A 131,848-nucleotide genomic window follows, 5' to 3' on the forward strand; every position below is an offset into this window, starting at 1 on the left:
AATGAACTAATTTCCTTATTCACCAAACACTATCGATCATTTCTCCTAAATTTGCCCTAGAATTAGCAAGTAGTTAGATATTGTCACCATTGAATTCAATTTCATTGAAGCTCATCTTTGGGCTCTAATTGTACAAATCCAACATTTACCCCTCTTGTCTTCATAAATTCTAAACATGATGGCTACCTGGATCGTATTTGAGTATCTCGACACCAACTATATGTAATACACTTATTTGTCCGCTACAAGACCTAGTCTTGGAATGCGATCGATCGCCACAAGATACCTATTCTCCCCCTTTTACAGCTCAAGATTGAATCAATAGCTATGATTCTTATGAAAGTTTAGATCTTGAATTGTGAATTTGAGATAAATATGTTATTTTTGATCGTTTGAACGAATGAAAGTATAATGGAAGAGAATATATGGCTTATAAAAATTACATACGTATGCCTATATTTGAACCCACGATGCGGTGAAAACAACTTTGGCGGTAGTCGCCGTCCTATTTAACTACTTTGTTGATATGATAAATTATATTTGAGTTTCAAAATAAATTATACACTTAAAAAAATTAGCGACAAACTTTAAATAGACATCTCATTAAAAGATCAACTTTATAAACCATTTTTTATGGAAGAAATTTACTTAAAGAAATCTATGTGCTTACTTTAAAAAACTATAAATAACTTAAAAATTACAAACAGGTTTGGGAAAAAATAGCAAATCGATAAAATAAACTCAACAATATGAGCCCAAAAATAAATATCATAAAGAATCTAGAAAGACACGTGGCTATGCCAGAACGCCAGCCGTTGCATTATTTCTTTCTAATGAAAATTATTTCCTGCCATTCGATGGGGAAACTACTATTAATATGTCGCTATCTCCGTCCATGGGCAATCTTACTTGTCTCACAAAGGTATCAGGCGCGATAGCCGACTAATCCCTCGCCTTCCCTTCGAATCCCTCGCGTCGTATACACGCACACACCCGTTGAGCTTCTCTTAATCCCCATGCCCCCCACTCCCTGTCTCTCGCCATGAGAGCCCTGACGAACTCCTTGGAGTTTTAGGGCATTTGTCGTACTCTACGGAATGTTCGAAGGAGTGGTGAGCCAAGTGCTCGCCGGCTACCTCGGCCGATACGTCAAGGGCATCCAGAAGGATCAGCTCAAAATCGGCATCTGGAACGGTACGCTAGAATTCTTCCCTCCCTTGCCACTCTTCCCAGTGACCAATTAGATACATGATAAATCTTGTTCTCCATCAAATATTTCAAAAGGATTCGCTTAGGCAAGTGTGATACTAGAGTATGCTTGGGGGGATGCTATAAATGTAAACGATTTGAAATTTTTACCAATCGGATTTCACGTGTTTCTTGAATGATCCATCATGATTCTTTTGACTCAGCAAAGTTAATCTTGAAAGAAGAAATAGTCTTGATTGATTATGTACATGAAATCCAAGCTGTGGATTTGCATCAAATGGGTGGAGCTCTTATCTTAAAGCAAGAGACCTCCATTCGTTGTGTTAAAGCAAGACTTTGGTTTATCTTAAAAAAAAAAGAAAAAAAAAAGAAAAAGAAAAAGAAGAAGAAGCAAAACACATATTGTTTTAATTACACTTTTTTACTCATTTTGCAGAGGAGATTTTACTGGAGAATGTAGAACTAATTCTTGAAGCCTTTGACTATTTGCAACTACCTTTTGCATTGAAGACAGGTAATGTTTACCTCTTTGTTATTTATTCCTATTTTAGTGCACCTGTAGACATTCATTATTTCATTTCTTTTTAAAATCCAGAGTTTAATATGAGTTTCATCTTTATAATATATGTTCATTCTCCTTATATACTACCAAGTTTGAATAATTTGGAATGCAGTCAAAGAGCTCAATTCATGTATAATATTTGATGTTACCTTTTGTACCAACATTGATACTATAAATCACAGTGCCTTGTTCTTGTTGAAATAGATTTGATTCTGAGTTTACTCACTTTATCTAATAGAGCTTCCCCTTCATTTGAAAATATTTTTTGATTTTGTAATTGATCTACCGGTATACCATAATATGCTTTGCCTTTTCCATCTTAGATTTTGTTTTTGATTTTTTCTAATTCATATTTCTCTAAATTTTATGATGTACAGGGCGGGTTGGGAAGTTGAGCATCAAAATTCCTTGGAAAAAGCTTGGATGGGATCCTATCATAGTTGTGTTGGAAGATATCTTTATATGTGCTTGCCAGCGGGAGGATAAGGAGGCATGTTTATTCACTTTGATATAAGCAACATATATAAATGCATTATTGACAAGTTCCATTCATATGACATTAGTATTTATTAAGGATTGTTAACTAAATGATGGTTATGTTTGATTTATCAAGATTCATTTCTTTCTAAATTTTTTGTCTTACAGTGGAACTTGGATTCTGTCGATAGAAGAGAATTAGCTGGCAAGTTGGCTAAACTTAATGCCATAGAGCTTGCCAAATTCTCAAGAAGAGTATCAGGTAAGTCTGCAAACTCCCAAACTCTAGTTGCTCTTAGAAATCATACTTGTCTTTAGTCTCTTGTAATAAGAGTGGTCTTTTGTGCATGCTTAGCATCAGAAAATGTATCATAAATCAATTGTTTGCTTGTAGATTGCCATTTATAGTTATTCAGTATAAGTTAATAACCATGAGTGATGTTACTCTTACTCAAAGTTCTTTATCTGCAAGAATTTATTTTCTACTATTGTTTGCATTTTTTTAAAATTCAAACTTCTGATTTGACTTTTTTTTTTGTTTCCTCTAGATAACCAAACTGGTCAGTCATTTCTTTCATATATTTCTGCCAAGGTACTTACATTTGAATTTTATGAGCAATTAATAAATTTTGCAATCATAGGGGATAAACTACTGTCATTATTTTAAATTATGATCTACTAAACTGCTCGGTTTAATTCTGCCTTAAATTTGGCATATCAATCTACAGATACTTGACAATATCCAGGTTTCGATACGAAATGTCCATATTATATACCTTGATTCTCATGAAGAGCAGGTATTCTGTTTGATCTGAAATATTGTATTCTCTAAATTTGGTCTTTACCTTATGTTTTATGAGTTTTGAAACAATAAAGAGATGAATTTACTTTCATGTTTGGACTTAGGATCCATCTGAAGTGGTTCTTTGTGGTAACGACGTGCAGTTATAACCCCATTTTGAGTTTTGAAATGTTGTGGTTAGCCATATGATCACTTTGAAATGTTGTGCTTCTTGTTTGAAGATGGATTGTCATGTGAGAACTTTTAGTTGGAACTGGTTTGCCTCCTATTTTCTTATGATTCAGAATGTCTTCTATGATTGCATTGACATTTTGCTTTAAAACATTGTTCTCTTGCTCAGTGGCTGAAAATGTCTAGAAGTCTGTATTGTTTTTTCCTCTCTATATATCTGTTGATTGTCAAAAGTTCATATATCGTGACTTTCATGCTCAATTTTGTAGTTTAATGTTAAAAAACTTATTCCCTTTTCATCCATCTGTTGGGAGTTTCATGATGGTTAGATGTTGCTTAACTTGTCATAGCAATATCATTTTGTATATCTTGATCATATTGCACCATCTGTTTTTAATTATTTTCAATTTTTGCTCATATTTTAATAGATCCTATTAATACGGAGTCCTGATAGGAAAGTTGTTTACTTATTTTTATTATCTATGCCTAAGAGATGTAATAAGAGTGCTGCCTAAATGCTTTTATATAATCACCTATCTGTTGGGAGTTTGTGATGGTTAGATGCTGCTTGAGTTGTAATGGCAGTAAAGTTGAACTTTAGAAAACGGCAATGGCAGTTCTGTTATATAATTGGATAATGTTCCATATTGATGCATGAACTAATAGCATCACATGCATTTGATATGACGTGGCACATGTGGTGAGTCCACTTGATATTGAGATTATGTTTGATAACTTAACCTCAGTCTCAAATGACCTTTATTGTTCTTATGGTAATTTCCATATGTTTGATAAGGCAATTAACCATGCTCAGTTCACACTTGTCTCTTGTTCTTTGTTAAGGTATGGTTGAAGCATGGATCATTCTTTTTCTTCCTGTTAGGAAACTCCTATGGTTGTTGATCCATTACTCTTTTTATACAAATCTATATTTGGAATCATGTCTTACCTCGCTAGGCCCTGCATAGGTGGTAGCCTTGTGGGACAGTTTATATAAATGTTTTTTCTGTGTAATCTGCATTCACATCTGCATGTCTAACTTTGAAATTTCTGTCTGCTTTTAAATTATTTTCCAACATCATAGTGATCCTATATTATATGCATTATTTGTTTTTGTTATTGTATTTATAGGAGATGTTCATATTTGGCTTGAGATTCTCGAGTCTAACAATAAGGACGGATGCACGCAACCAGAGTTTTTCTGCGTGAGTTTAAAATCTTATCACTCTTTCACTAGTACTGTTTCTTTGTAGTGGTGGTACACCTGTGATATGTTTTTGTGTCTTTCAATGGATCAGTAGTAGTTGTGTGCCATGTCACATTCCTTCTTTGCTGGTGCGCACTTGTAGAATTCTTATGTTAGTGAATGGTCATGTACAAACTACTATTTTTTATCTATTTAAATCTAAATACTTCGCTTATCTCTAGGTTTTGTCTGTTTAAATTTAAATTCTATGTACCATTTACTTAAGAAATCAGTTATATTTGAATGTGTTACGGTTATTAACTTATAATTTGAGATGACATACATGAGGAAACTTTTCAGAATATCCTATTCATTAGAGTTTCTTATGCGTTAAGTAATCTTAGAATTGTTGCATGTATCTGTTGCCAATATGATAATTCTAGTAGGCATTTGATGCATTTGTAATGTGCTGCAAAGCATATATATTGTTTTAGAATAAACAAATTGCCAAGATATGCTAGTCTTTAGGTCAATTGTGGCAAGAAGGACAAGGTTGTCACATTTGCATATGTTTGTTTTATTGATTGACCTCTATATATTTGTGTATTTATTGGCAAAAGTGGATGTTTATGTGCTTATGCAAATTATGAATGATAGCTTGTATAGTATACATTAGAATTTGACTTTCTTTTTTATGACTTAGATCGTCAGTGGCTGCGAAATCAAGAGTTGGCCAGGTGAACAAGATTATTGAGATATCAACTGTTGGATTTTATTGTAACCAGCTTGAAGAAGGGCAGAAGGATTTCAGTATTGGTGATCTTACTGAGTCCCAGTTATGTTGCAGTTTGAAGTTAGACCACAATAGAGATAACTATATTATAAATCCATTCAATCTAATGGTCTCTGTGCTAGTACGTCGATGTCTTTAAAATTTTTTTTTTCTTGTTCTTACTATCTGCTTCTAGTTTTTCTAATTCTTTGATAAATATGTGTCTATTTGGGTAGTGCACCTTGGAGTTTCTCAAATATAGAATTCTTTCACTAATTAGTTATGTGGTTCTTTAAATTGTTTGGATAATATGCCTTAAATAAGTTCTATTTTCTTCTCTATGTAGGTAAATAAATCTGGCAAGCTTGATGGCGCACCACAATATGACATCGTTGTTGAGCTAACTGCCTTGGTTTGTTCCTTTGCAATGCAAAGGCAAATTGACATGAGTGATATTTAATGTTTAACTTTGATTTATTTTAATACTAAATGATAATTTTCTTCTTTTCCTTTTTTCTATTATTAGGTTCTGTCATTGAATGAGATTCAGCTACAACAGATTTTATGTCTTTGGGATTACTTCACCATCTGTTCTCTACGAAAGAAGTAGGCATATTTTACGCCATTTTCTATCAAAATTCTTTTGTTGCTTTTCATATCAGGTTTATCTATAATGAATAACGCAGTTCACTAATCACCCAAATGAGAATACATTTGTTTATCAGTTAGTTGTCAACAAGTTTATGAAGCTTGTGGAGGAGTGAACATCGTACCATAAACTATTTGTTTTGACATATTTCTTTAATCGCCTGTCTGTTCAAACTAGTATAGTTTTTTCTCTGATGCTGAGCTGACCATTTTCAGAAAAAGGGCAACCAATTTTGGTTTCTCACTGTAGATTTTGAGCCTTTAATTTTTATATATACAACCAAACCTTGGGTCTTGTTTTAAGAGAAACATCTCATCCGTCTTGTCCTTGCTAATTTCAATGGTCATTTGTTTGCAAAGGTAAGTAAACTGAAAGTTATTTTGAAGGCACCAAAGTGAAAGAATTTTCACTGAGTGTGTTTTACGGTATATTTGTGCATTTAGGTCATAGATGAAATATAAGGAGACATAACGCACTTATTCTTAAGCCAAACAATTCTGCAGCAATTAATGTTGGATAGAATTGCACAAGTGGGCATGAGGGAGTATTGAGATACTCCCTTCATATCAACGTCAGTGATTTATTGGCAGGGTACAAGTTGACTCATGTCGGCCGACACCGCTGATTTCTCTTCTTCTCCACAAAGCACACAAGTAAGCTTAGTTTGCCACCAATAGTATGATGATTTGTACTTTGGCAAAAACAGATATTGACCATATAGCAGATGCTCACCATCTGTCAAGAACTTATATAAGGAGGAGGGATGGAACTGATATTAGGGAAAATCTCCAATAAATGTTGTCCCTAAATGTTGCTAAAACTTTCTATATGGATCTTATGGAGGAGACGGCAAGTTTTGAGTTAGAAGCATCATTGAGATATCTTCTGAATCCAAAAAGGAATCTTATAGGATTTTGAACAAAGAAAACTGAGGTCAAGGAAATCTCTTCTCAAGGGGGATGCCAGGAATAACCTGTAGAAGACCAATTGATGGGAATTTTCTATTGCCCAAGTATCCTTTCAGAATTTTAAATTTTATCATCTTGCCTTCTCTAGGCATATAATTAAGCTGAAATTTGAAAGCCAAAGATAGTTTGACTCCTTTGCAAAAGAAAGAGTGTCTGAAAGGTGCAGAATCTTTGAATGGCACTCTTGTTTTAGAGTGAGGACATTATCTCTCTCCAAATTGGAATGTAGTTTCCATTGATGTTTAGAGATTTTCTCTGCCATTTGCTACTAAGACCATAATTTGAGCCCTAATACCAATTGCTGCAAGGCAATGTGTAGGAGATGACGAAGAACTGCTTTACCAGAGAAATGATATGCCAATAGAGTCTATTTTCTTAATAAATGCTTCTGGATGCAAAGAACTGAAATGCGATGTGTGGGGATTGCTGAGAAAACATAATTGATAGAGGTTAAGTGATAACCAATCTCTGGATGCAAAGAACTGAAATGCGATGTGTGGGGATTGCTGAGAAAACATAATTGATAGAGGTTAAGTGATAACCAATCAAAGAGATTCAGCCGTGCAATCACGTAATTGGGATTCCACTCTATTAATAACTCTCATCCTATCTTCTTTCAGCTCCTTCATGGAGACTATGATTGAAAATTTTGGAGGGGACTGCTAAGTGTATGATTATCTCTCCGTGTATGCAGATCAATTGCATTGCTCCTTTGGTCGTTGTCTCTTAAGTGTATGGCTTTAAAGGGAGTCCCAGATATGTAAGAGTTAATTTTCTCACTGAGGATCCCATCTTCTTAGCCTAAGTGAAGCACTCCAAATGAGACAAGGACGATAGTTTCCCCAAAACAGTAACACTTGACTTGGGCTAAATTTATCTCTAGGCCAACATAGCATCTCAAATAAGTAGAGGATGCATTTAAGTTCCGGCAACAAAAATGATCTGCCTTACTGAATAGAATGGTATCATATGTGTACCTGAAGAATTGAGGATTTAATCCCAGATCAACTCCTGTAATGATGTGATTTCTTTTGGCAAGATGAATCATTCTAATCATTTTAGTCCTTTTTTGTGTCTCTTCGATTATTTGTTTCTGTTCTTTATGAAGCATGAATATTCATGGTATGGATATGGCAAAATACATATACGTTGATATGACAAATCTTGAAAAACAAGGACATCATACACTTAGAGATAATGACCAAAGGAGCACTGCAATTGATAAATTTTAGTGGAGAGTACTTTGAGGAAGGGTATACAATTTATATTGCTACTCGTGCTGCTCTTTTGAAAATATATTTATCATAGTAGAAGAAAATGTATTTGGACACAATTTACAGAAAAATTACACACATCTCTTTACCAAACTGTAGCACTTATGAAGTGTGTTTTTGGACTTTGAGTGTAAAGCTTTTCTTTTTTCTCCTTTGCTACTATGGTGCAACTATACTTTTCACCTTGATTGCTATGGATTGATGCATTACTGGTTTAGCATGTGATATAATTAGTACTATTCCAAAGAAAAATAATGCTTTTCCTTATCTAATACCTGATTGAATCTGTTGATATAATCTTAATACCATTTGTTGTGTAAATCTCAGAGACCCTACCCACATGAGTGGGAGCCATTACATCTACAAATGCCACGCCTAATATGATATATTTATTACCCACTTCTTTTAATTGTTTTATCATCTTTGATTTTCTCAGATATGGGCGCTACCGTCCGTGTCAGAGCTCTTTATCAAGGAAAGTTGGAGGATGGCAGAGAATGTGGTGGCACTATGCACAAGAATCCATTTTGGCAGAAGTTCGTCAAAGATTAAGGAAAACTTCTTGGAGTAATCTTGGGCGGCGATTGTGAGTTTTTGGATCTTATGCACTGACACTGCTTTCATACTTTATCTCCTTGGTCATAGCTTGTGTATGAATTTTGCTGTGGAGTCAGATAATAGTTTCTTGATTTACTTGATCACATGTTAGATTCTCTTTTCATTTGAATCTTCCTTAAAATAACTGGTTTCTTATTTATGTGATTGATACTGTGATGCAGTTTATTGATTAGTATTATTTTTTGGGATTATGCTCCCTGTGGTCTGCTCTCTGCATATCAATCTAACTTGATAGCGGTATATGTGAGCCTTAGAAAATAGTGTAATTAGTACAGTTGGGCTTAAATCACCTTAGAATTGGCGACCTTCCCAATAGTAGCTGATAACCTCTTAACTACTTTAAGGATGCTGAATTCATGGTTACTGTTTTCAGGAAATTTAGGGAAATGTATTAGGAAAGTTTTGGCCTTGACGTCTATTGTACTTATAGCACTCCAAGTCTCATAATTCGAGTAAGTTGTCCAACAGACTAACACTCGCCATCTATAATTACAAGTTAGTTTGAATTCAGGCTGCATAGGCTAAGACAGGTGTTCTTTTTATTGGCATATGTGTTTGAGGACAAATACTCGACAGTGAATCAACAAAGGTTCAACCATGATTTATAGAACTTGATGAAAGCATATGAAGTGTACCTTTGCTGTTTTAAATGCTTCTGATTTGCTGCAATTTGTTTTTGCTTGTTTTTCTCTGCCAACAGGTTATTTAAGAAGTAGCCTGGTAGGTGCTGACATTCAACATTTACAACAGTAGGAACTAATATGGCGGATTATTCTTACTAGTTTTTGGGGTTGCAAATGAATTGATGTGTTCTTAAAATTTGAAAGCTCATGGAGTACAGTGTCTCAGTTGTACAATTTGTTGCGTTTAAACCAGCTTCTAAGGAGCCAAGATGCTGAACATGAGAATGTGACTTGAGGTAAGGTTCAGTCAGTATGATCAGTTCAAGTAGCCCACAGGAAGAAAAGGAACATGTAGTTACAGCTCAGCTATAGCTGGAAGGCTAAAACTAAGCTTGAAGATGTATATAAGTACTAATGTTTTATTTGTAGGAGTGAAGCAGTTTCACTTATGCCTTTCTGCACCAACAAGATTACGATATGGCATGTGTTAAACTCACCAACTACTCTATAAGCCTAAGCTATTAGAGAACTAATTTTCCTATTTTATATTCAAACACACTCTCACTTTTAGGCTTGAAATGTGGACTTGACTTAAACAGGATAGGTGTTCCGTATTTTAATTAACAGATAGACCCGTTGGGATTTGAACTCAGGAATTCTGATCTGATACGATGTTGATTCACCAATTGCCCCAGAAGACTAACTGTTAGAGAGTGGTGATTTTTATATTTGAATTTTGAACAGTATGGAAACTGGTGTACTGCTAGGTAATGTGATGCTGACTGGGTTATACAAATGAGTAGTTAGTGAGTGGATATGAGATCGACCATAAAATATATTAAGGCTTCAGCTGGGATGAAAAGGTGAATCTCTTAGATTGGTGATGAAGTTGAGACTGATGAGACAATGATAGTTTAGTTTTCTTTTTTGAAAGTCAAAGTTGGCTTTAATAGTGATAATGGTGGAATGGACTCAGATTAAGGGAGGAGGAATATGAAAACGCGAAGTCACCTGAGGAAGAAAAGTATGGGTTAAAACTTAGAAGTGCAGTGCAAATATTTTTGGTAAGTGCATTTCGTAGTATTTTCTTTTTATTGACGTGTGGATCTTTCATTCTTTTACCATAATTGCTGTTCTATACTTTTCATGTTTGACTTGAACATGGATTTATCTCTTTTCCTTTTTTTTTTGGAAACAATAGGTATTAATTTGGACAAACAATTTATGACCTCTATTTATACTTGGTGTAACATAAGCGAAAGTAAGAGGACATTCTTTAGAGTTTTATAGACATTAGGACCATACTTTGTGTCCTCTTTACTGTTAGTGAAAATTCTAATTTCCAAGCGATTTAATTATATTAGATGATTTGTAATGCCTGAAGTATATTTCTTACTTCCACTACGATAAATGTCTGAAATTTGTTGACAAGTCAGACATAAATAACATACTTCTTGCATTAGACTTTAGACTACTATTGGTGCTAACACTGTCAACTGTGCTTCCCACTCTGCTTTGTGATTGTTGCAAGCAATTTAATTGCATAAGATGACTGTCATCATGCTTGAAGTCTTTATTCTGTTATGTTCACTATAAGAAGCGTCTCAAACCTGTTCATTATATCAAACTTTACAAAACTGAGGAAGAACTAGGCTGGATGATCTTTTGGATGGCAAATATGATAGATATATATGTCCTGCTTGAACTTCTGTTTGTATCTATGACTATCTCCTTAGTTATCCAACATTGGGTATTCATTTAGTATGAATAAGTTTTGAGTGTGTTATCTGGTCTGGTCCACAGAAACTACCGCCGGAAATATGTAAATTTGTACAGGAGAAAGCTGGAACTACTGCAGAAAGAACAGGTGATTTTTGCATTATTTTTGTCAGCATTCATTCATCTATTTTACTTTATTTTATGGGACTTCTATGTTCAACTTCTTGTAGAATATGCTAACTTCGCTGTTCGTTGTCTAGATGTCTTGTGAATAAACTGAATGTTGATATTGCCATCTTTTTGTTTGATTCAGTATCTCTAACAAACTGTAGTAGTTCTCTAAAGCATATTTTAATTGTATGATTGAGTGAGATATGACATAATACTCATTCATATCACAAGGCAGAAGATACTAGTCACTTTTAGTTCTTGGGTGCATTTAAATGAGTATCATAGAATTCACAAGCTCCATTGTGTTGGGCAACGATGGTCGTGCCACTGACATGTATTTGTAATATTTTTAATAAAATTTTTAGAATATTTAGAGATATTTTTGGGTCTTTGGTATGCCAATTTTGGTTTTTAGTTTAAATATATGTATTAAATATATATAATAGTGTTTTATCTTTAGATTATTTTTATAAATGACCTATTTTATTATAGCTAAAGCAACGATTAAGTATAAATATTAGTCAACATGTAATATAATTTAATTAAAACTAATATTGATGATTGAATACTTTATAATATAATTAAACACATAGTAACATTCAACATAATATTATTTGTAAAAAAAGAAATAATCAACACATAATATTAATTGATAATAGTTCAATAATTAAAAATAATATCTAGTTGAACGTAGTATGACGAAAATGATTAAGGACTTTATTTGCTGGCACAAGAATGATACACTTAGGATTTTATTTAATTATCTAAATCCAGCTCTACGCAGTTTCGAAAAAATATTCGTTGAATATTCTACGCATCTCCAAATAATATCAAACTAGTTGGATAAGGTTGCCAATCTCCAGATCTATAACTTTGATATTTATGATTTCTCTAGACTCGGAATCTATCTGCGATAAAACGAAAGCTTAATCCGAGAGGTACTCGGATATGATAAGGAATATTGGTTTAGTTGATTTGTTAGGGTTTCATATTGTTTTAGGATTTGTTGGCTAACCTCTATAAATATGTGGATGACAGCCAACTTCATTATGGAATTGGATTCTTGATTTCTTGCCTCCTATCTTCTCTCTAGACTCCTCGTTCCTCCTTTTTCACCATCCTTCCACCTCTATCGTTGGCAAGGTTTCTTCTAACCTCTAATCTCCCTCGACTATCGAGTCACCCCTCTTCTTTGAGATCTCAACCACTTTGTTCTCTTCGTCTACTTCTCTTAATCATATCCACAATCCACCCTCATCTCTATACCCATCCATAACTCTAACATCCACTTCACCCGTTACCACCACCATCACCCACGTTAGTCCGTCTTTTCGTCCCTGCTACAGTTTGAATCTGCGAAGGGCGTAAATATGAAAGTTGTAGATCAGGAAGTTACGGATCCAACCCAATTGATTTCACAATTTTCTTACTATCGGAGAATATCTGACGAATATTTTCCCATGGTTGCGCGAACTACTTCCTACAATAAATTTAGATATTAAGGAATTGTTCCATAGCCGATCTTTTGGTATAAGAACTTATTAATTTAGTATCAGAGCCTATCATTTGGTATTAGAGCCTATCAAGTGGTATCAGAGCCTATCAAAGAATAACAAGAGAATGTTGTATTAAATATTGTCGATGATCTTCAAAACTCATCCACTGATAGTATTACTTGTAACGTCTCATATAGTTTTTATACAAATAGAAATTTTATAGTTCTCCTATGATATGATATAAATTTTGAATATGGATGAAACTAAAGTTGATTTATTAATTATTGATGAAAAATAGAATTTTTTTAGAAAAAATGGCTTCACATGCTATGCTGGATCGGCACGGCTCAGTACGTGGCTATGCCACTGGCACACCTCGTGCCAAATGCTATGCCACTACTGACACTAGGCGTGTCGGACCTATGCCGATAGGCATGATCATCCTTGGTGGTCGGAGTCTAGTGCATTGCGACATCTTGTAGTACTTAGTTGCCTTACTATGTTGATATTTTACTGGTTTTGTCTGCTGCATTTTCAAATTTAAAATACATAAAAGATGGAAATTGAATACTTTTTGTAGAAGTGGACATGCATCTAAGAAAGGTGGAGTTATTTTTTAAGGTCCTTTCAAAGAAAATATGTTAGTGGCTTAGTACCTTAAATTTAGAGCTAAATAGATAAGATTTAGATATGTGGGCGCATGTTGCCTATACGGTTTAACATTTTTAATATATAAAAAATAATTATATATGATATATAATATGTATGTAGTATATATAAAATTTTATTAGTATTCTTATTAGTTATTGCTCATTATCTATACTCTGCAATGATGTACAATGCGGCGTGCAAAGAGAAGAGTACTATAGAGAGATGGTGGTAGTACCTAGGGGAGAGGTGGGTAGGTGGGTATTGGGTAGGGGTGAAAATGGGTAGGAGTTAGGGGTGGGTGTTGGGTAGTAAGAAAAACGGTTCAGATTAACTCCGACCCAACCTGCTATCCGATCCGATTTGGATAGGATTCGGATAAAAAATTCTTGTCCGATCCAATATAGGTAGGAGTTCTGTAAAAAATTCAGATTTGGATACCGTTTACCTATATAATTTGTAAATAATATACCCTACCTGCTAAATCTGACTCGTTAACCCATAAGAAATACTCACCCTATTGCCCTCTTCATCTCAACTCTTCTTCTTGCCCTAGCTGCCTTTGCGACCTTGCCCCCACTCTTCTTCTCACCCAAACCATGATACATAATTTTTTATTATAAAAGAACTCTTTCACCATGGCTCACAAGAAAAATAATACTAGAAAATAAATATTTGTATACACAGGTATAAATAAATTTAAAATTATTATTTAATATAATTAACCAGTAGGTTTAATATGAGTTTAAAATGGTTAACTTGCATTTATATTTTAGTACTATTTGCATGACACATACTCAATTTTCTTAAAAAAATAATACTTTTTTACTTTTTAATGTCACATCAAAGTAATAATTACACCCGTATTTTAAATTTTCTCTCATCTATTTATAATTTCTCACCAAAATAAATATATTTTCCTCTAATTCTTTTTAAAAGATTTACTAAGTTCAAAATAAATTATAGAGTGGTTGCAGGTTTGTGAGTTTGTAAGCCTGCAATAACTTATTTGTATTGAAACAATTAAAAAATAATTTATTTAAAAATATTAATAACAATAAAAATGTTAAAAAATATTATAAAAATAATATAACCTTACACATGGGCTTAAAATTAAATCAAAAGAAAATAAAAAACAGTAATATTATATTGTTATTTATAATAAAAAATTAACCTTACATTGTTTTAGAAAACAAAAATAATATGTAAGCCTATTTGCGAGCTTATATGTAAGCTCGCAACACATTTACGGGCTTATATGTAAGCCCGCAAATATGCTTACATCTAAGTCTGCAAATTAATAATTTAAAAGCTTTTAACTATTAAAAGATAATATTTTAAAATTTTTCATTAAAGTCAAAATGCATTTTGGTTTATTAAATTAATATGTCATTTATTTCTCTCCAAAACTAATACCTATTTCGTATCACACTAAAAGTAATAATTACATTTTAGTTTAGTTCATAATCAAACACTATACTTTTTAGTCTAGTTCAAGATACCTAAATTAAAATTAAAAAATGAGGTCAGGTAACCAAGTTCAGAGCTTAGCCTCAAACTAAACAAGGCCTAAGATACCAACACTTGAAATATGACCGCAATGATTACATGTCAGTTTGTTGTTGTCCCTTGCATACAATACTTTACTCGGATCTCTTTTGCTATTGATATCTGATGTCTCTGAAAGACATTATTATAGCTCCAATCGGCATATTATCTGAATAAAGCAGTGAATGAATGTCGACTGATGGATGCATTGCCACAGCAGCCTGCAGTGAGTGCAGCGACAACGAACGCTATCACTGCTCACAGCGAGCATAGCGGTGATGGATGCCGTTGCCTGTAGTGAGCACGGTGACGAGAGATTCTGCTGCTGCCTGCAGTTAGTGCAGGGATGAATGCCACTGCCGTTGCCCGCAGCAAGCGCAACGACGAATGTTACCATTGCTCTCAGTGAGTGCAGTGACGTTGGATGCGATCGCAGCGATGTCTTGCAACACATCACAGCGACGACGGACACCACCGCTGCCCGTAGCGAGCACAGCAATAATGCACGACGATGCAACAAGCAAACCTTTGTCCAAAAAATTAAAAGATGAGAAAAAGAGAGCTCAGGTAAGGTCTTGCAGTGTTGATCGAGATGGAAGAAGGGTATATGAAAGGTCTCTCTTGCTGTGGTGCTGCCTGAGTTTGGAATTCATATTGAGAGAGAGGCAAATATGTGTCAAAGTTGGATTAGTGCATCAGTTAATGGATTTAGATCTTTTAAAAACCAGATCCATATACCCATGTAACCCACCTAAAGCCTTAGATGGGCGACTACTTTTTGACCGATTAGATGCTAATCATTGCCTAATTGCCCGTCTCACTAAATCCCATTTATCACCACCATTTCCCTCCAAAATAAATTGTCCAAATGATTGCCCCGCTAAGCACCCGCCTCGCATGATTTTTAAAATATTAGTTAAGGCATCAAATGGAGAAGGATAATTCTTGATGGACAAGAAGTAACTAAAGGAGTATTTTTCTTTATCTGACCTCTAGTTTTTTCTGGAAGCAACGATTGATTAGCGTGTGGCACAGAAAGTTAGTGCAGGGTGTTAAAATAGATATTGTCATATACCCGTAACTTTGAAATTTGGTAACAAAGTTTTATAGGAAACCTAGAAGGCCATCAAGCTTTTGTGGATCTAAATGTTGGGTAACTAGAAGAAAGCATATTCAGAGGTTTAGTGTTACTAAGATGAAGATATTTAGGTGGATGAGTGTCATTACTACCAAAGATAGAAGGAACAAATATAATGTTAGACAAAAGTTAGGGGTGACACCTAGAAGGATAAATTACGCAACCATATATTAACATGGTATATAAATGTCCACAATTTAAACGAGACATAGCGCACCAACATAAAGGAGCAATTTTATCCACATTAGAGGTTCCTTAACATAAAAGGGAACGAGCAAAACTTATTTAAGGAAAATTCGGAAGATAAGATATGATAGTGCTCAATCTATCATAACACGGTTCCTTACTAGAGATGAATAGAGAAAAAAGGTCCATATAGTCATTGCAAAATAATTGTGACAAGTCTTGTTGCCGTTGTATGAATTATGAATTATGAACTAATTTAACCAAGGTTTTAAAACTCAGTATCGAGATCAAGATCGACCATTTGAAAAAATGATACGTATCGGCCGTATCGGTCGTATCGGCTGTATCGGCCGCATGTATTGGATCGGACTATTTTTAATTATATAAATTCTATATATTATTTAAAAATTTGAGAAAATTTTAAAAAGTTTAGAAAAATGATAAATAATAATTATTCACATATGAAGTCTAAAAACTAAAAATTACATTAACTTATTCAAAACTTTGATGAGTGCCGAGTTGGTTTTCCCTTCTTTTTCCTATTCTCTTTTTCTCCCTTTCTCTATTATTGTTAAAGTAAATTTATTTTTTTTCTAATTTTCTTTCCTTTCTTCTCTCTACCTTCTCTCTCTCTTATTGCCATAACGCAAATTTTATTTATTTATATTTCTTCTCTCTTTCCTCTTTCTCTCTCAATCTCTTTCTTACTGCCTCTCTTTTACGAGTAAGGTAATTTTTTTCTCTAATTTTTTTTTCATTTCTTCTCTCCATTCTCTCCCTTTCAATCTCTTCCTCCCTCTGTTACTCCCTCTCGATCTCTTCCTCCATCTCTCTCTCTCTCTCTCACTCCACTCTTTCTCTCATCTCTCTATCTCACTCTTTGTTAACAGAGATTGAAGGAGGGAGATAGACAGAGAAAAAGATTGGAGAAAAGAAAGAGAGGAAGAAAAAGAGAGGGAGACGCTAGAGGGAGAGAGTAGAGAGAAATGAGAGAGATGGGGCATTGGTGAGAGAAGTGAAAAAATATTAGAGAGAGAAGAGAGATGGAGTGAGAGAAGAGAGAGGGAGAGCCCATATCGGTCAATCCCTGGATCAGGATCGACTGAAAGTTGGAACAATAAATTTAACCACTTTTTAGGGTGTTTTTCTTAGTTTTATCAATATTCTTGTGTCATACGTCAAAAAAGATTGTCTTATGTAGAATGTTGATATGTCATTTAGTCCAAGATTAAAAAAATCGGGATTGTGATCGAGATTGGCCCCCCGAATAAACGACACGTGTTGGCCGTATCGGTCGCTTGAATTGGATTAGGATATTTTATTTACATAAAATTCTAAATATTATTTAAAAATATAGGAAAATTTATAATATTTCAAATTGAGAAATTAAATAATTACTCACATATGAAACCTAAAAACTAAAAAAAAAAACTTAAAATTGCTGCAGCAAAGGATAGAGAATGGAAGAAACGTAAGAAAAAAAGAAACTTTGCCATAGTGAAGCATAGAGAAGAAAAAAATTATAGTGAAAAAAGAGAGGAGAGAGAAAATAGGGCAATAACTATAATAGGTCGTCAGAGTTGGATCTGCGTCGGTGGAGTTTGCCCGAGTTAGATTTCTGCGTCAGAGAAGCAATAACTATAATAGGGAGGAAAAAAGAGAGAAATAGTGAAAAGGAGAGAAAAATAGTGAAAGAGGATTGGCAGTCCTTCGAACCATGATTGAGTACCTTGATAAACCTCAAGGTGCCTATGAACTGCAATTCCTTGTCCCCATAAATGTCGTTGCCTATTGATTAGAGAAAGTGACTGATATTATCTAGAAACTAATTAAGGTTAAACACATTTTACCCTTTTATACTTATGCTTAATATCATTTTACTCTCCTATACAAACTTTTTGTATTAGATCAATTCTTGTAGCTATGACAAATACAAATGTTAGAATTTCGGTCCAAATTAATAGAATTCACCCAGATTACCAAAGTCCCCTTTTATGTCAAATATAACAAATAATGGAAATATCCAAATTATCGTTCTCTTCGATTAGTTTGTCTAACAAGTATAACATGGGCATTTTAGTAATTTAGATGGGGTCTCATTAAATGAGATGGAACTTTAATAATTTTACTTTAGTCATAGGTACACAGATTGATTTGGTACAAAAAATTGTACAGGAAGGTAAAATGATTTAGGCATAAGTTCACGGGGTAAAATATATTTAACCCAACTAATTAAATGAAGCTTCTTGTTAGCTTTAATTTATGGAGACATATACATAGAACTCTCCCCATTTGTCTGGTTACAAAATTGAACTTCAAAGTTCAAATTGTTGCTTATATGTATTTTAGGTTTCAAAGATTATTTTAGTATAGTTCATCATAGTTTCCAAAATTGGCTGATCTTGAGTCGGATTGGGATCGGCTATAATTGATCTCCATTCGGACCAGAATCTAGTTTTAGTGATTGGTCTTGGTCGGAGATCAGCCAGTTTTGGTTGTATTGGATGGATCGGTCGATCCATCTCGGCTGTTTTGGTCGTATTAGGTGTATCGGCTAAGCGATCTCGATCGTATCGGTCGAAACTAAATTTTTTTAAGATTCAATTGGAACCTTAAATGTATCTAACCTAAAATTGATGTTTTAGCTGCCTTTTCGAAATTTTCAATTAATACTCTATCTCTCACACACTCTCTTCATACCCCCTCACACTTCATCGAGCTTATCCGCTGGCCGATCCGGTGAGCTCCTTTGGCTACTCTGATGAATTCGGATGAGTTTTTTTTTTTTTTCATTTCTCTTCTCTCTCTTTCACACCCATTCTTTAACTTCTTTTTCTTACTATTACAAAACAACAATGAATATTGTTATGTACTAGAACTTTACGAATATAAAGATTTGCACAATTCAAGTCAGAAGTTATCATAGTTTTTAAATGAGTTTTTTTAAAAAATTTTTAGGATTCATATGTGACTGATTTTTATTTCCTTATTTTTCTATTATTTTTTCTAAATTTTCTAAATTCTTTTTTGTATTCAAATAATATTTAGAACTTACATAATTAAAAATAGTCCTATCCAATCGGGCGGCTGATACAACCGATACAATTGATACATATCGTTTTTTCTAACGGCCGATATCGATTCCGATAGCGACATTCAAAACCTTGGTTTCATCATGATATATCACGTGCTATCTAAAATTATTGGAATAACTGAGTTTTTAAGCAAACTAGCCCTTCCAAATATCTAGTATAGTTTAAAACGTAAGTACGAGAGTAGTTGTGTTTGGAAATTGCTAACTCAGTCAGTGACTTCCAAATATAAATCGTTAACTGGATCAAAGATTTATATAGATATTTAAAATAGTCAAAAACTTGGAATAGCTTTTATTAAATCATTGCTGTAGTTTTACTGTGGGAGCTTAAGTTTTATCTTCTCTGTATGCATTTGGTCCTTCTTGAAGTTCTCCTTTAAATCTGCTTTTGCTTGGTGCAAATTTGAGTTTATTGGCACTTAAAATAAAAATATTTGTTTTCAGCTCGTCAATAAAGATATTTTGCAAGAGCTAGAAAATATGGACAAAGAATGTGATATTGATGACATCCTGAGCTACAGATCTAGTGCAGAGCAACAACTTCAGGTATTGCTTCATTAATTAGATGTTAGAGGAAACAGTTGCACATTGTGATGCCAAGTCATTGGATTTATGAATAATGTTGTTTGTTTTTTCATTTGTGAACAAGTTGTAACATTATAGAAGTCGTTCTGTATGAATTTGACACTGCATTTTCTTATGGACATTGTCTTTCAACATTGTCTTTTCAGATTAGTACATTGACTCAAAGACACAAGTAAAAAAGTCAGTTCCCATTGGTACTGTGGAGCAGCTAAATACGTGTGTTCTAGATAATTTATTAATAGATTAGGGATATGTAGTAATCTACTTGTACCTATAGTTTACTTGTGCTTTATTGTGCCTCTCTCAACATGTTGGTCAGGCTTTGATTGATCATGGTTATTAAGTGTGCTTTTAGCAGTGCATAAGTTAATGTCAAGAGAACATCTTTTCATCTACTTGACAATTTTCAGTTGGTCTCTTTGTTTACACTAAGTCTGTAAGTTTGGTTAAATTTTGTAAACTTGTATTAATTATAGGAACTTCTGCTCAAATCAAAATCTCCTACTCCAGTAGCAAATGATGCTATATCTTCACAAGAGATGCACCCAAATGAGGAACAATCTTCAAGTAGAGCACGCAGATGGTTGAATTGGTTCTCCCTCGGGATGCTTGGAGCTGGTGGAACAGCTGACACTAGTTCATTTGCTGGCGTTATTTCGGATGAAATTATTAAGGCAATAGTTGTCTTTGTTTGGATTGCTTCTGCTCTTTCATGCTCTGAGGTCTTAATCATATTGTTTTTCTACAGGATATTTATGAGGCAACTGAATTTCATCCTGTGCCTTCTTTTACTGGAGACTCTTTAGTGAGAGATGAAGTTTTTTCTATGTCAATAAGACTCGACATATCCCAACTGCATGCCTCGATCAGCTCCAGGCACTGCACTTTACCTTGCATATCTTCAAGTTCATGATTTATGCTTACTCTATACTTACTTGTATATGTCCGTGGATATATATATCTGGCATTGTCATCAATATCTTGAGTTTTATGTAGCATCTGTTTGGAATAGATCATGTTGGTTTATCATTAAGTAAAGTCATATTAGAGAAATCTGTAGTAGACTGATTGTAAATACTCTGGTGAAGTACGTGTTGTTGTCAGGCACTTCTTTTTCCAAAGTGAGATCTGATCTGAAATACTTGGTGTGCATATAGTACTTTTTTTAATATTATTATTTTGTGAAGGTAAATAACTTTTGTTAACATTTAGCTCAACATAATCCACTGTAATTCATCTAATGTTATCAATCATAATGGATTTGTGAAATTGAATCTTCCTGGCACACTTGTTTCCTCTCTTATTTACTGGGAGGACTTTTTTAGGCGTATCTCCTTTCCTTTTACTTTTTTTTAATGATATCTTTGTGACTAGGTTTTATATCTAGGAGGAATGTTGATCTTCAGAAACCTGATTATGCAGAATAGTTTCACTTATCAACTTATATTAAATATGGCAATACAGGACTTTGTAGGAGAGATGGTCTTTTATAATTGGTGCATGGTTGCAGATTCATGGAGTTAAGATACAAGATCTTTTTACTGTTTGAATGGGTTAGCTGTAGCTTTTAAGATAAACACTGAGCAACAGTTGAGATTATGGACTCTATCAAGTAATTATTGGACTAGATGAGATTTGCCATACCAATCATACAGGTCCATGGAGTTAGGATTGTAAGAGTCTGTTTGCCAACTTGGTAGAAGAAATTTCGTGGTTGTCGAGTGACCGCCAGGAAGCAGTAACATGCGGGCACTCTAATACTTGCCTGAAATGTGTCAGTTTGTGACGATAGATGTTCTGAGTTGGTGGCTAAAGTTTGAACAGTCATTTTGGTTTAGAATCGGTCCAGAATGGGTGGTTTGAGCTTCATTGAGGTAATTTAATGGGGGCAAAAATTGTTTGATGTATGACTGAGTTAGTATTTTTTCTTTATTCTCAAAGATGTGCTTTCTTTTCCTTAAATTGAAATTATGTGTCTTGGGAGATAAAAGAATTAGTATAACTTGTTTTCAAGCAATATGATTGTCTACAAGAAAGGCTCCTCTGCTTAAGCGTGACACAAGCATGTAGAAATTGATGTTTATAGGTAACTGAGTTTGCTACCTTTGTTGATAACAAGTATTCTTGCATATTTAATTTTTGGTATAAAAGTGAGTTTGCAACATACCTTTGAATACTTTTTACGGCCCCAACATTATGTTTCTGGATAATATTTTGTACTTCCTAACCGAAACTTTGAAGTTCAATTTTAGCATGCGGATTTTTCAGGGTGGAAGTAAAGAACCTGAAACTAGAAACCTTTTTTTCTTTCCCCTCAACCCGGTACAATCAAGTCGTATAGTTTCAGTTTATCATGAACCTTGTCTGCTATACTTTGCTCAAGATCTAGAATTAGATACTATTTGAAATACTAATAGGAGACAGTTGATACATTTTTGTTCTGTAGTATCATTATGTAAAATAAATTTAATTTGTTCAGCTGTTTGTCGGTCAGTCTTTTCTTTAATTGATATTCTTCTCCTTGAGTTCTTACAAATCATTTATCTTCAATGATTTAGGAGTTATGTCAGGGAAATTGCTAAAGCAGTTTTTATTGGGTTTGGTATTGAATGCAAAGTTTGGGAAGATTCTGCAACAATAATTGCTTCCATCAACTCTATTAATATGGTTAACCCATGTAACGGGAATACCATTTTGGTTTCTGAAAAGGTGACTTTGATATAAATTTTCTAATTTATTTGCTAAACTTTAATCCTTATTCTTTATGTTGTATCTTTATAGCTTCATTCATCTTGTAGTCTGTTGTTGAGGATTGTCTGCAAAAACATGGACCCCCCTTTGTAAATGTTCAAATTGACTTGCCAAAGTCAAGTCATCTATCAAGAGTTTCTGTAAAGGTATTTTGATGTCCTCCTTGTTCACTTTATGAAGTCTATTAGATTTTACTTTTCTATATAGTATAACATCAAAATCATGATCGCCTTTTGTGCGTTTAGGTTGTGGTCCAACCTTGTGAAGCTACCTATGAGTCAGATTTCTTCTTCGACCTTCTGCAACTTTATGACGTGTTGTCTTCTTTCCAGTTTCAACATAACAGGGTAAAAGTTACTTAAATCTTCTGAATCCTTTTCTCTCTTTTTGCAACATTTTGAAGTTGTAACAGATAATCTTTTTTTTCAGATTTCTTCCTTTTCTTATGAACTCAAGTTTTTATTGGTAATTTGGTATACTGTTATATGAAGCTATTCCCTGATGATGATATGATTATAAATTAGTAGTGACTGGAAGGTAAATGAATGGAGCATAGTTTCATGCAGCCAGTATTCCACATGTTCTGAAAGTGCATGAGATGAAGGTGAGACATTGTTTTAAAAACCTTTGTCGTGACGCCTAGGCTCCCATCTTAGATAAATTATAACTAGGCTTTGTTTAGGTCCTGCCTAGGTGACTGCCTTAGCACATCTCATATCACATTTTAATATGTAGATTGACTTTGAATTTAAATACTATTGTACATGTTGATGAATTAGTGAATTTGAATAGCTTACTATAGTTCTTAATAAGAATACATTAGTATATTGTTTAGATTGTAGATATTAATTTCGAGGATTAAATGCATTTTACCACTTTATACTTATGCTCAAAATCATTTTACTCTCCTATACTTCAAAAATTCTTATATTAGTATTTGTACTTATGACTAAAGTGAAATCTTTAGTTTTTCTATCAAATTTAATTGAACATCATAATTATTTTGGTCATTTGGTGGTATTATCTCAAAAACTTGCATATCTTGTCTAACAAGCATGATGGGGGTATTTTAGTCATTTTGGTGCTGTTTAGCTAAGTTCAACAGAAATATTAATAATCTCACTTTAATTATAAGTATATGGATTGATTTGAGACTTTTTGAAGTACAAGATGGTAAGTGATTTTAAGCATACGTACATAGTGATAAAATATATTTTAATCATTATTTTAATTTATTCTCTTAACTATTATTTCTTTTATTTGTAAATTTATTAACCGTCTTGAATTCTAGGCGCTCGCATAGTGCCTAGGTGTTACATAATCCTTTCTTCGCCTGTCTACAGTCTTTTAAAACCTTGAGGTGAGACCGTTAAATTATTTTTTTGCTTGCAAGATACATATGTATATGTAAGATGCAATAAGCCCATAACATTATTTTAAGATGATCGCTGTATGTCCAATGAAGTCGACATAGTGCACCATTAAGGTGGTGTATTTGGTAGAAAACTCACTATTGGTAGTTTGTTAGAATGGGAAGAGTTTGGTGAAAAAAGGACTTGGAAGTTGGAAGAATGAAAATCATGGATGTGATGAATGGACAATCCGCACTACTTAAAATATAGTAAAACAAGTTTGATATAAGGGTTTGTATAGTTGATTTACAAGGCAATTGTTGTCTTTTGATAAAAACTTTAGATGGATATGCATTCTGAATGATTTTTTTAACCATATATGCATGTGGATAGTATCCATCTAATCATGTGGATCAACGATGTTGCACAGCACGCCTCAGTATGCCCTATCATGCCAATGGCACATCCTTGCATACTATTGCATGCATTTATAATATTTTTAATAAATTTTTTAGGATATTTAAATATATTTTTGGGTCTTCGATATATCAATCTTTGGTTTTTGGTTTAAATATATGTATTAAAAATTTAAAACCTACATTATAATGCTTTATCTTTAGATTATTTTTGTAGATAATGTATTTTATTAAAAATAAAGCAACAATTAAATATAAATATTATTCAACACATACTTGAAGACATTCACTAAAACGAGTATTAATGATTGAACACTCCATAATGTAATTGAATACTCTATAATATAATTGAACACATAGTATTAATTGATAATAGTTTAATAATTAAAATTAAAATTTAGTTTAACGTGAAATGATGGGGAGGATCAAAGACTTCATTTGCCGGCACAAGAATAACATGAGAATATTGCATTAAATACTGTTGATATTCTTTAAAACTCATTCACTAATAGAGTGATAATATTGCTCGTTGTAACATCTCATATAGTCTTCATACAAATAGGAATTTTGTAATTTTCATGCATGGGGATGAACGACATCGACATAAGTACAAATATATGATATGATTCGGACTTCACCGATGTAGTCTCGAGCATGGATACACTTTGGACCAAAATGAGGATCTCAAATTGCATGAGCAATAGGTCTTACATGTAAAGGGTGTCTTTGTTTCTTGTTTTAATGTTTAATTCTTAAGAAAATAAGTTTTCTGTATGTCATGTTCGAACACGGGTGGAGTGCGTTCGAACGCGGTTGTGAACGCCTGCATCACGTTCGCACATCCAGAGAGTGTGAATTGTGCGTTCGAACGCGCTGTGAACGCCTGCATCGCATTCGCAAATCCAGAGAAGTGGGAAACAAGTGCGTTCGGACGCGCGTTCAAACGCCTGCATCGCATTCGCAAATCTAGAGAAGAGAGAAATACGTGCGTTCGAACGCGATCGGCGAAAATCTACTATTTAGGGTTATTTTTGAATTGTTTGGTTAGCCTCTAAAGGATGTGGATGGAAACCATAGAGTGATAATTATTAATGAATTGAGTTTTTGCTTTGCCTCCTTCGTCTTCTTCGCTCTCGTTCTCTCGATCCCCGGCGACGCCGCTTCTAACCTCCCTCGACCGGCCAATCACCCTAGTCATTTAGGGGTGACCCTCTCCTCCCCCTTCTTCTAATCTATCCAACATTTGCCCTAATCGTTCCATCAACCATAAACCTTTCACCACCACTTTTCACCGGTGCCATCCCATTAACGCTGGTCCACCACCAACCATCATCATCTAGGATCTCGTGCCTTCATCCACGGATCCTGATTAGACCCCCTGACGTTTGTCCACTAATCGGACGATATCTCGATTCGTTTGAAACTTGATTTGTTGGAAAGCTCTTTTTCGGGGCTACAACATATCAAATTTCACGTCAATCCAATGCCGACAGCTTTTGGGATCTATTTACAAAGTTCCGTGCTAGATCCAGTCCAGATTTGAGAATTGAAAGAGATTGAACCTTAGTCAAAAGGGGAGATCATATCAATATATTATAAGCATATGTAGATTGTAGATATAAAGTATAATAAGAGTGTTCTAGTTCTGATGGGTGTGATTAATATGATGATAATTATGATGAACTCATATCATCCTGTGGGTGTATCTCTTCTGTTGTTTTGTTACCTATAAATTTAAGTTTTTTTGTAGAAATAATCTCTTTGAGAAGGTTGTGTAACAGGGATGCATGTCTTATCTCCATCATCGCCGTAACCAGACTAAGTCTCGTTATTATCACCATCACCATCTCTAGTCTCATTATCATTAATTTTATCTAAGCCTTTTAAATTATAAAAATAGGAACAATTTTAGAAAAAGGGCTCCACATGGCGCAATGACTTGCACATGGCCGTGTAGGACCCACGCACTCATGACGATTGGCACTGGGGTGGGCCCTGGCCTCGTGCCAAGTGCAGTGCCATTATTGGCACGACCATTCATGATGTGGATATTGTTCTTAATGTTCTTTTTGATAAACAGGCAAAAACCCTTGTTTCATTGAGATTTTAAAAGTAGCAATCTCTCACCGAAATTAACCCACAACAAAAATATCAGATAACCTGTTACGGTTTTTGGACCTCAGCACAAACAAACTCAAAAGGTCCGAACAAACATCACTATTCTCACCTTTATTGTTCTTAATGTTCACGTGCCAATTTATTAGCTCTCTTTTGTGTGCATAACCATGGTAAGATTCCTATATTATAATAATTTCCATTTTTTATGTGGTACATTAAAGTTTTTTTTCATTAATGCAATATATAACTAAGTTATATCCCTGAACCTATTGTAAACCACTGAAAAGAACTATAATATCTGTTTGAAATTCTTGTTGGATAAGAAGTATCTGCCTATTTATCAGAAGATTCCTAGTGATGGCTTTTATTTTGTTTCACAAATATAAACAAGATATCGTTCGTTTTCATTTTTGGGTTCTTTCCTTATTTGAAGTGTCTTTTGAGACTTGATGCTTATTTGAATGGATGCTGGTCAAATTTTAAACAAATTATTAGAAACAATTAACAAAAAATATTAAGAGTTTCAAGAAAAAAATCTTGCTTGTCAAATACATATAAAATTAGCAAAATCAATTTATACAAATATTATAGAACACATCATTAGTAACAATATCAATATTTATTATTGAAATAAGCAAATTAACAACTCTAAATCGTTTAAAAAATAATGCTGGTAAACGGATGTCTGATATCTGTATCCGTATCTGAAAAATTATATTCGACCTGTATTTGAATCTGTATTCGAGTTTTTTTTTTTCAAAAATCCTAACCGTATTTGAATCCCTATCCGAATCAGATAGAAATTTTTTATCCAAATCGGGCGGGATCGGAGTTAATTCTATCTGTTTTCACCCTACCTTGATGTGTCTTGTTGGTTAGGATTTGAGCACAATTTCTAGCTGGTTATGCTATGTTTTCCAGCCATCAGTGTTGATAAAACTAGTCGAATTTTTCTATATCTTTCTCTATTTTGGGCTGTACTCTATCTGATCTCATATTGGAAGTAGCTTTGGATGAAGATGAGGTACTTGATAATAGTTTTTCTGTTGCTGGGTAGGATTTGAGCAGAATTTCTGGAGGGTTATGCTAGGTTTTAGCTATCAATCATAAAACTTTTTGATTCTTTCTAGTTTCTATAGCTTTCTGAATTCTGAGTTGTACTCTATCTGATCTCATATTTGAAGTAGGTTTAAACGAAGAAGAAGCACAAGATGAATTGATTTTTCCTACAACAATAGCAACAACCAAGACTTTAGTCCCAACTATTTTGGTTGGTAGTTTCTATTTAGGTTGCATGTGCAGGTGTAAAGAGGGCAGTATGTTTTCATTGCCAGGCAAGTTAGTACTTGAGATAATAGTTACTTCTGTAATGTAATCTTGTTATGCTAATGGTTCTGTGGCAAACTAAATTTACACAATCACAATTTGGTAATACTTTGAAATTCTGATGCTTGATGCACCTGCCTTTGCATGTGCATGCGCGGTGCTGTTTTTCATTCTGTGTTCGTATTAGCCTGCATGGGGCACACCTTTTATTTTGAGTATGGTCCTTGTTCAACTACCAGCTTTTGGATGTAAATTTAGTTATTGCACCAATCTTTACCTCTTTCTGATTTTATCAAGGCTCTTTCCTGCTATAGAGAAATCCATGAGGTTTCAGACTTGCCCATAGAAATTTATATCCATGCTCCTGTTGCTTAGTTTGCAGTATTCAGCACATCATTTTTCCTACGTGGTAACTGTCTCAAGAGCTAAATGTCAGCACATGACACTGATGATTATGTACTCAGGAAAATAATATTATGCCGTCATGTTTGGTAAGGTATTATTTAGATGGACTATGTCCAATATTCTTTTAATCTTCTTACTCTGATATTTTGTGCTCACATATGAAGCATTAGTCATTTGCAGTACGCCCTCTGTGTTGAAGATCTGGATAATCAATGCATCTTTCTTCATTTTTAGTTATTGCTGAATGAAATATAAATTGCTGTAATATGTCATTCGTAATTCTTTGGATCAGTAAGCAGATTTCCTTTTCCCCTAAAGTTTTTCTTTTTGTTGTTGTTACCATTTTGTCTTCCAAATAACATATCTGGGTGACTGGATCTTTGAACCTTCTCATACTATTATTTTTATTTATTTTAAGTGGATCCTAATAAAAAATTTATGATGTTCTGTGTACCGTACAGGTGTTGTCCTCACTCAACGGACTTGACAACTTTGAGGCTAGACTATTATCAAAAGCTGAGTATGTTTTATTTTCTAAGATATTTCCTTACAGTTCTTTTAAGCTGGTAATGTAGCAATCTCTTGTTGGAATTACATTCTTAGTTTTCTATTTCCTTGTAGGTATGTATCACAAAGCCATAGAAAGATTTGTTGGGACATCAGTCTTCACCATATTTTTACTAGACTTCCATTGCAGAATGAAGGATTAGAAGCCCTCATCATGGTATGCACAGCTAATATACAGTATTCTCCTTTTTGTCTTAATCAACTCTTTATGTACTTTTGTTGTTATTTTACTCAATGTATTGAAAGGTTGCCATAGGTTGCAGGCGGTTACCACATTGCAAAGCACCTTGCTGGAAAGCGGGTGCCAAGGCAGTTTTGTACTTTTAGTATAATAAAATTTTGAAATAATTATATATGATGTATGATATATATTAATATACTATATATAAATTTTTTAATAATGCACTACACCAAAATACCCAATAGCATGATCAAAATTCACGACTATAACAACAAATTTATAATCAAAACAAATAATATGATCAAAATTATCAAATTCACAACAAGTTCGCGTTTATAACAACAAAAAGATCTCTCTTCTAGTCTTCTTCACAATTTTAGGTGGAGCTTTATCTATTAATAAGTTATCACTCAAATCATTATCAAATTTTAGCTCAACATCATCTCTGTCCTCTATTTCCTTATTCTTCTGGATTAATTTCTCATCAGAGAAGTGGAAGAATTGCTGCTAGTAGTAGCTTGAGCATCTCGAGCACTCATCCTTGATGTTAATTACTCTTTGGCTCCTGATGCTTTTATCATCATTTCCCTAGTTAATTCTTTATTTGGGAAGACTTTTTGTTCTAGAGGATCTATCCAACCAATCCTATGCATTATTTTTTTTCTTTTTGAAGTGACATGTTCTTTCTTTTTCATTATCTTTCAATCCGTCATTCTTGCATGAAATTGCACATAAACTATTTTTTCCAATCTCATCACTTCTAATCTATTTCTCTTATTTGAATGAATCTGGAATAAAGACCAAATTAATATGACAATAAAATTCATCAATTAGAATTAACAACTTAATTGATACAATGATACATTACTTATTCAAATAAGCTCCAATTTATTTCACATTCTAAGGAGCTACATGTCAAATTAAAATCTTAATTGCCATATTTTTCATATGGGGGCATCGGCTTTATATACACTTCATCGAATGAGCTAATCAACGATGACCGTGTCATTATCGATACGGCACGTCTTTATGTGCTAGAGCGTACCACTGACATGCATTTATAATATCATAAAATAAAATTTTTAGGATATTTAGAGATGTTTTTGAGTCTTCGATTGTCTTTGGTTTTTGGTTTAAATAATATATATTAAACCTACATTATAATGTTTTATTTTTGTAAATGATCTATTTTATTAAAGATAAAACGATAGTTAAATATAAATATTATTCAACACATAATATGATTGAATATATTGATTAAAACTAATATTAATGATTGAACATTTTATAATATAATTGAATACTCTATAATATAATTAAATACATAATAATATCAATAGATAACATTAATTGATAATAGTTCAATAATTTAAACTAATATCTAATCGAACGTAGCATGACGAGGAGAATCAAATACTTTATCTGCCAGCATAAGAATAACACGAGAATATTGCACTAAATACTGTCGATAATCTTCAAAACTCATTCGCTGATAATATTGCTTGTTGTAACGTTTCATATAGTCTTCATACAAATATGAATTTTGTTATTCTTTTATAACATGATATGAATATTGAATATGCACGGGAACTAAAGTTGATTTGATGATGATTGTTGAAAATAAAATTTTTTTTGAAAAAAAGGATCCACTTGTTGTGCCCGTTGACATAGCTCTTGTGGCACCAAGTGCAATGCCACTACCGGCATGACCATCCTTGGAGCTAATAATCATAAAAATTAGAAAATAACGTAGTAACATACATAAGAGTAGAGGACATATGCTCTACTACTTATGTCAATTATTTTTGGGTTAAATTCATTATTATTATTATTTCTTGTTGATCTTGCTAGTAGTCTCCCAAAATTCCTAATAGCATCCTTATGTGCTTTCATCACCATATTTTGTAACATGGACGTGAATGGATTAATTTGAGTAAAAGTTCTCAACACAACTAAGAACACCATCTACTACCTTTAAATCACTCTCCATTTTATCATATCTCTATAGAAGTAGTATGAATTTAAGTAATATGTAGTAGCATAGAGATATATATCAAGATTTTCATTTTGTGAAGTGGTCATTTACACTGAGGAAAAGCTTGAAAGAAGTCTCATTATTATTGAATATATTCTTTTTTTCTTTCTTCACATCTTTCAACCCACTATATATTATGAATATCATTGGTCACTTTCTTTTACCATCAACAACTCAAAATAAATTCACCAAAGGAATAAACTATTTAATTGCTTATAACACTTACCTCAAAAATTGGTTATTGAGGATACTAGAATAAACTCTTTTCTCTAGCAATTTTTGACAATTCGCATGTTAAAAAAAAGTCAACATAAGCTTTGAAATTTTCTTTATTTTCCCAAAGCAATGTAAGAAAAGAAACAAAAAATATTATAATTCCAATTCTCATAAACTCTCCTTTTTGTGTGAACTGACATATCATACTTAATCTCTTGTGGTGTTCGTTCATAAATAGAGATCATGACCTGCCTCCCATGTTAATCCTTTCTTTCTTGGATATCCTCTCCAACATCAAATTTATATAGTGGGGGGCACATAATGTTCTATTTATGCGGGGATATGTTTTTTGGCAATCGTGCAATTATTAAGGTAGCGGCGCATTCTCAGTCGCAACTTAGAGAATTTTCTCTTCTCCCACTTCCTTGGTACCATCAATAATAATATCATAGATGTAATTACCTATATGTGCGTCTTTAGAGCAATTAACAAAATGTAGAAAACTAATCCCTAATTCATAACGAATACATAAATTTTGATTTATTCAATTGTTGGTCAAAATTGAGCAGCCATTTTACTTCCATGCAGCCTTATGATTATCTAAATTATCATTTGTTTTAGTCACTTGATTCTTCAAAAGTGGCTCATGCAACTCATGCATAGATATTGATTTATACTCGTATACTAATCAACTGTTTCCATCAATACATGAAGTAATTTATTTTTAACAGAATTAAAAGGGATGCCACGCTTGTAAACCTAGTGAGCTAAGTAGTTGTTTATTCTATCTCATAATTTTTTTTGGCAAGAGTTTTATTTATGTTCGTCGGTACCATCTTTCCCTACTCTCTAAATGTAGTTTCCGGATCAATAGAGATGAATTTGTCCATAAGACTTCTACTCCTTGGTCTCTTGCTTCTAACATCTCCTTGGTCTCTTGCTTCTAACATCTGGGATTTTTATATATTCTCTCCCTCAAATTATGTTTATTTCTGCACTATCTTGGTTTCTCCACCTTTTTGTTTTAATTCCCATCTAGATCTTCCTTAATAATCTTTGTTTTAAATCACCATTAGGTTTTGGATAAGGCGCAACATCAATACTAACATGAGCAATATCCATCTTGAATCTAATAATTTATCTCTTGGTGTTGTTCCAACAAAATTTTACTTTGTTGATATCATTCTTATTAATAAAGTGACTATATTTCCATTCTGTATTAGTGGAGCCAAAACATACATAAAATATTCAGATGAAATTGACCCATCATAGATACTGTTTGAGAGGAATTAATGGCCATATCTATATATGAAATTGGGCAAAAGCCGCAAAAAGAATTTGTTCACATATAAAATTCATAAGCTCAAAATAGTAGTTTATTTCTCTAGAAAAATAATAGGACTTAGTCACTACTAATTTAATTGATTTCCAACTCACTCACTATTAATTAAATTCACAATCCACAGTCACTGCTAATTTAATTAATTTCCAACTTTCTAGATTGTGATTTAATGATTTATAGATTTATAGAGAGAAGTGTACATGTGGACACATGAAGAAGCTGAGACACCCTGTGATGTGCTTATCTTTTTTTTTTTCTTTTTTTTTTTTTATGATAAAAAGAGAGCTGAGGCTGTGCCCATGAGAACTTTCTAGTTTCCATTAGAACCTATCTTCTCTTACATGCTCCCAGAGCTTTCTAGTGGCCATCATAGCTTACTCTTCAGGGGAGTCATAGCCCCCTAAAGTATCACCCAAGGTCCCTGAGTTAAAAAAAAAGTAAAATCCTACGCCTACCAAACTGGAAGAAGAAAGAAATGACATTTTGGAAGAAAGAAGAAATAGAGGAGATTGAAAGGGAAGGATTCCAACCCAGACCAAATTGTGTTAGGTCTCCTCTCGATCCAACCGACCCGAACTATGGGAGGGGCTTCACTAGGGGAAGCTGCTGGGACCGGCACAACATTGACATGATGTTGTCTACCGGGGAACTTTGCCAATGAAGCTAAAGAAATAAAACGAGGCAATACTTCTAAATACTCCATTAACTAAAATTAACTGTAGGATGTAGAAGTGAACTGACCAGAGATTTGCTTGGTGGTCTTTGTTTGCTCTAGTGACACTCTAACGACTAGATCCTATGATGGCATTTTTGGCAAGGAAGGGAGAAGAAGAAAGGGAAGAAGGCGAAGAAGATGATGGCGGCTAAGGGAGGAGTGGTTGAGGGTTTTGGGTTCTATAGAGGAGGTTCTAGGGTTATACCACAATCTTATTCCTGACAACCTTGCTGCGGTTTCGTGGTTCGATAACCACTTGGGGGGAGTGGGGGAGGAAGAAGAATAGTGGGACATAGGTATTTTTTTTAGGTCATTACAATACTGCCCTGAGAAGTGACTGATACTTCTAATACAGGGTAGGGGGAGGTCAATAGAGTGAGAGGAGTCAAAGCAATGAAGGGAGAGGAGACCAGCCGGTGGACTGTGGCATGGGGTTGGTTATTTTTTCTTTTTCGTTTTTGGTGGTGTGTTTGGAATGTAGAAGGAAGAAGAAAACCTGTTGGATAGAATTTAGCCCTGAGACATAAGTAGGTTTTCAGGTTCAGTTTTTCTCTCCTAGCTTAAGCTAAATGGATTTACATTATCAGGTCTGTTAGAGACAGATTTAAACTCACATCAGATCGGGTTGTAAAGCATATTTTTCAATATACTATTGTTATACTATGTTATTTGCAGCTTTGTTATATTCTTTTGGCAGAATAATACAATCTTTAATTACAGGTACTTGCCCATTCTTGCAAGGATTGGGCAAATAGATATTGCCTTTGTAATGCTACTAGTTACATATTGTGCCTAGGGTAACCTTTACATGTTTTCCTTGGGTGGTGTACCTATTGAGATCAATGCAGTCAATTAGGTCTCCTAGAAGTTGGTTAGCGACCTTTCATCTTGTTCTAAGATCTTCCTATTTGTGGGGCATTTGTGATTTACTAGAGTCATCAACATCTTCTTCTAGATCAACATAAACAGTTTCATTGCCTCATGATTTGGCAAGTAGAAATAGGGAAGGAAGTCACTACAAGATGACTTGATAGAATCACACTCTGTCAAGGATCATAATGAGTGCAGATAGCTTTGGAAGCAGTTAGATAGGAATACTGTACATATTTTTCTTTATTTAGAATCAGAACATAGAAAGAATCCAGATTCATGTCGGTGCACTTGTATGACCTTGAGGGAATGGAGTTTCTGAATTCAGCCAAATATGGAGAAAGAGAAGGTGCAAAAGAGAGCAACGAAAGAGAGAAAGGGAGAGGCTAGAGAGAGAGAGTAAAAAGTAGAGAGGGGCTCGCCAGAGGGGAGGGAGAGAGAGAGAGAGAGGAGAGAGAGAGAGAAAAATACTTGGGTGGGTTGTTTGAGGTCGAGGAGGTCGCTGGACGTTGAGGTTGTTTGGATTTGCGTCGAGTAGAGAGAGAGAGAGAGATTTTTCTATTTCACTGGGCTTGTGGACATCAATTATTTGATGTCCTTGGGTTGGATACATGTCGGATCCTTCTTTGATACCGACCCGATATAGATCGGGTATTGGCTCTTCCGATTGATACCACGCTGAAATCAATCACATGACTGGTTTCAATCAGCTGATACTATGACAAAATCAGTCGCATGACTGGTTTCGGCTGGGGGCTGATCCCGATCCGTTTCGACCGATCGGACTCAGGATTGGCTGAAACTTGGATCCTTAAATAGGATTTGATTTATTTTGGCTAATTAAATATATTAAGTGGTTGTCTTATTACCTAGTACCAAAAGATATTGGACAGATTTTCCTCTTCATCATATCGATAAGAGAGATTGTAAGAATTGGTTTACAACAGAAAATAATGTTTACTTGATTGGGAGGTTATTTTCTGCAATATTTGACCTATTTGATAATAAACTGGCGTAAAAGGTTCATTTACATCATCAATATAGTGATGCTCTTGCTCCTTTGTGAAAACAACTTGCTAATGTTAGCATCTGGACCTCATTATGTTGAGATCTGATGCTAATGTCATATACTGCCTTCCATGCATTCTTTCTTAGAAAGGAAACCTCAGTATAAGGTTGAATTCCTCTATCTTGAGGGCCTAAATTGGGGTAGTTATCAATGTTGCAGAGTGCATATTGAAACATTTTTAAATTGTTACCTTATATTAATATTATTAGCTGTTTTTAATGTTTATCTCTTTTTTTCTTTTATGCTTCATTTCATGTGTTTGATATTGACATCTATGATTAAATTGATTCTGTGACGTATCTTGAAATTGGAACTGATAGGTTTTAGAAGTAGAAGATGTATCCATAGTATCCAGGGATAAAACCAAGAACGGTTCCCGGATAGTTGAAAGTGATTACTTCCCTGAAGATATGGCTTCAACATGCAAAAACAATTTCACAGATAACCTCTCTCCTAGTTATGAATATCAAGATCTATATGATCATTTTGACATTGTACTTACAGGATTGCAGGTCAGATTTCATACTTCATATGCTGTATAATTTTTCTTTTTTCTGTATATTAACATGAGTACATTTGACTCATGTGAAATATTGCAGCTGAAGTTGATGATGCCTAATGGACATGCGGTTATCTCAATTGTTGACAAGTTTAATGCCTCAATTGTGTTTGGTCTGTGCATTTTGTTAGATGAACCAAAGTTGAAACAATTGGAGGTAATTGACATTTCCTGTACAGCAATTTTATGCTTTATTAGATAAAATTTTTTTTATGGTCACCCTGTCTGCAGTTACTTGCTTGTTATTTACTTGTTAGCTATATGCATTAATCTTCTCTTTGGCAAACAAAGGTTTCCTGTGTATTGTGCTGTGATAATCATTACCAGTTAAAGTGATAAATGTAAGCATTAAATCTTCTACCAATTTTACCATCTCGAAGCATTTGGGCTTTTATTAAATTGTCAATTGTTCTAAAAATTGATCTGACCGAATAAAGCTTGCGCCGAGCTCGAGCCTGGCTCTAGCTGATTTTGAGCGAGCTAAGTTGCGTTGAGCTTGCTCAAGCCCACGTCATTACACACATCGTCTGGGACTTAGAGTGATTTAGTAAGTTTCTGTTAAGGTTATCCTAAATGGCTAAACTTTTCCTATTTATCAACACTTGTATAAGGAAGTTTACAAAAGGGTGTAGAGCCATTTTATACAAAAATAAGGGGTCACTTATCAAAATCCAATAACGCAAGCATTGTACGCAAAAGGTCTCCAATATAGGGGATTATTTGGAATGTTTGCAGTTGAAGTTAGATCCATGTTTTAACTTTTCGGCATGGTTTGCCATATCGGCCGATCCGATTGGGATCGGCCAAACCCGATCCCAATCCAGGCTCAATCCGAACTCTTTCTTTTTTTCACTCTTTCTTTTCACTTTCTCTTTACTCTTTTTCTTTCTTTTATTTATTTTTTCTCTCCTTACATATAATCATTGTTTCTTTTACGGAGAGGTCTACCTCCGGTGAGCTTCGACAAACTTCGACAAACTCCGGTATATAATTTTATAATTAATTTTTTATTTTGCTATCATTTTTTTCATTTCTTCCACTCTCTCCCTTTTTCTTCTCTTTTCTTCTTCGTCTTTTTCTTCTTCTTTACTGCATAATAGTTTTGTTTTTGTTTGATTTTCTTCCACTCACGCTCTTTCTAATCTCTTCTTTTTTTTTTCAATTTTTATTGCACCATAGTTTTTTTCTTTTCTTATTTTGGTAAGCTTTTCTCTAAATTTTTAGAAGTTTTCCTGCATTTTTAAATAATATTTAGAATTTTATGTAATTAAAAAGTCCGATCCGATCTAGGCAACCGATACGATCGATACGTATCGTTTTTACGGAGGCCTATCCAGATTCCGATCCCGATTTTTCAAACCTTACTTTGTGGGACTTCTCATAACATGCCCTGTTTATGCTTAGGTTGTCATTTTACATCTTGTCTAGGAGAAAGGATATACTAGATCTTTTGGTAATTGTTTGCAAAGCCACAATTCCCTACTTCCACTTCAATATCTGAACAGACACATAGCAGGTTATTAAATGCCACTGCCCCAAGCTTCCGTCATGTATTTCACATAGCATTTATCCAAAGATTAGATCTTGCAATTTGCAACACCATAATATGGATAACAAATGAAGGAAGCATGACCTGATCTGGTAAATTACCAGGGAATTCCTCCTCATGCGGTTTAAGGTAAAATTTCAACCATGGATATAAGATTAGTAATTTCAAAATTTACTAATATTTGTAATAACTGTGACTTGTGTGCAAAGCTATGATCTGGAATTCCACTTCAAATATCTAAGGTAAGATATAGGAGTACTCTATGCCATTGTAATAGGCAAGCTGCATATAAAGTATTGACAAATGATTCCAGAAGAGCAAAAAAAGGTCCTCACAAAATGACAATATTCTGATACTAACCTTTTAATTTCATGTGTTAGGTTGATTGTACTGTGTCATTTGTGGCCATACACTTCTCGCTGACAATATATGGTGCCATTATTGGAGTAATTGGCTTCTTGAAAAGAAGAGCTGAACCAGTCAAAGAGAATGTTTCAAATATTACTAAAATTGATGAATCCAGGAAACCATTTTCTAAATTCTCTGTATTTCTCAAAGTAGACGAATTGAATCTTGATGTTGATGTTGATGTTGAAGATGATGCTAAGAAGAATCTAATTGTCTCCCTTATTGTAGGAGATATGGGAATCAGGTCAGTAATTCTGTCATATTTACATTCATCTGTTTAGTTTTTCACTTTGGAAATATATTACCATCCTCTGGAATTGTAGGTATACTGTGCAAGAGTTTACAGAAATATGGATTTGTATGAACATATTCAAGGTGGATGCTTCTAATATAAAGGATGAACCGAATTTTAATGTGTTATGCTTCTCAAGAAACATTGTAGATAGCAAGTTCCATCATGTGAACATTGAGCATGTTAGCAGAGGTTTGCCAGTAATTACATGGACTGGAAGTTCTTCATGTGATGGTTGCTTACAATTGCATTATCAGACACAGGAAGTTGAACAAATTGTTCACCATGAATACAAGCTGAGGTTAAATGATATTGATTTTCATATTCATCCTCAAATATATGGTATGATCCAGAAGTTTTGTGATGATCTTCAGTCAAAACATCCTTTATCAGATAATCATATTCACGAGTCCTTATTACTCAACAAGAATGTGACAGATTCCGAAATTTCTGATGCTAAGCTTCCCAATGTTGGCTTTTCCAATTTTTGTGATGACTCACAGTCTGGGTTTCCTGTGGATATATTTCCTTTTTGTTATAGTAAATATTCAGTTTTGCCATCGAATTTTGGAGGATCAGTCACCTATGATCTTCCAGATTTGAGAAGATTGCATGTTAACTTCAGTGGATGCTCCAAAATGAATTCAAATGCCTTGAACTGTGCAGAAAAAATGAATTCAGCCTTGAGATCTCTGCCTTGCAATAATAAAGCTTATTCATCTAATAACTCCAGCTATTTCAACATGATGAGTCTGGAGATGTCAATCAATGGAGTTCAAGCACATTTCCATGACTCTTCCTGCATTTTAGGGACTATTTCTGTTCCTTCATCTGTATCTTCACTTTCACTTCAATGTTCTGATTGTTGGGACTTACTAGTTTCGATTCAGGGCATAGTACTTTCATCATCTTGGTCCCCTGCAAATATTGATGAGCCTCTTTGGGGCCCATCTTCACCAAGTAATACTTCTATACTAAACATTCGTGTTAGAAAAGAAATATTTGATTCGTTATATCCATCAACTGAGATATGCATTGGCATTCAGAATGTTTGCTGCATATTGCCATCTGAATTTCTTGCATTGGTGATTGGATATTTTTCTTTGCCTGATTGGGCTTCTGTTGGAAATGAACATGATGCCCATGGAAGTGACAAATTTGAGGGTTCTCAGGACATACGTTGTGGTATCTCATTCAAATTTGAGATTGTTGAATCCACCCTGATATTACCTGCGGAAAGTCAAAATTGTTGTCTGAAGCTTACACTTCCGCTGCTATTTTGCAAATTCGTTCAATTTAGTAGCCTTGCAGATTCTGTTATGGATATCCCTTTAGAGTGCTTGATTTCAGAGAGTTCAGAGTCTGATAGGGTTGACATGATTAATGTGTTTGGAAAGAATTCATCTTTATCTCTTCTGTTACTGAATGACCAGCCAAATTTCCAATTAAAACTTGATAAATATATGTCTAATAGGACCCTTTCCCTTATTGAAAATCTTGATGTGGATCTCTGGATTAGGATACCTTGTAAAACTCCTTGTGAACAAGCTGCTTTGCCCACTTCCATTATGGCAAAACTTGGGAGTTGCAACATGATTGCTGAAGGTATATATTCTATCTGCAAAGTGCAAACTGTTTTTTCAATTTGTATTAATGTACACTTATATTTTCTTACTCTTGTTCTCTTGTACAGATGTATATTTCTTAGTTGGACTTGAAGCAATTGGTTGTATTCTTGATCAGTTCTCATCTGTTGGTAAAGATTCTAAAATGTATGAATCAGATGTTTTGCGATATTTGCAACTTAAGAGAAGCTTGAAGGATGAAACTACTGTTTCTGTTGAAATATTAAATGAATCCATCATTAGAATAAAATGTTGTGTCAAAGCATTGTCAATAATATTCTCTCGCTTGGACAAAAAGGATTTGGCTTCGTCAGAAACAGTTGCGAATTTACAGATGGCGCTTAATTTATCAGTTCTATTAATAAATGAGATACCAGACTCGCTTGACGTTGATATCTTCTCTCTAGTTCTGCAGTCATTTAACAGTTGCATTAAACTAGCATCATTCCCCTCAGGTTGTTCTATTCCTTCACATCTTTCCATCAACTTCTCCAGGCATGCTAACAGAGGAAATGAAGTTTCCATTGTTATACCATTTCTTGATGTTTGGTTATACTTGAATGACTGGAATAATCTCATCAGCCTTCTCTCCTCTTATACAAGGCAGGCAGATAATACGCCATGTTCATCTGTTGGAAGTCCACAAGCTTTGGCTCATGTATTGGGTTCTCCAGCTTCAGTTTGTTTTCCACCTGAATTTATTGGAAAGGAAGATGGTAATTTCTCCATAAGATCTGAGAACATTACTGTTTCATTTCATGTACCTATCTGGGAGAGGGGAGGAGATAATTCTGAATGTCACATGACTGAAGTGCCAGTGCTAGCACAGGAAGATAATTCACCCCATATGTCAAAACATTACAGGTTTTTGAAGTTCTCTTTTCAGAGTAAACAATTAGAAATGTGTATAGGTGAGAGGTATGTGAATTTGAAATGTCATTTGGACAGACTGAAGATAATGCTAGAGACTATTCAAGAACAGAAAGATACCTCCATTCTGTTTATACACATACGTCAGGTTAAAGTAGGAATCAGTTCACATGGAAAACAAGGAGAGTTGGTTCATCTTTTCTTTGAAGTACTAGCAGAATCATTCGATGTGGGCTTTTCACATCAAATATTCAATTTTTGGAGTAACACTCTACTCAAAATTCCTGAAGCAACATATTCTTCTCTTCCGTATCATTGCCTGGTTCTAAAACTTCAGTTAAGGAAGGGTTCTTTTTTAATAAGTGATGGGAGGGTATGTTGTTATCGTTAATATTGTGAAACATTTACATTCATGTATTGGTTTACCTTTACATTTATGATTATAGTGATGCATGAAAGGGTTTAGCTATATATTGAATTTCTCTATGGTAACAACAGATATCCATAATATTAGACAACATTTATATTATATATCATTTCACATTTACTTTGACAACTAAAGTGATCCGTAAAAGGGAGTTGCTGTATATTGATTCTATTTAGGTCAGTATTGGTTATACTTTTTTTACTGATAGGAGGCATTTACTAGAATCAGGGCATTTTACTTGGTTTCTTTTGGGGTATTTTGGGCAAATGCTGAGGCATGGATTGTCATGTCACTTGTGCTGCCATGTACCATACTGAAGATATAACATTATAACCACATTTTACAGTAGAGAAATTTGATGATACCCTGGTGTGATGATTTCAGAAGCACCCACAATATGTGGGAATTAAGCGACCAAGTAACTCATGCACTATAAATATCTAAAATAGTACGTGTTATGCATATGCAGGTGTTATGCTGTCTAGCAATATAAATATTTAAACTAGTATATTATTTTTAATACATATTGTATATGTATATTAATAAAATGATAAATAGATACATGGCCAAATGATTTGTAGAATAAAATCTTCAATTGAATCCTATCTACAAATTGAATGGTACTGTATAATTATATTGTCACCCTGGTGGTGCATGTGTAATAATTCTAACAATTATCGTAGGTCGATAACTTTCACCAACAAAATATGAGTACCAAGAAACTTCATAAAGTAGCTAGACATACATATAGAACGCAACATAATATACATAATACAATTACGAAATACTTAAAGTAGGGTTAGAGACGAATGAACTTGTCAATGAGTTTCAATTTTTAGAATAATGATAGAACTTACAAATGTCATGTGCATGGGTAGGCACTTATCTATATGCAACACATATCTGGTATTCATACATGGTATATATGGTATGCATGGAGTTCATATTTGGTATGTTGGGTTGCCAAAACGTATGGGCGAATTTCCTTGCCGTGCTGATACCCTGTCAGCATGGAATGTGCTGTCAACACACCCTTGTGTTCCACCAGCACACTAACGTACCTCTAAATAGCAATCTTTTAAGGGTATATAAATTTATTGTAAGTTCTAATATATGTCTTAAAGCTGACAATTGAGTCTTTTATCCCGAAATAAGGTTGTAAAAAAATTAAATATGTATTAGCCAGCATTAAGAGTCTTTTATCCCTAGATAAGGTTGTAAGAAACTTAAATATGTATTAAATCTGACATTAGAGTCTTTTATTTCTAGATAAGATATAAAATACTTAAATTTAACAATAATCATGTAGAAATATGATTCAACACATAATATCAAATAGTTATAAAATAATTTCTTTTTCCTTTGGTTCTGTGTTTGAAGAATATTTGACATTAGATCCAACACAAAATCCTAGAGCTATGTAGAATGAGTTTGTAAATCTAGTTTCATTTTTTGCTACATTTAGGATGGATAATCTCAGATTGATTGCTATGCCAAAGAAATTAGGAAGAATAAATAAGAAAGGCATATCTTTTGATGGGATTTGAACCTCCCATCCTTAGATCGGTCTCCTATCCTAGATCTCACGTTCTTTTCATTTACTTCTTTTTGGTTTGAGAAATAAGTCTATGAACAGAGAGACCTCAAAAAGGGGTCTCCTTGAGTAAGCTAAATAGGTATTATGCGATATTGAGAATGTGCCACTTGGCACTCAATACCCTATTTGTACCCCATGCTAGGTGACAGGGCACGATTGGCACGACCCACGCTGATTGTCATGACAATCTTTGCTTATGTGCACATGCAACCACATGAGAGTACATATGCAATAATATTGGTTAAAGAATATGCTAGGGCACATGTATATATGTAGTCCTAGCAACCTACCTCTACCACCTATTTGACTGAATATAACAATGATAAAAACGATGCCCTTCTGTCCTTGATTGTTAGATTGTTATAAGGTTCATTTTGAGCCTTTGAAGGGCTTATGACCTTACAAATTATTTGCTGAGTTTATGAATTACTCCAATACAGTCTTGGGGAGGACTGATAGGGTGGGACCTTTCATAAAATTTAGTATTGATATGCACAAATTTCAAAATACAAAAGGATTAGGCTTCGATATTTCAATCCAATGATAGCTGTGCCACCATTGGCACGGCACGTGTTGGTCGGCATAGGGCGTGCCAAGTGGCACATCTCGACACACCTCGTCGTGCCACTGCTAACATTTTGAATAAATTTTTTAAGATATTTAAGATGTTTTTAGATCTTCGATAGGTCAATCTTTAATTTTTAGTTTAAATATATGTATTAAAAGTTTAAAACCTTTATTATAATGTTTTATCTTTAGATTGTTTTTATAAATGACCTATTTTATTAAAGATAAAGCACAATTAAATATAAATATTATTCAACACATACTATGTTTGAAGACATTTATTAAAACTAATATTAATTATTGAACACTCCATAATATAATTGAACATATAATATTAGTTGATAATAGTTTAATAAATAAAATTAATATCAAGTTGAACGTTAAATGACGAGGAAAATCAAAGACTTCATTTGCTGGTACAAAAATAACACGAGCATATTATATTAAATACTGTCGATATCCTTCAAAACTCATTTACTAATAGTATTGCTGGTTGTAACATCTGACATAGTTTTCGCACAAATAAGAATTTTATATTTATCTTATGATATGATATGGATATTGAATATGCACGGGAATGAATGACACTGGTACAGGCACAAACACACTATAAGTATATGCAAGATTTTGGCTCTAGTGTGTGTGATTAATATGATGGTAATTATGATGAACTCATATTATTTTGTGGAAGCACCTCTCTTAATGTTTAACTATCTACAAACCCAAGTTTTCTGTAAAAATAATACTTCTCTGAGAAGGTTATGTAACAGAGACGCATGTCTCATCTCCATCATCACCGTCGCTAGACTGAGTCTCATTATTATCACCATCCTGAGTCTCGTTATTATCATCATCACCATCACCATCATTATTATTATCATCAATTTTATTTAAGCATTCTAAATGATCAATTGATCAGTTGGTTTGATAATAATTGATGAAAATAGAATTTTTTTAAAAAAAAATGGCTCCACATAACAATGACCGGCACGGGTGCCAATCAGCACAAGTCGACACATACTAGCACGGCCATCCATGTTTCAATCTATCAATCTACTTATTGTAGTTCATCCATGGAAATTCCTCAGGAGAAAACTATTCTTTTCTTGATTTCTTTGCTTGAGATTCAAAATGTCTAAAATAGGCTTGAATAAGTCAACTTCGCCATCATTGAAACATATCATTCAATTCTTCCTTTAGTAGGGAAGGTTTGGGAGAAAAGTTCATCCATTGCAAATTCCATCAAATTTGACATTTTGAAGATAGTATATGGATGAAAGTATGATATCAAACAATACTGCATTTTGTCTGTAAAACTTTAACTTATCCTGCTATACGATGTTTCTGTCTTTGTGTACAAGGAGATGATCATAATTTAGTTAAAAGAAAGCAGGTGTACAATCATATAACACTTGAATAACTATTATACTGAGTTGGTATTTATTCTTTCAATTTTACCATTTTTGGCTGAACCTAACCCTACATAATAGGATTGGAAAGAAGGATTAGTGATTTGAGATCCATATCTTTGTAGAACACATTCTAAACGTACAGTGGGATCTTTGAGAAATGTGAGGACAAGTATGACATTTGTACAAATGTTATTCTTAGAAATGTTTTTTTTTTTTGAGTTATTGGATGAGCTCTCATTCTTGGATTATTTTTTAGTAGTGATCTCATCTTAGATTCATATGTAATTTGCTCACAATTTGACTTTTGATGTACAGATGTTTATATTTTCCTTTTTGGTGTCTATGTATTGTATGACCTGATGGTGTATATGGTCTATGCATGAGAAATGCCAACTTTGCTTATAGCTTCTTCAGTGTTTCTGACCTGCTATTGTCTTTGTACAGTGGAGCCATCATGGACCCATCCTAGAGACCTTAGTTAGAAACATATTTGTTCATATTGAGCAAATCAATGATACGATGGAAGCTTCAGCTCTTGCTGATCTCTTAGTTAACTACAATAACATTGACAAGGTATAAATATTTGTGCTTCAATTAGCCTTCTCATTGTGCATGTGTTGTTGGAGTAACGATGCAAACTTTGTAGGTTATGTGGGAGCCTTTCATAGAACCCTGGAGCTTTCATCTAAATTTGAAAAGAAACTTTATTGGGAATCGGATGGACATATCTGCACATACTGATGTTTACTTGAAATCAACGAAGCAGCTGAATATGAATATAACAGAACCATTTATTGAGGTATAGTATCTGCGATTTGTAGACTTGTAAATTATTTTGAATGTGTTGAAGAGAAAATTCCTGGTATAGCATTTCATACAAATCTCTCCAACTGTCTAAGGCCGTCCTACTTCACTTGTTATTTACAATTGCTACAATCAACAGTCTTCCTCTGTTTTACTGCAATAAATAGTAAATGACTTTGTATTGCTATTAACTTTGAGTTTGTACATAAGCTGCTTCAGAGCTTTCTCTCTAAGAAGAATTTCACCGAGCACTGGTTTCCTGGAGTGGCTGGAACCTGATAGTAGCCAATACTGGCTAGTTATATAGCTCTGTTTTTCTTCCTTGTATGCTTGCTGATATTCATAATCTTATGCAGGCTGTCTTCAGGCTTTGTCAAATGATTAAAGATTCTTGGAATCCAAGCGGAGATGGACTTCGTGAAGATCAGAGTAATCTGGGGTTTAGAAATGTGGATGATATACAGACCAGAAGATATGCCCCCTACATTCTCAGTAATGAAACATCTTTGCCGTTTAGGTTCCGTGTGTTTCGTGGTCCTGTTAATTCAGATGATATGGGCAGCTTCTCAGTAATAGATGAAAATACTGTGCAAGCAGGATATTCTGTTCCAATTTATGTTGAAGAAACACTTGATGAATTCTTTTTTCAACACAGGGGAACTCGTTCTTCTGAACAACTTGTTGAGAAAAGATTGAATTCAGTGGCACATCATATGATTTCCATTCAATTTGATGGAACTTCTGGGTCCTCCAAACCCATGTCAATGGATTTTGTGGGTGTCTACTTCTTTGAGATAAACTTCTCTAGAAGTAAACAGCCTGATTTTATTGAAATAGAAAGAGAATATGTTGCCTCATCATCTAATCGAAAAACAGACGGAAGCTATAAAAGAGGGTGGAATGATGGATTAGTTGTCCCTGTGGTATTTGAAGTTTCAATGCAGAACTACAGCAAGATGATTCGACTGTACTCAACTGTAGGTGTTATCAAACACCACATTTCTTTGCTATTTCTTTCTGTTGTTATGTTCTCATGATCTGGGGACTTATTTCTTACAACAGGTCATACTCTTAAACACAACATCAATGCCGCTAGAGTTGCGTTTTGATATACCATTTGGTGTCTCTTCAAAGGTATATCTGTAACTCTTATAGGTTATGGAAAATTTGGAAAACTAACTGAAGTATATTTGTAACTCTTATAGTTTCTTTAAAATAATTCTTCGTTACTGCAAGGCACCAACTGAAGCTCCTCTTTATCGTCTTCATTCTTTTCTTAAAGCAAGTGCTTCCTTGTGAAAGCGAGGAATAGTTGTTAATTTCATCTGCTACTCTTTTGTTGAGTCAGCATTTACCTGTCCAGTGACCATCTTCTTTAAGTTTTTTGTACTTTCCCAGTTCCGAGCTCCTTAAGAATGAGAAAAAAATATTTCTAAGTTCTTTTTCAGGTTTTAGGACCTATATATCCAGGCCAAAAGATTGCACTGCCTTTACATTTGTCTGAAGCTGGTCGAATCAGGTGGCATCCAGTTGGAACTGATTACTTGTGGAGTGAAGCGCATTCATTATCAAGTTTGCTTTCACAAGAAAACAGGCTTGGATTCATGAGATCATTTGTGTGCTATCCTTTTCATCCCAGTGGTGATCCATTTCGCTGTTGCATATCAATTCAGGATTATAGCCTTTCTTCATCAGGAAGTGCAGAAAAAAGTCTGCGTCACTATGCACATGGGTATGGGAAGCCAACTATCAAACGTGATAGCCGAAGGGGTTTTGAACAGAAAGTGACGAAGAAACATTTTATACGGCATGTGAGGTTAACTACTCCATTTTTGGTGAAGAACTATCTTCCCACAAGCTTATCCTTGACGATAGATGGGTGTGGAGTTGCAAATTCTGTTTCCCTATCGGAGGTCTGTTGTATATTGATGTTGATTGCTTCTTTGTAAAGAAAGTATGTTTAACTTAACTTTCTATATTTTTACTGTTCAGATGGCTACTGCTTCTATTTTTCTTGTTGACTCTTCACATGACCTTGGGATCACCTTCCATATTCAAGGATATAGTTCTATCTTATCAAAGTTTCCTCGTGCAGAGCAATTCTCTGTTGCAGCCAAGTTAAATGTGTCAAAGTTTTCTATAACAGAGAAACTTGCCTTCTATTCTGATGCTTCCAGCTGTAAGTACTTTGGTCAATCTTGCTGATTTCTTGATATTCTGTGTCATCTCCATGTCTAGCATATGAATATATTTTGTAGGTCCTCTAAATGTAACTCTTGAGAAATCAATGGATGCATACTGTGGTGCTCGAGAGCTGTGTCTTTCAGTTCCATTCTTGTTATACAATTGCACAAACCTGCTGCTTACCATCATAGAGAGTAACCAGGAAAGGACTAGAAGTTCTCTTACAATCCCTTCTAGTTACAATATTATTGGGGGTGAAAGACATTTAGCTGGAAAGGACGGACTTGCTCTTCTATCTCTCGGGTCAGAATCTTCTCCTGTATTTTGAATATTGATAGATGCACTTTCTCTCTGACAATATTTCCTGAAAGACCGTAGTGACCTGTATTAGTGGTTTTGCGCAGGTGTTTTCCGTCTAAAATATCTTCAGCAGGTAGTGTAATTGGACAACATTCATCTTATTCATCAAAAAAGGTTGGAATTGGCAACATTGCTGATGAGGGAGCCTGCAGAGTGGCTAATGCACATATGTATGCTCCTTCTGGCTATGTTCCTACTACTGAGCTTTTAGTTAAGCTTAGTGCATCTCTTCCTGAGAGAAGTGAAAATACTCGGAGCTCAAATTGGTCAAGCCCATTTTCCCTTGTCCCTACAAGTGGTTCAACTAATGTTGTCATTCCGGAGCCATGTCATTCTGGTGCATTTTTGATTTCAGCAACATCAGTACCTGTTTCTGGAGAACTTTCTGGGAGGACAAGGGTTATTACTTTCCAACCAAGGTAATCTCAGGATTGCTACTTCCAATAGGACAGTCAATGAAATATTTTCATGCTATATATTGTATTCTTGTATTAGGTGCTGAAAAAGTTAGAATAATTTTATACTAATGTTGTTTCTCAATAAGACATACTGATTCTTTTAAGGGATGAGAGGTTCTTCATTAGACAGCGTTTTACCTTTTGTCATTTATAAATTATAACAGTAAAATATATGCGTGTCATGAGAAGCTTATTGGGACTTTGTTTTATTCAAGGATTTCCTTGCCAAGTGGAATGGGGCATGCCTTAGATCTGCAAAGCAGATGGCATGGCGCATGCCATGCTGAGTATGGGCATGGCATGGCGTAGCATAGTAGCCGTGGCATTGACACATCCTACAAGAGTAATTTAGCATTAAATAATTATGCAACACACAAAAAATGCTGATCAATTATTTGTGATTGGGATGGAGGGATCAATGTCACCTTTTTTTGGAATGACATTTTTTTATGGGGTTGCTAAAATCAGGGAGGATATTTGGCTCAGCCAATCCAGGCCTTTTAGGTCTTCTTGTCGGTTTCACAACCATGTCAGACCTGATAGAAGATAGTGACATTAAAGTCTAGCTTTTTTGTGGACTCTTATTGTCAAGAAAAGCTTTTGTTTTCATTCTTTTCTCTTCAGACAAACTCTCATCTTGTAAAGAACCCCTGAGTTGAAGAAAATAACATGGGCTAAGTTCAGAGTTAGGTGTTATTTTTCACCCATAGCTCCTGTGGCATCCCTTTTACAGCTTACTAGTTAATCAGATGCAAATTATACTACTAGAGATATTTTCATTCATTTGATGTGCTTCGCCATTTTGATAGTTTCCTTGTCTTTTACTGTTGTTGAGCAGTGAAATGTCACAGAGCATTTATGAGCAACCAGCATTATATGTGCTAGTTGTTTTTTTAAATTAGACTTCTGAGGTGGCAAGCATGGTGCTGCTTGATGCAACGGGTACAAAGAATATATGAGAGAGGGGGTGGAGAGAAAAAGAAGAGAAGTTTATCGACATACTATTATCTATCGTTGCGGTGGAGAGAGGGAGGAGAGGATGAGTATTGTGACCCTTAGTAAACGTAACATTGAGGTTAAGTGTTCCCCATGCCCCTCTTGCAACCACAATGATTGTCGAGGGTTAATCATCCCCTTCCTTTCTAGCAATGATGGAGGGGTGTAGATAGCGAGTCCAATACACTACAATTGATGGGAACATGATGCATCTGGTACCATAGAAAAGATGTGTTTCTCGTGTCGGGAATCTTTCAACCATGGTTCCAAGTTTTAGCTGATCCCAATCCAGGGCTGAAACTCAGTCCAATGACTAGTATCAGCCGGATACTAGATCCATTTCGAGTCGGGATCAACCGTACTGGTTGAAATTGACCAAAATCAGGAGAGAGAAAGAGAGACAAAGATAGAGGGAATAAGAAAAGAGAGAGAGAGAGAGAGGAGAGAGAAAGAGATAAAGAAAGCTCATTGGAGGGAGTGAGAAGGAAAAAGAGAAAATACCTTGTCGGAGGGAGTCGGAGAAACATCGTTGAAGAAAAATCGGAGAGGAAGAGACCGAGAGAGAAGGGAGTCAATGAGGGAGAGGGAGAGGAGAGAGGAGAGAGAATCAGAGAGGGAGAGATTGAGAGAAGGGAGTGAGTGAGGGAGGAGAGAGAGTTGATGAGAGAGAGGAGTCGGTGAGGGAGAGAATTAGTGGGAGAGGAGAGTTAGTAGGAAAGAAAATTAATAAGAGAGAGAGGATGGGAGAGAGTTTGATAAGAGAGAGTTAGAGAGGGAGAGAGTGAGTGGTAGAAAAGAAAGATAGAGATTGAGAAAATAATATTTAATTTTTAGTTTTCTAGATTTTATATATGAATAATTTATATATCTTATTATCATTAATTTTTAAAAGTTTTCTATATTTTAATTTTTTTAAAAGAAAATAAAAACTGATACGAATGGCTGATACTGTTGATATCGCCGATATGGTAGATACATAATGTTTATTTGGACGGCTGATTTCAATCCTGATTCTGATATTTGGAATATTGCTTCCAACATAAGATGTGCCGCTGCACAGTACTGACTCCACATAGGTCCTTCACTATTAGGTATGGTCGGGTGTGTAAATGCAGAAAACCTGCTACAATTTTACTTTTATATGATTGGAATTACACTAGTTTGAACTTCTATTCATGCTACAGATTATGCCACTTATGTATGTGCATTGCCTATATCTTGCTGGAGGGAGATGTTGTATATATTATTCCTTCTGTAAATGTAGTAGCAGAAATATGCATTCAATAGGTCATGTTGGAGTAAAATGAAGCAATATCTGTTGGTTGTGTATTACAGCAAGTGAAATTCTTATCTGACTTTGCTATTGTGAGTATTGTCTCCTGTCTGTATCAGAGTAGGCTGAGGAAGGTTATTATGTCTGATAGTTCATTTAATTTGATTCTGTATCAATTTTCTCACTCACTTGGTAACTCTAATTATATATATTTATATGTGTGTGTGTGTGCTTTTTTTTCTTGTAGATATGTGATCTGTAACGCATGCAGCAAGGACTTGTTTTACAGACAAAAGGGAACAAGTAACTTTCATCGTTTGGGTGCTGGGAAACATTCTCATCTTCATTGGTCTGACACCACAAGGTTTTTGCCTTCAGGCTTTTTAAAAGAAAATGATATCATATTTGTAAATATTGATAAATATGAATACTGATTTTATTCTCTTCTGTAGGTATGGACAAAATTCTTTAATACTATGTCTTTTGAAACACTTTATGAGCATTTCTACTTAGTTTTAATTTGTTATGAAGACTGTTGCATTTTGATAGAAGCAGGCTTTCCTTTCACAACTATAGTATTTATAATTTTCTCATTCATAACTTAATAGTTAATTGTGTCACCAGAATGGCATATACGGTACAGTGCTGTTTGGCACTACTTCATTTAGATGAATTGGCATCAAGCTTCTATCTGCTTTTTTATGTTGTTGCATATGTCATCTCACTTGGGGTCATAATCGATTTCAAAGTTCCAGATGTCCTTCCAGAGTGATTTGAAAGGGAAAATTTAGCAATTGAATATGAAGTTAGGTTTTGATTTTGAAGGAAAGAAATGTCTGTTATGCTTAAGCATTAGAAACTAATGTCCAAAAGTTAGCTTGATGTTGAGGGACGGGGTATATATATTGACACTAGGGGAAATCAAATTCTCAGCCTCAGATGGCAGCTGTCTTCACGAGGTGCAACATAGAAATCCATAAAATCTAGAGATGATTGTATTTACTATTGAAGCTATTTGATGCAAGCTCAAATGAGCTAATATCAGCTTGAGTGTGATGATTTAAGTGACGAGAGTAAAATTCAAGCTCAAGGACAGGTTGTTAAACAAATAATCAAGCTCAACCCGAAAGCTGCAATTGATCAAAGGTGTAGGATCTTGTGTGGGCAATGAGTTATTCAGCACCCTCTAGTTGATGAATCAATTCAAATCCCTCTAGTTGATGAATCAATCATTTGAATTTATTGAAGACTAAATGAATCTGCCCTATGGTGCCTTTCTCAATGCATAACAGTTAATAGTCAGTATAAAAGTGGTGTGTTGTTTTTCAAATTGTATTGTATCAAATTATTTTCAAAATTTTGTATCTTGCACTGCTGTTTAGAATAATTATTGTAGACTTTACTGTTAAGAAATATTTTCATTTTTTATCCCTCGACTGATTTTATATAATCTGGATTGTCCAACACTGTAATAGCTATATATTCATTTATTTTTCTCAAACATTATATTTGAATTGTTGCAGAGAGTTGCTTGTTTCCATTCGATTTGATGGACGTGGGTGGCTGTGGTCAGGCAGCTTTCTTCCTGATTGCCTAGGAGACGCTCAAGTGAAAATGCGAAATTATGTCTCCGGTGAATCAAACATGGTTCGAGTTGAAATACAGAATGCTGATTTGGCTACCAGCAATGAGAAAATCATCAATAGAACTAATGGTAGTTCCACTGCACAACTAATCCTGTTGTCTGACGATAAGACTGGGTTTATGCCATACAGGATAGACAATTTCACGATGGAGGTAATTATTCTTCATTGATTACAATATTTCGAAATTTACTTGGTTTTTTCTTATCTTGGAAATCTTAGTTCCTTTACTGGTAATTCAATTTATAGATGGAATGTGTTTCTGTTGTACTAATTTAATCAATGGTGACAATTTTTGACCTGACATGATAACCTAAGACAAATCCAAAGGTTTTACATAGATGTGGGTTTAATATAACTGAGTTTGGGTCATAAACGAGTTGAACCGCCTAACCTAATTATTAGATAGGTGTGTTCGTGTTTATCACTTCAATGCATTTAAGTTTTATACAATTTATGATCTCAACCCTTTTATGGTCCAACAACTTGATTGACCCGAATAACCCTTTTATAAGTGGAATAAGTCAATAAACCAGTTCATAATACCAATAAGTTATGTAAACTTGAATAACTTGTGTAAACCGTTTAAATCTAATCCATTTCATGGGTTACATGGGTGACCCATGTAACATTTTGAATAAATGAGTCATGTTTAATATTGCAACCTGTTTAATAAGCAGGTTGTGTTTGTGTTGACCTGAACTTGACCCGAACTGGCCTGACATGGACCCGACCCAATTTCCACTCATAATGTTAATCGACTTGTCCATGATTTCTTATATCACAATTATAGAGAGGCGAGACTGCACAGAGATAATGAGGAAGGAAATTATGACATCTCGTCGACAGAGGACATTACTCAAGATCAAATTAGATGGTGGTCACCTTTTCACATGTTGCTTACAACTAACTGGTCAGTCACAACTCACAATGTCCCTATTGAATGCAAAAACTCAAGCTGAATGCATATTTGTCGACTTTTATGTCTTAAAATTTTGATTTGTTATAGATTTCACAAGGTATTTTAACCTTTGTATAATTACAATTAATAGCTATTAGTTTTACGATGGAGAAAGGCAGTGACAAACATGTCTTCTAGTGCTTGAAATTCTTTAATTCAAAGATGGTGACATATTAAAGTGAACATTTAAAATGTTCTTTAGCATCACTATTTAAGAGGGTCAAGCTCTTTTCTTCTTTTTATCTTTTTTCCCTTTGTGTAGTAGACCAAGTTGGAGAAACTTGGTAAATAGCTTAAAGTCGATTGTAAGAGTTGCACAGATAGACCTTTACTTGAATCAGCATTTCATAGTGATTAATCTTTTACCGAAGTAATGATCATAAGCTGCTTATGTAGTTATAACATTTCTTTATCTGTAGACTATCTTCTTGATTTCTTGTTTTTTAATTTTTCAGAGACTGCGGATTTATCAACAGAGGTGTGAATCCATTGAAACAATTGTGTATCCTTACACGTCATGCCAATATGCTTGGGATGAACCTTGCTACCCTCATCGGCTTGTAATTGAGGTACGCAAAGTTTAGATTTGTTATTTTATCTTCATTGTCCATATGAGTAGTCTCTCATTTTGTGTACTAGGTGCCGGGCGAGCGAATTTTGGGTATGTACAGTCTTGATGATGTATACGAATACATGAATGTGCTCCTTCCTTCGACATCAGAGGTATTCATTAAGTAATTTTAATTTATGAAGCTATGGGATGTCTCAAACAGCTTCTGATGATTATACAGTTAAGCAAATACCCAAATCATATTTTTGCCTGCTTCACACTAGCACCTCTTTAACAATTTTTTTTTTCAGTTAACATTTCTCTTGAAACATGTCATGGAATAATCTTTTTCATTTTGAAGGGTGCACTTTGACTAGTTGCCTAAATTTTAAGATGGCGACAAGTTGTCCCCTGAAATGTAATCATTTAAGTAAACTGACTAAGAGAGCATTTCAGATACTAACCTGGAGCACTCGCTCAATTATCAATTATTATGTTGTGAAAATTGAAGAGTTCTAATTTTTATTCCTCTTCTCGTTAAGTTATCATGCTCATATGAGTTTAAATCTATAAAAGTTCTTAAGAGGATCAATATTTATCTTACAATCAAAGCAGATAACTATGCAATGAAGTGTAGAACTATTAGTTGATCATTACTCTGATTTGTTTGTTAGACATAGTCTCCTTTACGGCTGGTATTTAAATCCAATGACTGAATACAACCTGATGGAATCTAATTTTCAACTTAACCATTTCATTTTGGGTTTTAGGATGGTTAAAATTCACCATGGCATGTGACAATTTCCACTAGAAACCAAAAGGACAGAATAATGAAAGGACCTATTTGATGATTTTGAATAGTTGAGGGGGTCAAGTTGTAGAAAACAAAAGATAATTATGGAAAAGTGAAATGATCTATAGTTGAGGAGTTAAAAGTGTAACTTATGGCATTAAACTCATTAGTTATGACTCTTGTGACCATCACTGACCACCTCATTAGGATTGGAGTTGGATTTGATTGGTGAAAGTCTCACTTGAAATATTTTGCAATACACTTGTAGCATTATATTTAAGTTGATATGCACAACATAATTATTATAGGGAAATTTACAAATACACCATACAATTTTTGCATTATTTGTGGTTTGCCTTACCTTGTTGGTAATTTTAAAGTGATTAATCTATCATCTGAAGAACGTGCAAAAAATGACTCTTCTTTAGATTTATCCTAAGTCCTAACATTGTTTAATCAAATCGAGTCAAGAAATATATATTCCTTCCTCTATAAATGTAAATAGTTTGGAAAATCTACAAATAATGTGTTACATTTTAAATATTTTGGAAATAACACCCTGTATTTTGTGTTTATTATTGTTTATATGTTGTCTTTTGGACCTTCATTGGTCAATGCCTTTTGAATTTAAACTTGTCTTTGTGATGTACAAATCTATGCTGCCAAATCGTTAGATTGACTATGCCTGCAGTAGTCCATACAGACAACAGCTATCAAACGAATAAATGACCTGTATCCTTCAGTTGATGACCTTATGGTTTCTCATGCAATAATGCAATATAATGTTTCAATTTTAGTGAAGCCTAAGTTGAGGTCTGAGTGGAAACATCTCTCTTCTTCCACCTCAAAAGATTGTTATTTTTCCATTTCCAGTCAGTTGAAGTTAGGTGATCTTCTACTTGGGTCAAGATCTTTAGTTCTTTTCCACTTTCTACCTGATTCTTTTATCTTGAGGACTCTGAATCATTATTCTTTCTAGGATCACAATCTAAAGCACCTATGATCTAAATTGTGGTAGTTACTCTCCTTTGATATTTAGCATACTGAGCAGGGAAAAGGAAAATCTTCAGTATCTCCTGCCAGCCTATTTCATGCTTCTGTTAATGTTAGAACCAAGGATGAAAACTCTTATTGTTTTCTGATTGCTGCCTTGGGAAGAGAGAAATTATGTGGTTTAAAGAGATTTCAGGAGTGAATGAAGCATTTTATGGTACCCTTTACTGAACAACTGAAAGTAACCTTTTCATTGCCGAGAGATGACTAGTGTTTTACAGCCATGTTTTATCAACTGCATTGCAGAAGTCTTTTTTGTTGCTTTTGCTAATTTTAGATGAGTTTTACTTGAGAATTGCCTTTTAGTTTGTAAGATTCAGCTTAATTTTGTTTGCAGAAACCTGAAAGACGACTTGGTGTCTTTGTACATGCCGAAGGAGCAATTAAGGTTGTTCTTTATAACCCAAAGCTACACTAGAGTTGACCTATATCATGTTATATTGACTTCTTTACATTTATGAATAGGTACTGAGTATTGCTGATTCAAGATACCATACCCTGAAGGACATGAAAGAAATCGGTTTCCTTGGATTCAAAGAAAGGAATGATATTGATCAGAAACAGGATCATCATGTTAATTTCAGTGAAGTGATTACACTACACTTGCCATTTATTGGGATATCGTTGATAAGCTCTTACCCACAGGTGCATAGGATACTTGATCTATGACTTTAGTATGGTATACTTACTCTCATTTTTCCTTGCAATTCAGAAGATTACAGGAAGAAACATAATCAATGTAACATGTATGTAGTCAATTGCTTATTTTTCTATATTCTCAGGAATTACTTTTCGTTTGTGCAAAGGAGACATCTATAGTTGCAACACAAAGCTTGGATCAGCAGAAGATTTCATTTCAGATATTATCTCTGCAAATTGACAATCAGTTCTCTGATACACCTTATCCTATATTGCTGTCATTTGATAATGAAGTGGGAAGGTCCTTGAACTTTTTGAGAAGTAAAGAAAACAAGCTTAGATTACAAAGTGACAATTTAAATCATTATGCATCTGACAGTACATCTCGACCTGTCATTCGCATAGCTGCTACCAGATGGAGGACTAGAGATACGCAATTGGTCTCTTATAAATATATAAAGATAGGGTACAATCTTTTCCTTCTATTCATGATTATATGTATTTTTGCCATGTTGAGTTCCCAACTTGCAGAAACTTCTGATATTAATCAATTGCAGTGTGGCACCTTTGTGCATCGAGCTTGAAGAACGAGCTGTTATGAGTCTGCTCGAATTTTTTCGAGCTACTTCTTCTAGGATACATGACAGAAGATCAGAAAAGGATGTTGAATTGCAGACATGGAACTTTCGTACAAATGCTCTGAAAGATTGCCCAAGAAATTCTAAAGGCTTTAAAAGCATGTCAGGAGGTTGTGACTTTATGGAAGAGCAGAGTGACAGCCAGTTTCTTCCTTCTGTTGTTCCTGCTGGTGCTCCATGGCAACAAATCTACCTTTTAGCAAGAAGACAGGAAAAGATATATGTGGAAACATTTGAATTGTCTCCTATCAAGCTGTCTCTTAGGTAGTGTCATTGTTTTCTTGGCTTTTGCTACATCAATAATGGAGCAACTAGATCTCTACATATTTTAGTGTTCTACCTTACCAATCAATATATAATTTTTTTCTCTCCTTCATTTAAATTTGATCTTGCACTAACTGGCCTGTGTTATTTTTTAAAGCTTTACAAGCACTCCATGGATGAATAGGAGTGAAGTTGGATCAGACATAGATACTAATTATCAAAGCAGCAGTACTGCAATTCAGGTGGATTTTTTTTTATTTTGCTTGAAAATGACTGCTTTCTAGTAGTTCTAAGTGCATTTTGCTTCTATAGTTGGTCAGCATAATTCTCATTCTGTTGTGGTTTAGTATATTTGATAGATATATGCACTCTGAAGCATTTGACATGGAACAGATTGTGAATTTTTTTTGCGCTACTCTTTGTTCAATTTGTTTCAGTTTGCTTTTTTTTACCCTTATAATTTAGCAATTCCATGACATTGTAATGTTGAAATTAAAGTTACGACAGCATCCATCAATAACCAATTGTAACAAAATACCTGTGTGAAGCTAGGTTTACAAATTTACATAAGCATTGTAGCTTTATCTATCTCCACATCTAAAAGCTTTTCAATTGAACCCAATGAAATCTCATAAAGATGAGTATGATTGGGGAATAATGATTTTAGAACTATCAATCTGGGTAAGATGGATTAATAATTGGTAGCTATTGTAAGGTCACTTCCACCACCTTCCTATTTACTTAAATGTGTCAATTTTTTTTTTTTTTAATCATGAGTGAAGTTCTTTTGAGAACTAGATTCCTTTACTTTTTAAACCTTTTTGTGTTAAGTTTAAATGTGAATCCTAAGCTTGCCAACTTTAACTAAAATAGTATGGATCATGCTAGTCAGCATGAGTTGATATTTATCGTGCTAGTGATACCATAGTCAGCATGGGTTGATACGTATCATGCTAGTGATATCAACAACTATAAGTGGGAGTATATCGATATTCCTTATGCTGACCATACTACTAGTCCACTAGGTACCTAGCAATTACTAATTTCAATGATACCGGATTTAGGTTAGGTCTCTTTTATCCCTTTAGTACCTTTTCTTTTGGTGGTTGATATATACAAATTACACGTCAAATTTCAGAATTTAATTAATATATGATCATAGTAGGTCTGCCACTTAAATACTAAGTGTGTGATACAATAATATCTAGTGCTAAAAGACTTGAATTTAGCTTCTAAGACTTATTTTAGCCTTTTTAGGGCTTAAAAAGATTTAAAGATTGTTTTCTTGGGCATATTGAGGCCATCTAGTGTGTCAGCCACACTAGCTTGGCATGGCATGTGCTATGATACATTCCATGTTGAGCCAAGGTTGGCACACCCCATGCCTGTGGCATGACAATCTTTGCAAATAATTAGGTAAAGCAGAAATTTCATGATTTGCCATCAGAGCATGTGTACCAGATGCGTGTTTGAAGTAGACACTAAATATACTATTTTGATATTATCCACAATTTTATGTATGCTCACTCTTCCTCAAACGACCAATTTCAGATGTGTATTAGGCAAGAGGTTTCACCAAAGTCCTAAGCATTTGTACGAGATGCATGTTGGAAGTAGACACTAAATATACTAATTTGATATTATCCCAACTTTTATATGCTTACAGCTTAATCTTCTTTAAACAATTGCTTTGGGATTTTGTATTGGCTGTATTGGTCTTTCCAGTCACTATATCTGCCATTTTGGTTTTGGGCTACTTTTTTAAGAACTTAAATTCTATTGAAATTTGAAAGATATAAAATGCAGGTACCTTGTGAAAGTTCAAAGAGAAATGGTAGAGGTAGGAGAATTTTGATTACTTGCCTAAGTAGTAGCAACATAATATGAAGAGTGAAAAATACTCAGAAACAATATCAAACTCCAGGTTTAGTAAGTACCCATGCTCATCATTGTTGACCAACAACTCTGAGATAGGTAGCAGCAGGAAGCCACCTTTGTCAGAGGAGCCTGACGGACATCTCTTCGACAGAGGCTAGATCCAGCGGTGATAAAAGGAAAAGGAAAAAAGAAAGAGGGGAGAGAGAAGGGGAGAAATAAACAGAAGGAAAGGAGAGAGAAGATAGGGGACTTACCTCTTTGGAGCTTTGTAGCATCATATTTTCCTTGGATTGGCCAAACCATGGAAACTATTGAAGAAGATGCATGAAGGGAGAGACCAAGAAAAATATTGAAAGTTATAAAGGGCTGTTAGAAACATCAATATGGCTTATATCTTTCTTGTCGGGCATGTCAGCTGATATGGGGCCTATATGGCTGTAACTCGGCTTAAAATCAAGGAAACCTTGGTTTCATCCTTCGTTCAGCCTCGGCCAATACTGATACGTGTAGTCCATACGTCCAAACCATGATACACCTTTTTAGTTAAATCTTAGTTTGGAAATGTCATAGGAAACTTGCTTATAATACATATTTGTCTTTAGAAAATAGTGATTCTTTATGTGCCTCTTCAATTTGATAACTTTTCAGTATTTATGTCATGATTAACCATTGCAGAGAGGTTTGATGGCGCTTGTTGATGTTGAAGGAGTACAAGTCCACCTTGGGGAATTGATGATGGAAAATCTTATGGCTAGCTGGGGATCAGTCCAAGAGATCCTTGCTAAACATTATACAAGGCAGTTGCTTCATGAACTGTATAAGGTGAAACACATGTTAATTATTCATTTATCTTATATTACCATGTTTTAATTGCCTGCTTCATTACATGTTTACAGTAACATTTATTTTGCTTCCCATCTCAATAATTTCTTTTGAGTTATTGCCCTAGCAAATGACCATACTTGCTAAGGTTTTTGTGACTTATGTTCAAAGCTTTTTTGAAATTCTTAAATTTCATTGTTATCTTAAATATTTTGCAATCTATTCTGTAATATATATGTAAGTCAATTAAATAGAGAAGAATGGAGGAAAAAGGATCCATTTAGCTGAACCTACAGATATGGTGCTAACCTCAAACAGAGACACATTAGTGTAATTTCAATTTTCATGGACCAAAATGTGAGTTGCTATTCTTCATGATCTTCTTCATGATCTTCAGTTGAACTGATCGTAGTTGGATGAAAATGATAAAGAGTTCTGTGAGGCATTTGGCATAGGTGGACAATATTGAGTAAAGCCAGATGCGGTCCTAATTGACAATAACAGAGGGCTTTCTCGCCTAGGTATAGTTGTGAAAAGAGAGACAGGACATGTAAACTGATATTGGTGGGCTAATCTCAGCTTAGATGTCATCTAATGTTTTTATTATCTTAATCTGGAAAATTGACCAGTATAACTCCTGGATTCAAGTATTGGACGATCCTGATCTGTATCGCTGAAATGGATCGGCTGATATGGCTGATTTAGTCGATCCCCGCTCCGATTTGCCTGAAGTGGAAGGCTGATACAGCCGATACTATTGATATGTATCGGTTTTTCAAAGAGAGCATTTTCACTTTGTTCTTATATCTGTCAATTCTTTTTTGTTCCTTTCCTTCACAATCTTGTTAGTGTATATAATTACAATGTTTTATATCCAACATGAACAAGGTAATCTATTCAAAATTTTCTCTTATATTTCCTGTGTAAAACCTGATACTATATACAACGCAGTATGATTGTTGTCATAGTATTTTGGAATGTTTCTGTTAATTTCATTAATTTGGTTCAGCCAGTGTGACATAAACTATGGGCTTTCTCTTTCTTACAGTCCAGACATTATCAACATGCAGGTATTTGGTTCAGCTGGTGTTATAGGAAACCCTATGGGTTTTGCAAGGAATGTCGGAATTGGTCTCAAAGATTTTGTATCTGCCTCTAGTAGAGGAGTTCTACAGGTCCTTAACATTCTCCCTTTCTGCTGGAGCATGTGACTTTTCTTTCATAATCATTTAGCAAGTGTGGTTGCAGAGTCCTGCCGAACTATTAACTGGCATAGCTCAAGGTTCAAAAACCCTTCTCAGCAGTACTATCTATGCCATGAGCAGTGCTACTACTCAGTTCAGTAAAACTGCTCACAAGGTAACATTCAAATTCTTCATTAGATCGTGCCATAGAATTGTTTCGATTTTGCCAATGCATCATGAGTCGTTCTATTTTGCAGGGTATTGTTGCTTTTACATTTGACGAACAGGCTGTTTCTGAAATGGATGAACAGAAGAAGCATCATGGAAAAGGTGTTTTAAATGGGTTCCTAGAGGTAAATTCTATGATTTATCTGTTAGTTAGTATATTGGACATGATTGCTGGCCATTTCATACTATACAAGAAAAAACAATTAGAGAAATGGTTTTGGAGAAGATAACATATAATAGATATCTTTATATGAGGTCAATAAAGGTAAAGAGGAATTCAGGTTTTCTTTTTAAAGATGTGTCCTAATATTTAATTGTTGAGCTCGTGAATTGTTCAAAGTTCAAACCATCTATCGTCGTCCTCTTTAATATTATATTGTTCTTTAGGCCAGTCTAGGACCATGTATAATTGAATGTTTCATACAAGTGAACATTGTGTGACAACAGCTGTTGAATCCTCTTGCAGTGCTTTTCCTTCACCAAATTAATGCAATTAAATTTATTTTCACATTTTACTTTTTCCGCATCTGTTATGTAGATATTTAGCATGTTCAAAGGTTATGTTCATGAAATATCTGGAGATTGATATTTGTAATTACTTCACTAAATCTTTGCAAGTGTAAAAGTGAACTGATTTAGGTCGGTGAAAGGTCCCTACATTGGGCTTTGCTATCTTATCCAAAAGCCTCGATAAGGGATAAGAGGATCTGATAAGTGCCTGTGATAACTTTCTCATGACACTTTACAAGGGAAATTTGGAGTTTGGGCAGTGAAAACAAAGACGTTTTTGAATTTCAACAGAGTAATTAGTACACCATATTATATTTCATGCATCCACTATTCTTATTGTGCAACCAGATAAGGCAGTAGGTTGAAACCATCGGTATATGGAGAATTCAATTCTCAGTTCCGTTTGGTCTTCACATGTGGATTACTTTCATGGATTAACACTAGGTGAGATGTTATCTCATCTACTTGCATCATTTTACAGGGTTTAACGGGTCTTCTCCAATCGCCAATCCGGGGTGCTGAAAAGCATGGTCTTCCTGGTGTTGTCTCAGGTAATGCTACTTATTAGTGACTGATTTTCAAGTTGTAGTCATATAGTGAAATTCATGAATTCTAACATCTCAGTAAATGCATTTATCTGTTCCTACAGGAATAGCAATGGGAACTGCTGGCCTTGTGGCAAGGCCAGTGGCTAGTATTCTTGAAGCCACAGGAAAAACCGCTCAGAGCATCAGAAATAGGAGTAACCCCCACCATTTCAATCGCTTCCGTGTCCGATTTCCCAGGCCTTTAGCCAGAGAGCTTCCTTTGATGCCATATTCTTGGGAAGAAGCTATTGGAGTGACAATGCTTTTACAGGCTGATGGTCAGAGACTCAAGGATGAGACATTTGTCATGTGCAAAACACTCAAACTGGCAGGGAAGTTTGTTATACTTAGTGAGAGGCTACTTCTAGTTGTTTGGTGCCCTTATTTGGTAGATTTAGGCACAGCAAATTTTGTTGGTGTTCCATCTGATCCAGCATGGGTGATAGAAACCGAGATGAATCTAGAGAGTGTTGTTCATATAGATAGGTCAGAGGAAATGGTGAATATTGTTGGAAGCAATGCAGAGACATTATTCAAGCACAAAAGAGGCGGATCAAGGAATAGACCGTGGAGTCCTCCTACTTCTTCACCACTCTTTCATACAATTGTTGAATTGCCAAATGTGGAAGAAGCAGTGGATGCTCTACAGGTTATATTATCTATGATCGAAAAAGGAAGGATGCGAAGGGCGGGTCTCCACATCTTACATAGGAGTAATATCAGCTGATAGCACAATGTTTGATCCTTACATCTTTTGCTGCCTTAGTTGATCCTCGCTGACCCATGATCTTTTCTTTTCTTTTTTTTTTCACTCAGGTTAGCTGTAAATTAAGTGTTCCGAGGTTATATAGGCGAAAGAATTTCAAATGTAAGTAGATAAAGAAGGTAGGAAGAAAAGATACTATTATGCTTCTTAGGGAGCAAAGAAAGGCTAAGTAGGGTAGTGGCCTTTCTCTTTCCATGTTGTAAAGCATATAATCTGTTTCTTAATGTATAAACAATAGTCAGTTGAATATATTCGAGTGAAGCTGCCTTGATTGACCTTACCTACAACCTGTGATTTATTTTCTTCCCCTCTACTACCATATGCTAATATATATGAAAGAAAACGTTCTGCAACTCATATTTGATCACCAGAAAGGAATGGAAAAGGAAATGAGAAATAAAAGGGGAAACATGTTCATAGGCGACTCCTATTTGGTCACCAGAAAGAGAAGGGAAAGGAAAAGGAAAAGGAAAAGAGAAATAAAAGGCGAAACATGTTCAGAGGTGTATGCTTCGAGTCTCTTGTTTTTTTTTTTCCTTTGTTTTTTCTGAGAAGAAAGGGGTTCTACCGTGTTATATAAGAAAAGGATATACAGATAGAAGGGAAACAGAAATTAGAGAGGGCAATGAAGGAGAAATGTATAGATTACAAGCAACAGAGAGGTAAAGGCTTTAAAAATAGTGGAGCCCTTAGAAGGGTGACAGGGCTCTAAAAATTTCTCCAAATGTGAGATGCCTAATAGAAAATCCGAAGTTAGCCCTCGCGCACTCGTGGAATAAGCTTATTATATAATAAGCCTTCTTATTCTGGTATAGTAATTAAATATTTTATTTTATTCTAGTATAGTGATTTATTATTTTCTTTTATTTTATTCCATACAATTTTAAAAAATAATTTAATAATAATTTAGAATCACTATTTTACCTTTAGATTATACAATATTTAATTATACATTATCTTGGCTACAATTGAGATTTTCTCAGCTCTTTTTTATTAAATATCAGTCATCTTAGCTATAGTTTAAGTTTTTTCTCTCATATATTTCTTCTTTTAAATATTACTTATCTTACCTACGGTTTAGATTTTTTTTTTTTTGAACTAGTAAATTTTGCAAAAGTAAAAAAAAAAAATATTAAGCCCCTAGTACAGGCTTATAAGCTCGCTGTTGTACAGACTTATAACCTCACATTACACTGCAGTGTCTATTTATTTCTTCTAATATATGATTATTTTACGTAGAATGTGGGCTTATAGCTCCATATTACCACATAGTGCCTCTTTATCTAATACATGATTATTTTATATAACAAGTGCGAGATTATTTTCCTACAATGCGGACTTATAATCTTGCATTATCCTGTAGCGCATAGTTATTTCTTTATAGTGTGGGTATATAGAGTATCTTAGTCCGCAGTTTAATAAATATAATATTAGTTTAGAAAAATATTATTTACCACTACTTTAACATATAATTGAGGATATTTTTGTTATTTGGTTTAAAACATTACTAATTCTCAATATAATTTTATTATTCTTTGATACTTTAATATCAACTGTGTCTCATCAATTGTACTTATTACTCTATTAATCTAAACATTAGTTATGCCTATTCCATTCTTATTTCACAAGGGAACGCAACTTTAGTGTATAGAAAATAAAAAAGATATTATTATTTTCCCTCTATATCTTTCACCAAATGATTGTGCAATCAACATTTTAAGGCCTTTCCTTAATAATAGGGGATACAGCCTAGTCTTGAAGAAAGCTGGTCGTAAATTCCTCTTATGTAATTGCATTCGAAGAGAATGTAGGTAATGGATTCTGGATGATCCCGTAGTGCGAAGTTTGTTAAGATGAACTAAAGTAAGGGGACATATGGCGATTAACGAAGACAAAGAAAACCACAAAAATGGGAAAAACCCTAGCAAAGCTTCATGGGAAAAGCCATGAACATCCACGGTTGGAAAAATTAATTGAAATGATTTGACTATAAGATTAATGGGTATTTGTACTTAAAATTTTTCCAAATTTAAGACCATTGTCTAAAAGAAAGAAAAAGCAAATTAGAGTTAGGGACACCTTTTAGGATTAGTAACTATGTAGGGATAGAATGAATTTGACTTTCACCAGAAAAAAGCAATATAGTAAACAAATTTAATATAAATAACCAAATTATAATAGAGAATTGAGTCAAAGCGCAGAGATGATGAATTTGATTTTCCCGTGAATATTTAGTAAATTGTTAACTAGAGCTATTTGGATTTAATATTAAATAAATTTTTAATTAGAGCGCTTTGTACATACAATTGAAGATCGTTGCATTGGTTTATATTTTGAGAGGGATAGCTTAGCAACCTTATATATTAGAGACTACGGGCTTATAATCCATAAAATGAAAACAAAATGCTTCTCATAATTCAGTTTTACTTTAACCGACCAAAATTTGCCAATTTTCAGCACAATCTTATCATAATATAGTGTGGTAGATGCCCTCTGGCAAATAGCCTATATCTTTACAAAATCAATTGTGCCGTTTCACTTGCTCATTTGGCATGTCTTCATGTATAAGAAACAGAGTAATGGCATTAAGATCCATCTTCAGATGCTTCATGCGAATGAAGCACACTTCGTGCACAGCTCGTTTAAACCGAACAGATTCTTAAGAAAGAAGAAGTGCTGCCATTCGATACTGCACCTAAACCACAGACCACATCTGAGGTCTAATCTGTATCAACTTATGGTTCTACTCACCTTTCTTTGGTAAAGATCATCATCACGTAGCAGCAAGCTTCTAAGTGGTATATCAATTGATCAGATACAACATCTGAGGTCTAATCTGTATCAATTGAACTCTTATAATCATTTAACTATCTAGGGAAAAAATCAATTGGTCAGATATACGGCAGAGAACTTGCTCAACCAATGCACATGGAAATGGCATTTAGATATTCCAACTTGTAGTCATTACATATACAAATATATCAACTCATGTTTAAAGAACAGAATTTAGGTAATATTTTTTCTTGTCATTGATTTACAAATGTGTTTGTACAAATAAATACTAATAACTCCGACAAAATGAAATTATGGATTCACTGATCTTGCATGATTTCCCAGAGAAATTGCTGCAGGATACCACTCTGAATCATAAACTGGTATTTTGTGATTCCAAGACATGTCCACCGTCAAGTTGTAGCTTTGCATGATCTTAACCCTCATAATTTGCCAGATCCAATAGAAACCTATACCAATATAAGATCACCGGTCAGCTTGTTAGGTAAATGTGTTATACAGTTATGTCCAAGGTATGCCATCTTTTACTTCGACATGAAATACATTAGAAAGAATGGATGAGAAAGGAATTTGACTAAGATAGCATCCAGATGGTATCAAAGGGAGTTCACCTTTTCAATGCTTAACGAGGAGTCGCCAATCTCAACGGCTTACAGGATAGGTGACCAGTCGAAGTGACTTGAGCCTTACTCTTCCCAAAAGGGTTACATGGTCTGAATGATTGATTGGTCACCACATGTCAATTGTGATGGTTAGTAGCACAAATCAAGCAATTTTTTGAGTTTTGATATGATTAACTAGGCCAAGATTATCTTAATTATATATTATATCATATCCTAATTCATCAAATCTGAGGTATTTTATGATTTGTTTTACCCTTCTTTTATGCCTTCCATGTGATTAGACTACATTACGTCATCGTTAAATAGAATCTTTAAATAGGACATGTAATAATTGTTCTATAATGGTTTTAAATTCCTTTCCTGTTGAGATATTTTCATTTTCATTGTCAAGATAAGATGATATATTTCACTAACTGAGACACATTTTAGTGGAAATTTTAATTCCATGAATCGAATGCCAACCTTAACTAAATGACGTGGATATCAAGCTCTTCTAATCGTTAGTATACATATTTGTAGGTTCTGGATGGAGAAAGGACTGGTCAGATCAATTATGGAGGTTGATTTCACAGTAAACTACCATCTATGCATTCCAGATTATTTGACTACCTTAAAACAAAAATGGCTATAACATTGCTTACCTGTAAAAAGATTTCAAACGGCTCTAAAGCATCTTATTCTTCTCAGGACCTGTAGTCAACAGTGCTTGAACAATTCAGTAACGTGCAGTTCATATAGCCAAACAAAAGAAAATAACTGCATCAGAATCCTACCTAAGTATGCTCTTTCTCAAGGGGAACCGACTCACTGGTCCTTTTGATTTTAGCTCCTTATGTTGCCTAGGTTTATGCTTTTCAGTTTTCAATGAATTGTTACTAGTTTCCCCAATCAAACTGGCTCCTTTCTGGACCTTCTCATGATAGATAGCTGGAGGTGAAAGTCTCAGTTGAGGTAAAATATCTATCTGAAAAGATTTTTGAGCTTTCTGGAGATTACTTAATATTTCTAACTGCAAGAACAAAATCTCTTTTGGCTCAGATATAAGATAAATGCAAATGAAGGAAATCAACAAAAATAAAATAGCAGCAAGTTCAATATTTTAAGAACATTAGATTTACCCGTGACATTTGTTGAATCCCACGAGGTCTCTCTACAATATCTGATTCATGCAGGTGTTGAACATTAAGGACTCCTTGTGAATGCATGAGCTTTGATGGATCATAATTGACTAACCCGTTCTCCACATCAACCAATTTGTTTCGTGCATGTGAGTCCTTTTTCAGAAAACAGACTGGACATCCAGACAAGGACACTTTGTTGGACGGCATGCTTTCCTCAGATTCACAATAAATATGTGTTGAATGACCACACTTGTATACTCGAACTCCTGAACTAGCAGAGCCCTTGTTAAGAGAGCAATTGCATATGCAGCACCTGAAATCTTCTGGGGCAAAAGCATGAGAAACCCCTTTCCTTAGCAAGCAGAAGGTATAAAACGTGTCATCCTCAATTACTGATTTAGCTGTCTCCTAGAGATGGGAGAAGGAAAAATATAAATTGATAAAAAGTAAATTACATGGTTTTTTCTTGTGAGACATGAATCTGAAAAGGACATTAACAAGATTTAAAATATGATCATAAGACATAAGAGTAACAATATGCTTGGACATGGATTTAAGTCAACAATCATTATCAATTTCTCACAGCTGAGAAACATAGCAGTCTATGCATTTGTTACTTAAGTTCAATATATCCAAAAGGGTGCATTCTACCAACGAAACACACTACAAAACATGCATCTGAGAGTCGTGTCTATTTTAATGGAGGAGCTAACTTTCATCACCCGAGACAAGAAAGGAACACAGACGATAGAGGAAGGATAGTTAAACAACTTCCACAAGCATTCTGTTTTTCAAATAGCTATGTGTTGGACAAGATGCACCTTGAAGGACATATCTTCTAAAATTTCAGTAAAAGTAGCTATTTTGCGTCTGAAAGTTATACCAGAGATAAACACAACACACTTTAACTAAAGATTAAAAGCAATATACAGCATGCAGGCGTGGTGCAGATATACTTACTAGAATTCTTTTCTCGTAGCCATATGTTTCCAGCATTTTAATTATGATGATTTTAAAATCACCAAATTCCTGATTCCTATTGTCAGAAAGGAGTTTGGCCATAATTACTGGCAAGGGTATATATCCAGCCATTCCCTCAATAATTTCCCCAACAAATTGTGAAAACACTCTCCGCAAAAGAGTGAAACATATTTTGCTCTCAAATGGCCTCCCTAAAGGGGATTCTTCTCCATTGACTTGGTCACCACCAATTGCAGGCATCTTTCCCAACCAGCTTAGTTCATATATGTCCTTGTCACTGCTAAATCTCTTCAGTGGCTCAGAAAAGCTGAAATGAAAAGGCACAAAGGCACAACTTCTCACATTTGGAAATTATGAGAAGACTAAAGAACTGTCACATCAAGAACATTGAAACAGGAGATTTACTATAATGAATAACATCCAAGTGATCTTTTGTATTTTATTACATTATTCTTTTAACTTTCATTACAGTTTATTCACAAAATGATAAAAAAAGAATAAAATTTTACAATAATACATCCATAATATCATTTGAAAGAACTTGAGGGATGATAAACAAGAGTCATTTTTAGCAAATCACAATTTATTATTATTGGCAACAAGGATCTAACACAACTTAAGCAACATATGATGCAGTGTCAAAATCAATTTAGAGTAAAAACCTGAAAAGGTACAAGAATAATACTATGCAGGCCTAGAATCCACCATGAGCAAGAAATTTTCTGTCATGTATTATTCCATCTAAATAATGAGCAAGACTATATATAATAGAAGCATGCACCAAGCAGGTCTACAATCCAAGATAAACTATAATTATTGTGTCATGTATTACTACATCTAAATAATGAGCCAGAGCATACTGAACCTTCATGTAACATAAAATGTACCAGCATGAATGAAATACAAGCTTGCAATCATGGTTTGAAGTATAAGCCAATACTGATACATATAATCCAGTACATATTGGTACCAAATCGTGCCAATCCTAAATAAGGGTTGATATTTCCATGGTTTCAGCTAGTATCAGTTGTATCGTCCTCTATCAACCAAACCGGCTTCCCCAATCAGCCATATCGGCCAATACAGGGCGGATATAACCAAGGTTTTAAAAGACTGCAGACGATAGAAGAGCGAAGAAGGGGTCATGTAGTGCCTAACATCTAGACAGTTTTGTAAGTGAGCGCTCAAAATACAAAACAGTTTAACAATAAACGAATAAAAGAAATAATAATTAGAGAAAAGAAATAAATATAATGCATACAATCTAGAAAATATATCAATGTATTCTTGTTAAGAACTATTCTAAGCAATTTGAACCCAATATCTTATCAAGATCTATAGAAGTTACCAATTTCAAGTCAACCAACGTACTAAAATATGATTCAAGATACTAAGGCGGTCATCTAGGCAGGATCTGAGAGGAGCCTAAACATCAATGCAGAAAACAATGGATACGACACATGCAATTTCGGATTTGTTTCTTAATGCGAGTCGAATACAGGTTGGATCCAATACTCTCTTTTATGTTCTCTGCCCTTTTCTTTCTCTCACCTATAGGACTTTGCAGTCCCTAAATAGAAAGCATGCTGCCTTGATCAGGCACACAGCTCTCAAATGGGAAAGTTGGAAAGAAACTTGTAACTTTGTCCAGAACATTTGAGTTGTCTATCACTTGGATACACATTGATGCAGAGCAGCACATATAACACAATTGATATTTTATCATGTCAATAATCTGCTGCAGCACATATCCTTTATGGTATTTTATGGATCAGCATCTATAGCTCAATGCAATGAGACACACGACAATCAAACTGAACGCTCTTTACCTAATTGTAAGTGAATATGTTGTTCTACTAATTTCAGAGACAATGGGCAACTCATACAAACATTTTATACATCCATAATGTTTGACATAATGCAGAGAAAAATAAGATATTTTTCATAATCGACTCTGCTAGTAAAACCATTCCCAGCTTGAACATGACTGAAATCTTAACTCTTCAGTACATGGAAGAAACTGATAATGGATAACTTTCGAAACTCAACAAAACAATTATTACTTTCTATGAATTTAACCTTGCTTATTGTTCCATCTTATGAAGGTTAAGATTGTGTTTTACCTTTATTTTCTCAATCTCTGGGACTTCTGTTTCTTATTTAGTTAGGTGATATTTCTAGAAACCAAGTGTCTCATCTATAGGGCATTCTGATAAATCGATATCACACATATATGGAGCTATATTTTGCATATGGAAGATGTTAACTAGGAAAATGAAACAGTTAGATATGCTAGAGAAATGAACCTGCATATAGTTTTATTTAGTCTTTCTAGGATACTTGGGTACACAATGTGGTGCTTCTTGCATGGCATTTGATATTTTATTACTTCACCAAAATAAGCAACTAAAACGGCAGAATATTCAGTATGATCCAGTTTTTTTATTACAAGTGTTCTCATTCAGGAAACTAAATTACTGTTACAATGAAGTGTATTGCTCTTATTACACATGTTCTAATCAAAAACCAGCATAAGCAAGCAAATTTTGCTAATATAGTAAATCTGCTTGCTTGTGTAGTTGGCCACTTGGCCAAGCTTCCTATGTGGAAATAACCAGATGAGGTCCATCTTTCTATAAGTGTTAGAGCTGATCGGAATGATGATTTTATTATTTAATATGGTTCATTCTTAAACAGGTTAAGAAATCTATATATCTCATAAGCCCCTCCAACAAAAATACATTCTGAAAATAAATGAGGTAAAGGTCACACTGTTTCCATGCTTTGATTGAAAATGAATAAAATGTCATTAAGGTAAATAAGATATTCACTAAAATCACCATTAATATTGATAAGAGAGCAAAAACAAAATGCACATGTGATGGGAATAACCAAACATAAACAGAACATATGTTTTTCAATTCTCAGACTGCTGTTTAAGTATCTTTGTACGATATTTGCATTTACACAAAGACACTGTAGTTATGTATATTTACACTATTTTTAGTTGAGTATACAACTTACGAGTCAAACAGACGAAACCAAAGAGATTCGGACTCTTGTGGATCTAAACGTTGAGTATTTCTTTGGCATAAGGCAATAGAAGCATGCAATACATCAAGCACCGGAACAGCCTGCATAGAAGTAAGAACTTTACCTACAATGGTTCATTATAAACACGAGATAATAGCTAAAGATAATACTCTACTAACATTAATGGCCAAATGAACAAACCTCGTTCATTTTTAATATGTTACTAGGTTGCCCAATCTCTGTAAAATTACTCGATGAGATGCCACATAGTGTTTTTTCCACAGCAGCGATAAGCAATTTAAATTTTTCATTAAGACCAGTGATCATAAGCACTAGGGCACTTGCAACATCACCAACCCTTTCTAGCAAAAAAGCAGCTGCATCTGTAATTCCATAATCTTGACAAAGACGCAGACAGTGCTCCAGTCTATAGTTGTCAAAAGTTTCAAGGAACTGAAGAACTGAAGTGCGTTCAAATTGACACAAAAGCTGCACAAAAGGATGTGAAGATTTCATTAATGTGAAAATCTATTCTGAAAACAAGCACATCAGATAAATGGGAACTAGTGGACAAGGAACAGTAAAATAATGTTTCATTAGATTCTGTCAATATAATGTAAAGAATAAAGTCTTCCTCTCAAAATTATAATTGCCAAGAATACTGTTAAGCAGAACATATTCACATCTGTAATATTCAAAACACCACACTGCTGAATTAATGGAGCAACTTGATATCTAGTTGTCTACCATATACATTCCCTTGTTCTGAATTATTGATCACTTTATATATGCCAGCTTTAGACATGTGGTTGAGAATGTTGGCTAAAAAAGTATCTATAAACAAGAAAAGAACAAAGTCATTTAACAACGCTTAAAAAGTACTTTCTAATTCTAATCTCCTTAGTAGATTTCTAACCTAGATTCCTAATTCAGTCATTCATGTATAGGCCCAAAAAGTGCATGTGAATTAAATAGGTGAAGGTTTTATATTTTAAATGATAGCTATAGCTCTTGCTCTTGATACCATGTTGTATCACTAGTTACTCTTAAAATTTATTAGAAAATGGTAGTTTCATTGTCTATATTCTAGCATTATCTAATAAATTTTTTAACGACATATTTTTCAGATTTTCAGTTAATAAGAATACTTCTTCAACACATTCCCTTGAAGGTCATGTTTGCATCACAATTCTTCACATGCATAGACTGTTGCAAGAACAAATAACAATGTCATAGGCAAGATGGAAAGGGAAGCAATAATTACTCTAGGAATAAAATATCATAGACAGAATATAATAGAGCAATTATTGAGGGAAACTTAAAATGTTCAGCTAAACAGAATCCTTACTATATTAGATATGTTGATCAAGCACATATTCTAGTATTTATCAGCCAAAGCTTTGCTATTCGATAATCAAATTGGATTTTGAAATAGCCACTTGGTGTACCAAAAGGAAATGTAGAACTGGAAATAACGATGGAAATGTTGAATATGGTATAAATGCATAGTTCATTAGTTTTATTGAAGAACTTAATGTATTCAGTTACTATCAGTAATAGCACCCTTTACTTCAAAACAAGTTGCACAGAAATCTTACCTCCAAATACTCTTCAACCAGATCATCAGTTATATGAATTGCATTATGATGCAGAAGCTTTGGAGATCTTAGTCTTTCCACAAAAGCTTCAATTTCATTGGAGGTATTTCCCACTATCCCAACTGGATTGTTGGACAGATAGTCAATTTCAAGCTCAGAAATGTTGAGAGTGCCAGACAAGTGAACCTCGATCGCAGTTTTAAGGTAAAGGAAAAGACTTTGCGGATGAGAGTGAAGCTTTGAGAGAATATGTTTGCTCTCGCTACTGAAATGGTCAATGACCAAAAAGAATGTGCATGATCTGAGACGTACAAGCCATAGTTAGAAAATGAAACATACACAATTTCGAGATACAAATCAAAGAAGAATAAATGCAACAGATTGAAGAGATCTTCTATAGTAATTATAGTTATAAAAGCCAAAGACACTGAAGTTTTTCTACAGATTCACCTGCTTAGCTTGGCCAGCTCAGGAATTCGACAAATTACCTCTGACCGAAAAGACAAAGCTTCACTATTTGCCAACTGTAGTAACATTTTGTTGATAAAGGCAAATGCATGGATAGGTTCACGAACATCCTTCATATAACTATCTAAAGCAGCAATATTTTGGCCTCTGATCATATGTATTATGCCACACGCCTGTATCATCAACAAGGATAAAAATATGAAAATAGATAACCATCTGACTGTGAGGATGCTATGCACCAGAATATTCTCAGATAAAGTAATTCAAGTTCAGAGTGGGGGCTTTGGCAATTTAATTGCATTTGGTTTTTTTATTTGCAGTAATAGACTCTACTGTGCACCGGATATGTAAATTTTATGTATTCCATTATAAACAAAAATGTGCATCGACTATAAAAATATATGCATTTAATTTTATATGCTAAATCAAAAAATGAAATACAATTAAATTGCAAAAGTCCCATTCAGAGTGATATGAGTCATACTTAAAATATGTAAATAACAAGCTCACCTGATGAAATTGAGCCTTCTCGCAGAGATGTAACATATCATCAGAATTCCATTTCGTCTGCGGAATTGCCCTCAAAAGTGTCAGCACTTGTTTCTCTTTTTGAGATGCTACTGCATTTAGATTAGGAGTACATAATCCCACAATGGGTGATGTTAAATATTCAAAAATATGCTTTAATACTCTTTGAGATATTGTTGCTTGTTTAAAAGAAACAAGAAAAGTGATGAACTCAAGCAAATGACTTAAGTCCTTTTCTGAAGGCCAAACTTGCATGTCGCCATCCAAGACAATTGATCTGATCAGCTCATTTTCCAAGCCAAGAACATCTATAAGCTTGTTTGCAATCTTCTGTACCATAATATTATGATCTTCTAGTCTCCCAAAATCATCTTGCCCATTATCAGTAGGAGGTACAATGGCATTATTAGTGGAGTTATCTAATGGTTCATGCCCCTCTTCCATTAAAGCACATTTAAGAACTTCCATAGTTGCTTCTGTGTCCAACCAAAGCAAATAGCATAGATTTGGGCAAGTTTCACACGATGACTTAAAACTCTTGAATATTTGAGAAGTCAGAGACTTTGAATCCTCGAGCAAAAACAGCATCAATTCATGCCTAACTGATCTTACACGTGAATAGGAAAGAATACCATGCCCTGTCACCATTTAAATCTTTTACTTAAGCATTTAAGTTAAAAAAAAATGGAAGGTGAGCGATGATGATAAACAAGGAAAAGAAGAAGAAACCTGAAGCACAACATCAAAGGAAAGGTAGCATTTCATTATGTGATAATCAAAAGTAAACAGGGAAGTACAGGTTCAGAAATCATGTCATGAATAAGTCTTTCAAGATCTAGTGAGTCTGTCAATTTAGCTCATTGTTCACAAACAACTCGTGTTCAGCTTGAACTTTTGTTTGGAATCAAACACATATACACATGTAACCTTTACATTCAAATCAAACGTTTAAAACTGATTATTCATTAATAGATATTCTAGCTATCATCTCAGCTAGGTGAATCAAACTCGTGGAGCTCTAAATGGGCTTTAAGTGAGCTAGTTAACCCGACTTTGAACAAGCTTGAATTAATTCACCTAGCTAACTAGCCAAAGGAGCCAAACAAGAGAGAGCTAGCTCGAATTCTTTTAAGCTAAGCATGAGCTAGGATTTCAACTTGATTTCCAGCTGGATTACTGTTCAAGTTAGATGAATATAATTATGAGCCAAAGACAAGCAATCACTCTTCTTTGGCTCATTGCCACCATCAACCATTATCCCTTTCTCTATTCTAGAGAAACCAATATCAAACTATTCCTACTTTAGATTAGAAACACTACTATCAAGCATAAACCCAATTACAACTTTATCTTTGATTTAACTAAAATTATTTCAAAAATCTTTTCCTCTCCTATTACCAACTTATCTCATTCCACAAACCAAAACTTTCTGCTCAATTTATCTCCCTTTCTCCTCTTTGCTGTCCCCACCTATGTTAGTTTTTACTTAAGTATGCATTGCATACTTACAAGTAGATGTTAATATGTAACCATTACATATATAAAGAATAGTGACTTATAGCCATCACACACAAAAAATAATATGTAGTCACTGCGTCCATAGAGAATGGTAATATGTAGTTATTGCATACGTAGAGAATAGTAGTATAGTGGCATTGCATACATAGAGAATGATAATATATAGTCATTGTGTACATAGAGAATGTTAATATATAACCATTACGTATATAGAGAATATTAATATGTAATATTTACATAAATAGAGAATGATAATGTGTATATAGATGCTTACACTGCAGACATAGAGAATGTTACTACAGCATTTATTATATGGTGCCATTGCGGTTTAGTTCATCCATTCCATCAATCTACTTTTTGTCACATCAAGGGGGGAATTTTGTAGATTCATAGAAGACGCAAAAGTTTCCTTATTTACCTCGACATTATGAAATATAATTATTGGACCACTATTCTAGATTATAAACAAACATCAGAATACCCTACTCTAGATTAGAGGTACAATTTTAAGAATAAAAATCTAGAATATCTATGCTAGAGCTTCCCATAATCTCAAAGCAAACAAGGCTTTAAGCTCTAGAATATGACAAGAAATTTTGATAATGAAAACCAGAATATGATGTGACAAAAATATTGTAATTAAATGCTCCTCGAGCAGCACCATTGAAGGTCTTATTTGCTCAAAAATAAACATCTTTTTGGAGGCTACCCAAATTGAATACTGATGATCCAACAAAATATATTTTTTGGAGGCAACCTGATGGGGAGAACAAATGCCAATATTGTTGTTAAAGCATAAAAGTGTTGTGTGCTTTCCATTCATCTAGACCCTTGCGGATTCTTTTCTTAAATAGGTTTTACCATGGTCTTACGACTTTGCGAAGACCTATGTTTTTGGTAAACACTCGCTCGGGCCAGGTCACTGTGACTCCCCTTGTGAGGAGGCACCCCCCACGGCCACAACTTATCGGCCTCCTTCAGAGCTTTTTTCTAGGTTGTGTTGAGATTCTGAAAACTGATGTGTGTTGCTTTTCCAGGGTATGGGACTTTGGAAATGTCCGATCTACTTATTATTAAAAAAGCTTAATTACACTTTGCCCTTCTATACTTTGACCCAGTATCACTTTGCCCCCTATACTTTGACCTTGTATTATTTTACTCCCTATACTTTGATCCTGTATCACTTTGCCCCTTATATTATAAAAAAATATCTTCCTATACTTTTGAAATGCTACAACTAAACACATATGTTAGCATTCTGTGAGTTAAAACTCACGTGATAAGCATGTGAACTATATATTACTTTCATACATATTTTTATTTAGAGGACCAAATAGTTGACATAAAAAATAGAAGGATAAAAAGGAAAGTTAATTTTCAAGTGTTTCATTCATATAAAATTATAAATCATGCCATGTTGAAACTAAAAATTGTGAAGAGTTATAGTGACTCACCTTATGTTTGTTTCTCTAACCTTTTACTTGTTAAATAGAAGCTACAAAATATAATTCTGTAGTAGACCTTATAAGACTTAATTTTTCGAAGTGTTATAGAAACTTTAAGGCATGCAATACTGGTGGTATATCCCCACCAATTCACAAGTTCAATTATTTTTAGGAAAAGGAACAATGCTAATGCACCAGATAATTGTTCATTATCAGGAATATATACCATAGACATAGTACAATTATTCCAAAATCAAGCATCAGCAAGAATGAAAAAGTTTGGTCAGTGATAATCCACGGCCTTGACTTTAGAAAGCTGAAAGCATGTCAACACTGAAATTCCTTACCTGGAGGAAATGCTAGGCCTTGAAAGCAATACTTCAGATAAACAAGCATCCTATAGCTGTTCATCAAAATAGATGTTATAGTACAAGATAAACAGGAGTGAATAAACATTTCTACAAAGAAATAGCAGCATTGAATAAACATGACTTGGAGTAATTCAGTAAGTACATAAAATAAAGTGAGAAATAAGTCAACCAGAATAGAAATGAAGTATATCAGCAATTACATCAACCCTGGAAAAATACATCATTTAGTAGAATATATGACTCATATGGTATTACAAATCAAATCCAAACAGCAACTACAGCCTTTCCCATGGACAGTGAAAAGAACAGCAGAACGAGAGGGTGTTTGGCAACAACAAATTACTGGAGTAATGTGACAAGACTATGGAATTGTGAATTCCAGAGTTTATTGTTCAGATTTCCTGTTTAGATGTCATAAGCAGAGTAATAGTATGCTGTTTTGGTCGAGAATCATAGATTTTAGAGTAAATTTGGAGTTAAATGTAATCTACTCAAATCTATGTACTTTTAGATGCAAACTTATGGCCTCCTAAAATTGTCTCTAATACCATGTTAGGTAAGATTAACCTATTAAGTAATGGACCAACAGTCTATTTCATGCCTTACCATAACTAATAACCATCTCACAAGCATAGCATCAAGATTCATTATTCAAGAGAACGGTATAAATAAAGCCAATGCTTCCACTTCAATATAGTTGTGTGATTCATAGAACAGTAACGAACTAGATAGTCATAATGGTTGGAGTTGTTGGAATGGTCATGCCTCATCAAAGACCATACAAGGATTAGTTAAGCCCAACAAACCATTAGGTTCATCAAATACACTGACTAATGAGACATGGATCCAGATAAGGGAGTTATGGATTCATCAATATGGAAAAACTTGGAAAATAAGGAGACATTACATTAAGGATAGATAGCATACATATAAGCCTTTAAAAATAAATATATACTCATGTATGTGTATTTTATTAAATTAAATCAGCTTTATAATATAAATCATTATTTTCCTAAATACATCTATAATTTATTCATTGACAATGCTAACCCTTTAACAATCTGTTAGCTCATAATATCACTAAGAAGAAAAACTATTTATCATGTCAGTTGATTGATGCATGGAAGTCTAATATGGGGTCTCCATCAAATTCATATATCATGCCCAATAAAATAACATTGTGTCAATTTTTACAAATAGAACCTTCTTGACCTTGTGGGAAATTTTAATTTAACTTTGTTAGGTTTTTATTTGTTGGCAATTGTGTACAAAATATTTTAAGTGTATTTTTTACATGTATACACAAGTCTAGAATATCTCTGGTCTAAAGAATTGCAAGGTTATTGGAGAAAAGCTATTGAGTTCACAAACGCGTTCGAACGCGGGCACTGCGTTCACACAAACAAAGAGCTGCGTTCACAAACGAGTTCGAACGCGGTGCGTTCACAAACGAGTTCGAACGCGAAATCCGCGTTCACAAACGCGTTCGAACGCGGACACTGCGTTCACACAGACAGAGAGCCGTGTTCACAAACGCATTCGAACGCAACCTGAAGAATTCAAGCTGTCGCGTTCGAACGCACTCGAGCCCGTTCGAACGCACCAACAAAGTTTAAAATTATTGGACTTTCATGAGTACGGATAAGATTCAGATTTGTCTTTATCTTGAAGATCATGAGTACGGATAAGATTCGGATTTGGCTTTATCTTGAAGAACATGAGTACGGATAAGACTCGGAGTTGGCTCTATCTTGAAGATCATGAGTACGGATAAGACTCGGATTTGGCTCTATCTTGAATATCATATATAAGGATTATGAAACCCTAACTCTAGGGTGGTGGAAGAAACATTATTGAGGGTGACTTCTTGAAGCTACATCGGTTCTTCTACCAACAAGGTTCCACTCATCTACAAGAATTTAATCTTTCGTCTTAAGGGTGATCTAGACGAAAGATCAATCTCGAGGGCTACTGAGATTGGACTTCAATCACAAGAAGCAGTGAATCGTGGGTTCTAGCGATCAAGACTGAGAGAAACAAAGTCGTTTGGATCGACGGGGTGTTTTGTGAGTCAGTCTTGTAACTGCTACTATTATAGTGATTGGTTTTGATCCGAGTTTAGATCCGTGGTTTTTTTCCCGTTTTGGGTTTTTCCACGTTAAAATCTTGGCGTTCATCTCTACTTTTGTTTTTAATATTTCTTCCGACTTTTACTTAAGCGAACGAGAAATATCATTGCCTAGAGGTTAGATACATACGTGTGTCTAGGGATTTATTTTTTTTCAAACTTACCGTTGAAGTTGTGAACTACTAATGCAACTCAAAATTGCAAAAAAATGTTAAAGAACATGTGATCAAATGTAGGCTAAATGAATTCAAAAATATAGATAACAAGAGCAGCAAATGATCGCAAATTCTTCTATTAAAATATAAGCAAGATTAAATCTCGTTCAGCATAAACTTAACAAACCAGTAAGTCTGAAATTCATAATAATAAGATATGGTCAAAGAGAACAATTAATCGACTACTAGACTTAGGTTAATCAAAAGCAGGTTAAAGATAGGTTGGACCTCAACCAATGTGAAGTATAGTGTGTAGCCCTAAGCAGGCACCTTCAACTTCAATACCGGGCACCAATTGTCCTCATTATATTGCAAGAGATCTCTCAAGACAACAATAAATACTGGAAATGAATCAGAGTGATTAGGTAGATTAACAAGAAACCCACAAGGATTATGAGGGGAGGGGTTTATAGAGAGGAGGTCAAAGGTATAAACCCACACACTGTGGGAGTGAATAGAGTAGAATGAAGAGTAAGGGAGAAGAAGACAAGTGCTTGTTAACCTTCCAAAGATGATCTCCCACTAGAGGTTGCATAGGGCTTATAGAAAGGAGGGGAGACCAAAAGTCCATTTTGGAAGGTCCAAAGATGGAGAAGTTAAGGAGTTAGGTTGGGAAGTTAAGAAGTTATGCTCAGAAATCCAAAGGTTTTTTGCGAGGTCAAACGGTTGAGAAGTTAAAGAGTTATTTTGGGAATTCCAAAGGTTGAGAAGAAGTAGAGTTTTATAGACGATTCCCAAAAGGTTGAGGCAGGCTAAGCAAAATGAAGCAGACACCACCTGCACATTAGGCTAATATTATAATTATTTAAATAAAGTAAATAATCTAAGTAGAAGTTGATGTCACATCAACTCCTTCAGGGTGGAGAAAATCTTGACTCTGATGAGTTGGCTTTAGTGTATTGATGATATAGATTTGCATTCCAACCTTTTTAGCTCAACTTCGTCTACCCAACTGGCATCAAATATAGGTCGTCCTTGCTGTTTAGTCTGAAATCGCCTATGTGTTCCTCAACGTATTCTTGTTTCTTGTACGTCAAGAATGTCTTCTGACTAAACACAAGTATTCCTTTTCCTTGTCAAAATGATGTGCACTAGTAGCCGTCAATGGTGGTGGATCTCCATGGTACTCAAATAGGTCAGCAACATTAAAAACTGGTAAAGTATAAATCCATTGAAAATTCGATGAGATAAGCATTACTTCCATATTTCTCCAAAATGCAGTAGGTCCAAATTTCTTTTGACTCAGTTTGGTATGTGTTTCTAATCTTTCTTTAAACCATGACTAGATCTCCAATGGCAAGGCTTTCCTCCAGAGGTGCTAATCTGCTGCTTTCTTGGATTTCCTAATGGAAACCTGCAAATTTTTAAGAACTTCTTGATGCACTTTATGAATTTGCTGTGCATAAGCTTCAGCTGCAGCATCAGCACTAATCCTTCCATTATAGGTCATATGTAATGGGATGGCCATATAGTGCTTCAAAAGGAGATTTTCCAGTGGATCCATTGACAGAGCTATTTTAGGCAACTTCAGCTTGTCGCAAAGAGTCCCACTGAGATGGTTTTGCTCCTACTAACACCTTAATAGGTTACCCATTGATTGATTAACTGTTTCTGTTTGAACATCTGTTTGAGGATGGTATGCACTGTTGAATTGCAATTTAGTCCCTAACTTTGACCATAATGTCCTCCAAAATTGACTCAGAAATTTAGTATCCCTATCTAATGTGAATGATTTTGGAATGCCATGCAAATGAACTACTTCCTTAAAAAATAAGTTTGATATATGAGATGCATCAAGCATAATTTGGCATGCAATGAAATAAGCTACTTTTGTGAATCGATCCACAACTAGATTCGGGGCAATCCAAGTAAAACTGAATTGTCTTATAGACCTATTGAATGATTTTGAGCATATGAATATGCATGCACTATTGTACTTAGATGTAAGAAAGAGGATCATTATGCAATTTGATGCAAAAGAAAAACTATTGCATGCAACATATGCCTACAAGAAAGCAAACCCAGGGATAAAAGTGCTCTGATACTAATTTAATGTAACTCAAAATTGCGAACAACTGTTGGAGAACATGTGATCAAATGTAAGCTAAATAGATTCAACAATACAGATAACAAAAGCAGTAAATGATCATAATTTCTCTTATTAAGACATAAGCAATAAATCTCTTTCAGCTCAAACTTAATAAAGCCAGCAAATCTGAAATTAATAACAAAAGATACGGCCAAAGAGAAAAATTGATCGATTACTACAATTAGGTTAATCAAGAGCAGCCTAAAGATAGGTTAAATCTCATCCAATGTGAAGGATAATACGTAGCCATAAACATTGCCTTTAGCTTCCACTCTGAGCACCAATAATGCTTATTTTATTGCTGGAAATCCCTCAAGACAGTAGCAAATACACGGAAATGAAGCAGAGTGATAAGGCAAATTAACAAGAGAACTATGAGCGTTATGGAGGGAGTTTGTACAGAGGAGCTAAAGGGTAGAAACCATAAGGACCGTGTGAGAGAGTTAAGGAGAGGTTAATTTGGAGAAGATAAATATACCTTCTAAAGATGATCTCCCACTAGGAGCCGTATGGGGTTTATTAAGAGGAGGGGAGACCAAAAGTCTTTTTTGAGAGGTCCAAAGGTTGATAAACTAAAGAATTAAGTTGGGAAGTTAAAGAATTATATTGGAAAGTCCAAAGGTTTTTGGGGAGGTCCAAAGATTGAGAGGTTAAGAAGTTATTTGGAAAGTCCAAAAGTTAAAAAGAAGTCTAGAGTTTTCTGAAGGATTCCAAAAAGTTGAGATAGCCCACTGTCCTAGCTTAGCCAAAAATTGAAACTGCCTAGTCTATTAACCGATACAATGGCTAAGCAAAATAGTGTGGACGTCTCCTGCCTAGTCTATTAAAGTCTCCTTGCTTCCTAGTACCAATAGTAAGCCCCAAATAGTTGAAATAAAGTATAAGGCCTGCATATTTATGCACATTGCAACAGACTATATCTACGGAAGAATACCATTATTTTCTACGTAAAAACTCAATCATATCACCACTACAAAAATGAGTAAAACGATAATTAGCAAATTCTTATCAACTACATTATTATCATTTGATTCATTTTCAAATGAAGCAACAAAGCAGCCCAAGAATTTCAGAATGACTATGATATCAGTAAACTACAGGAAACCTGGTATGCTATGATTTACCAAAAGGACAAAAGGGATGAGGGGAGACAGCATAACATGACAGACATTCTGATACAGTAGAATGATGGAAGTAGTGACCAGCAATAACTTATCACTGAGAGGGGAAAGCTGGCAAAAGGTCTATAAACTTGGAAAGATCAACTAACTCTTGAATAGAAATATCTAAAAGGTAACAAGCAATTCATCATGTTGATATTAGGGAAAAAAGAAAGATTTAGGAAGATTAAAACTATAAAACATGGAAAAACACAAGGAGTCAAAGTTTTAGGCCTTGTTCACATCAGGAATAGAGTTAAAATAGGACTAGCAATTCCTATTTGTTATCATCAAAATGAGAGATTTATTCTAGACTATTCTTGTGTTTACTCCTATTCTGAAATAAGGAGGTCTTTGATGTGATATAAAGTGAAGGTATAGAAGAAAAAAATCTTAAAATATCGTTCAATTTGATATAAAGTAGATTGATAGGATTAATGAAAATTAAATCACTATATCCTATATATGTAATATATGTAATGCTAGGATAGGGAGCTAGATATGCAATACAAGGGCGGGGCGCTAGGCATACAATGCAAGAGCGGAGCACTAGGTATACAAAGCTAGAGTGATAGGTATGCAACACAAGGGCACAGGCACTACATATGCAATACTAAGGCGTGGGAGTTAGGTATGCATTACTTTATATTTCATTGGTACATATGCAATAGCTATATAAAATAAATATTATAATCAATAATAATAAAATTTCTTTTACAAGGAAAATATACCTTTTATTTTATCTTAAAACAAGATATTATTAATAATAGAATAATTACAATTTCATATATTTAATTTTCTCCCAAATTTCTTGTTTTATTATTTAAAGAAAGAAAGATTTAATTAGATTAATACTTAGTTTAAATAGTAAATGTATTATTTTATCTTTAAATAAATATTTTTAACTCAATAACATATTGGTTTATTAATATTATACTTTTAATGTTATTAATAGATATAAAAATTATTTAAATAATAAGATAATTTATAATTATATTTTTATTACATCAAATTAAATATTATATTTATTAATATTTTTAATATTTATATTAATATTTAAGTATAATAGATATTCGAAAATAATATTTAGTAATAAAGATAATAATTTTTAAAATGTATTTATTTTATAGGAATTTATACTTTTTATGTTGAATTTTATTTATTTAGTGTAAAAGAAAAAAATATTATAAATATTAGATTATAAATATAGTTTTATTATATCCAACTAAATATTATATTATTAGGCAATTTGGTAATACATACTTAATCAAGAATTTTACTAATAAAATAATATTTAATAATATTAATAGCATTTATATTATTATATGAGGTGGTATTATGTATTATGTGTTTGAGAGGGAGTGGAGCGATGAATTATGTTAAAACATTGATAAGATATTTGAAAGAGGAAAGAGTAGTAATAAATTATGATAAGATATTTAAAAAAATTTATAGTCAAATCAAGAGTAAATTAGTAACTAAATTAGTCTGTGACATAAGATATAATTTTAATAAATAGTGTTTGTATTCTAAATTTTAATGTTTAGCCGTTATTCTAGAATAAGGAGTTGTATTCTAGAATTAGAAAAAAGATATTTCGACAATGAACGGGAGCTTAGAGAATAGGTATCATAGAAATAACCATGGTTCCAAATTTTGGCCGATCCCGCATGGGATCAGCCAAAACGGATCGGGATCGGCCAATACCCGATCCATATTGGGTCGAGATCAACCGTATCGGCCGATCCTGTCTAATTCGGGCTCTCCCTCTCTCTTCTCCCACTCCATCTCTCTTATCTCTCTTTTTTTTTTCATTTCTTCTCACCAGTGCCCTATCTCTCTCATTTCCCTTTACTCTCTCCCTCTAGCGTCTCCCTATCTCTTCTTCTTCCTCTCTTTGTTTTCTCCATTATCTCTCTCGTCTCTCTCCTTCAATCAAAATCTATTACAATAACAGAGAGTGAGATAGAGAGACGAGAGAGAGTGCAAGAGATAGAGGGAGTAATAGAGAGAGGGATTAATATTTAGAATTTATATAATTAAAAAATAATATGATCCAATACGGGCGGCTGATACAGTCAATACGACCGATATGTATCGTTTTTCCTAATGGCTAATTCCAATCCGAATACTGAGTTTTGGAACCTTAGAAATAACCTGACTCAAAGACAAACATAAGGTTGGCATGGTCCACCCAAAAAAGTGGAAGGCTAAGGCACTTGATTTTCTAGATGAAATGAAGACAAATACAAACATGGAGGGACTCATCAAGGCAATGAGCAAATTAACTATAAACAAGGACATCAATCTGGGGCACTGATGAGAAAGATACAAGGTTTTCATTTTTTTTCTAAGATATGAAATATTAAGGGCACTACCAAAATACATTTTTTTAACTTTCAGAGCATTAGCAGAAAGTACCTAATAGCAGCAGCATCCTTTCTTGGACTATTCTGCACAACTGCCAGAAGTTCTTCTAGTGGTGTCCGGAAATCATCTAAGCCTTGATTAAAAAGATATATCAATGCACCATACAGCCCATGTTCACGGCACAACTTGACAACCTGCATGTTTGGTAACCGTATTAACCTCTCATTTGTAGATTGAAGCTAGTGAACAGACAGATATACTTAAGTTACTTTTCCAATGCCTGCTAGTAGCATTACAATTACTGTATTACAAGAAAATGGCTGGATAGCTTCTTTAAATAATATACCTGATTAAAATCCACAGAAGAGATGTCCATGTGAAGAACACATTGTTCAACTCGTTGTAGCCATCCTTTGCCACTGTAATGCTCCACCAAGGCTTGCATGATCTATAAATTTGGCAAAATTAATCAATTGCACATGATTATTATGAATCATGATAACAATCCTAATACATGATTTGATACCTCAGGTGGTAGAGAGCCAAGCATATCCTTCAATATATAGGGCTCTAAGATCTCCAAAAACGTGCCTGTTATAGGGTAATTATATCAGACCAATCCACGCGACTGGAATAACTAATGAGCAAAAGATGATAAACAAGGTTTTCTTCTAATTTATTTAAGTCAACATTATCAATGCCCACCTTTCTCTTTTACTTATTTTTAAAGTTTAATGATTATTCTAATCAATTTTTGACCACCTTTGCTGAGGTTCCTTGGGACTTGCTCAACAATGTACCACAAGGAACTGACTTCAAGATAAAACATGTATAATAGCATATGAAGAAAATTAAATGCATTAAAGAAAAATTTGTGGTGAACACAAAGCATCCAAAGAAGGTTTACTTTAGGTATCTGTAATTGAAGAAAACGGAAGTCAAAGTGGGTCGGGTTGGTGGGATAGGCTTAATTAATCAGATACAGGCCTATTAAGTCGGGTAAATTCAAGAATTGATCAAAACAATCTCAAAAGTTGAAACTTCGTCAGGTTTTTCAGGTTAAACATGTGCAACGAATATGCTCTTGTTTGAGCTAAACATAAATGCGTTTGATCACTTCAGTCAAACAAGAGTTTAAGTGGTACACCCAGAAATTAACATTAATAAATCTTACTACTGGAACTCAAACTTCAGATTGCCAAATGTGGAAGTGGTATTTCTAATTGTTAAGCCATTCAAATTTGAGGCAATATGGCTTAGCTTCTGGCTTCCTTAGGACATTTTGTTTAATTCACCAGATAAAAATTAAATAGTGTTAAATACTTATCAGGATGGTCCCTGCTCTTTACAAACTGTTAGATATTCCAGATGCTGGACAGACACTGAGAATGGCAACAAATGGAACAAGAACAAAAGAAATAGGAAGCAAGTGATCCTACTCATCTTTCTTGTCAAGTCCAGGATCTCTATATTCCTTTTTCTTCATCTGGAAGCCAGTGATCCTACTCATCTTTCTTGTCAAGTCCAGGATCTCTATATTCCTTTTTCTTCATCTGGAAGCCAGTGATCCTACTCATCTTTCTTGTCAAGTCCAGGATCTTTATATTCCTTTCTCTTCATCTGGTTGAGAGGTCCAAAATTTTGGTCCATGAAATACATGTAATGCACTTGACTCCAAGACTTGTAGGACTTAAATTTCTTGTAGTTCTCCGGTCTTGTTTCCCTCTCAATGTGTAGCCAGCTCCCTGGTATTCTAGTTATGGAAATGGCATAGCATCAAGACAACCCGGCTTTCTATACAATTCATAAGGCTTTCCTAATTCCCATAGATTTGCAAGGCTATCTTATTCCATAGATTCTTAGTCGTGGGACTACTTCCTAATTCCCAAAGGATTCCTAGTTGAGGTAGTAGTTCCCAATTTCTGAAGAATCCCTCCTTGTGCTTTATTTCCTAATTCCCAAAATTTCCATGTTGAGATTTTCCTATTTCATGATGTGTACGTAGAGATCTTAGTTTTCCATTAGTTATATTGGCATTATTATAAAAAACTTCCACCTTAACACCTAGGCTCCAATCTTAGATAGAATATAATTAGGCTCCGCTTAGGTCCCACCCAGATAACCGCCTTAGAATCTCATATCATATTTTAGTCTGTGGATTGACTCTAAAAATTAATACTATTGTACATGTTGATAAAGTAGTGGATTCTAATAGCTTACTATAGTTCTTAACAAGAATGCATTAGTAATTTAGTATAATATATTGTTTAAATCAAGGTTCAAGAAATCAGGATCGGAATAGGAATCAGCTTTCCAAAAAAATAATATGTATCGGTTGGATCAGTCATATCAGCCGTATTGGTCACTTGAATTTGATCGGACTTTTTAATTACGTGAAATTCTAAATATAATTTAAAAATATAGGAAAACTTCTAAAAGTTTAGAAAAAATTATAAAAAATAAGAAAAGAAAGAAAGAAAAACTATGGTGTAGTAAAAACTGAAAAGAAAAGGAGATTAGAAAGAGAGTGAGCGAAAGAAAACTAAATAAAAGAAAGAAAAACCATAGTGCAGTGAAGAAGAAGAAGAAGAAGAAGAAGAAGAAGAAAACAAAAAAAAAGGAGAGAGGAAGAAATGAAGAAAAAACTGAGAGAAAAATAAAGAAATAAAATTAAAAAATTATATATCAAAATTTGTTGGAGTTCACCCGAGTTTCTTGGAGCTAGATCTCTCTGTAAAAAAAACGATAGCTATATAGTAAGGAGAGAAAAAGAGGAAAAAAAATAGAGTGAAAGAGAGAGTTTGGATCGGGACTAGATCGGGATCGGCCGATCCAACGAACCATAGTTTCAATTTGTAGGTGTTAATTTTAACTTATTATCTAACTATTATTTCTTTTATTTGTTTATTTTTTAACCATCCTAAATTCTAGGTGCCCACATAGGCATCCGCCTACCGCTTAGGTGCGCTATATGATTCCTTGTTTGCCTGTCTACCACCTACAATATTTTTAAAACCTTGGTTATTGGATTGTCATTTGGTATTTCCTAGTCACTAAGAAATTTCTTTCCTGTCACTAAGAAATTTCTTTTCAAGATTTGGTTCATAGAAATCATTGAATATCCATTGAATTCAGGACCATATATTATCATTTTAAAGAATAAAGCAGAAGTGAAAGAATGATTTGTAAGCTCTTTTTGATGATACATAAGTGCAGATATACTGATACAGTAAATTGATCATATTTCAAGAATAGTTAGTCTAAACAACTAATGAGATAATGGATTGTCTTTTCAAAATTAACATTATGAAAAATGTCCATTCTTGCAATCCCAATTAATTGAGGAGGGCATGCAATGCACTAGACTCCCGTGTTCCCACCGATGCAGGGTCTGGAGAGAAGATTTAAGCAACCTTAACCCCTTATCCTTAGTATATCACACAAGGAGAATTTATTATTTTCAATTTTACTGCAGAAAATACAGTGGTACATTCAGATATGGTATTAATCAACTGAAATGAAAACGTGGATGCCATTGCAAGAGATAGGTTGCACGAACTCATAGCTGATATTGTTTCAAGGACAAACAAAATGAGAAAAGGATAGTACCTCCATGTTGAACAGCAACAAATTTGGAGAATATATTGTCGAACAGGATATCAGACCTTTTGATGTGAACACAAAATTCAACTGCAACACCACCCACGCGAGCGTATTGCTCCTCTATCTCTGTCCGCAAAGAACCATCAGCATAATTTGGACCCTCCACTAGTCCCCCTTTCCCAACCTGGTTGCCAACAGCAACCGAAATATAAGAAAAAACTTCATCTACATATGATAATAGCAGCTCTACTAGAAATGGCATTATGGCCTCCCTTATAGCACCAACTGTTCTTGGGAGATCAATAACACCTTCTGAATGGCCATCATAAAGCCTCATTGCCATGTCAAGTGCACCCATCCAGTCACCTGCCCTCTGTAGTACTTGAATTCGTTCTTTCCAAGGAAGAAGACGAGAAACTATGAGGTGCATGGGCCCAAGTATGTACACAGTAGCTCCTCTTACTGCAACTGAATTGTGATAAGCCTTTTCTGGATTACCAAAAACATTAGAGAAGTGGGTATGATAGGTGATGATGTCATCAATTTCCAAACCATCAAGAACAAAACTGGTCCTGTGAAGCTCGTTCCCATCTTTGGAAAACAAGCAAAGCTGTCCTCTAAAGGTAAGAACCAACAACATCTGGAAAATAAAACAAAAGCTCAATCCATCCATAATAGATGTCTAGAAAAAGAGTATGAGCATCAGTCAGCAAATAGACCTTTTCAGTACCTGATCATCTAACCAGGCTACACCAATTGCTGCACTATCAAGGTTCCATTCCTTGTGCCTTTTCATCTCAGATTTAACCAACTTTGCCACTTGGACTTGACGATCCCATGCAATTGCAAGCCATGAAACTCTCTCAGATGCATCTGCAGATTTTTCATGTTTGCCAAAGAATATAACTACTTCCATAGAAATCAGTACAAAATTTGGTGATGAAATGCATTTAAGCTCACCAAGAGATGAATCATGTAAGAGCGTTGTACATTTCCATGCAGTATAAGGCAATGAGCCTTCTCGTGCGCCCTCTGGTCTTGAAAATTTCTCATAAACTTCCACATTTGGACTCAGCCTAACCTGAAAAGGAAATGCAATAGTAAAGCTAATCTTCAGAGTAAGATTTTCCACTTGGTTCAGGCAATAATGGACAACGTAAATCCTAATTAAATTTTCCATTATCACATGAAGGCTCCATACCACCAGAGCATTTTGATTGGTGACAAATATGACCACACCTTCTTCTACAAAAGAAGAACCTTCATTGAAAAGCTTCCATCCGCCCTCTCCTCCAACTACACCTCCAACAACACCTCCCACCATGCTACCAAGACCACTAGTAGAAATTGCTGAGTTGCCCTGGGCAGATATGTTGCTCAAACTATTTGAGCTGTCCACTAAAAGAGGACAAGCAGATAATACAATACCATTTTTTGGTCCATCAAGAAGGCACTGCAAGAACAGATGGTATCATGTAACATAAACCATTTTGCATGTAGAACATTGAAGGTCAAATTGAAATTGGTCATAACTAGGAGACAATTCCTTCAGACCTGGGTCTTAACAGAGAAACGATTGAGCAAAGGAACAACAGAGAAAACTGAGAAAGTGTGCAATACAACTAGCCCCTTGGAATCTCCAGTAATAGCTTTAAATTGGCGTGTAACTTGTGAATCTTGACCCAGAAACAACGCATGCACTACTGGTGCAGTATGCTCCCCAATAATTACTTTTGCTGCCGCCACTTTCTGTACATCCCAAACTGTTAGATGACCATCACCATATCCTGCTAATAGAAGGTCACCTTGCTGGTTGAAGCACATAGAAGTCACAGCTGATTGAACTTTCTCACCATGGGTCCCAAAAATCAGCACCTGAAAGTAAAACCATAAGTGTTCAATTCCCATAAGCCATCTTACCAACAAGATGTTCAGACCATTGTTTTGAAAACCGGCTGCATAGATTGTATATGCAAGCACATAAAAGATGGTGCTAGGTCAACCGCCTCACATATGCATTATGCTGTCCTCATATACAATCTGACCGCATATAAGCCGTAGATGCATATGCACCCTCATATGAATATATATATATATATATATTGATAAATAATAATTTTGAGCTTATTGACCTGAGCTTGAGCGAACCGGCTTGTGCTCAAGCTCAGCTTGAAATTCATTTCCAGCCTGAAATTTGGCTCAGGCTCGATTCATTTATATTCGATTCGAGCCTAAGCTGAGCCCTAATCGAGCCTAGATTGAACTGCTCATTTATTTTGACGCCCCTACTTGCATATTTCCTGTATATTGACCGCCAATTACTGCATATTGACTGCATATGCATACACATCTTCATATGCATATGAAAGTGCTTTGTCATAATATGGAGATATTTATAGCACTTCATAATATATTTTTTTTAATGCAACTTACTATACTTGACATTTATTTGTTGAGTAATTGCATGACTAGAAAGTAGCATTCTTAGTGGATAGAAAATGATAAAAATGACTCTTCACATATTACTTTGCAATTTTTACCTTACAATTAGCTTGTTATTCTAAAATATTCAATATACTAGAAAGGTAAAATTTTATATAATTTATTTTTAATATTTTTACCATATAGCGGCATATGTGCCCGCATATGCACCTACATACTAAATAGACATTAAGTAGTCACATGACCATCCACATACCACGGGCGCTTTTCACAACACTGGTTCAAACGCATTCAATTTTGAGAACCCAATCTTACTATTATTAAAACCTAAGGGCTTTTTTCTGCAAATAGCCTATTCAGACTGACAAAATGATAAAGCAAAGTTGAAATTTTTGAGTTTATGTCTAATGGCTTAATTTATTGGTTTAAACAATAGGTACCATTTGATATTTTTTTGCCATGGTAGACAAATTCAATGAAAATACAGAAGTAATTTAGCAGAAATGAAAAAATTGATTCGAAAAGAAACTTTCCAGAGTGACTAGGGGGGAACATAAGAAGAGAATATTTTGTACGTCAGTCACATTAATATAACACTATTACACCATTGGCCTATTACACCATTGACCCCATAATAGAATGGGCCCACCTCACCTCTCACCTTCCCTTGGTCAATGGCAGTAACTTTTAGAAAGAAAAAAACCTAAGAACATGCTTAATAATTTGAACTAGCGGAACAAGCAGATCTTCCAAATGATATGTTATGCATGCGTCCTTTGTGGCTTCATATCCTAAGAAAAGAAAGCCCACAGGAAAAATTAAAAGCAAGTATTGTTTGCAAATAGGTAGACCCAAAGAAGAACCATATAGGAGGCTTAGAGCCCAATTACTTAGATGAACTACGTCTATGAAGCAAGAATACTTCATTTACCCCTCTGTACCAATATCTGATACGTATCGGATACAGCTAAAGGAGTATCTGAATTTAAAAAATTAATTTTAATTTTCCAATACGGCTACGGTACGATGCCTATATGATGTCGATACAGCTCTGATACGATGGGATAAGGCTCTAAAACGATGTCGACATAGCTCTGGTACAACAGGATACGACTCTTAATACATTTCTTGATCATCCAATCCCTTTTTTTTTGCTAGCAGATGATATAAAATATATACTTTATATGTATATTCGATTATCCAATCATTCATGATACTTTATGGTTTTATTTATTTGATAATGAATTAAACATATCACTTGAAAGCCATTTAAAGATCCAAATTAATTATAAATTAATAGTTGAATTAGATTTTAATGTTTCACTAATATTTTGAGTTTCATATTAATTTTTGTTACAATATTACTCTAAATTTTTAGGCATGTACATATTAAAATTGTAGCTTTCTTTTCTTTTATCTTATCATTTCTGGGATATAATCATTTTTTACCATATGTTATATTGGTTGACAATATATTGTTTATTTATTGGCGTACCCATGCCGTATTCGTATCTCCATATCCTTGTATTCTGTTTCTGTATCCATGCTTTTAGAACTATGTGAATCATTTTCCACAATTTAGCTCTATCTATGCATGCATCCTCACTTATCTTATTCCACTTTCTACCAAAAGTGAACGATAGGTATAGATATAAAAAATGGATACAGGGATATGGTGAATCCTTGAAAACAGCACGTTTACAAAATAAAAGATAATAATAACATAAAAAATTCTGTCTACTAACAACCAATACATATATGATATATTATATATGATAAAAAATGTAAACCATTCCATCCAATATATATCAATTCATAGCACCAAAAGCTCATTAAAAGACAACCACTAAACAAGTATCCGTCATTAGTTCATACATATATTAAATAAGTTCATGCACCAAATGACCAAAATGATTAGAGTGGACAAAATAAAACTAGAGAGCCATTGCTACTAAATTGGACATTTATTTTCATCTTCAATTTGCCCATTCTCGCCATCATTACCTTCATAGATGAAAATGAGGGTCAAAATTTGGTTCACCAAGCAAGAGATCAGCAATTTCTAGTATACCCACTCCAGTGAATGAATCAAATGCATCTCCCAAAAGCCTACATTATAGTCTCTCCTTTCATGTATTCTGGTGATTTCCTAGAAAGAGACGAAGACACTACACACAAACATCAGATTTTTTGCTTGTCCTGGGATAATATTGTTTCTCTTTATTGAATAAATGAATGAGTACATTCTTCAGTTCCTCTTGCAATGTGAAGGTAAGCACGGTTGTCTAAGTAACTTGAGTGCCAAATTTTGAAGAGTTGCATTAGCACCATGGATAACTCAATTTGGCCTCCACTATGTATCTATCTAACAATCATACTCAATGTTAACATATTTTTTCCTCCATGTGCTTTTGATAGGGTCCAATATATTTCAATGTTTGCTCTTTGTAATATGGTTCTCAATTATTATATACATAGGGCAAATAATTGGATCTTTAATTAATAGCTACAAAGGTTCCTAGAAATGTATTGAAAGCTGGTAGTGGGTAGCGATTGATCACCTTGCCGTCTAGCCCCAAGGCGGAAGGTGAGCGTCAAAGCGAAGTAGGTTTTTAATATATAAAAATAAAAGATAATTATATACTAATATAGTATATTATATGTATATAAATATTTTAATAGTGTAATTTACAACCATAACAATATATATATATATAAACTATTAGATATATATTAGTATATTACTATCAGCTGTGAGAGAGGACGGGTTCGGGACAACTATGAGAGTGTGGAGTGAGTTAATGGGTGACACATGGCAATCAATGAGAGGGTGAGAGATAGGTGAGAGAGAAAAAAAAGTAGTTCCCAACATGAGAGAGGAGGACCAAAAGGAGTGGTTCCAAACATGGGGGGTGATACCACACCCGAGCCGCCAAATCACCACCACCTACCACTTTACGAGGTGGGTGGTGCCGCACCCCACTTTTCAAAACAATGATTCCTAGAAAAGATGAAAAGCTATGTCAAAATAAAACATTCTAGCAATTTTGCAATCTAATTAATTGCAAGTAGCTAATTGAACAACATTTTCTCATAGCAACTTCGAAAGATGCTCTCCACTTCCTAGGCTCAAAGGTCTCTCGTTTTGATGTTTCACTCTCAAACCGTAAACCTCTGGAAGATGAAGGTCGAGTTGATTTTGGTAATGCAACTTGTCTAGGAATAGAGTATTTATTCTTAATTCAGCCTCCTCCACAACCCTTCTCATCTCCAAAATATGTTGACCATTTACCTTAGGGGCAAGGTTTGCTTCCACACCCAGATATTTTCTAACATATATGCTTTCACCTTGTAATAAGAATCATTGCATATTTTTAATTTTAGCCAGCAATTACATTGGAATACCTTCCCCCATCTTATCTAATTTCTTTCAATTCTCCAAAGCGATGCATTATCATTTGTATTCCACACCCAAATATTCATAAATTCTAAATATGCAGACATTTTATCTTAAAAATGTATTTTGGATTCAAATCAATTTATACAAAATTAATTTAATATGTTCCTACACCAATTTTGACCCAATTTGAATAAATTTAAAATATTAATTTTTTTTAATTTAGAGTAAAATTTAGGGAAAACTAAATTTTCCCTTTGATTCCTATTAAAGAATATTTTGCAAAGATCTAGCACCAAATGCTATCTATATAGAATGACTTACAAATTTAGTAAAATTGAGCTATATTTATCCTTTGTAATTTCAAATTTGGTTTCTAAAGTGTAAACCAAAGAAAGCTCCTGTGCCTCCTTCACTTTGGCCTTGTTCACATTAGGAATAGAGGTGAAATAAGAAAAACAAATAAGAATTATTATTATCAAAATGAGGGGTTTATTCTAAAAATAACTATTCATATATTTACTTGTATTCTAAAATAAGTGTGTAATAATTATGTACGATATGATATAAAGTAAAGGTAAAAAAGAAAATTTACTAAAATACCCTTCAATTTTATTTAAAGAAGATTGATAGAATAGATGGTAAATAAATTAATATATTTTATGTATATAAGCTTGGGAGTTACATATGCAATACTAAGCTAGGGCATTACATATACACTGCTAGGCTAAGACATTACATATACAATCTAGATAGATAGATATGCAATGCAATATTAGAAAAATAAATATGCAATGAAATGTTTGAAAGGTAGGTATACAATGCTTATACAGATTTATTATTATAATTGAATATATTTTAATTTTATAAAATATTGGTTTATTAATACTTGTCCTTTTTTACATTTAATCCTACATACTTTATAGTCGAAAATAATAAAAATTTAATTTTACATGGAACATATATTGTTTAATATATCTTTGCAAAATGAGATTATTAAAATTTAAAATATTTACACTTTCATATGTTTTATTTCAGCTTAAATTTTTTCCCAAATTTCTTACTTTATTATTTAAAGAAGAAAGATTTAATTAGTTTAGTGCATATTTTAAATAGTTAATATATTATTTATCTATGAGTAAATATCGAATTCAATAAAATATTAGTTTATTAATATTATATTTTTGATGTCATTAGTACATATAAAAATTAGTTTAATAATAAGATAATTCATAAAAAATATTATATCAATTAGATACTATATTATTAATAATTTTATAATATTTATATTTATATTTAAGTATATACAATTAAAATAATATTTAATATAACAATACTTTTTAAATGTGCTAATTTTGAAGAAATATTAAATTATTGAGATTTATGCTACTTAAGTTAAATGTTACTTATTTAGTGTAAAGTAAAAAAAAATATATGATAAGAGAGGAGTTATAATAAGATATATGAGAAAGAGGAGAGATGAGTAATAGATTATAATAAGATGTTTGAAAGAAGTAAGCGATGAGTGATAAATTATAATAAGATATTTAAGAGAAGTTTTAGCCAAGGGTAAATTGGTAATTGGGTTAGTGTGATATAAAATATAATTTTAATAAATAGTAGTTATATTCTGAAATATAGCTATTTTGATGTTTAGCTATTATTCTGGAATAAGAGGTTGTGTTCTGGCATAAGGACTTTTGTTATTCTTAAAGTAAACGAGTACTTTAGAAATAAGGGCAATTCTAGAATAGGTTTCCCAAAATGAGGTATTTATTTTACGACTAATCATTTCTATGTTCACTTATATTATAGTTATAGAGTCAGTGTGAAATAAAATATGCTTTTGATAAATAGTATTTGTATTTTATAATATGGCTATTATGATGTTTAGTTATTATTCTAAAATAAAAGCTCCATTCCAAAATTTAAAATAAAAAAATTATTCTTAAAATGAACATGAGCCAAATGAAAAAAGAAAAGATAAATTGACTTCCACAAATAGAAAGATAGGTAGCTATGGAGAGAGAGGAGGAGGAGAAAGTGTATGATATTGCTCTCTTTCATACACAAAAAGGTTGTGACAAACAGAGCCACTGTCGAAAAAGAGAAAGAGAGAGAAAAAAAGATGGGACACAAAAAGAAAAAAAAAAAATGAGGAAGATGGGAGACTTGCCCTATTTTGCCCTAAAACAATGCTACCACCAGGAAAGAGGCATCATCATCTACAAAATCAAAGTGGCACAAGCCCACAACAATCATCCTTTACAAAAATGGCACTACAGCTTCAACGAATTTGAAAGCTCCCGCATCTTGCATGATAGAATAGATAACTAATAGGCTTAAATACTTGTCATATCACCTTGCATATCTAATTGCATCCATCCATACATATCCCTATTGGATCCAAGCCTTATCCACATAAGATATGCATCCATATCCGATATGTATCGTGTAAGGGTATGGCATGCTAAACAAAGAATCCATTCTCTAGAGTTTTTTGGGCTATGTTTCCTCTTTCTACTACCTTTTACTAGTATCAAGTCCCCATTGTTGTTTGTGCACTAGGTGGTTTCCACTAGACTTATCTAAGGCATCTTAAATGATTCTCAGATATCAAATTGATTATTGTTACTTTCAAACTTCACCAGATTATAATCACTTTTTTAATATTTTCTCTATCGCCATCAGCCCATCACACATTCATCTAAGCATTCCCACCCAGCCAAGACTTTCTTTTTAACATCTTCCCTATTATCTTAATTCTTGCCGATGAGACGGTCTATCCCATAAATATTGCAAAAGTTTTTCCTTCAACTTCAAAAATCTTTGAAGATATCCTAGGAGACAAGAAATCATATACCTATAGCCTAGAAGAGAAAATCACTTCTCTAAGCTCTAGCATCGCGTGCAACATTGTTTGCAGTCTCCCTTTCAATTTTAACAACCACGGTAACAGAAGTACATAACATAACTAAGGAGGTAACTATTTGATACCTCTTTGCCACCAAACACAAGACCTTCATTTTCTGTGAAGTTATTTTTGCCACATGGATACCTAGTCTTAGACCTACCTATTTTTGCAACTTTATGCTTTAGATTCTTCTCCACACTTCTACCTTATATTTTTATAACCGGCGTAATATCATCAAATAAAATAATACAATTAAGTGATTAACAGATGATATATAGTATAATACTTCATTTGAAACACTTAACTCGTCATACATAAAATTATATTTTATCATGATAATGCAAGTATCCACTAAGAAATTGACGAAGCTCAAAAAAAAATCATCAGTCATGTCCATAAAGGAATAGGAAAACACTTAATTAACTGACTAGAACCAGCAAAGCTTGCTTTATATGTAGAAACTTTAACCAACATAAAAAGGATTAAGGAGGAACCTTCGAATCCATGTTTTCAGCACCAAGGGTGGAGTATTTGCTGGGTACAACAAGAACAGCCCCTTTGGATGTGCCCAAAGCAATAAAATTCATATGAATTGCCAGTGCTTGAGGGAACCCATGGTCACGCCTGAAAGCTTGGGATGAAATGATACGAGTGATTGCATTGTCAAGGTCTATCTGCAAATATCCAACAGCAGGTGGCCCCCTTCGGATCCCTTCAAGCCTCATCGGCTGCGCAGCAGCTCCCTCTTCCCAATGCATGCCGGATGAGGCCTGCCTCTTCTCAAGTTCTTCAGCCCATTCCAGTGGCTTCATTGAAGCCCTCAGCTTCTTCTCTGCCTTCTTCTCAGCCTTCCTATTGATTTCCAACTGATCTGATCTCTCTTCAACCATATTTTCTATCTCATCTTCAAGTTGAGTTTCTTTTTCCTCCTTGAAAGTAATATCTCCATCACGAAATGAACATGTATCAAGACCATTACTTTCCGCTTCGAAGACATCCAACTCTGCTTCAGTTGCGTTCTCATTCACATCTTCAACAGGATTCTGCAAATCCTCCTCCTCCTTGGCATTCTCATCATTGATAGAAGAATTAGAGGTCATATCTCCCTTTCCATCTAGTTCCTCAATGGTCGTTGTCTCTTCGGCAGCATAAGGTCCAGCCCCACAACTACTAGATTCTTGCGCATTGACTTCTTCTGACACTACCATCACTTCAGCTTCTGACGACGCTGCTGTCGATCCATCAACATCATCTTCTACCCTTAATTTCCCACTCAACACAATATCCTCCGGAACATCCGCTTCATCCAAAGCCTCGGAACCCACTCTCTCCTTTAAATTATCCGTTGGCATCTCCTCGGCAACCTTCTGGAAGGAACATGATTCCGCCTTCCTCGACTTAATCGCTGCGGCATGGGGCGTCGGCACAGAGCGCGACGCGGCAGCAGCAGCAGCCAGAGCGGCGCCAGGTTTAGGGTTGGGCCGGATGCCGCGGAAGAGTGGAGGCAAGGGGCGGGAGGAAGAGGACGAAGAAGAGGAGGCAGCAGCGTGGGAGAATCTCCGGAGAACGAGCGAGGAGAGGGTATCTGAGGAAGAGGACCAAGAGGACTTCCTCCTCCAGGACAAGGATTCGGGGGGTTCCTCTTCTAGCGTGTCATGGATCGGAGGGGAGGGAGCTCGGACCGGTCTCTGGTCATCGTTAGGGTTCGCGAGCAGATCTTTGCGGAGTAAAGGAGGGCGTTCGTCCTCGTCAGAGGAGGAGGAGGAAGCGCAAAGGATCTCGTCGACGGTGCGGCGGCGGACGGCAGAGGATATCCCGTCAACGTCGTCGGTGTCAGAGGAGGAGAGGTCGGCGCCGTGAGATCGGAGTAGGGCGTCAAGATCGACCTCCGCCATGGGAGCTTCGATTCGCCTCGTATGCTTCGTCGTCGTCACCGGCGCTCTACCATTTGAGATGTGTCCTCTTTCTTCTCTCTCCTCTGAAGTCTCAACTTCGCAATGCTTCGTTGCAAGAGATTTCGATCGCTCGCACAATTTGCAGGACTGGCCGGTCGAACTGAGCGATGTAAAAGAACCGAGCTCGAGTGAGCTAATGGACCGGTTGGAGTTCGACTGTTCGAGTCGATCCCTCGCTCAAGTTCGGTTTGATCGGATTCCCAGCTCGAGCTCGGCTCGTCTGGAGCAACCAAAAAGGAATAGGAATAGAAAGAAGGGAACTCAATTTGTGACCAGACTAGCTCTCTTACAAACTTTTTTTAACTAAAATATATCAGAGCACAAACTTAATACTGAAAGGCAATATTTTACTATAACTATCAATAAAATACTGAATTTATTAATATTTTATCGAAGAAAAAAACATGTTAATAACTTCTTTTTTTACGAGGAAAAAAGTCCATAGGAGAAGGATAGCAAGTAGAGTGTCTCTTCTAATCTAACTCTTTGTTTACACAGTAGTGATATTCTTTGTTTCCCTATTTATTTTCGGATTCTTATCTAATGATCCAGGATGTAATCCTGGACGTGAGGAATAAAAATAAAAGATTTTGAGTTTTTTTTCTAAATTAATTCTTAAAAATTTTATTTGTTTCATACATTTACCTATGATAAAATCAAGGGATCAGAATTCCTTCGAATTAGAAAGTCCTAAGTGATCATAGGGAACGGAAAGAGAGGGATTCGAACCCTCGGTACAAATAACTTATACAACGAATCACTGATTTGATTGGCGTTTCACATCTAGCAACTAAAAAGAACTAAGACAGATTTAGTTGAATTTGTTAGTGTATCATCTTTTAAATAAATTATTAAAAAAATTCAGTATTTTACATATATAATTGCTAATAAGATTAGTATTTTATATTTTTAACTTATAGATGTAAACACTGAACTTATTGGCGTTTCTATTTAAAAGTAAAATGTTGATGTTTAGAATAGCGCTAGTTTAGCCAAAAATTTAAGAGAATTAATGAGGGAGTTCTTTTTATTTTTAAAGGGTTAAAATAATGACAAACTTGAACTTGTTGTAATTTTAATATGCATCTTCCTCCAAGTTAGGCAAAGATTGAGCGGAGGTCCCTTGTCAGCCTCAACATCTATGTAGTAGATGGCCAACATATAGGCCTAAACAAAAGGATGCATTACAAGGAAATCTTTGCTAAAGAAAATCCTTACTAATATTTTTCAAGCTATTCCTTCTAAGATGCAACACAAGCCACAAACGATTCCTGGATATAGAATTCGTTTCTACAGGTTTATAGCATAGTTTGAAAAGATGCTAGACCGATGATCGAGGGTGGAGCATTGATCTCTATTACAGAGGACCCTTGCATTCTCATGCATGATATCTCTAACTTCCACCTCTCGGAAGTATCTCTCATGTCAATAATCTTTTAATTAATCAGGATCAAATAGTGTACTAATTAATCAAATATTTTTCCTAAAAGCCTCGCACATCCTTAACATCCATGCTAGCCATATCTCAATATTAATTCAGACAACCTCATTTGGACTTTGTTTTCTTCCGATTCCTTCACTACTAAGTTCACTTACAACAACTTAACCAAATGAGATTGGCTGAGCTTATCATCCTCATTAGCAAACAAGCTCCTTTAGAAGATAATATGGAGAAACAGAATCATCATACCGCATATGAAAATATTCTTGTTGTCTAGTGGGTGACATCCCAATCAAAGAGATTCTCATCTGTAGACTTCATCTCCATTCGGGTACTAACTGCTCTCTATACAACCTAGCTTTAAGACAGTTGATCACCTCAGTTTACAACTTAGAGCAGGATATGTCGTATGACAACTTAAGTCCTTAGTCTCAGTTTGGAGGTTTTTGGTGCGAATAGCTTGAATAGGTTCCTCTTTTATCTAATGATAAGTGTGCTGTGAACAAGAAGGTAGAGAGATCTAGGATACATTGGACAATTATGATTCTCTTACTAAAAGGGTAGTGTTTGACATGGCTTCCCTCATTATTGCTTTATTTGCCTTCCCGTTGGAGCCTCTATAAATGTTTGGAGGAGATGACGATTGGGGTTCTAGGCCAATGCTTGGGTTTTGTTAGTTAGGCCACCTCCCTAAATAAGGAAATAATAGAATAACAAGATGCTTGAGCTATACTAAAGGACTAAACGCGGGACCAATGATACCCACTCAATGAGGTGTCATCAAAACCCACTCGATTATGTTAGTCATTATATGGAACTATAGAGGCTTAGTCAAGTAGGAGACTATCAATCAATGTAAAATGTCATCAAACAAACAACCTCTTGTTGAAAGCTAAGTATCATTTACAACCCTATTTTGCTTGTGTTACTTGTAATTAGAGTAGATGCTACTAGAGCCCTTCTTTTGCTTGCAGGTTTGGAGCATAATGGAAGGCTAATATCATTCCTAATCAAAGACTATTAGGTGGAATCCTACTCTGCTTGCATCTAGCGAAGATTAGAGTATCACCTTCAATTTCAGTTTGTGCTAGCAATAATTTCGTTCTTAAGTATGAGTCCTTAGTTGTTGGGAGGTATCTACACTACTAGCAATTTTATTATCCATAGGAAGCTTTAAAATGATTTTAGTAGATTAAATTTTTTGAATGTTTCTTGTTGTTTCATGGGTAATTTAAATGTTATTATGAGTTTTGATGAAAAAAAAGAGGTGAAAAGCCATTTATTTTGAATCATAAGATTGGAGATTTTAAAGACTTTTGCTCTTAAAATTAGTTAGTTAACATACGATGTGTATGATCTCTCTTCACATAGAGTAACAACCATGAAGAAAGAGCATGGCTGTGGTCTAAACTAGATAGAGCCTTGGTCTTAAAGTCTTGACTGTAGACATATCCCCAATAATTCTCTTACTCATCTTGAGCACACAAGCTCCAATCATACTTTGCTTCTCATCAAGTTGAGCTTGAGAGTCTCTTTTTATGCTAAGTTTTTTTTTCTTTTGAGAACTTTCAGTTTGAGTATAATGATATTAGATATTCGATTTCTCAATATTAAAATATTTACCTCTAGATGTACTACAATCTGTTAATTGTAATATAAATTATTTAAAGCATAAATTTTTATTTTGGAATAAGTACTAACTTTGTCTAGAGAACCAAGTTGAGATTACCTATTCTTAAATTTTAGTATTTAGAAGTCAAGGACTATAATGTGGGGCTTAGCTTCCCAAAAGTCATGGAGCACTGTAGGTGGCCTACAGGAAGCATGTGACCTTTATAAGAAAAATTGATTGTAAGTCAAGATCCAAGGCTATAGTTAATTGGCTTATGGATAGGGATAAAAATACTATATTTTTTTAAATGGCTACTTTATTAGATGGATAAAAAATTATTTTATTTTATGTTTAATTTCTGATTTTGGTGAATGTTTTGAGTCTTCGAATGATTTGGTTAAATGTTTTACTAAATTCTGTTCTATTATCTGATCTCTAGATAATTATTGAGATATCAATATTGCTTGTCCCTTTTTGCTATCCCTTAACTCGAAGTGCAATGATGAGTTAACCGATAAGCCCTTCTCCTTTGAAGAGATTCATGTTACCCTATGGTCTATTCCTTTGGGCAAATTCCTAGACTGGATGGTTACTAGGTAATTTTTTCATAATTATTGGGATATTTTGTATGATTCTATTTTACTACTTTTAACCCATTTCACTATACTAGTTCCCTTCCCTCTCTTTGATCCCCAGAGTTCCTAACTTTACTATGATTGAAAACTTTCAACCTATCTATCTATGTAATATTTTTTCTAAACTATTTGCTAAAGTCCTGGTTAACGGGATAAAATCAGTCTTGTCAAGTCTAGTTGGTCCTAAGCAATAATCGATTCATTTTGGACAACACTATTCTAACCCAAGAAATTGTTCATTTAATGTAGAAGAGCAAGCATGATGATCCTTATGTGCTTATTAAACTTGATTTTATAAAAAACCTATGATAGGCTAAGCTAGGAGGCCATCCTTGAGGTCTAACCTACTATGAATTTTTCGTAAGTTGATTTCATAAGTTCATATTTGTATCTCTTTTCCTTTCTTTGCTTTGTTAATTAATGCCATTAATTTTCTTTGGCTAAAGATAGGGGGATCCCTATCTATTTATTCTTTTTATGCAACTTTTATCTAGCGTACTGAATGATAATGTATAATAGTGATTTAGATGGCTTTCTTATTCCTAGTGACAATAGGATTTGTCATCTAATATTTATGATAATTTTATTATTATAACTAAAGTGAATTTTATTAATTACGATGCGCTTAATATTATTTTGGATAAATATTATGTTTTAACCAATCAACATATTAATTGGAGAAAATTGGTCTTTTACTTCCCAATTTTGAAACACTCTTCTCTAGGGAAAATTTTTGGTGCATCCCTCTAGATCCCCAAAAGATCATTTCCTTTTATTTACCTAGGAGTTAGTATCCAACTCTCTCATCCTTGAATGCTTCAATTTGATTTCTTGCTATCTCGAGTCAAAACTAAGTTTAAGACATAAAACTCTCCACCCTCTCTTAGGCGGGTAGAGCGACACTTAGTCCACTGTTTTGACTCTTCTGACATTTCCTAATGAGTAATGCTTATGTTCCTCTATTCGTACTGAATAGAAGTGTGCTAGAGCATTCTTATAAGACTAGGGAGAGTCAAAGCATGGGCTTCATTTGATTAAGTGGGATAAGTGCCAACTTCTTTTAAAGATGGGTGGTCTCGATATTCGTAGTCTTTAGAACTACCAAGTTGGACTTATTGGGCCTAGATCATTCAATCTTCTTAAAAGGCTTGGCAAGGCTTGAATCAAGCTCATACTAGCTAAGTATGGGGTCTCATAATTTTTTATAACATTTTCGGACAAGAGCCAACAAGTCTACATTATTCAAGCACCTTTTTTATTGCCTTTAATTCATCAGGTTGGGAATTCATCATTCCATTAGCAATGTTTGCAATGCCTTTGTCAAGAATGATCCTTAAATCTCTAATATTCTTTTGCCATTTCTCTTACCTTTTATCAATATTAATATCAGACTTACTAATAAGAAGGTTTTCTGGTTTCTATCCCCTTCGGGGTAGAATCAGAGGTGAATTGTTTACTTTTGTAGACCTATCCTGAGTGGGTTAGTGCATAACATTCTTCTTCCCCTAGGTGCCTCTAAGGATGTTCTGGGATTCTATATGAGATGAGTGGTTAGTATTAGAGGGATTACCGGTTACTCCTAAAATTATAATATTTTTTTGAAAAGTGCGATAAGATCAATTTCTCATTAATGCCATACTTAATGCCCTATCCCTTACTCTTTCAGCCACCTACCCTTTGCGCCGCGATGAGGTGGAATCGGTTGATCACCTTATCATCGGGTGTTAAAGGGTGAGATAATTTTGAAAACACTTAAAATGACATCTATGCATTCTCTTTGCCGATCATAGAACTTGGAGCTGCAAAGATTGGATCAAGGGAGGGGGTTAGCCTTTCAAAAGAAGCTCACACTTTAACTAGGAGTATAATTGCTTATAAGATGTGACGCCTTTAAAAGAGTCAAAACAATGTAATTTTTCAACACAAGTTTACAATCACTAATCAGATGACATTCAAAATGATCATATTTGGTGTGGAGGTAGCTACGATTCTCGACCGCACCGTGACTATCTCATGCTAGCCTCGTGTGTTTGCTCCTAGTGCGCTCTGAATTTAGATTCTAGTTTAATCAATATCGATAGTGTCTTTGGTACCACTAAAGCTAAAAGTGAGGGTGAATTTTATTCATAGTTATTGGAACTGGATCAGACATTGACTCGGTCAAATATTGGGTCATTAGGTTATAGTTCAACCAATCGGATTGTTGGTTTTTTTTTTCAAAAAAAAATAAATAATACATAGATTTTTCCACATAATTCTAAAAATAAAAAATATCTACAAAAGAAGTATAATTGTATGTATATCCCTCAAAATATATGTTACTTACTTAGATACACTCATAGTTACATTTCAAACTAAGTCATTTAATAAAAAGAATACCATTAACTAGAAATACTTGAAGACTAAAATAATGATATTTTTATCTTTTTACATTTATATTGTTTATTTTTATATTTTTTACATTTATATTGTTTAAATTTTGATGAAAGTTTACTCCGAAGGGTATTCATACAAAAATAAGGATTTTAATATGTATACATGCAATAACTATGTATTCTGAGCAATATACATGTAAATATAAACTTTAGAATGACATATAAGTAAATAAGTACCTTTTTAAGGGTAAATGTGCAAACAAACTAATTTTATAATGCAAATATATTATAAACTAAATATTTTCAAAATTTTAGGACTAAAATATCATTAGGATATATAATAAATAATTAAATATTAAGGATAATTTTATAATTTTGTAAAAATACTTGATCTAGTCAGTTCACTAAAAAGCAGTCGGGTTGCATGGGTTACTAGTTCAACTATCATATTTATTGATTTTTATCGGGCTAATAACTTATCCGTTTTGATAATAATATCGAACTGATTTGGTGGTCGGTTCACCAATTCACCGGTCCAATCACCCAATACAGTTCGGTTCTAACAACTATGATTTTATTGCTAGTTCAGTTCTAATAACTATGGTTTTATTGCTAGTGGGATAAGGGTTGCCCATAGTTATCAAAACCGAACCGAACCGAGTGGTCAGATTGATGAACTAGTGAAATGACTATCAAATCGGTTTGATTTTATTATCAGACCAGATAAGCATTCGGCCCAGTAAAAATTAGCAAACCTGACTGTTGAACTAGTGACTCGTGCAACCTAGCTATTTTTTAGCGAACCAATTGGGTCAAGTATTTTTTACAAAATTATCTAATCATCCTTAATGTTTTATTATGCCATTCTACATCATAGTCGTATTTTAGTCATAAAATTCTAAAAATATTTAGTTTATATCATATGTTTTATAAAATTAATTTTTTTTTGCACATATACCCTTAAAAAGGCAATTATTTACTTTTATGTCTCTCTACATTCATATTTACATGTATATTCCTTAAAATACAAAGTTTTTGCATGCCTACACTCTAAAATCCTTATTTTTAGCTTGAACACCCTTTGGAGTAAACTTTCATTAAAATTTAAATAATTCAAATGTAAAAAGACAAAAATATTATTATTTTAGTTAATAGTATTTTTATTCTTTTCTACTAAATGACATAATTTAAAAAGTAACTACGAGGATATCTATATAAATAACATATATTTGTGGGATATATATACAATTATACTACTTATATATATTATTATTATATTTAGAATTATGTAGAGCTATTTATATATTATTTAAATATTTTTGAAAAACCAGTAATTCAATCGAGTGAACCACTAGTCGAACCAATAACCCAATAACCCGACTTCTAATCGAGTTAATGTCTGGTCTAATTTTGATAACTACGTGGATCTCCTTTTCTTATAGGGGCATGTGCGCTCTAGGCGGTTGACCCATTATATTTTGAAGCGGAAGCTATTAAATTTACCTTACTTAAAGTGTAGATCATCATTTTATTTTGCTAAGAGTTCACTTGGATTCTTCCAAACTCATCAAAATTCCATCTTTAATGCAATTGCCGCCGAGGAGGTAGCATCATACCATATGTAATATTCATCACTTGTTAATTTTTTTTTACATCTATTTTCTTCTCCCACTATTTTAGGGAAGCGAACTATGCTGCTAATCAGTTAGCTAACCTAGGGTAGAAGTAGGGTTTTGTTTCTACCTGGGTGGAGTCTATTTAATATGAGGTTTTATATTTTTTGTGTAGGCATACCCTTGGTATATGGCTAGATATTTAAGATATTTTTGCAAACTTTTTATGGTAATGTAATTATCTTTTCACCAAAAAAATAAATAAATAAGTTCCCTACTTTCCTTATTTTACTCATAATTTATACTCCAATTTCTTGGCTTGGGCCTACCATAATAGTTTCATGGAGAAATTTTACTCGGCTGCAAGAAAGAAGCTCATACATTTTTCCTAATAAGATCTCCAATACTCTTGCTCTTTACTATGTTAGGCTTTATAATTGATAAATTTGTGACCAAATAAAGTTAGTTATGATATATTTCTTTAGTTTTTCTTGTATGAACTATGACACAATATCTTATAAATTTGGAACATAAATATAACTAGTGCAGCAAAGATTAAAGTTCCAATAGAGTTTGGAACATAAATGGAACTAGTATAGCAAAGATTAAAGTTCGTTGAAGGTTGCTCGAATAAACTTCAACCATAATTTGCCCGAGAGCTCTAGAAAATATTAAAGAGAAAAAGCAAACAAAGTTCATTTGAAGCTTGTTAGAATAATTTTGAACAAAACTTGCCCAAGAGCACCTGCAAATATTCAAAGTGGCTTTTGAAGTGGGCTTGTTTGAACATTTTCAAATATATAAGGAAGATTCAAAGTGGCTTTTGAAGTGGGCTTGTTTGAACATATTCAAATATATAAGGAAGAGTTCCCCTTTTCGATCTATGTTCCAGTTTGAGGAGCATATTATTTTTGGGTGCTATAAAAGGAATGTTTTAAAAGAATTATAGCACCACTTCTGAAGGTTAGAAATCTCCTTGGAGATCACTTAAAAAGGAGTTAGGAAGATCATCTGTAAGGGTTTAATACTTTATTTTGTTGAAATTCCACTGTATTAAAATTTTTATTAGATACTACCCAAGGATTATAGAGGCAAGCCCATAACCTCAAGGGTTATTAATGTTAAACACCAAGTATGAAAAGCAGTGGATTGAGGGGGAGTCAAGTAAAGCATGATCAAGAGGATTGTAGATAATAACAATCAAGTTCATAATTTTTTCCCCTTCATTGATAATAGGTTTTTTTATATTAAAATAATTATATTTGTTTGTGCTCTAGTGTTTCATATTTTAATTGTTACTTATTGTTCTACGTAAAATAGATCTTCCAAACAATAATTAAATATTTTCAGACTGCTTTATTGGTTAAAGATGCTTCGTCTATTTTTATTTTACCAGTGGGTTTTCGTTTAGTTTGCTCACATCCAGGACGGCGATGGACAATCTTTCTTGGAGAGAGCAACCTAAAAATATAAATAATTTGAATTCGTAATTAAAAGTACTTTTTACTAAAATAATATCAAAACAATAGCCCAATTAAAACAAATCTTACTTGTTCTCAAAAATTGTGTATTAATTCAATGTCTATCTTATACTGGTCGTTGATTACTTTGTCTTGAACGACTAAGCCCCTCTGGGAAGATGCTACTGCAAGGAAGGAGTGTATTATGGCATATATCCCATGCATTTGAAGCATCTCAAAGCTTAGATTGGCATTTAAAAAAACACACTCCTTTCTATTTGTCATCCTAGACTAAGACAACCACAATCTACTGAGATTTATAATTGAGTAATCAAACTTTTCCAGTTACCTAGTGATCTTTTCAGTAGTATAAAATGTGAACCTTGCCAATTTTATTGTCGAAAATTAAAAGCTACCCTCTAGTTCTTGTTGTCAAAGTCCTCTTCCTTTGAATAAATCACTCTTGATGTATGGTCTTTTAAATCAATTGACGGTAACTTGTTATGATTTACATTGCTTCCTTGTTTCATGTAATTCAAAACCTTTGTCGAGAATATATTCTCTAGGAAAATTAGACAATTTTCATCGGATGGATGACACAGGTGAATTCACCTCTTAACATGTTCAATTGATACCTTGAATCAAATGGTTTACCACACTGCATTTCTTGCCCTTATGCTCTGGAACAAAATAGCTAAGTAGAAAAGAAACACAAACACCTCATTGACACCACTTCCCAGGTGGAAGTCAATTCTTACTATTACCTATCAAATAAATAGATTCAGCACTTCTATTCTCAATTGTAACACTCCATACTATTACCTTATAACAAACATAAGTTGTAACACCCAAGATATACAGTACAATTCAAACAAGCCCACTTCAAAAGCCTTAAAGACTAGTTGGGGAGTAAAACAATCCAACTTGTTTGCAATTTAAGTTCCTGCAACTAGGAGCACTATGATTCTAACAACACTAAACTTGTAACACCCAAGATATACAGTACAATTCAAAGACATTTGTTAATATCTAGAATAAATATCCCAAGCTTATGAGAACAAAACATGGCTGCACATACAAAGCCTTTGGAGATCATCCATATAGCTGGTGATAAATGCCATATTGAGAAAGATCCTCTTACGAAACATAGGCTAGAATAAATATAATTTCAGGCATTGAAGATCACATTGTAAGTTCAAGTTCCTGCACTGAGTTTTGTACCAAAGAGGGCAGGACAACACAATAATGAACAAAGATGGCTGTGAATTGAGAAGTTAACTATCAAAACTACCTAGATAAACTTTTATTTTTCATGGAGGAGACTTCTCACATTGTTCAATCTTTGCTACATGCAATGATCTCTATCTACTAATTATTCGGGAATAGAAAGACTACCATGATTTTGTACAGGTCTCCATTTTTTGCTTGAAGGAGGTCAATGCATATGGCTTTGTTGTTTAGGGAGCAGCTACATTTTCCTTGGCAAGAGGAGCTATTTCCTCCCCGTCAATCCCTTCTTCGTTTCCAGCAACCTCCAAGCTTAGGAGGAAGGTCTCCCACTGCTTGGCCGGTCCCTGCGACATAGACGATATCACAAAGTATATACATTAGTTAATGCAAAACAATATGAATAGTAAACGGTCTAGGATTCATGTTAACTCAGCCATATGCCCAGCTCAGAGAAAAATGCTTCACTGTATTATTGCTCACCTTCCAGGAGAGATCCTGAGCCATGCAGTTCTGAATCATCTCCTCAAAAGCGGGTGTCCCAACAACCTTAAGGGCACGTTTTACAGTTGTGACAATTTTCTTGGCATCCGCAGGATCAACAACATCACACTGAAACAAAGAGAAGGTTACAGTAGGTTGAATGGGGAACTGCATTCATAGTATTTACTTAAATTACACCCTTACTTCAACAGCAAAGGGACCCATATGGAATCCTGTCTCGCCTTCTTTTACTGTATCAACAAGTCCACCAGTGGAGGAACATGCAGGAGGCTGCAAAAAATCCCAAGTATCAAATAGATTTTGAACATATTCAGCAATAACTTGTAAATCAGATACTTCATGATAATTGTTTTGCTCAAGGAGTACAGGTTCTTATTAAGAATTCTCAACAGTGAAAGGATTAACAACTTCTCATGGAATGGGAAGTGACACAATTTGTTGCTCCAAGTAAAATCTCTTAGACATTATTAGCACATAGGAAAATAGCAAGCAGAAGAATATATTGATGGCATAGAATACGAAGAGATTCAGTTTAACAAGGTCCCCCAATCATATGCCTAGTTTAACTACTTCCCTAATGACCATTCTGAATTTCATCTCCCTTTGAGGTTTCCGCTCTCACACAAAGTTATTGAAACTATTCAAAATTTCCATGAAACTATTCAAAATTTCCATGAGTAATTGGAACATCTCAAGTTCTCAACATCCTCTAAGGAGCAATAATAGAAATTTCAACTTCTATCAAAGCACAATTAGAGAAAGACAGGAAAATATGCAGCTTTTCTGATAACAAATTACATGGATAACAGAAAGTTCACAAATAAGTTTAACAAAAAAAGAAACTAATAATTAAAATGAAGAAATTGAGTAGTGCTTCAAGACTCAGAGCAAATTGCAAGCATGTGTTATATTCTATTTATTACTGTCATCATTATAAATTTAGGGTGCTAACTAGATTAATAACTTGGAATGTGTAAGGAAAGAAGAGGGAAAGGGTACATACAATTCCATACTGCATGCCTTGCAACTGGATTAGGCCACATGGTTCAAATCTGCTAGGGATTACTATTATATCTCCTCCAGCCATCATCTGATGAGCTAAGGGAGCATTGAACTTCATAACTGCTCTAACTTTATCTGGAAACATTTCTTCTAAACTCTCAAGCTGGTGCTCCAACTGTTTCTTGCCAGTTCCCTGTAGATAGATACATTTATATTATTTACTCTCTATGAGTAACATTATCCAATTGGTCAATTACTGGGCACAAGTTCCAATTCTTACAAGAATAATCACTTGAACATTCTCATCCACAATCTCTGGAATGGCTGCTGCTAGAATATCTGATCCCTTTTGCTCTTCCAGTCTTCCGATGAAAACAATGACAGGAATGTCCTGATTTACAGGCAATCCAACTTCAGCTTGTAATGCTTCCTTGTTGAGAGGTTTTGCTTCCATTACCTGCCAAATGTTATTTCATGAATATTTCCTATATCGAGATCAAGTAAATTACCATAAAGAAGGGTCTTACAGTTTTCGCGTCATAATTGATAGAAATGTATTTGTCTGTTAGTGGATTCCACTCATTAACATCCATCCCATTTACAATTCCAGTGATCCCAGTCATCCGCAGAATGTTGTCCAACTCGACACCCCTATCTACTCCTGAAAGGAGCTCTTGCGCATAATATGGACTCACAGTTAATACCCTATCAGATTCTAAAACTCCAGCCTTCATCCAATTTATTTTCCTTCCCTTCACAGGTTTCTCATATCTGCAATATGACAAAAAATTAGACTATACAAATTTATTCATCAACGAGAAATCTCTAATAAGATGAATGGCTTAGTCATACCCATCAAAGAAGTCAAAAGAAGATTTAAAGCTGTCTGGGAGATTGAGAAGTTCAAAATCTGCTCTGGAAAATCGTCCCTGGTAGGCAATATTGTGGATGCAAAAAGCAACCTAAAATGCCATCAAACTGAGCTTCAGACATAGATATTCATATGAAAACAAATCGCATGAACACAATGAGAGAAGGCAGAAGGCTTACCTTTGCATTTGCATAAATGCCATGGGATTGGTACATCGTCTTCAAGTAACATGGTAGAAGACCAGTATGCCAATCATTGGCAATAAATAGTACATCTTCTCCTGTGAATAGGCAACACAAGCAACAACATTGTTGACAAAAAAAAAATGATATAGTGACTTGAAAACAAAACAACTTGCTTCATACCATAAGGGCCAGAGAAATATTCGCTGCTGTTGAGGTTTAAAATTCTAGGAGCTTCCAAAGCTGCCTGGAAGTGTTACATATACATTTATGAGGACTAAGACCAGGAGTACATCATAAGGCATTAAAGTTAACATTAGCAAAATGCTAAGTAACACGGTAATTTCATAATATTTGTGTCAATGTGTTAGAAAAAGAAACTCATAATATTCACATTATAATTCTCTATTTCCAGGAAAACTGATTTAGAGAAGGACAAAGCATAACTAATACCAAGTAGAGTATGCTTAAAATTCTCCTAAATATGGGGTTATAGAAATATAATTGTCATTTCAGTATTTTTAATTTCTGCAATCAATTCAGCAAAGATAGATATTCCAGGTATATGTCAGAAAAGGTAGGAAACAATACCTCAACCAAGTCCATTAGGCTGGTTAATATGTAGTCTAAATACTAGGTTATGGCAAAAAGATTTTTCCTTAATCTTGTCAGAGAAGATAAATCATTTAGAACTGAAAATGATTCAAGAACTGTCCCATACTTTATACAACGTTAAGATTATCAACCTCAGGACCTAATAAATGTTAGATGGCAAATACTTCCATATCCTTTCTAACTTCCAACCTTAATCCAATGGTTATTATAACGGGTTTTGCATGTCGTCTTGCATTTATTCAGTTCCGATTTCCCAGTAGTCAGTACCGAATTGAAAGGTGATCAATACAACAAAGCGAAGGATGAAGGTGAATAGTCTCCCTTATGATTTTCTCTCTCTTTCTTGCTGCACGGCAGCTAAGTGCTAATGGGCCATTCCTGTAGCACAACCATCCTTGGTATTAACCGATACCACATTTGACATTATTACTTTTGGTGTTTGAGAGGAAATCTAACAAAAATTATTCTACTTTCCATATTTGGTAGAACCATATCATTTGCCATAGTTATCTAAAAGGCAAATATTTCCATAGTTCCATGCTCCTCCCTGATTTCCAACATTAATCCCAACCGGTTTTGTCAGGAGATGGCACTAGGTTGCACAGTTCACAAGATGTCGTTTTATTATATGATTGGGAAATTACTAGTCCGCAATGTGAAATACAGAATTACCAGATTTATTTGATGCTTCATATGATAAATTTCTGAAGCAGGATACGTACCACATTTATTCCTTAAATGGAGAAACAACTCACCTGGCATAAAATACTGAAGCGTAGCTGATTGTCTTGATAGTCTGTTCCAGTGGCAGGGCCATATATCTTGCCACCAGTTTTTCCCCAGACCTAAATATTTTACTTCAAAGTTTAGGTGACAATCACAAAAAGAGAAACCAATTATATTTCATAGAAACTAATGTAAGGGCAGCAAGAAAAAGGTGGACCTTCTCAAGAAATGATGGGTGGTCAACAAAGACCCGATCGACTCCTCTTTTATAGCAGTGGAAGAACCGTACAGTTTCATACTTGTCCCCCACTTTTAACTGTATAATGGCACAGATTTGTAGTATACTTATCCAAAGAGGGAGATAACAGAACAGCCTAAAGCAAATCATAATGTTTGCTATGTAACACTGAATAATCACCCAAAATATGCATACCTCGATCGAAACATTTGTATCCCATGCATCCTTGTATTGATCATAACGAGGTGATATAGCCATGACTCGGTGACCATTTGCCTACAAAAGTATCAGCCAGTGACAATTTATAAGAGAATACCTACAAAAAGGCCATTTGCAGAGTAAACAAAGAACTGCACGGCAGAATCTCGTCTGGGAAAAAGGAAACGGTAGATATACCGCCATGGCAGGTGGAAGTCCTCCAAGAACGTCACCAAGGCCCCCAGTCTTACTCCATGGAGCCATTTCAGCTCCAACAAAGACTAAGTTCATCCCCTTTCCACATATCACAAGAGACCATGGCCTCCGATTCGCACTACCAGAGCTCTTTTTAGAGTGCTTCGAAGTTGCTCCAGAGTTAGTCCTCATCCGAAGCAAGTCCACCGCATTTTGAGATCTTAGGCCATGATAAGTGGTGGCTTGGTTCTTCAAATCGGAAACTCTTCTGTTTTGGAATCTTCTTGGTTCCAAATCAGTTGCACCACCAGTCTTTGCATAGGAGAATTTTGAGATGATTTGAGAAGTAGCCATAGTAGCCATTCAAGTGCTCAGTCACTGAAATAAGAACATAGGGCGATCAGCTAAAACACAAAAAACCTATTAGGCTATTACTCGTCCTTGATTATTTCTCATCGTATTAAATTCAAATATCAAATATCACCCAAAGCCTTGTCTTGAGCCTTCTACTGCCACACAATGAATGCCTGAGGTATAATTTTTAAACATAGAGTCTTTAAATTTCCTAAATTCTCAAGATTATGCATCTGAATACCGAATCATTCTAAGAATCAAAGCATCTAGAAAATCCAACACATTTCCCAGAGCTCTCACAAGAACACTTCAGATCAAGCTAGAAGAAGAACAGAATACAGCAAGATAAAATCTCCCTTCTAAGGCTAACTGAGCTCGATCGGCATTTTATTGTCTAGAGGCTAAAACAAAACCCAAAAATTAGCATAAAAAACAAGACGAAGCAACACTACAGGAGATTTCTCTCGACGTAACCGAAAATAGAACAAGAAAAGAAAAATTTATACCTCTCTCTCGATCGGAGGCTTGCGCTTAGGGCTAGGATTTGTGATCTACCGACCGAGAAGTGGAGCTGATCTCTCTCTCTCTCTCTCTCTCGACTATTCACTTCACTTGATTCACTGGGAAGCAGTGACGCCCCGGAATTTGTACCATCTCTGAATACACAAAAGGACACGTGGAGGTCCTTTAGTGGCTATTCAACACTGTCCTCACGTTCGCAGCGGGAGGCGCAAGAACGCGAATATACGGGCGGCTACATCGAATCATAACTGAACAGCTTCAAGCTCGAGCCACGTCAGCTAAGATTTTTTCCACCCTCCGGAATGAGTCGCAAGGGGGGATGCCGGAGTGCAGCGACACATGCCTGGAGATTGCGACGCGTGGGGTGAAAAGAGTAGTCCTCTGTCACCATCACTTTGTAGTCACGGGCCCTCCGCGATGCAGCGGATGCATAGTAAATGCCAGGGGGAAGATTTAGCCATCGTGGGCCGTATGATTGTGACCGCAGGACCCATAGGGTGATCCGACGGTCGAGGATTATTCGGTCCGCAGATTGCGACGTGTGGCTGGAAACGGGCCCTGCCATGCAGCGGCTTCATCGTAAATGACAGGAGTATGATCCGGCGATCGTGGGCCGTACGGTGAACCGACAGAGGATGATTATTGGGTGCAGGTCAATTTTAAATATTTTGCTCTACTGTTGAGCATGTGAATTGTTGTTACTTTGGATGTGGAAAAATACCTTATAACAGTAGTTAAAAGGATTAGATTTTACGTTCAAATGTGATAGATATAATTATACCATATTAAATTTGATTACTTTAACTTTATATACTTCAATTTAAATTTATTTCTCTATCTCAATCCCCTATCAAATTTAATTTAACTAAATCTTAAACTTACCGATTGATATAATTTAATTAAACTTTTATTAAGCTAATTATAAAAAATATTAATACGCTTATTTCGATACATATGCATTACTCTCAGTTAATAAGATATATTTTTTTTATTTATTAATTTATTAAGATAACATAATTATTAAAAAATAATGCCTAGGGTCTACATATTAAAAAATAATGTCTAGGCTCCATTTTTAAAATGGTGCTCCAAATTTGGAGCTCCATTGTTACTATCTCTAAATTTGGAGTTAGTTTTAGAGCTCCATTGGAGATAACCGGACTCCAAATCTAAGAGAGAACTTAAAAGGATATATATATATATATACGAATATATGTGAATATTAATTTTAAAAAGGTATATGAATAAATAAGATATTTTAGAAAATTATTCATACAAAAAATACTATTTTTTAACTAAAATTATAATTTAGAAATAAGTAATCCTCTGCTAAACCGGTTATAGCACTTATTTCTTATTATACCCATACATATATCATTGGTTAGATCTCTTTTTATCTTAGAAAGATGGATAAATATTAATAGTATATAAGAAGAGCTTTACATGTAACAAAAATGTCGCAGGATAAACACAACTTTAATTTGTATTTAAATTTGAAATTTGCTAAATGAAAAGCCATATATATAAAAAATATTTAAGAAAATTTGTACATAACACCTTATCTTTTAACGAAATTATGATTTACATCTTACATTTTTACTATTTATAAATTCAGTCCTATAATTTAGCTAATATATATAGAAAACACTCTATTGTTTGAAATGTTAGTTAAACTTAATCAAACCTCTGGGTTAAATTAACTATACTAAAAATATATATATAAAAATACATTCAACCAAGTAATACTAAGAGCATTTTAGCTATTTAAGAAATAAAATATTTTTACTTAACGGAACATTCTCATAGTGTTAACTCAAATCTAACTTAGGGTGTTTTCTGTCATGTTTGTCGAATCATAACGTTCAATTTGTAAATAGTAAAAAATATAATGTGTAAACTATAATTTTGTTAAAAAGTAGGGTGTTATATGCAAAGTTTTCATAAATTTTCAACTTCAAATTTTTATATAAGTTATTTTATCAGTAAGTGACTTATATTTGAAATTCACTGTTTAATTCAGCAATTTTATTGAGCTGGATCGGATGTGTCAGAACTCAACTAGAAACTTATTTAAGTTTCAAAGTGGACTAGTATAATTATTCCTTATTAAAAAAAGGGATTTTTATAAATCACACCCTATATTTTGCCTATTTTGTGATTCGCACCCCGTCTTTGGGGATTTTATAACGCGACCCTTCCTTTTATAGTAATGTTCATTTAACACCCTGAGTTAACTTAACCTAACTATAATCAAATAGAACGATACCAGAAAGAGAATATTCTGTTATAATCTATTATATAATTTATAATATTCTTAAATTACCCTTGTACTCATCTCTAATTTTATTCACAACTTAAACCTCTATAATTTATTATCTCATAGCTCCCCAAACTATGAAGAACATCCATAAATGCCAAGCTGACCTCAAAGCTTCCAAACCCCAAGCAGTAGCTCCCTAAACACCAAGTCATCGGAGTTGAAGGAGCTTGTAGTCGGAAGGTTGCAGCTTGGAATTAGAGCTTCCCAAAGCCTACATCACCAAAACACCAAGCAGTTGAAGGTTGAAGGAGGTGGCCTTCCGAAGTTGCCCAAACGACAAGAGCTTCTCCAAGCCTACATCACTCCTCCTAAGTTGGGATTTTGGGGTTAGTTTCTATAATCATTTTTGGTTGAATGCCATTTTGGGGTTTTAGGGTTTAAAGACAACTCAACCCCATTTTGGGATTTTAGGGTTTAAAGATGATTTCTTAAGGGTATTTTAGTAATTTTTGAACTAGAGTCACATAAACCATATAACATTGTTAATGCCAGTTAGCTAAAGTAACGTTAGGGTGTTAAATGAATATTACAGGAAAAATGAGGGATCGCGTTATAAAATCCCCAAAGACGGGGTGCGAATCATAAAATAGGCAAAATGTAAGGTGTGATTTATAAAAATCCCTTAAAAAAAAGAGGTTATTTTTTTTTTTAAGGTTTTTTACTTGCCTAGCAAAATTTCGGCCCTTTTAGCATATACCTCTTGATTTTTTTTTAATTTCTTTTGGATACTCATATGGTTTCTGAAATATACAAAATTTAGTGATAAGTATAAAAAAAATATCATTACTGCATTATTAGAAATACTTTATTCTTTTTCCGATTACTTTATAAGGATCATTGTCAAAATACTTCATATTTAATTGAGTTAGAAATAGAGAAAAAGAAAACCTCTCTCTAGACCATGGATTTGGTATCTTCGTTTTGTATTTCGCTTCTCTATTCATGTTGGCATAGCTTAATCTTCTTCACCCACCACGAAACCTGTAGACCATTTTAGGTGGATGATACCATGATCTCTTTTGCTTCGAGTATGTATGCTTGCTTTTGTATCTATCTCGATATATCCAAGTCATTGTGGCAAGCATTGTCTATCGACATCGGACACAAGCAAATATAGGTAAAATTCCTTTATGAATATTTTCCCAAGTAATATTTATCTTTAGTAGAATTAGAGGTGATCTTTGAGTAGGCTCGACCTATTAGTCCAACTGGCTAAGCAGTTTTTTGCCAGCCCGCCAATGAGTGGGTTGGGCCGAGCTAGGTTTGGGCTGGGCCAGAATAATCTAGTTCATTATTGCCCACCAACCCATGAGAGAGTCGGTCAGGCCGAGCTTAATGGGGCTATTGGGTGAGATGTTGAATGACTAAACAAGTAGATTGAAGATCAATAGGGCTTAATTTATTAATCAAGGCGTTGTACTGCACTAAACATCAAAGGTTTACAGCAAGCCTCAAGCATCTAAAAGCGTTAAAGCTTGAATTACACATAGATCCTTTGCCCTCGGTTTAGTTTTAAGCATCCTCCATCTTCATCAGTTTGTCTTTGTCTCTACGCTGAGAGTAATGGTAACAGCACGCGGGGTGCATAATAGCGATGACGAGCATCACACGCATCCACTTGCGTCAAAAACGTGGTGGTGGCTCTGTCGAAGAATGCGACAATAGAGCTGGGGCGGGTCAAGATCTTAGTGAACTGTCTCGCTAGAGATCTGTATGTAGCGACGAGATCATGTTGCTCACCAACACGGCAAGGAAGGTCGTCCAAGCCGATGCGTCCATGAAGGTTAGGAAGCTTCTTATTCCATCTAGATTGGATCTCATGGTCTTTGGTTTTGAATTGGGTAAAGTTGGACTTTTTTATGTTTAATATTGGGAGGGAAATGAATCAGATCCATTTAAATGTAAGGTCTTGAACTAGATCCATCTAGATTTGTATACTTCGATCTTCATATCTATTTTGAATTAGGTAAAGTTCGAGCTTTAGGCTTTTAAGTGCTAGGCTTTTGGGTCTGGCTGACAAATAGGTTTTCAGGTCGAGCCGAGTAGTCAAAGGGCTGACCCGTGCCACCCATTAGCAATTTGAGCTTAGACAGAGTTGAGCATGAGTGAGTTGGGCCATATGATCTCCTCTAAGAAGAATTGAGCACCAAGTAGCAAACTTTCTATATCCTGGATGGCATTGGGAGGTATAGTATATAATGGTACTTCGATTGCCAGCTCTTACCTTAAAATAGGTGATATGCAGCAAGTGGAGGAGCTACCACAACTCTCTATGGATGAGTTGGATTATGGATCTTCACTTTATGTTAACATGGAAACAAAGGGGAGGACGCATGTGGTTGCAAGGTGCTCAAAGGTGTTGGTGGAAGTGTTGGTTCTTGTTGTTTCCTCTTTTTTTAATTTAAAAGGGCCTTTGTAGTGTGTTCCAAGCATGTTCCAAGGGCATTCAAATGCTTAGCTATCGTTCGAATTTATAAAGAGTCATAAAAGGTCGTTCGAACGCACACAGGCAACCATTTTAACGCCCCCACATGATTTCTCCTTCGTTAGTCCATAAATACTATTAAGATAGGTTTAGGGTATATAATCAAGAGGCTTTTGAGAGAAAACGTACCCATTGTATTTAGAGGAGATTAAAGGAGTGAAAATATTTATTTTTTTACATCTCTACTAGTGGATTGAAGATTTGCATCGCTCCTAGATGTGGACATATTGTCAAATCACGTAAATCTTATATCTTATTTTCTTTTCTTTATGGTTTGCATATATTTGTTGGTCTTGCCTGTAATTATCTTGGGTGATTATTACTTTCTACTTCTAGCATTGTGATTGAGTTATTCCTCAAATTAGTGTTGCTACTAGCTTTGCTATCATGTAGTTAATATCATCCACTACTATTCTATTTGTTCTTGCTTTGGATTTGTGATTGGTTCCGCTTCCTTGCCTATTGGTTTTAAACCTAGATCTTTTGGATTTACTGATAGCATAGCATTCCTTAAAAAAAATAAGTGCACACATGAACGACACGTGTATTAAACTCAAATAATACAAACAAAAAAAAAATCTCATAATACCATAGGCCACAACAAACCTTATAATAAATATTCATATACAAATGCAATTGCCCACGTAGGTGTTATAAGCTATCTAACCTTATTTTACATGAATAAAATAAATAAAAATAAACTATAAACTAGTCTTTATAAGGTCTTCCATGAGCTCAGGGTAATCTACTAATTTGAGACTATTTTTACCAAAATTGGTGAATATAAAGCCAAATAAGTATCTACTTTTTACAGTCTAAAAATAGTGTAAATAATGATGCAACCATGCGATAAATACAAATATGCTCATCATGCTCACATGTATTGGAACTCTATAACATGACATGCATCAATCTGGACTATCATATCCTCAAACTCAAGCTTACACCGAGGTCCACTGATAAACCATATCAACACTATACAATAAAATATGCACTACCTTAAAATATCAAGTTTTTCACTTAGGTTTATATAGAGCCACACTCATAAGCCATATCAACACTCATACTCAATAATACACACTCCCAAGGGACAATAGACTAATTTGCCAATCTATTATCTAGCGAACAACATGACCAATTATTCGTTACTATAGATTAAGGACCTTAATCATAAGCCCATCATATAAGTTAGTATCACAAATCGATACTACCATGCGAACTATCAACTCCACATTATTGCACCACCACGTGGAAAATTATGAGCAACCGATCACGGAAGCCCTCACCCTATATTATTGAGTACTACTAGGTCTACACAATCCGACCATTCACTTTCTAACGTAAATACCTTAAAGGATTTGACTCTCATCAGTCGATAGTAAATCATCCATCGCCCAACGAAATGACTATCTGATTATTTGTGATCAATAGACTAAGGCATCAAGCGTGGGTCCTAATATGTCCTAATATATATATTAGGACCCATGCTTGATGTCCCCTAACCCTAGTTGGAGAGGTGTCAGATACTGTCGAGACATAGAAGTCACCTCCTTTATAATCGTAAATGTGTGCAAGTGGCATGATATTTTATAGCATAATAAGCATAATGAAACTCACATCATTATCATTTATTATGTGATATAACACGTGATCATGCTCATGGGTATGCATAGTAGTCATGATAAATGTAATTATGTCGAAAAGTAGTAAAGTTAATATTGACTACTTGCATTAATAATAGTAAATAAATATATGCACGTGTATGATACGAATGTGATAATGTTATAAAGTAAAGCATCACATTCTCTACAATACTCCTAGACTTTAAGAGTTTCACTTGCCTAACACTGCTTTTCTAATACAACTATAGTTACGCTATGAAATCATCCTTGCATGATCAGTCCACCTCGATATTGAAGATAAATACAATTATGAGCATAATATTCCTAAGAATAATTAATTAAATAGTCCTACTGACGTTCACTATAGGCTTAGGTAGGTTCATCTAAGAATTCTTATATTTATTAATCATGTAGAGCAAGGATGGTTGTATCGATGTCTGGCACATTATTAAAAGTAATTAAAAATAATTTATCTCAAATTATCATTCCACTAAATATTATAAATTTAAATTAAATCACATAGGCAACATTTAATTAATTCGCTTCGTTAAATAAGACAACTTGTTTAATACAATTTTTCCACAGTAATCTATAGTAATTCTCCAACATGACAATTAATACATATATACCCAGATCACCGACTCATTTGGTAAGATTAATTTAAGCAAAATTGTAATGCTAAACTCTAATTATAGCTAAGTCCTTATTATGAGCAATTAGTGACAACACACATAGGCCAGAGTCTAAATTATTAAAAATTGATATATAACAATTTGCAACAATTAGCTAATAGTTTGTTTGTAGAAAGAAATAAAATTCCAACGACCGAAAGACCCAATTTCGGGATTGGACATTCAAACGGCTCTTTAAGCGTTTGAACACAAATTTTTCGAGAGCGGTGGAATAAATTGGCATTCGAACGCAATCTCCCAAGAGCAGAAGATTAAATAGCCATTTGAACGCCGTGTTCGAACACCATTTTCTCGAGAGGCAAGAAAATAAAGTGGCGTTCGTACACTCAACAGCGAGGAACTCTAGTTTAGCTGTTTTGATTAAATATTTTTACTTATGTTAGGCAATAAGACTCGAGTCTATTCGATTATATTGCCAAGTCTAATTGAGTTAGGGAGCAAACTATAAATAGATATGGTGTGCACTTAGATTTCATCTTAAAATATTGAAGTTAATTTGCAAGATCATTTCTTTCGTTATTCGACTACCTCCAAGCTTTAGAACCCTGGCCGCCATCTAGGCTCTTCATTGCTACCTTCCTCTTTGTCTGGTTGCACCTTCTTGACCCTAAGGAATGACCCTACTTCTTCTATATCCCTTCCCTACAAACTACCTCGACTTCCACCATTGACATCTCCATCATCGTACAATAATCCTAGGTCAATCACCACCACGCCTTTTTGTCCTCTCCTTTCCACGATTTATTTTGATAGATTCGTTCTCCTTTCTAAATCTATCTCAATCCCAAAAGCACTTGACCATCTAATCATTTGATCTTGAGTTACCTCTTAATTTTAGAGATCCGTGATAATTCTAACTTTCTCTACGTGAGTCAAAATCCACTTTCATTTTTTAGATTTGGACTCACAGTAATCATAGGGTTAGGAAGGTAATTGTTACAAATTATTAAAATTAATAAGTTGTCTTCCATAAATGATTAATCAAGGCTAAAGTTTGACATGATTAACTAAATAAAAGATTAAAATAAATTAAAAGAAAATTAAAATACAATTATTCTATTTGGGCCAGCCCAAGGCCCAAAACAATATGTTGAGCTGCAACTAATCCAATCCAATGGGTGGGATCATTGCCCAACTAACCATCCAACTTGGGTTAGGCTACTTGCAACCCCACCCACCACAAAGTTGGGCTGGCTTGCTTGTAGTCCCACCCATCAAAAAGTTGGACTAGGTTAAATGTAGCTCAACCCTACCACTTGGGCTGTGCTACACCCAGCCCAAGCTCGAGATGGGCTAGGTCGCTGTTATGATCCAATCACAAGAGTCGAGTCGAGTCGACTTGAGTTAGTTAGTTAACTTTATCTTGTTGTTTTAAAATTTAAATAAATTAAAAATTTTGCATGTGGATCCAATCTGCTAAGATTGATACTCTTACAAATATGAGTGGTCATGTGTTGATTAGGAGAATCGTTGAATGAGAATTGAGTTAACACCAAGGCCACAACAAGCCCAAAATACATATCCATAATCAAAAATACGATAAAGCCCACGTGGGAGCTTCAAACCATTTAACTTAATTTACATGAATAAACTAAGAATAAGAATAGGAATTAGAAAAAAAATACTCAAGCGAAAAGCCCACATTTCCACAAATCTCAAACTACCAAGTCTGTAGTATAAGCTCATGCAGAGCTACGCTCGAAGGCCACATCAATCCTCACACCTGACCACATATATACCCCAAGGGATGGTAGACCCTAGCGGTAGAATCGCCAGCCCATCACTTGACAAATAGTAAGATCAATTGTCTGTCACCGCAGACTAAGGACCTCAGTCGTAAACCCATCATAAAGGTCAGTATCACACATCTATACTACCATCCGAACCCTCGGCTCCACATCATTATCGCACCACCGTGTGGAAATCATGAGCCATCGCTCACGAACGCCCTCACCTTGTGTCATTGGGTACCATTAGGTCTACGTCATCCTACCATTCTCTTTCTCTCTATCTTAAATATCCTAAAGGGTATGGCTCTCGTTGATCAATAGTAAATGGCCCATCGTCCGGCGAAATGGCTGCCTGATTATCTAGGATCAATAGACTAAGACCTTAGGCATGAGCCCTAATATATATAAGTATAAGAATATCACCCGCCTCTAACCTTGGCTGGGGAGATGTCGAGTACTGTCGAGATGCAACAGTCGCCCCTTTATGATCATGTACATGTGCAAGTGGCATGATATTATCCAACACAGCAAGCATAATGTAACACCCATCATTATCATGTTTTACATGTTAAACACATGATCATGCCCAATTAGTATGCGAAGACATCATAATATGTGAAATCGTACCGAACCACAAAATATAATTACCATGCATGACAATGTAATAATAACGGTAAGAAAAACATATGCACATACATGATATGGATGTAATGATTTCATCAAGTACGATATTTTATTCTCTACACTACTCTAGATTATAGGAGTTTCACTTGCCTGAACCGCTTTCTTGACACTAGCTATAACTATGTCATGAGATTATCCTTATAGGGTATGGGGTCCACCTTAATAAAAAAAGTAAATAAAAAGCATGACCACACCCAGCACGGCCCGACACACAGACCCCAAGCTAGGCCCACCCGGCTCGGGCTAGAATGGGGGCACCGAGCTGTCCGCACTCAGCCCCAGCCCAAAGCTCGGGCTGGCTGCACCCAACCCAACTGCCCCCTCCTTCCTCATCTAGACCGAAAGGAGAAAGGCAGGCTACCGGCTAACCTGACCGTCGACAACCCGGCGGAATGCATCGACATGCTCCGCTAGGTAAGTAGAAACTAGCCAAGGGGAAGCCGAGCTGCTAGAGGTGGCCAGCGACTGGCCAAGGTGAGGGGCCACCCGATGGCACAAGCCACGAGGGCATTAAAGGGAGCCATCGGGGGCATTCTCGTATATAGGGGAGCTTACCGGACTGGTGTGACAAGGCAAGATCGAGAGGGGAAGTTTCAAAGAGAAAACTCAAAATAATTAATTAATTACAGATCTATCTTACCAAGAGGGAAGGCAGCTCCGACGCTTCGATCCACGGGGTCGATGGTGCCGGCGACGCTCTGGCGCGATGGTAAGCTGATAGGGGGAATGAGCTGGCAGGGAGAAGACGGAAGAAAGAAGAAAAAGAAAAGAAGGAAAGGAGGAGAAGGAGGAGAAGAAAAGAGAGAGAGGGGAAAGGCACGTGTGCGCCCTTAAGTCAATGCACGTGCGCACAATTCTTATTTTTTTGTTACAGTTCTACCCTGTTTTGACCTTCCTTTACTATTTTAATTATATCTTTTATGCAAACCGGGTCAAATCGAATCACATCAAGGGGAGATTAGGCTCAATGGATTGAATCTAGTTATCTTATTTACTTATTTGGTTTAGTTAAAGCTTTAGTACGATATGATTTTATTTAATTAGCTAAATTCAATTCTACGCAGTTTTGGAATAATATTCACATAATATTTTACAAACGTCAGAATAATATCAAATTAGCTAAAAAAGATTTCGAACTTCTAGATCGGTATTCACAACTTCTCTTGATTCGAAATCTATCTGTGGCAAAAAGAAGTATTAATCTGACAAGGATACGGAAAGTTGATTTAGTTAGTTAGTTAGTTTTATCTTATTGTTTGAATTTCAAATAAATCGGATAATTCGCATGGGGAAACGATCCGCTAAAGATTTTTTACTCTTATAAATAGGAGTTGACATGTATTGATAATAATCATTGAATTGAATGGAATGAATCTAAGTTTAGCTAGTTATTATTTTTGTCTTTATCTTTTTATCTTAAATGTTAGATTGCCTTTATCTTCATAGAAGTAAATCATAACCGTAGATCCCTTTCAAGCATCCAAACCTTAGTCACCTCCTACATTCAAGTAGCCACCCTACAATACAGTCGTCCACCACCACCCTTGGCCACCCTCCGACGATCGCCATAATATTAGAAATGATCATTCTGCCTTCTCTGACCTATCTTCACTATTTTATTTTTATCTTTTCATTCCGACCTTCGATTTAGGTGAAACTACGCTATTAGAACCTTAACTCATGAGGCTACCTCCATCTAAATTTTTATAATTTTCTTACGTTCGGATCAGTCTAGATCTGGTTCGTAACATCTTTTCATCCAGATTCTAATTTATGTGAAACTAAATCTATTAGAACCTTAACTTCTGAGGCTATCTCTATATAAAAAGTTCACAATTTTGTTATATCTAAATTGGTCCAGATCTAGTTTGTAACAGTTGCACCTAGCCTAACTTGACGTAGTTCTCTTCTCCTTATTTCCTCACATCAACCAAAATAAGGAAAGGTGATGGTTGCCGACTATCATAGCTGGGGCCAAGCTGCCTGCGATCCCAATCGCCGGCAATCTTAGCTGATCCCATTGGTATCCTCCCCACGGTATATTGTATATTGTGTCAAAATATTAACTAACAAGTTACGTGGAATCATGTGGGTTCCACTCACGTGAGGGGTGGGTGTTACAAATAGCATTAGATGTGGTATTTTGATTTATAAAGAATGTTAGAATCATCCAAATCTGAGAAGATTATTTTAGATACAAAATTTAAAGTAGAGAATTCTAATAACACGAATAATTTTGGGATGTGGCAATATGAAGTTGTGGACATCTTATTCTAGCAACAATTCAACATTACATTGGAGGAAAAAACCTAAAGACATTATAGACAATGATTGGGAGAATAAACCGACAAGCTTGTTGCACAATTCGGCTTTATTTAGTAAATTACCAAAAGTATTTTATGATAAAAGAAATCTCAGCAGAATGATTATGGAAGAAATTGGAGGACAAATTTATGACAGCCAACTATTGCTCTATCAACTACAGATGTATACATGGTAGTGATAAAGACTATAAAGGAAGCTATTTCGTTGATTTATTTGACAAATGACTTAAGCATCTATTAGGAGCAGGTGGATGTACATTGTAATAGTCAAAGTGTAATTTGTTCGATAAAGAACCAAATTCACCATATGCTTGGACAAAGCACATTGATGTCTGATTTCATTTTGTGAGAGAGATTTTTAAGGAATATGATATTCTTTTTAACAAGATTGGGATTACAAATAATCATACAGATATGTCGACAAAAATGGTGACAAAGGTCAAGTTCCAATTGTGCTTACTTAATCAACATCATGCTTATTTGATTATTTGGATTTAGTTTTGGCATCTTAGGACACAAATTTGTAGGCAATGTATTTTTCTGGGACTTTTAATCACTTTACAATGGTGGCCACAAATTTGATTAAATTCTTTAAATTTTTGCTAAGCTGGAGAATTGTTATTTAATTTGTTTTTTCAGCTCAATTCACAGGGGAATTCGAAATGCGTTTGAAGGGCATTCAAAGTGAGATTGAATACCAGGCTGTCATTCAAATTTTAATAATATATATTGATGGTATACTAACAGTTTAACATACATATAATTCATAAATTTTATTATCTAGTTTTTTAAAAATAGAGAATCGACTTAAGAGAAGATATACTTTTCACAAGCTTTTAAGGTCAACTGTTTTATTAACATGCTGAAAAAAAAAATCAACTGTATACATTACTCACATTTAGTAAAACTAATAGACCACCACTAGTAATACTATAACAAAGTGTCAATGATTTTGAAGAGGCAAATTTTCTCTTCTTTTCTCTAAAATAAAGACCGGTGAATCAACCGCCAAATTGGTTATGTTATTAGACCGTATACATAATTGATCCGATAAAAATCAACTAATCTAATGTTGAATCACTACATGCAACCTAGTTATTTTTTGGCGGACCAACTAAGGCAACTACTTTTACAAAATTACTTAATATTCTTAATATTTAAATATTTTTATTTTATATTCTAATAATATTCTAGTCCTAAAATTATGGAAATGTTTAGTATATAACGTATTTGTGCTTTAAAATTAGTATTTTTGTGCACATATACTCTTAAAAGGCTCTAATCCTAAAGTTTATATTTACATTATCACTCAAAATACACAATTCTCATATGCATACCTTTTAAATTCTTATTTATTACAAAAATATCCCTTGAAATCAACTACCATTAAAACTCAAATGATTTAAATATAAAAGAGATAAAAATATTCTTATTTTTTTTAAGTTAGTTAATCATATTTATATATTTTTTCTATTAAATAATTTAATTTGAAAAATAACCATGAGGATATCTTTATACATAACATGTATTTTGAGTACTATATATATTACTTCTTTAGATATATTTTCTTATTTTTAAAATTATTTAAAACTATTTATATATTATTTAAATATTTTTTAAAAATTAGCCATTTGATCTTGCCAACCATCGAATGAACTAGATTTTTCTAATAACCATGATTTGATAGCTAAAACTAAAGCCTCCGCTCACTTTTGTAGAATAAGGATTGGATACATATAATTATTCTAATTTTTTAAAACCAGGACTAATACTAGTATAAGCTATTATAATATTTAGTTTAATATTAATATAAGATGTAATAATTATATTTGATATGATATAAAGTTGATCTTAAAATAATGACATTGTATTAAAAATTGGTGATGTTTTAAACCCAATAACGAAAATACCATTGAATATATATTAAATAGTAAATAGTATGAAGTCTTTCTACCACGGACTACCTCGCATTCTGTAGGGTTAAAGTGTGGGGTTATAACCCCGTATTCAGGTTTGTAGAGTATTATCTCGCACTATGTGGGGCTTGAGTGTTCATTGATTAGTAACTACCACATGAGGACTTGGCGATGGCGTCAGCGATCAAAGACGAGGGTGAAAATGTTGCCCCACTATAAGGAGATGCGGTCGACAAGGGACGGGGAGGCACGAGGAAGACAAGATCGTCGAGGGCGTGGATGATAGTGAGGTTTGAAGGGATGGGGTAGGAGAGGTCAATGCGACAATGAAGGCAGCATGGGAGTCAAAGAGGAGGTTTGAGGGGAAGGAGGAGAGAAAGTAGAGGGCCGCACTGGAGACCTCGAGGTTAAAGGAGGAGGGATTGGATCGGAGGCCGAAGATGAGCACACTATAGAGGTCAGGAGTAAAGTTGAGCAAGTGGAGGAAATCAAACAAAAGTCGATGATCTCACCGCAAATTGTGGTGATGGCGAAGACGTTGCGACCAACGATGTATTGCTAGAAGGCTTGGAGGAGCGTGCCATCTATAAGTGAAGGGGCGCGAGGCAGGGGGCCTAGAGCTAACATAAGCAAACACAAGTTATACGAGAAGTATTATTTGAGTATAATACGGAATCGATACTAAACAGGAACCAGATAATTTAAGACTTCTATTTACATATTTAAGTATTGAATTATATATCCATTGTCTACCTATTTTCTTTTTAACAAAAACCTATATATCCAACTCCGATGGATATTCATTTCCGATCAGAATAGAAATCCGATCAAATCCTAAACTACCTAAACAATCCAACCAATTTATTATATGGATCAGAAAATTAATATCCATATCAAGTTAGTCCAATTCGAAGCAGACTTAGAGGATAATTTGAATCCGCTGACACCCGATAATTAGAAGGCTTAAATTAATTAATTGATAGGCATATTATATTTTCTTAAAAACAAGATCCTCGCAGATGGAAGAGATGTGCATCTCACAAGATCAATATGCCAGTTCAGATATAACAATGCCTAAATACATACGACCTAGAACTTATAACAAATTCTATTCTCCTAGAAATGATCGATTGATTAGCGGAAAGAATATTAAGTAGATACTGGCAAACTGGAATCCATTACTAAGGTCTCTACAGAGCTGTAGAACTGAAAAATATTTGCAACTCTAGAATGACAAAATTATTGACAAAGATAGACTAAAAATTTCCTGGCTAAAAGATTACTGTTTCAAAGTATAGTCAAGAATATCATTCACAAGAAAAACCTGCAGAACCTCAATATAATCTCAGTTCCTGTATAAGAATAGAGAACCTCAAAACAGAACAAACTAACAAAACTGCATCACTAGGACCTTGACAATTTGCATCAATGGAAGAACTAGAACCAGTTTCTTCCTGATGATGGAACCCAAAGAAGGAACAAAATAACAAATATGATCGCGAACTAGCTTGGGACATCAATTGCTAAATAAATGACTTCCAACCTAAACTCTTGCTTCATAATAGAGCGTAGAACATGTCAACAACATCCCCATTTTCGTCAGCCACTTTAAACTCTGATTGAACTTCTAAATTCTGGCCTTGTAAGATCCAAAATTAATCAACCTTTCAGTTTAAGGGTCACATTCTTATGCCAAGTTGCCAACATTTAACACCACAAAAAAATTGAAGAATGTGATAATATAGAAACACTATAAAGAGGTAAGATAGAATGTGCTTTACAATGATGCAAATAGGTTGGTTGGAATTAAGTACAAGGATCTGAACTATGTGCTATATATTTGTGACCATGTAATTTAAAGAAAAAAGTTGTTGCCAAAAATACTATGATAACTTACTTGCCAATCTTAAGATAATATAATCCTTTGCTTAAAATTAAATATTATTATATCAAAGTAACACAAACCATAGTCAATATATTTGAATATGCAATATATTTCAAAATGATAAACATGATTCTGCACCAAACTCTCACTCTAACCAAATAAGACAGCCAGAAATGTATTGGAGTGAGCACTCTAGGTTTTACAGAGGCCGAGAATACTCATGTATAGTATGAAAATGAGAATTTCCCTGGGTAAAGAGCTAGGTTTTATCAGTGTTAAGAAAAGCTCCAAGGCAGTTATATTGAGATCATTAGATCATAACTGTCAAATGAGATTAAGATAGCAACATGAAATGCAATGTGTCAACACATGGATCATTGCGTCTTTACTTGCAAAGTAAAGACAAGCTAGGTTATAGTTCATCAGTTAGAAAAGTAATCTTGAGACTAGTATTTTCTAGGCAAAGCTAAAATTAACTAACAGAAGATCACAAAAGCTACCTTTACCATCAC

General features: G+C 34.5%; 3 protein-coding genes across 7 annotated transcripts; 1 reads left to right on the plus strand and 2 right to left on the minus strand.

Moving 5' to 3' along the window:
• The first annotated feature begins 914 nt into the window (after nucleotides 1–914).
• LOC140769973 (uncharacterized) lies at nucleotides 915–63,434 on the plus strand. Of its 4 annotated transcripts, XM_073110905.1 has the most exons (48): nucleotides 915–1,194; nucleotides 1,646–1,723; nucleotides 2,149–2,261; nucleotides 2,417–2,510; nucleotides 2,797–2,840; nucleotides 2,977–3,045; nucleotides 4,353–4,426; nucleotides 5,111–5,321; nucleotides 5,526–5,591; nucleotides 5,706–5,785; nucleotides 8,507–8,656; nucleotides 11,115–11,178; nucleotides 19,756–19,857; nucleotides 20,373–20,570; nucleotides 20,645–20,772; nucleotides 22,455–22,605; nucleotides 22,695–22,793; nucleotides 22,893–22,994; nucleotides 28,726–28,784; nucleotides 28,886–28,988; nucleotides 35,580–35,771; nucleotides 35,859–35,975; nucleotides 37,748–38,019; nucleotides 38,099–39,672; nucleotides 39,761–40,935; nucleotides 45,010–45,138; nucleotides 45,212–45,364; nucleotides 45,726–46,346; nucleotides 46,432–46,503; nucleotides 46,818–47,282; nucleotides 47,362–47,548; nucleotides 47,628–47,856; nucleotides 47,958–48,332; nucleotides 50,888–51,004; nucleotides 52,164–52,437; nucleotides 53,700–53,813; nucleotides 53,884–53,967; nucleotides 55,978–56,028; nucleotides 56,106–56,285; nucleotides 56,423–56,745; nucleotides 56,837–57,181; nucleotides 57,339–57,423; nucleotides 59,735–59,881; nucleotides 60,952–61,056; nucleotides 61,130–61,240; nucleotides 61,323–61,418; nucleotides 62,285–62,354; nucleotides 62,453–63,434. In XM_073110905.1, exons 1-48 carry the CDS (start codon nucleotides 1,098–1,100, stop codon nucleotides 63,115–63,117), a joined length of 10,410 nt encoding a protein of 3,469 aa, XP_072967006.1. In that variant the 5' UTR covers nucleotides 915–1,097; the 3' UTR covers nucleotides 63,118–63,434. The 4 variants fall into 4 exon arrangements, 3 of the variants coding, with proteins under 3 accessions (XP_072967006.1, XP_072967017.1, XP_072967024.1); XR_012105972.1 differs by lacking the exons at nucleotides 61,130–61,240; nucleotides 61,323–61,418; nucleotides 62,285–62,354; nucleotides 62,453–63,434 and having other exon boundaries at nucleotides 59,766–59,881; XM_073110916.1 differs by lacking the exons at nucleotides 60,952–61,056; nucleotides 61,130–61,240; nucleotides 61,323–61,418; nucleotides 62,285–62,354; nucleotides 62,453–63,434 and having other exon boundaries at nucleotides 59,766–59,883.
• Nucleotides 63,435–66,067: 2,633 nt separating this feature from the next.
• Nucleotides 66,068–100,003, minus strand: LOC140773979 (uncharacterized). 2 transcript variants are annotated; one of them, XR_012106546.1, is made up of 21 exons: nucleotides 98,448–100,003; nucleotides 90,755–91,075; nucleotides 90,402–90,653; nucleotides 90,161–90,281; nucleotides 89,931–90,073; nucleotides 89,207–89,840; nucleotides 86,124–86,188; nucleotides 85,944–86,045; nucleotides 85,649–85,791; nucleotides 77,612–77,667; nucleotides 74,284–74,939; nucleotides 73,756–73,946; nucleotides 73,306–73,606; nucleotides 71,909–72,196; nucleotides 71,699–71,808; nucleotides 68,654–68,981; nucleotides 67,691–68,101; nucleotides 67,346–67,581; nucleotides 67,214–67,262; nucleotides 66,561–66,662; nucleotides 66,068–66,398 (listed from the first exon to the last, which is right to left on the minus strand). XR_012106546.1 is itself a non-coding variant. In XM_073116791.1 (20 exons), exons 1-19 carry the CDS (start codon nucleotides 99,846–99,848, stop codon nucleotides 67,256–67,258), a joined length of 5,766 nt encoding a protein of 1,921 aa, XP_072972892.1. In that variant the 5' UTR covers nucleotides 99,849–100,003; the 3' UTR covers nucleotides 66,068–66,398; nucleotides 67,214–67,255. The 2 variants fall into 2 exon arrangements, 1 of the variants encoding a protein (XP_072972892.1); XM_073116791.1 differs by lacking the exon at nucleotides 66,561–66,662.
• A 10,178-nt stretch (nucleotides 100,004–110,181) lies between these two features.
• LOC140771140 (granule-bound starch synthase 1, chloroplastic/amyloplastic-like) lies at nucleotides 110,182–115,810 on the minus strand. The gene is made up of 14 exons (XM_073112561.1): nucleotides 115,663–115,810; nucleotides 114,806–115,180; nucleotides 114,605–114,685; nucleotides 114,389–114,487; nucleotides 114,201–114,290; nucleotides 113,014–113,077; nucleotides 112,828–112,928; nucleotides 112,630–112,739; nucleotides 112,305–112,548; nucleotides 112,058–112,234; nucleotides 111,779–111,970; nucleotides 110,959–111,045; nucleotides 110,755–110,883; nucleotides 110,182–110,618 (listed from the first exon to the last, which is right to left on the minus strand). Exons 2-14 carry the CDS (start codon nucleotides 115,163–115,165, stop codon nucleotides 110,502–110,504), a joined length of 1,851 nt encoding a protein of 616 aa, XP_072968662.1. The 5' UTR covers nucleotides 115,166–115,180; nucleotides 115,663–115,810; the 3' UTR covers nucleotides 110,182–110,501.
• Between the last annotated feature and the right edge of the window lie 16,038 nt (nucleotides 115,811–131,848).

The sequence above is a fragment of the Typha angustifolia genome, chromosome 2, assembly GCF_048772165.1.
Source record: "Typha angustifolia cultivar Huaian chromosome 2, ASM4877216v1, whole genome shotgun sequence".
NCBI lineage: Eukaryota > Viridiplantae > Streptophyta > Magnoliopsida > Poales > Typhaceae > Typha > Typha angustifolia.

Excerpts from the sequence above, each read along its gene's own strand:
- LOC140769973 (XM_073110905.1), top strand. The coding sequence starts at position 1,098 with ATGTTCGAAGGAGTGGTGAGCCAAGTGCTCGCCGGCTACCTCGGCCGA. Across the intron at positions 47,283-47,361 it reads ATTCTGTTTCCCTATCGGAG|ATGGCTACTGCTTCTATTTT; the intron begins GTCTGTTGTATA and ends TTTACTGTTCAG. Across the intron at positions 53,814-53,883 it reads CTCATCGGCTTGTAATTGAG|GTGCCGGGCGAGCGAATTTT; the intron begins GTACGCAAAGTT and ends TTTGTGTACTAG.
- LOC140771140 (XM_073112561.1), bottom strand. The coding sequence starts at position 115,165 with ATGGCTACTATGGCTACTTCTCAAATCATCTCAAAATTCTCCTATGCA. Across the intron at positions 112,549-112,629 it reads TCTTTTGACTTCTTTGATGG|ATATGAGAAACCTGTGAAGG; the intron begins GTATGACTAAGC and ends GTCATATTGCAG. Across the intron at positions 111,971-112,057 it reads ATGTTCAAGTGATTATTCTT|GGAACTGGCAAGAAACAGTT; the intron begins GTAAGAATTGGA and ends ATCTATCTACAG.
- LOC140773979 (XM_073116791.1), bottom strand. The coding sequence starts at position 99,848 with ATGGCGGAGGTCGATCTTGACGCCCTACTCCGATCTCACGGCGCCGAC. Across the intron at positions 89,841-89,930 it reads TAGCCTGGTTAGATGATCAG|ATGTTGTTGGTTCTTACCTT; the intron begins GTACTGAAAAGG and ends TTTATTTTCCAG. Across the intron at positions 72,197-73,305 it reads TGGTTGAAGAGTATTTGGAG|CTTTTGTGTCAATTTGAACG; the intron begins GTAAGATTTCTG and ends CCTTTTGTGCAG.